General features: G+C 40.6%; 3 protein-coding genes across 16 annotated transcripts; 1 reads left to right on the top strand and 2 right to left on the bottom strand.

Moving 5' to 3' along the window:
* Positions 1–10553: 10553 nt before the first annotated feature.
* LOC128613059 (cytochrome P450 1B1) lies at positions 10554–14064 on the bottom strand. The gene is made up of 2 exons (XM_053633616.1): positions 13354–14064; positions 10554–13235 (listed from the first exon to the last, which is right to left on the bottom strand). The coding sequence occupies exon 2, from the start codon at positions 13205–13207 to the stop codon at positions 11627–11629; it is 1581 nt and encodes a 526-aa protein (XP_053489591.1). The 5' UTR covers positions 13208–13235; positions 13354–14064; the 3' UTR covers positions 10554–11626.
* Positions 14065–79975: 65911 nt separating this feature from the next.
* fsip1 (fibrous sheath interacting protein 1) lies at positions 79976–133918 on the top strand. 13 transcript variants are annotated; one of them, XM_053632274.1, is made up of 14 exons: positions 80064–80142; positions 89642–89808; positions 90029–90125; positions 91053–91231; positions 92391–92454; positions 93533–93699; positions 93805–93886; positions 97121–97213; positions 98147–98286; positions 99095–99214; positions 102588–102755; positions 119095–119220; positions 130232–130303; positions 132585–133918. In XM_053632274.1, the coding sequence occupies exons 4-14, from the start codon at positions 91064–91066 to the stop codon at positions 132813–132815; spliced, it is 1431 nt and encodes a 476-aa protein (XP_053488249.1). In that variant the 5' UTR covers positions 80064–80142; positions 89642–89808; positions 90029–90125; positions 91053–91063; the 3' UTR covers positions 132816–133918. The 13 variants fall into 13 exon arrangements, 9 of the variants coding, with proteins under 9 accessions (XP_053488252.1, XP_053488248.1, XP_053488249.1 ...); XR_008386723.1 differs by lacking the exons at positions 90029–90125; positions 130232–130303 and adding an exon at positions 117077–117189 and having other exon boundaries at positions 132585–132722; XR_008386724.1 differs by lacking the exons at positions 90029–90125; positions 132585–133918 and adding an exon at positions 117077–117189.
* Positions 133917–143660, bottom strand: LOC128612280 (thrombospondin-1). 2 transcript variants are annotated; one of them, XM_053632270.1, is made up of 23 exons: positions 143410–143660; positions 143174–143260; positions 142463–143022; positions 141705–141780; positions 141505–141597; positions 141296–141405; positions 140909–141034; positions 140360–140456; positions 140042–140215; positions 139689–139865; positions 139312–139485; positions 139094–139221; positions 138851–139003; positions 138207–138425; positions 138019–138126; positions 137451–137610; positions 137228–137346; positions 136606–136840; positions 136246–136473; positions 135883–136154; positions 135694–135791; positions 135475–135614; positions 133917–135362 (listed from the first exon to the last, which is right to left on the bottom strand). In XM_053632270.1, exons 2-23 carry the CDS (start codon positions 143232–143234, stop codon positions 135355–135357), a joined length of 3516 nt encoding a protein of 1171 aa, XP_053488245.1. In that variant the 5' UTR covers positions 143235–143260; positions 143410–143660; the 3' UTR covers positions 133917–135354. The 2 variants fall into 2 exon arrangements, with proteins under 2 accessions (XP_053488245.1, XP_053488246.1); XM_053632271.1 differs by having other exon boundaries at positions 143174–143255.
* Between the last annotated feature and the right edge of the window lie 519 nt (positions 143661–144179).

The raw sequence follows: 144179 nt of genomic DNA, 5'->3' as shown, positions 1-144179 counted from the left end.
CCATTTGGTTTCAGTTTTCTCCCGGTGAGGACCAAATAGACAACTCTATCAGTTTGCTTTTGTTTATTCACAGCTTGGAGACATTTTTTGTTCTATAGTCCACAGTGAACATTAAAGGATAAATGTGATGGGTACTGGATTTGGGTAATAGTGCTGAAATCAGACCCAGGTTGAAGAAGCCAGGTGCAGACACTAAGAGTTACATTAGTGGTTTGCGTGTGAGGAATGAGATGGGGGGAAGAAGGAGATCTTTCTCGGTGGATGGTTATTGTCAGAAATAAATGTTTTTGAGGGTGAGAGATCTATTACAATTTTAGACCTTAATTTTAGTCACTCTTTTTTTTTTTTTTGCATAACTTAATGCATGATATCTTGTGTGCTTTCCTTTCTAATACTATGCATTTAGCCACTGGAAAAAATATGTTATAAATATGTTGCATTTAAAAATAAGTGTGGTGGAACTTTTTTTTTTTTTTTTACATTTTTGGTCAGAGTGAAAACTGAGTTGGTCTGGGGCTTAGGTGGAAGGGGCATACAGGAGAAAGACCATCTTTTAGATGAAGGCCTGTATATGAACTTTGTAGATGTGTGCACTTGGGAATGTACTTGGGAAGTGACTTTTAGTATGAACTGTATCATCACCTCCCTTAGGGCTCTGTACTGTCCAGTAAGGAAGAAGGAGTGAAGGAATAACAACATGTTGCCTGTTCTGAATTAGCTGGTGTGAAAACAAGCCTCTCTTTTAGAGTCTCCCTTCTGTATGTGAGCTGTTTGTGTGTGTTTGTGTGTGTGTGTGTGTGTGTGTGTGTGTGTGTGTGTATGTGTGTTTGTTTAGAGAGGGGGTTCATGTTCAGATTCAGATTCATGTTCATATGAACACAGCATTTTGACAGTTTGTTTATTCTTATAGAATAAACTGTAAATTTCAATAGGGTTTTAATTAAAAAAACAAACAAAAAAAACCCAAGTTGAGTATAAAAAGGATCCATAATAATTGTACTGGGCTTGCATGTGAATATAGTTTCAAACAAGGCCGTAACCACATCCTGAACATTGGAGGGGACCAAACCATTTGGTGGGGGTGGGGTCACAAATGTAATGGTCCTTTTTAGTTCTCTATGTAATTAAGGCCCAAATATTTCTATATACATAATTTATGTATACAATGCAAGACCTTTATATTTAGGACCAAAATAACTACAGTAAGGCGCATGGTGGCTTAGTGGTAAGCACATTCACCTCACACTTCCAGGTTCGATTCCCACGGTGGCCCTGTGTGTGCGGAGTTTGCATGTTCTCCCCGTGCTGCGGGGGTTTCCTCCGGGTACTCCGGTTTCCTCCCTCAGTTCAAGGACATGCATGGTAGGCTGATTGGCATGTCCAAAGTGTCCGTAGTGTATGAATGGGTATGTGAATGTGTATGTGATTGTGCCCTGCGATGGATTAGCACCCTCTCCAGGGGATATATGCTCCCTGGGATAGGCTCCAGGTTTCCCCGTGACCCTGAAAAGCATTAAGCGGTATAAAAGATGGATGGATGGATGGATAATTACAGTAAGGCCAGTGTGTATTACAATACAAAAACAAGTTAGATTAGATGGTTTATTATATTTCAAATGTACTCATTCTCTAAGCAGGCCTTTCATCTTATTATGCACAGATATAGTGAATAATATGTTCCAAACAGTAGAGCAGACAAATATGAATTACAAAACTTCCACCGTGTATAAACTGGTAACTTTTTTCTTGTTCCTGTCAGCGTACCCTTTTTCTGCTGTCACAAAGAAAAAATTAATATAATTTGATTGACTTTTCATTATTGTCATAATGTCTCTGTAAAACATAACTAGACATGACTGTGTCAGCTGGTATGTTGTTGTCAGTGTAACACAAAAGGAGAATTTTGAAGAATGTTTACACAGCTATACAGAAACATTTACACAGCTGACACAAAGCGCTCATATGGCCACTTGGAGTATTGTTTTTATGTCGCCTTTATAGTGCACCTTTAAAGCCCATGATCATCTTCTGCCATTTTATATAATAGAGCTGTAATAGAGTGGAAAAGAGTGGGAAAATATGTTCTTTTATTTTATGAAATGGCATAAGGGTAAGTAAATAACAGAATAACAGATAACAGATTTTCATTTTTAGGTGAACTATCCCTTTAACTTTTTGAGCAAAGACCTGACAAGGACATACAGACTAGTCATTGTTTGTAGGACTACCAGATCGATCAAATATAAAACTTTTCTAACTAGGCTTGTTTGGTGTTGCTAGCCAAGGGCATGCACAATTAAGCTATCATTGTATGGGTTTAGCTGCTACAGTGCCATGTAAAGTACATTATCTTTCATTATGCTCTGCTAATGTAATTTTCATGTAAACTGGAACTCATAGACATTTACACACTTTGTTTTCCTGCTCAGCACCAGAGGATATTAGTGTTTCAATTTCCCCTTTACTGGTTTAAAAAAAAAAAAAAATCGGCGAATATTCATTTTCCCTCACACTGCCTGTATGAGCTAGTGTTTGGCAGAATTGAGAGACTGTCAGCCAAAAAGACACGAGTATTTCCACGTATTTTCCTGTAAACCCTGTCTGATTGGTCTCGCCTCTGTTCACTGAAGATATAAAATTACAACACCGCCGTCTTCTTTTACTGACCTTCAGTTATGTAGTGACAAACCGTTCCAAGTGGGGAATTATTCAGGGCTAAAAAAAAATTTTCAGGGTAAAAGGTGATGCATTTTACTTAATATTGCTTTCTTAACTATAAATTTGTAATGCAGTATGGTGATTTTATTGACATCAGTAACTGTAATCAAATTACATAAATTTAAAATGTAATGCGTTACATTACTGCGTTATCAGAAAAAATTATTAGATTACAGTAATGTGTTACACCCAACGGTGATTGGTACTTATAATTAATTATTATGCATTTATTTGTTATATACCTTCAGGAAAGAGTAGCTACAATGGTATGCATGTATTTGTCAGAAAATGTGTTAGGCATGGTGAGGGAGTGATACCCTCTGATCAGTTGCCTCCATGTCTTCAGTGACGGCCAGAAACTTTTACCTACTCTCAAAAGAACCTTTCAAGAAAGGCTTCAAAGACATCAGCTGGAACTTCTTTGAGGCCAGCCATGGAAAGGGGGCTCCAGATGGTGTTGGAGGTACCCTTAAAAGATCAGCTGACAAAATTGTCTGCCATGGAGGAGATGTCCCTAATGCAGAGGCCATGTTCCACCAGTTGAGGAACATCTGCACCTCTGTGAAACCCTTTTTGTTGGAGAAGATGTTAAGAGGAAAGAGCAGGAAATGATGGATGTGCCCCTGCTTGTACCTGTCAAAGGAACAGTGAAAATTCACCAAGTCATTAGTTTCTCTCCCGGGACAATTAAATACCAGGATATAACTTGCCTTTGTCAGACAAACAAAGGTGTACTCGACTGTGCATGATATGGGCCACTACGAAGAACCATTACTGCCTGAGGTCATCATGAAAGAAAACTTTGGGCACTGGTGCATTGTCAACTACGATGGTGAAACCTACCCAGGAATCATCCTGGAGGTTGAAGATGTGAGGGTGAAATGCATGCATTAGAATGGAACCAACAAGTTCTTCTGTCCACGAGAGGACATTAGCTGGTACAGGGATTAGTAGCTTGTGTGCCTGATGAAAGAGGCACAACCTTTAAATAAGAGGTCCATCCAGCTAGAAAAGACAATGTGGAATTTCTTAGAAAAACACCTGGGATGCTGGTTTGTTCAATAGTTTACTATTGCTGAAATATCTGTTAGGTGTTAGACTGAAAAATGTTTAAGTTTGAATAGTTGAAGTTTGTTGTGGACATGTGTTCTTCTTCAGGGGGTGGCAGGGTAAATGAGTTGATTTTCTTTCATGAAATATTGTTGTTCAGTGCTTTGATGTCCACCCAGTTTTGTCCTGCCCACCCCATTTCCCCTCTGTACACCCGTTACTGTTACGGAACGGGACTGGAGGCGGACGCAGGTGCAGGTCACAGTCTTTATTAGACACAAAACTCAGGATTAAAGTAAACGCGGTCTTCACCGGGAAACGAGAACATTCGAGGCATGGAAAACAAACGCAACTATTGATCCAAACAATCCTAACAAGGATCAACCAAAGACACGGTATAACACTGAGCCAAGTGCTCAGTCACCCAGGCATTTAAATAAAGAACATCATTAACTCAAAGCATGGACACCTGGGGCAAATTAAAGTCACTTAACACAAAATGCTCAATCAGGAAGCGAGCGAACAAAAACAATGTCACGTGACTCATTCAGAGCCGAGCCAGGGCCCTCTGCTGGCCATGGCGTAACAGAACCCCCCTCCAAAGGGTGCTCCTCCCGGAGCACCAAGAACCCCCCTCCAACGGGGGTCCCGGGCCCCTGTGCGAGCTGTCTCTCGCTGCCACGGAAAGCGAGGCAGCCTCCGTCGGGCAGCAGAGGGGCAGAGCAACACCCCCACCGGGGTTGAAAGTCGGAGCGCCGCTTCCGGCGCCACCCCCCCCGGCGGCTCTGGAACGCTGGGCGCCGGCTTTGGAATGCAGGGCACCGGCCCCCGGCGGCTCTGGAACGCTGGGTGCTGCCCCCCGGCGGCTCTGGAACGCTGTCCGCCGGCTCTGGAATGCAGGGCACCGCCCCCCGGCGGCTCTGGAACGCTGGGCGCCAGCTCTGGAACGCAGGGCACCGCCCCCCGGCGGCTCTGGAACGCAGGGCGGCGCACCCCGGCGGGACTGGCGGGCTGGGCGGCGTCCCCAGCAGGACTGGCGGGCTGGGCGGCATCCCCAGCAGGACTGGCGGGCTGGGCGGCGTCCTCGGCCAGGCAGGGCAGCAGGACAGCTTCCTCGGCTGTGCAGGACAGCGTGACGACCTCCTCGGCTGGGCTGGACAGCAGGACAGCTTCCTCGGCTGTGCAGGGCAGCATGACGACCTCCTCGGCTGGGCTGGACAGCAGGACAGATTCCTCGGCTGTGCAGGGCAGCGGGACGGCCTCCTCGGCTGGGCTGGACAGCGGGACGGCCTCCTCGGCCAGGCAGGGCAGCGGGACGGCCTCCTCAGCCGGGCAGGGCAGCGGGACGGCCTCCTCAGCCGGGCAGGGCAGCGGGACGGCCTCCTCAGCCGCCTTAAGCTGTCGCTCTGAGGTCGCCATGTTGACCTCAGATAGGAGCTCCACAGCTGAGACCTCCCCGTAGGCCTCAGGCTGGAGCTCTGCTGTCCTCGCTGCTCCCCCCCAAAAAATTTCTGGGCCAGCCTTCACCTCTGGACTGCGCAGCATAGTGTACCTCCCCTGCAGTGGGAAGCCCCAGATGCTCAGGTCACTTTGCTGGCTGCGTTGCACGGAGTCGCTCTTTGGTGGCGGGGTAAATGGCGTGAGGGACGACGCGGCATGCAGCACGGCTTTGCACTGAGCAATTTCCTCTTCTAGCTGTTTGCTCATCTCCAGGGACGAACGGTAAAGCGCCCAAATCCTGGCCTCTTCGGCGGTGCTCATGGCTACCTGCTGCTTCCACATTTTGGGCTCAGTATTCTGTTACGAAACGGGACTGGAGGCGGATGCAGGTGCAGGTCACAGTCTTTATTAGACAGAAAACTCGGGATTAAAGTAAACGCGGTCTTCACCGGGAAACGAGAACATTCGAGGCATGGAAAACAAACGCCACTATTGATCCAAACAATTCTAACAAGGATCAACCAAAGACACGGTATAATACTGAGCCAAGTGCTCAGTCACCCAGGCATTTAAATAAAGAACATCATTAACTCAAAGCATGGACACCTGGGGCAAATTAAAGTCACTTAACACAAAATGCTCAATCAGGAAGCGAGCGAACAAAAACAATGTCACGTGACTCGTCCGGAGCCGAGCCAGTGCCCTCTGCTGGCCGTGGCGTAACAGTTACGTTTGTGTTTTTTGATGTTAATAAAATAAAATCAACAAATGTTATGCATATATTTGTGGTTACTTGCAGGGAATGAAATGGCAAAACGAAATAAATTAAAATGGGGCCAAGATTCCAATGAAATTTCTTTTTATTCTAAAAGAAAAGTGTTGAAATTACACTGTGCCTTAAAATACAACTTTTTCAAGTTAATGCTTGTTTATGAAAACTTTGTTAAAGTGCATTTGCAGGGTAAAGTGTGGGACATTTTAGATCTTAGAAAATGTAAATATTACAAAATGTAAACTGTGTATTCAAAACACTTGTAGTGTAACAAGCCCTTTGGATAAAATGATTAAATCATGGAATGTTTTTGATAGAAAAGCTTTGACAGAAATTTTTTTTTTTTTGATAGAAAGTTACCAAGATGAAATGGCACTGAATAGGAAGAATGACCCTAATACCATGTATATCTTTTCTCCTCTTTTGACACCTCTGATCATAAACTCATTGAATTTAGTCTCAGTCTACCTGCTCAAAAGAAATGCAGTAACACAATGATATTCTATAGGGACCTTAAATCTGTTGATGCCACATTACTCTCTGCTTCCATTGCTTCCTCTACAAATTCTGATGTCTTTGATATCTCCTGGCCTTCAGTGATACTCTCAAAGTACTAACTCAGTTATTTCTGATATTTTGCATGAGCACACTCCTATTAAGACTAGGCCTGTCCCCTCCTCCCACATTTCCCCCTGGTATACCCCTCAGCTCCAGGCCTTAAAAGTCATTGGTAGACTGCTCGAGCACCTTTATAGGAAAACTGGTCTTACTGTTCTGATCTCTGCTCGGCCTAACAATGTTTCCCCAATGATCAGTAAAGCAAGCAATAGGCCTAAGGTTTGTTTGACGCAATAAATAAGCTCACCCAACCTCCAGCTCATGATGTTCGCACATCTTAAGAACTCTGTTGCTCTTTCCTGAATTATTACCAGGAAAAGTGGAATGCTGTGTGTCACTGCTTTATAGGCAAGGCCTCAGATTTTAGTTTTCTGCCTGACCACTCTTGCCAACAATTGTCTAGCTTAACTCCTACATACCCCTCTTCTATCAGTGACTAAATACTTTAAATCCAGTTTTTCATCTTGCCACCTTGATCCTGCTCCTACATTTCTCCTCAAGTGCTGTCATTCTGTCCTTTCTGCACCTATTTCTCACTTCATAAACAGATCTTTAGCTTCTGCTTCTCTCCCTTTACCACTTAAAACTGTGGCAGTGACTTCAGTTCTTAAAGAAAAACCCTAACTTGGACCCTACTGTTCTTTCAAATTTTTGCCCTATCTCAAACTTAGCATACATTTCCAAAATACTGGAAAGTACTGTTGCTTCCCAGCTCCAGTCTTTCCTTGCTCAAAATAATCTCTTTGACACCATTCAATCTGGCTTTCGTCCTCTCCATAGCACTGAAACTGCCCTCATAAGTGTTGTCAATGACCTATTACTCTCTAGTGACTCTGGTTCTCTTTCTATTCTTCTATTACTTGATCTTAGTTCCACTTTTGATACTGTCTGTCATGATGTACTTCTCTCCCTACTCTCAGATATTGGTGTCACGGGTGCTGCTCTTTCTTGCTTACTTCATATATATATATATATATATATATATATATATATATATATATATATATATATATATATATATATATACTGCCTCTGGGTCAACTTATTCACTGCCAGGGTTTCGGTTAACACTGTTATGCTGCTGACATTCAAATCTATACAGCTTGTAGATCTGCTCTCACTCTCCAGACTGTCTGCATGTGTAAATTGCATACAAGGATGGCTTAACTCCAACATTTTAAAACTGAACATGGGCAAAATTGAGATCATTATAATTGGAACACCAACACTTACTATAAATATCATTTTTGCCCTTAGTTATGACATTGATAGTACTCTCATTATACCATCTAGTACTGTAAAAATTTAGGAAGCATCTTTGATCACTCCCTCACCTTTGAAGTGTATATAAACTCCATTTCTACAGTTGGATTCTTTCACCTCATCGCATTGCTCACCTCTGTCCCTTCATTAGTCTCAAAGATGCTGAAACACTGGTTCATGCATTTATATCCTCATGTCTTGACTACTGCAATGCACTCCTCATTGGTTTACCTTCTAATTCTATTGCTAGGTTGCAATATATTCAAAATTCTGCCGCTAGACTTCTTGCACATACCAAGCGTTCAGCTCACATTGCTCCAATCCTGTTGGAACTGCATTGGCTTCATTTCGCATTAAAGATAAAATAATCATGCTTACATATAAATCACTTCACGGTTTGGCACCTTGCTATCTTAGTGAACTGCTTCTCACCTACAACCCGACCTGCTCTCTCAGGTCCTCTGGGTTTGGACTCTTTCCGAACCCAGTCTTTCAGTGTAGTAGCACCCCAATTCTGGAATTCACTCCTTCTCACTCTCATCTGACGCATCACATCCATCCCAGAGTTCAAATCCCAACTTAAAACGTATCTGTTTTCTCAGTGTTATTTGTCCTAATGTGTTTCTAACCATTTTGCTCTCAATGACTGTACTATCTGTACTGTGTTTTCACTTTTTGTGTTTGTCCATGATTGTTGATTGTTTATGTATTATTACATTATTATTATAAAGCATCCTTGAGCTCTGGAAAAGGCGCTATATAAATTAAACATATTATTATTATTATTATTATTATTGTTGTTATTTCAAATACACATGTTTAAGGGCCTAATGTTTAGGGCCTAACACTTATTGTCCTGCCTGTTTTATCCTGCCTGTTTTGTCTGGCATGGCTCACTAACCATTTTATCAATCTGTTCCTGAAACTTGTTTAGCAAGACTGGATATTTGGCAGAGAGAGTAACTTTTGGTGTAGAGCAGTAGAGACTGTGTAAGCCTGAATGAAACTCTGGCAAGCCCAGTTTCCTCCTCTGCATATTCTGTCACAAGGATGATGATCTCTACATCAAATCTTTATCTGTGCTCTGCCACTGTATATTTCTTAAAGTTGAAGAAGTCTTTGTAGCTTTGAAAAATGATAAGCATTTTCAGTAGGATTCAGGAAAAACTGAATTTGGAATCAAGGACTACCTCTCAACCTCCGATCTCACCAACGTTATTCATCCTACCCAGAAATGCTTTATCATTTTTCAAAGCAGTGAGTGCAAATTATGTTAGTGGCAGCAACTGTCAACTAATGTGAGGGACTGAGATACTGCCCTCCTAAGCTTATTATTACCAATGATTAATTTAGATCCAGGGCCTCTGTCACAATGTGATTCACTAAGAGAAAGAAAATTTCTTAATTTGGCTGATGGACTGAAGTATCTTTCTGGTTTTCCTTCTTGAAGTGAGGGACAGGACCTGCAGACAGGCCTCCATGCAGAAAAAGAAAACCATAACTGGTTAAATCAGTCCACACTATTCCTTTATGATATTTTACTTCATACCAACTTTTCTCTCTGACAGTATTATGGATGCTTTTAGATATTGTGTGCTTTTAGGCCCTGTAAACAAAACTGCAAGGAAGAAATAGGTATTAAATCATGATATCGTTTATTTGATCATTTGTAGGTATCAATTTCATCATCAGGTAGAAACAGAATATAAGGATCTTTCAGCCAAAAAGTGTACTCTCCTTCATAGTTTCAAATAAGAATAACATGTAATTCATTCATTCATTCGTTCATTCATTCATTCACTTTCAGTAGCAGCTTTATCCTGGTTAAAGTTGCAGTGGATCTGGAGCGTATCCTGGGAAAGCTGTTTGCAAAAGAGGAAAGCACTCTAGATGTCCTAGCCAGTCCATCACAGGGACTGCACACACACACTAATACATTGTTAAAATTGTATTTCCACATAACTACTGGAAATTTAAAATAGACAATTTACATTGGGTGGTGGGAGGAAATTGAAGCACCTAGAAGAAATACACACTGACACAGGCAAAACAACCACAAATGAACTCCACATAGACAGTAAGTCAGTTCCTGGAGTTGTGAGTAAAAATGCCAGTATATGTGCCATCATGTCACCTCATATCATTTGTACATGCATCAAAACATGACAAACTGCAAAATGCATGCATATCAGGTAGATTTTTTTTTTTTTTTTACCATGTGCATATTATCATTAGAAAGCAGTCTACTGGGGATTCATTTAAATACAAATTACTCCAATCTTTTCTCTCTTTGTTTTTGACATGGCGTGACATATCAAGATATGTGAAGGTATCATTAGCTGAATAATAGTCACTCAAGGCAATTATGTTTGTATATGGTGTCTAATTTATCTGAGAAGGCATTCCATTTATACTGTATGATGATGAGAACATTTTGTGTTTTATTGTTTTAGTGCATTATATAACATATAACTGAATCATTTTTATAAGTGTTTATTTCCTTATAAACTATGCAATGTCAGCATTACTAATACAGAAGTATAGAAAATACAGTTTCATGGCATAACTGCTTGCTCATGTTCAGCCCTGGAAATCTTATGAATCTGTAGCTGAAGTAACCTAATGATAGATGTGACAGGTATCCTGCGATATGAGTTGAGACAAAACAGAGGAACACTGTTAAATATTGCTTTAAATTGTTGCTTTTATTTAATTACTGTATCTTCAAAATTAGCTTATTTTCAATTAATATACTGAAAAATACATCAATGCATAATTTAAATGGTTGCTTTCTTGGACATTCAAAATAGTTTTATTCCTTCGATTCAAAACATCAAATGATTTTCTTAATATATGCAATTCATAATTAATGGCATAGGTTGCAGCAGCACTTTAAAAAGTGTTATTACAAAATTTTTCATCATGAGTAATTTCCTGGAAACCAGTGTGAGCTGGGTTGTAATGACAGGTGAAATATAAAAACAGGATTTGGAAGAAAAAGAGTAAGTCCACTTGGCCAAGATCTCTTATGGACACTTTCCATAAGAGCAACAAAACAAAATTCACTTTAATTTATCCCAGCGATGCAATGTCTCACTTACTGCATGGTAACTACTAGATTATGATCATTACTTTCTTATTACCTACATACTGTCAAGCTGTGTATTCTTTTCATCTGGATACAGTAGATGGCTTTACATATAAGGTAGATGATTAATATTTAAAATACCTGAAATACATCAGTTATGAGTACTCATAATCCACACTTTATACAAGTCTTTATACAGATCTGAGTAAATCATATACATATACAGTATTTTCTTCAAATCATATGAACCAAAAGAAGAACATAAAGCTATCAAAGCAGTTTTCTGCAAATGAACAATTCTTGAGTACATATTTTAATGACTTTGATCATATAGACAGTTATGCACTGCTCGCTGAAACACTTTTTTATATAGCTTATATTTTTCAGACACAGGATGATGAATACACAATGTAAAATATTATACAGATTTTAACTATATAGTCAAAAAGAGATGAAGACTGTCTCAGTTCCTTTTAACTACCAGACAATATGATGACCATTTTTTCCATTAATAAAAGATACACCTTGCCTACAAATGTGTGAATAATCTTTAAATATTAAATATAGAACAGCATTCAGTGCTAGTTTATTAATACTCACTGTTATATATCATATATTGGAAAATGTATCAGTCTTTGCTCACTGTGAGTCATACAATCAGTCATAAAATCTTTAATTTATGCTGGTGACACAAGGCCAAGGAGTCTCCCTCTTAGTTTGGCTGTAACTGTAAATTTGACAGGCTTCAGTACTAACCCGTATGAGCAGTCCATAGTGAGAGTCTGAGAGGGGTTACTCTTGAATGTGCACTGATGCAGCAGAATGGCTAAGAACAAGAATATCTCTGTCTTGGCAATCTGGTCACCAATGCATCTCCTCTTACCTGTGGAGAAGATCATTACACTACTGGTCAAGTCCTTGTTAAGGGCTCCATTCTCATCCAGGAACCTTGAGGGATTGAAGATTTGGGGGTCCTGCCACTTCTGTGGGTCATGGTTCACAGACCACTGGTTGATGAACACCACTGTGTCTTTGGGGATGTGGAAGCCCTCGATGGTGACGTCTGTGGTGGTGGAGTGGGGGATAGTGACAGGAACAAAGCTGGTGTAGCGCATGGTCTCATAGATGAAGGCATCCAGGTAGGCCAGGCTGACCTTGTCCTCCATTGAGGGCAGTCTGTCACGGCCAACCACTTTATCAATCTGCTCCTGGAGCTTGGTCTGCATGGCTGGGTACTTCACTAAGAGCAGCAACATCCACTGCATAACAGTAGATACAGTGTCCTGTCCTGCTCCAATGAGATCTGTCACAGTTCCCTCTACAAAGTCTTTAGTCAACATGTTATTTTTTCCATGTTCAATCACACTAATGATTGCATCACTCATGTCCCGAGTTACATCGGGGTCATATGTGTCTCTGTGCTGCACAACTTTGTCTTTCACATAAGCAAAGAACTCCTTATTGATAGTCTTGAAGTTCTGGTAAACACTTCGCACTGGGTTTGGGAAAGACTGAAGCCAAGGCATGACATCTACTAAGCTCCCAGCACCCACTGTCTCTCCAAACTTATCTACCCTACCCAGAAGTGCCCTGAACTCGGGGTCATCATGTCCGTAACGTTTTCCAAAGCAGAGAGCACAAATGACGTTAGCAGCAGCAACTGTAAATTCATGTGAAGGATTGAAATAACATCTATCTGCACTCAGCCTGAGAAAACTCTGAACCATATCCATGGCCTCTGCCACAATATGCTGTTCAAAGGCCTTCTTGGTCTGACTGTTTGCAGATGAGAACGCCCTCAAGGTAGATTGAGCTACTCTCCGGTGTGCCTTCCACTGTTCACTGTAATTGCTGAATGTCATACTTTTCCCCCCAGATATAATTTGAAAGGAGATGAAATTTGGTCTTCCTGCAAACTCTTTGCTATGTTGTACGAGAGCTTGTCGTATGGCTGTGTATCCATTCAGCACCACTATGTCATTGCAGCCCAGTCGGATCTGGTAGACATTGCCATACTTCTTTGCAAGCCTGGAGAAGGTAATGTGGGGCATTTGGCCTAGTTGCATGGCATTGCCCACTAGTGGCCATGCAAAAGGCCCTGGCAGCCTTTTCTTGAGAGCAAGGTTGCGGATCCACAGACAGGCCTCCAGGCAGAAGAGAAAAATGAAGGAAATGATGAGGGCTGGTTGGACTTGTCCACTCCATTCCTTTATGATGCTGCTTCCCTTCATGCCAAAGTCACTCTCTGATAATGCCATCTCTTGATTCTGCTGTAAAGTTCCAATTCTGATTTGGACAACCAAAAATCTAATTTATGTTTCAAAACATGATTTCTCAGTAGGTTGTTTAGGAAAGCAATAATTCAAAGACAGGTAGAACAAACAAACAAACAAACAAAACTCACAATGGATGAAATATTTCTCCTTTTTCCTTTTCTCAGTGAAAAAAAAAGTTCACGTGAACTGAGCTTCTGTATGTTCAGATGGTTCAGGCTAAGATCTCTCAATATTATGAATATGGCGTGTGTTCTGATTTCTGGTCACAGAAAGTTACTCTGTTCGATCTGGAAACCCGGTGCGTGTTATATATGTTTCCAGCACAGGGGCCGGGCTCCATGCGGTTCTCTTCACTCCTCCCACACGCCTGGAGAGCTGCTTGTGTTACCTTTGCGCACAAGTAACTCGCAGCACAAGAAAAGAGGAGGCGAAACCGAGCAGTTAAGTGATGCTCCTCGTGGACCGCGAAGGAATATTTTAAATGCAAATTTCCATGCTTGTGTCCGTTTGGAAACTTTTAGGTATTTTGCGCAAAACCAGACTGGAACTGGTGGAAGTTCTTCGTACGAAATGCGCACACGGTTTGTTTCAGTTCTTCGCATCTTTGAAATGTTCATATCATAGACACACAGATGTATAATAAAGATCTCCTTGTATTGTACAATAAATGTTCTATACCATCGTTCATTTTTATGCCTGCTACAAATGTTTCCAGTTGTTAAGGTCTCTACCCTAAACGTGTTCCTCATAAAGAGAGAAACATGTGAGTGGTGCGTTACTTTTTATGGCTGTTTTGTAGGGGAAAAGTTTAAAAATGACCAACCTGACAGAATAAACCCTGAAAGTAGTTTAGTAAAAACAATTCATACAATAACTCATGCACACACACACACACACACATATATATATATATATATATATATATATATATATATATATATATATATATATTTCACGCGTTATGAACCCCCACTACATATTAAAACGCGACATTGTCATAATTTTTATAATTTTTGTCTGAGCAAATTGAATTACAGATCTCCCAACATGCTTAGTTTATAATTGGCCAAAAAAAGAGAACAAGATAAAAGATCTGTTGTGGTAATAACCTAATTTAAATGTGTCCCAAGGGCAATAAATTGGCCGGAGCTGGGTGCGCATTTGTAATAAACACACAAGAAGTATTTACTCTCAATAGCTTCTAATAAGTTGAGAATTTTAATAGTTGTAAAAAAAAAAAAAAAACCGCATGCGTTAAAACTCATATGTTTACAATTTTACAAATAATAATACATGTAGGCCTAATTTAATTTATTTATTTGTGTTTTGTTCTAATGTTTATTCTTAGCTTAGAATAATTTCTCACGGTTGTTGCACGTGCAACATGTGTCATAACTATTAAAATGCACAATTTTTTTTGTAGCTATCGAGACAAAATACTATCTATCTATATCATATATGCAGTATATACTTCATATGCGGCATCAGTTCATGGCTTCGCGTTTGTCAAGGTTGCTCTAGATATTTTAACTGCTGGTACAGTACTGTAAATATTACCTCTTGGCTGAAAAAGTTTTTTGCCCTATTTTTATGCCTTTGTGGTTGGTAAGACATTGGCACAATATACAAAGTAGAATTTATTTCTCATGCAAATCACTCTAGCTCTAGTGATTATATTAACCTAATTGAGAACTCAGATCCTGAGGTGAAACATTTCTTGCCTGATAGCCAGACACAAAAATTTGTGTTTCTTGTTCCTCACCAGCTGTGGAGTTTATTTTTGTAGGAAGTTAATGGCTGTAATTAACAGAGTGAGCCAGTGAGTTTAGAGGAACAGAGCCATCTAATAATCTTAAAAAGTCACTCTCTTTTACAAAAGTGTGTGTGTGTGTGTGTGTGTGTGTGTGTGTGTGTGTGAGAGAGAGAGAGAGAGAGAGAGATTGTTTCATTTGTAAATCTTACAAGTATTATGCGTGTAGGTATTTAAACTGATCTGTTTCTGAGAGCTATGACAAACAGAGCACCAAATTGTTCATAATTTAAAGTTCACATTGTGACCATACACCAGAAGTACGGCATGCCTGTTTCCTAAAACACCATTGTGTTAAGATCAGCATAAATTTGTGAATGTTGTATATACTTAATTGTATCTCAGTGTTGTGACATTATGAGATAGTTGAGAAGCTCATGAAACTTCTTATAGTCATGTTACTGCATGAACATTTTTTTTGCATGAGTATAGGGGGACCTATACAATATTAAGCAGGTGGTTTTAGTGTTATGAGTAATGGCTTACACACACACACACACACACACACACACACACACACACACACAACCATCAGCCATAACATTAAAACCACTTGCCTAATATTATGACGGTCCCCCTTTTGCACCAAAACAGCTCTGACCCACTGATGCATGGACTCCACAAGACCTGTGAAGATGTGCCGTGGTGTCTGGCAACCAGACATTAGCAGCAGAACCTTTAAGTCCTGTAAGTTGCGAGGTGGGGCCTCCTTAGAGCAGACTTGTTTGTCCAGCACATCCCACAGATGCTCGATCAGATTGAGATCTGGGGAATTTGGAGGTCAAGTCAACACCTTGAACTCTCTGTCATGTTCCTCAAACCATTCATGAACAATTTTTGCAGTGTGGCAGGACACAATATCCTGCTGAAAGAGGCCACTGCCATTAGGGAATACCATTGCTATGAAGGGGTGTACTTGGTCTGCAACAATGTTTAGGTAGGTGGTACGTGTCAAAGTAACATTCACATGAATGCCAGGACCCAAGGATTCCCAGCAAAACATTACCCAAAGCATCACACTGCATGTGCCGGCTTGCCTTCTTCCGCATACTGGTACCACCTCTTCCACGTGATGCAAAAGAAAATGTGATTAATCAGACCAGGCCACGTTCCATGGTCCAGTTCAGATGCTCACATGTTCACACATTGTAGGCGGTGGACAGGGGTCAGCACTGTCAGGTTATTATTATTATTATTATTATTATTATTATTATTATTATTATTATATAAAATATCACGCTCAGTCCAGAATGCCTAAAAACAATTGTTGCTTCCCATGGCTCATCCAGACATGAATTTAGAATTTAGTGATATATGAAATCTTAGGATGGGGAAATAATATTTCCTTTATCAAGAAGATAAACAGATGTTGCTTCATACAGTGTTTCCTGCTGGCACAAGTCCCTATCTTTTCTGGGGAATCCTCCAATGTAGCATAATACTCTTCTGCTCCATTCTCACTCTGTGAACACATGGCCTCATGTTGCCATTGAGACTAATGAGAGCCAGATGAGCCGTGCGTGAATGTGTGCATAGGCATGCATATGTCTGCCATGTGGTTGCCATGTTTGCCTGTGATTATCCCCTGTAGCCTGGCTGTGAAAAATGGGTTCTAACCCCAGGCTGACTCTCCTGAGGTAGCGTGAAAGAGGTTTAAAACCTTGATGTGTTCAGACAGGTCGCATGGTGGACACAGCCGGTCCAGCTCTGGAGCTAATTATGGTTTACTAGTCTCATTTCCACTTCTCATTGAGCTACCGTTAAAAAAAGCTGTTTTAGTTACTCAAACCTCTGAGTGAGTTCAGTCTTTATGTTGCACAGATAGTCTTCCTTGATGCAATCCCTAGCACAAAATATATAAAGTTACAACATTAGTGACACTCTGGATATATGTGCATTGCAATTAATTTGATAACAGTCTACTATACTAAAATGACTAAATATACACAAATTAAGACCAGTTTAAAGCAAGAACTTTTCAACTTTTGTAATATTTTTATATAGTATTATAGTATAGTAAATATTTTTAAATAGTAAAAGAAAATAAGGTAGGGAATTTCCTACCTTACAGCTCCAGGAGTCTCATTTATGAGACAGCTGTGCATACACATAGAATGAAATTTATTTAAGGTTTTCACAGTACTGACCATATGTATGCAGGAACCCCTAGTGGTATAAAAATGTTGGGTGGGTAAACTGATTATGAGTCGCTCCCATCACACTTGTGACCAAACAGATTATATTGGTGTTTAGCCATGGGCACATTTCAATGAGCAACTGAAGACAGGTCTGACATTTTCCAGTCATGTGCTGAATAATCACACGTCATGCATTCATATCACACATTACATTTCCAAATATGGAAGGTGAAAAGACAACAATAATAATGCAACTGGGGCAATAGAATAATAATAAAAAAGCAAGTGGGGCAATAGAATGCATGTATGTAGCCATAAAATCATAACCATAAAATTCATATTTATTTCTTAGACAAACCACTTATAAAACTGCCAAATAAATCATTATATTTCTACTCTACATCATGCAACAATATCTCTAATTCATTGTTGGCGAAGTTCATCTCCTTGTACTCCACGCTGTAAAAGTATCGCAAGCAGGCTACTGGGCTTTTAAAGGGAAGTTGTTTACCATATATGGCGATTTGGGGTGTTTCATTATGCACTTGAGTTTAGCCGTGTACAAGCAGAGCAATGGGATTTATCAACGTCCATTGAGTTCACATGCATGTCATGGCCCCAGGGACAATTCCATCTTTGACCACTAGAGGGCACCCTGATTGTCGTCTTCTTCTTCTGTTGTCTTCCTCCATTTCGTGTTTTAACCATTCCCATGTGTGTTTCGTTTCCCTGATTGATTAGTGCTCCTATTTAAGTTCCCTGGGTTTTCTTTTCAGTTGCTGGAACATTGCATGAAGTCAGGTTATGTTTGTGTTCCTGCTCACCCTTTGTTATTGTTCAGTTTATGCACTGTTTGGTTTTATTTAGTGTTTTCTTAGGGTTTCTTTCCTAGTTGTACTAAGTTTCTGATAGCCCTAGTACCTAGTGTGTTTATTCCTCATGTTTGTTTTCCTGAGACTGTACCCTGTGTTCTGTCTTCAATAAAAGAAGTTCTGCATTTGTATCCACCTCCTGGACTCCCTCATGACTGAATGCTCCAGCCACTCATGTATACAGCAGAACTTCAGTGCTGGTTGGGAGTGGATTTTGGCTTGTGAGGTGGGGACACCTTAAGAGCCGGTTCACCAACAGGAGGGACTTTTTGGTGCAGTGGGATAGACTGGACTATTAGAGGGGTTGAGCTCTAAGTTGGAGGCTCTCTGCTAAACCCCACCCCCTGGGCAGCTGAGGTCATTGTGCGGCTTCGGTGTTCCCCTGGGGGACGTCGCGTGGCTTCGGCGTTCCTGTTAAGGCCATTGCTCCCCCAGGGACAACTCCATCTTTGGCCACTAGAGGGTACCCTGATTGTTGTGCAACAATTTCTGTTGTCTTTCTCCATTTTGTGTTCTAACCATTCCCATGTTTCATTTTCCTGTTTAGTGCTAAAATTTAAGTTCCCTGGTTTTTCTCCTCAGTTGCTGGAGCATTGCATCAAGTTGGGTTATGTTTTTGGTCTGAGTTCCTACCTTTTTGTTATTGTTCAGATTATGCACTGTTTTTATTTAGTGGTTTCTTTCCTGGTTGTACTAAGTTTCTGATAGCCCTGGTACCTAGTGTTTCTTTGCTTTTGTTTTCCTGAGCCTGTGTTCTGTCTTCAGTAAAGTTCTGCATTTGTATCCAGCTCCTGGACTCCTTCATAATGAATACCAATTTTCTTTTGTGTACTGGCAGTGCTTGTGTACAAATTTAGAAGTTTATGCACAATTTGATAAGTGAGACCCCAGGTTCCTGGTTTGACCCTGAACTTGGGTTAGGTTTGGTTTCCACCTCTCTCAGCAAGTCAGAGCATGCTGCATGGACATGCTGACCATACTTGTGTGTAAGTTTCAGGGACACTAGGGGGCAGTGTCACATGTACAAATCCATAATTACAGGAAATGGACAGCAAAAGAAACAAACATTTGGAATGGAAAAGAAAGTTCTGTGTTTCACCATAGGAATAATGGATGGAAGACTGTGCTCAGAAAAGTTAAGGAAAAAAATGATGGTGCAAAAAAAGCCTTGCATGAGCCATTCTAGACAAAATCCATTCTCACTGAAAATTTCTGAAGGATTTTTCTGTAATGAGTAGTACCAAGAGTTCATGAATTAAAGCACTTCAGTGTATTAATGCTTAAATGATGTAAACCATTTGAGTTGCTATGTTTTACATTACATACATTATGTCTTATGCTGGGAGTCTGTTAGAAAATAAAAATAGTAAAAAAAAAAATAGTGAAAATAAATTGGATGTTATAATAGCAGCTACAGCCAGTAGCACATTGTATACACAATACAATAGCATAGTTTTCTATAAATCCTTGATAAAATGTATCACTGAGATATAGTATGTGTGACACTGTGTTCTCTTCAGGTTAACAGGCATTTTTGCTTGACTTTATTTGCTTCTGGTGTAACTGCAGCTTTACTATCAGTGCAGAGTTTTGTGTGTTCTTCTCCCATGTCTGCATAGGTTTAGCAGTTACAGAAGATCAAATAATTAATGTAATCTATCAGTGTTAGTGATGATCAAATCCTTCGGTGAAACCTTTAACGTTCACCCTGCAGTCTGGCCCGGAGTAATACTCAGTGGCACAACCCTTTTCTCTTCAGTAACAATCATGTAGTATGTGCTGCTTAGGATCATTGGCTGATAGTTATTAAAATATAACCTCTTGTGTAGAGGTTTTGCACTTCCACCTAATACTCAGTGATGATGACAGTCACATTAATGTACAAAATACCATTATTTTAAACTTGGACCATGACCCCAAACTGCATACTCCCATACTAAATGTCACTACATCATTGGTTTTCTTAATATTTAGGCAGTTAGTATGCATTATGTTTGGGAAACAACCTATAATTCCTTCTCTCTGTTGTCACAAGCATTCTCAGCTAAGATTTGTATGATGGAGAACAGTGCAGCACATGCCATGTTACAAAATGTATCTCTCAATAGCATTTTTCTAGAGGGTAATTCCAAATTGTTAGGATGCGCCTAAAGAAAACTGCATGGTGCATGTCTTGATATTAAATTTTACTTCATAATCAAGTCCAATCTCAGTGTGTTGGATAAAAAGAAATTTTTTAAATATATTGTTTCCTTTTCTAAATGATTGGATTACTGTACCAACCAAATGTAGCAATGTACAATGATGCGGTGCCTACAGCCATGTAGAAAATCATGGTAAACCTTTTTTTAATTACAGAAAAAAAAATTCAGGTGAGGTTTCTCAATTTCTCTATATAGCCTATTTTCTTCTTCCCTGCCTATATGACATTTAAATGAGGTATGACACAGTGCAGAAGCATCATGCATCAATATCTATACAGGCTCTGCTGTTGCTGCTGAGGGCTGTTCTCGCGTGCAGGGATGAGTTTGCGTGCCATGGAGGCCTATAGCGTGTGCAGCTCCCAGTCACCGGGCTCCAACCTCCCTGGGGAGCTGGGGGAGGAGATTCTGCTAAGAGATTAAAATGGGATGGAGAAAGAAGGAAGGGGGGGGGGGGCAGAGAACACACACTACTCAGAGAAATGGCTTCCAGATGACCCTGATTTCAGTCAGTTTAACCCACCGTAGAAGCTGCCCAAGGACCAATCAGAGAGTACGTAACCTAATTAAGTGTTCAACATTGAGGATGACACAAAATAACAAGTGTTCTCAATATTCTTGGTGGACTTACATAGGCTCTGGTGTTATTTCACAGTTTGTTATGAATTTGTATCAGGTTGTTTTTTTTTTTTTTAGGTAAAACATTTTTCTTTCTGAAACTGAAATTAAGTGTGTGATATGCTCCCATATATGGGTTTTAGACCATACATCTACACCTACACAGACATATACACTTAGATGTTGATTAGCATATGGACCCTGGAGATAGAAGCTCCTGAGGACTGCAGCAGAAAAGTTTTCACCCTGTCGTCCAGAGATTGTGACTCTGAATCCCGATGAACCCATAGCCATGTGGCTGGGAGTCCAAGAGAGCAAAAAAAAAAAAAAAAAATGGCCATGCTCTCTGGGTGAGAGGGATGGCATACTCTTTCTCCCCTGTCAATCACAGGGTGTCTGTGAGCTCATGTACAGTATGTGTATGTTATGCCACCCCATGATGCAGCATGTGCAGCAGTTTGAAAAGATTCATGTGTCTCAGAGGAAGCTGTCGTATGATATCTTGTATCTTGTGACACGTGTATCGTCAATATTAGTTTATTAATTAACCTTAATTAAGTATGTGGACACCTGTCCATCCCATCCATATGTGGGTCTTCGCCAAACTGTTGCCACTAAGTTGAAAGCACACAGTTGTATAGGATGCCTTTGTATGCTGCAGAATTACTGGGTTCTCTTCACTGGAACTAAAGAACCCCCAAACCTGTTCCAGCATGACAGTGCCCCTGGGCACAAAGCTAGATCTATAAAGACATGATTTGCAAATTTTGGTGTGGAAATATTTGAGTCTTGCCCTCAGCCCCACTAAACACTTTTGGGATGAATTGGAACATGTACTGTGCCACGGGCCTTCTCCCTTAACATCAGTGCCTGACCTCACTAAAGCTCTTATGGCTGAATGAACACAAATCCCCACAACCATGTTCCAAAATCTGGTGGAAAGGCCTTCCCAAAAGAGTAGAGGTTATTATAACAGCAAACAGTGGAACCAGCTCCATGTTAATGTCAATGGTTTTGGAATGAGCACACATAGGTGTGATGGTCAGGTGTCCGCATAATTTTGATCCATCCATCCATTTTCTGTACCACTTATCCTACACAGGGTCGCCTGGAGCCTATCCCAGGGAACTCAAGGCACAAGGTGGGGGACACCCTGGACAGGGTGCCAATCCATCGCAGTGCACAATCACACACACACACTATGGACAATTTGGAAATGCCAATCAGCCTACAACGCATGTCTTTGGACTGGGGGAGGAGACTGGAGTATCTAGAGGAAGCCCCTGAAGCATGGGGAGAAAGTGCAAACTCTGCACATACAAAGTGGAGGCAGAATTCGCCACCCAACCCTGGAGGTGTGAGGCAAACATATTAACCACTAAACCACCGTGCCCCCCTACTTTTCTCATTTTAATAATAATCCATCCATTTTCTGTTCCGCTTATCCTTACTGGGTCGTGGGGAACCTGAAGCCTATCCCGGGGGGGCATGGGGCACAAGGCGGGGGACAGCCTGGATGGGGTCTAATAATAATAATAATAATAATAATAATAATAACTTGATCCTAGATTATCCTGACTCATACTGTATAGGAAGCCTTGGGGGGTGCATGGGGTGGTTGTATTTCATATGGATAATAAATTAGCTTTACTACTTCTCTAGCTTACTAGCTTTACTCCTTTTTTCTTACCTCAGCTTGACCATAGACATGAGAAAGAGATCAACACCTCATTAATTTGCAATAGATTTTTTGTTTATCTTGTTTATCAATATATCAATATATCTTGTTTATCAATATATTTTTGTTATGTTTAACTTGCAGTTTTGTTTATCTGTGCTTTTTTTGTGCTGTCAAACAGAACCCTTTGTGCTATTTTTGGCAAGTCATTAAAAGTGTAGAGACTAATGTAGTGCTGAGTGACCACATGGGTCATTAAATATATGCAAAATATTTTAGCAGAAAAAATATGACACAAAGACAGCACAAATGAAAAGAAATGCTTCTGTCCATTTTCTCCTCATATAGGACACCAACTTCACAGAGTTCTACAGAGTTATTTGTTGGCTGCCATGGTCTCCCTTTGTCAACTTAACATGCACGTGCTGTGAGAACAAAAATGAAATAAATTTAGAATGAATTTTCAAATCCATTTTCCATTGAGACAGTGCAGTGGTGAGAATATGTACAGTATACTGCAAAGAGAGGAGGAGGTGTTTGCTTCTTTACATTTGAATCCTGTCATTTTTCTATTATGGCTATCTCTGATAATGAAATTTCATTTCATTGGAGGGTGTAAATGAGAGAAATGCCATTTCATTTTGCCACCATTGTTACATAATCACATAAAACATATCCTCACAATTTGCACATTCATGTCTGTGAAGCTATGCATAGCTTTGATCCAGATAATTTGATGAAATGTCAATATTAGTACCCCAAATGGCAAAGGCAAGTCATGGAATTAAAATTCCAAAAAGTTGGGACACTGTGTAAAATGTAAATAAAAACAGAATGCAATTATTTGTAAATCTCATAAACCCATATGTTATTCACAATAGAACATAGAAAACATATCAAATGTTTAAACTGAGGAAATGTACCATTTTAATAAAAAAAATAAGGTAATTTTGAATTTGATGGCAGCAACACGTCTCAAAAAAGTTGGGATGGGGCAACAAAAGGCTGTAAAAGTAAGTGCTACTAAACAGAAACAGCTGTAGGAAGATTTTGCAACTAATTAGGCTAATTGGCAATAAGTCAGTAGCATGATTGGGTATACATTTTTTTGGAACTGGGGTTGTAAAAGCATGATTATCCTTTCTTGTTTCAATGATGAGAGGTTGACTTTCACATTTTTTTGATATTTCTGAATTGATTGCTTAGTGCCTATTAAGCAAATACCACAAAGGGCCAACACAGTGCCAAGACTGGGTTGGTTTCTGTAAACAGTAGTTCCATGTAGTGTGGGCACTGCAATACATGGCATGTTGCATTGTGCCAAAGAGCATAACATATTTAATGATTTAATTACGTAACATTTAAGTAGACATGAAAGAGAGACAAATGTGGGTGGCCTTTGCTGAAGTACAATCAATTTCTGCACAGCCTTGTGGCATACCACAGGCATCTTTTCGTATAAGAAACACAATTATCACAGTCAAAGATTTGGTTTGCATTTTGGGTGAATGCTCAACTCAGGTCATGAAGCTGTGAAACTTTGTCAAAGAATCAGAGGAAGAAGCTGAAATTCTGTTCCCTCTCACTCCGAGCATTAATCATCTTCAACTGTCCACCCACCCCATTCCACCATAACATGTGTTCCTAGAAGAGCCTGCCAATATTTTACATGGTCTGCTAACTCTGTTCTACATATGTTGAATGTATCACTTGTAATATTTACTACCCCCTTCTTTGTAGATTATGCTATGGTAAACCTCCAGGGCCTGCATTCACAAAGATTATTAAGGTCAAAGTGGCTCCTAACTGACGGATTTAGTAGAAACTCTTAATTGTAATAGAAGAATAGAGAATCCTAACTTTTTTCAGTAAGAGAGTAATTGACAAAGGATTTAAGAGCTAAATGTATGCTCTAAATGTCAAGCTCCGCCCGTGCCACAGTCTGCTGACAGGGCCAGCCAAGCTCCGCCCGCGCCACAGTCTGCTGACAGGGCCAGGCAAGCTCCACCCATGCCCAAGGTTCACCTGGTGACCTCAGAGCCTCAGCCTCCCTGTTCAGCTGTGGACATCGCTCAGCCTCCCAGTTCAGCTGAGGACGTCGCTCAGCCTCCCTGTTCAGCTGAGGACGTCGCTCAGCCCGCCTGTTCTGCTGAGGTCGTCGCTCAGCCCGCCTGTTCAGCTGAGGTCGTCGCTCAGCCCGCCTGTTCAGCTGAGGTCGTCGCTCAGTCTGCCTGTTCAGCCGAGGACTTCGCTCAGCCTGCCTGCCCGGCTGTGGAGGTTGCTCGGCCTTCATGCTCCGTCGAGGACTTCACTTAGCCTGCCAGCCCGGCTGTGGATGTCACTCTGCCTTCATGCTCCGCCGAGGACTTCGCTCAGTCTGCCTGCCCTGCTGTGGTCGTCGCTCTGCCTTCATGCTCCACCGAGGACTTCGCTCAGCCTGCGTGCCCGGCGGTGGACGTCGCTCTGCCTTCATGCTCCGCCGAGGACATCGCTCTGCCTTCATGCTCCGCCGAGGACTTCGCTCAGCCCGCCTGCCCTGCTGTGGTCGTCGCTCTGCCTTCATGCTCCGCCGAGGACTTTGCTCAGCCTGCCTGCCTGGCTGTGGATGTCGCTCCGCTTCCCTGCGCTGCCAAGAACACCGTGCAGTTTCCTGGCTCTGCCTGGGACATTCAGTCCAGGGGGCCGGGTCCTCCAATTAAATGGGATGACTCATGGCACTCCGGGAGGAGTGCCTTTGGGGGGGGGTTCTGTCACGATTCCCCCTTTAAGCAGCGTGCTCTAAGCGCGAATGCGTGAGCACCTGCTTTTCCGTTGTTGACCGTAATGACACCTGGACACGTGTGTTTTGTTTATGTTTCTGTCATGTCTCCTCCCTGTTCTGTCATTGGCTGGGATTTCACGTGGGTCTGTATTGCTCTCAGCTGCAAGCAGTTTAGACGCTGATTATGTCCGCATATATACCGCGCGCCTCCCAGCACACAACGCGGAAGATTATGATTAATACTTTAGAGTTAGTTTAGTTCGTAGCGTATTCATAGTCACGGTCCATGTTTAGAGTTAGTTTAGTTTGGATCATAGTCATAGTCATAGTCATAGTCACAGTCCATGTTTAGAGTTAGTTCGCGCTGGATTATCCGCTTCCAGTCCCTCGTCATAGTTTGTTTCTTGTTTTGTTTATCGACCTAGATTCCTGCCTTGCCCCGTGTATGCCTGTTTGCCAATCGCCTGACCTCTTGCATGTTTGTGGATTACGTTTTGGATTTGTCTGCCTGTCTCTCTTTCTAATAAACAACTGTTCATCCGGCACTTGCATCCGTCCTATCTCTGCTCCGTCACGATTCGTGACAGAATCTTCCGCCAAAACATGGATGCAGCAGGAGAACGGAGGAGACACAGAACCCGGAAGTCGACGCCAACCGTCCCCACTATGGACTCCGTCCACTTCCCACAATGGACATTTATGGAACTTCCTGATCCATTTGACAGATTTTTCGGTGCCCCTGAATATTTTCTGGTAGACTGTCAATACTATTTCGCCAGCCTGTTAGACCCTAAGCCAGAGGAGAAGCAATGGCTCCGATTCATGTGGTCCCGGTTCTTTGGACCGGCCCGTCAATGGGTGCAGCTCAAACTGGATAAGCACTGTAGGAACCTGGACAGTGTAGAACAGTTTGTGGGGGAATTCATGATGCGATTCGGGAGTCCGGAGGCGAAGGACGAGCTAGAACAACTTCTCAGAGGGGTAAGTCTGGCAGGCGAACCTGCCCTGCCGTTTACCCACTACTACAGGCAACTTCATGCAGAGCTCAACTCTGAAATCCAAGTTAAGTCTCAAGTCCCTAAGGTCCAAGTCCAAGTCAAGCCTCCAGTCTCTGAAGTCCAAGTCAAGCCTCCAGTCTCTGAAATCCAAGTCAAGTCTCAAGTCCCTAAGGTCCAAGTCCAAGTCAAGCCTCCAGTCCCTGAGATCCAAGTCAAGCCTCCAGTCCCTGAGATCCAAGTCAAGCCTCAAGTCCCTGAGATCCAAGTCAAGCCTCCAGTCCCTGAGATCCAGGTCAAGCCTCCAGTCCCTGAAGTCCAAGTCAAGCCTCCAGTCCCTGAGATCCAGGTCAAGCCTCCAGTCCCTGAGATCCAGGTCAAGCCTCCAGTCTCTGAGGTCCAAGTCAAGCCTCCAGGCTCTGAAGTCCAAGTCAAGCCTCCAGGCTCTGAAGTCCAAGTCAAGTCTCCAGTCCCTGAAATCCAAGTCAAGTCTCCAGTCCCTGAAATCCAAGTCAAGTCTCAAGTCCCTAAGGTCCAAGTCCAAGTCAAGCCTCACGTCCCTGAGGTCCAAGTCAAGCCTCACGTCCCTGAGGTCCAAGTCAAGCCTCACGTCCCTGAGGTCCAAGTCAAGCCTCACGTCCCTGAGGTCCAAGTCAAGCCTCACGTCCCTGAGGTCCAAGTCAAGTCTCACATCCCTGTGGTCCAAGTCAAGTCTCACGTCCCTGAGCTCACGTTCAAGCCTGCTGATCCAGTTGACCAAGCTCTGCTCGTGCCCCAGTCTGCTGACACGCCCAGCCAAGCTCTGCTCGCGCCCCAGTCTGCTGACACGCCCAGCCAAGTTCTGCTCGCGCCACAGTCTGCTGACACGCCCAGCCAAGTTCCGCCCGCGCCACAGTCTGCTGACACGGCCAGCCAAGCTCCGCCCGCGCCACAGTCTGCTGACAGGGCCAGCCAAGCTCCGCCCGCGCCACAGTCTGCTGACAGGGCCAGCCAGGCTCCGCCCGCGCCACAGTCTGCTGACACGGCCAGCCAAGCTCCGCCCGTGCCACAGTCTGCTGACAGGGCCAGCCAAGCTCCGCCCGCGCCACAGTCTGCTGACAGGGCCAGGCAAGCTCCACCCATGCCCAAGGTTCACCTGGTGACCTCAGAGCCTCAGCCTCCCTGTTCAGCTGTGGACATCGCTCAGCCTCCCAGTTCAGCTGAGGACGTCGCTCAGCCTCCCTGTTCAGCTGAGGACGTCGCTCAGCCCGCCTGTTCTGCTGAGGTCGTCGCTCAGCCCGCCTGTTCAGCTGAGGTCGTCGCTCAGCCCGCCTGTTCAGCTGAGGTCGTCGCTCAGTCTGCCTGTTCAGCCGAGGACTTCGCTCAGCCTGCCTGCCCGGCTGTGGAGGTTGCTCGGCCTTCATGCTCCGTCGAGGACTTCACTTAGCCTGCCAGCCCGGCTGTGGATGTCACTCTGCCTTCATGCTCCGCCGAGGACTTCGCTCAGTCTGCCTGCCCTGCTGTGGTCGTCGCTCTGCCTTCATGCTCCACCGAGGACTTCGCTCAGCCTGCGTGCCCGGCGGTGGACGTCGCTCTGCCTTCATGCTCCGCCGAGGACATCGCTCTGCCTTCATGCTCCGCCGAGGACTTCGCTCAGCCCGCCTGCCCTGCTGTGGTCGTCGCTCTGCCTTCATGCTCCGCCGAGGACTTTGCTCAGCCTGCCTGCCTGGCTGTGGATGTCGCTCCGCTTCCCTGCGCTGCCAAGAACACCGTGCAGTTTCCTGGCTCTGCCTGGGACATTCAGTCCAGGGGGCCGGGTCCTCCAATTAAATGGGATGACTCATGGCACTCCGGGAGGAGTGCCTTTGGGGGGGGGTTCTGTCACGATTCCCCCTTTAAGCAGCGTGCTCTAAGCGCGAATGCGTGAGCACCTGCTTTTCCGTTGTTGACCGTAATGACACCTGGACACGTGTGTTTTGTTTATGTTTCTGTCATGTCTCCTCCCTGTTCTGTCATTGGCTGGGATTTCACGTGGGTCTGTATTGCTCTCAGCTGCAAGCAGTTTAGACGCTGATTATGTCCGCATATATACCGCGCGCCTCCCAGCACACAACGCGGAAGATTATGATTAATACTTTAGAGTTAGTTTAGTTCGTAGCGTATTCATAGTCACGGTCCATGTTTAGAGTTAGTTTAGTTTGGATCATAGTCATAGTCATAGTCATAGTCACAGTCCATGTTTAGAGTTAGTTCGCGCTGGATTATCCGCTTCCAGTCCCTCGTCATAGTTTGTTTCTTGTTTTGTTTATCGACCTAGATTCCTGCCTTGCCCCGTGTATGCCTGTTTGCCAATCGCCTGACCTCTTGCATGTTTGTGGATTACGTTTTGGATTTGTCTGCCTGTCTCTCTTTCTAATAAACAACTGTTCATCCGGCACTTGCATCCGTCCTATCTCTGCTCCGTCACGATTCGTGACAGAATCTTCCGCCAAAACATGGATGCAGCAGGAGAACGGAGGAGACACAGAACCCGGAAGTCGACGCCAACCGTCCCCACTATGGACTCCGTCCACTTCCCACAATGGACATTTATGGAACTTCCTGATCCATTTGACAGATTTTTCGGTGCCCCTGAATATTTTCTGGTAGACTGTCAATACTATTTCGCCAGCCTGTTAGACCCTAAGCCAGAGGAGAAGCAATGGCTCCGATTCATGTGGTCCCGGTTCTTTGGACCGGCCCGTCAATGGGTGCAGCTCAAACTGGATAAGCACTGTAGGAACCTGGACAGTGTAGAACAGTTTGTGGGGGAATTCATGATGCGATTCGGGAGTCCGGAGGCGAAGGACGAGCTAGAACAACTTCTCAGAGGGGTAAGTCTGGCAGGCGAACCTGCCCTGCCGTTTACCCACTACTACAGGCAACTTCATGCAGAGCTCAACTCTGAAATCCAAGTTAAGTCTCAAGTCCCTAAGGTCCAAGTCCAAGTCAAGCCTCCAGTCTCTGAAGTCCAAGTCAAGCCTCCAGTCTCTGAAATCCAAGTCAAGTCTCAAGTCCCTAAGGTCCAAGTCCAAGTCAAGCCTCCAGTCCCTGAGATCCAAGTCAAGCCTCCAGTCCCTGAGATCCAAGTCAAGCCTCAAGTCCCTGAGATCCAAGTCAAGCCTCCAGTCCCTGAGATCCAGGTCAAGCCTCCAGTCCCTGAAGTCCAAGTCAAGCCTCCAGTCCCTGAGATCCAGGTCAAGCCTCCAGTCCCTGAGATCCAGGTCAAGCCTCCAGTCTCTGAGGTCCAAGTCAAGCCTCCAGGCTCTGAAGTCCAAGTCAAGCCTCCAGGCTCTGAAGTCCAAGTCAAGTCTCCAGTCCCTGAAATCCAAGTCAAGTCTCCAGTCCCTGAAATCCAAGTCAAGTCTCAAGTCCCTAAGGTCCAAGTCCAAGTCAAGCCTCACGTCCCTGAGGTCCAAGTCAAGCCTCACGTCCCTGAGGTCCAAGTCAAGCCTCACGTCCCTGAGGTCCAAGTCAAGCCTCACGTCCCTGAGGTCCAAGTCAAGCCTCACGTCCCTGAGGTCCAAGTCAAGTCTCACATCCCTGTGGTCCAAGTCAAGTCTCACGTCCCTGAGCTCACGTTCAAGCCTGCTGATCCAGTTGACCAAGCTCTGCTCGTGCCCCAGTCTGCTGACACGCCCAGCCAAGCTCTGCTCGCGCCCCAGTCTGCTGACACGCCCAGCCAAGTTCTGCTCGCGCCACAGTCTGCTGACACGCCCAGCCAAGTTCCGCCCGCGCCACAGTCTGCTGACACGGCCAGCCAAGCTCCGCCCGCGCCACAGTCTGCTGACAGGGCCAGCCAAGCTCCGCCCGCGCCACAGTCTGCTGACAGGGCCAGCCAGGCTCCGCCCGCGCCACAGTCTGCTGACACGGCCAGCCAAGCTCCGCCCGTGCCACAGTCTGCTGACAGGGCCAGCCAAGCTCCGCCCGCGCCACAGTCTGCTGACAGGGCCAGGCAAGCTCCACCCATGCCCAAGGTTCACCTGGTGACCTCAGAGCCTCAGCCTCCCTGTTCAGCTGTGGACATCGCTCAGCCTCCCAGTTCAGCTGAGGACGTCGCTCAGCCTCCCTGTTCAGCTGAGGACGTCGCTCAGCCCGCCTGTTCTGCTGAGGTCGTCGCTCAGCCCGCCTGTTCAGCTGAGGTCGTCGCTCAGCCCGCCTGTTCAGCTGAGGTCGTCGCTCAGTCTGCCTGTTCAGCCGAGGACTTCGCTCAGCCTGCCTGCCCGGCTGTGGAGGTTGCTCGGCCTTCATGCTCCGTCGAGGACTTCACTTAGCCTGCCAGCCCGGCTGTGGATGTCACTCTGCCTTCATGCTCCGCCGAGGACTTCGCTCAGTCTGCCTGCCCTGCTGTGGTCGTCGCTCTGCCTTCATGCTCCACCGAGGACTTCGCTCAGCCTGCGTGCCCGGCGGTGGACGTCGCTCTGCCTTCATGCTCCGCCGAGGACATCGCTCTGCCTTCATGCTCCGCCGAGGACTTCGCTCAGCCCGCCTGCCCTGCTGTGGTCGTCGCTCTGCCTTCATGCTCCGCCGAGGACTTTGCTCAGCCTGCCTGCCTGGCTGTGGATGTCGCTCCGCTTCCCTGCGCTGCCAAGAACACCGTGCAGTTTCCTGGCTCTGCCTGGGACATTCAGTCCAGGGGGCCGGGTCCTCCAATTAAATGGGATGACTCATGGCACTCCGGGAGGAGTGCCTTTGGGGGGGGGTTCTGTCACGATTCCCCCTTTAAGCAGCGTGCTCTAAGCGCGAATGCGCGAGCACCTGCTTTTCCGTTGTTGACCGTAATGACACCTGGACACGTGTGTTTTGTTTATGTTTCTGTCATGTCTCCTCCCTGTTCTGTCATTGGCTGGGATTTCACGTGGGTCTGTATTGCTCTCAGCTGCAAGCAGTTTAGACGCTGATTATGTCCGCATATATACCGCGCGCCTCCCAGCACACAACGCGGAAGATTATGATTAATACTTTAGAGTTAGTTTAGTTCGTAGCGTATTCATAGTCACGGTCCATGTTTAGAGTTAGTTTAGTTTGGATCATAGTCATAGTCATAGTCATAGTCACAGTCCATGTTTAGAGTTAGTTCGCGCTGGATTATCCGCTTCCAGTCCCTCGTCATAGTTTGTTTCTTGTTTTGTTTATCGACCTAGATTCCTGCCTTGCCCCGTGTATGCCTGTTTGCCAATCGCCTGACCTCTTGCATGTTTGTGGATTACGTTTTGGATTTGTCTGCCTGTCTCTCTTTCTAATAAACAACTGTTCATCCGGCACTTGCATCCGTCCTATCTCTGCTCCGTCACGATTCGTGACAGAATCTTCCGCCAAAACATGGATGCAGCAGGAGAACGGAGGAGACACAGAACCCGGAAGTCGACGCCAACCGTCCCCACTATGGACTCCGTCCACTTCCCACAATGGACATTTATGGAACTTCCTGATCCATTTGACAGATTTTTCGGTGCCCCTGAATATTTTCTGGTAGACTGTCAATACTATTTCGCCAGCCTGTTAGACCCTAAGCCAGAGGAGAAGCAATGGCTCCGATTCATGTGGTCCCGGTTCTTTGGACCGGCCCGTCAATGGGTGCAGCTCAAACTGGATAAGCACTGTAGGAACCTGGACAGTGTAGAACAGTTTGTGGGGGAATTCATGATGCGATTCGGGAGTCCGGAGGCGAAGGACGAGCTAGAACAACTTCTCAGAGGGGTAAGTCTGGCAGGCGAACCTGCCCTGCCGTTTACCCACTACTACAGGCAACTTCATGCAGAGCTCAACTCTGAAATCCAAGTTAAGTCTCAAGTCCCTAAGGTCCAAGTCCAAGTCAAGCCTCCAGTCTCTGAAGTCCAAGTCAAGCCTCCAGTCTCTGAAATCCAAGTCAAGTCTCAAGTCCCTAAGGTCCAAGTCCAAGTCAAGCCTCCAGTCCCTGAGATCCAAGTCAAGCCTCCAGTCCCTGAGATCCAAGTCAAGCCTCAAGTCCCTGAGATCCAAGTCAAGCCTCCAGTCCCTGAGATCCAGGTCAAGCCTCCAGTCCCTGAAGTCCAAGTCAAGCCTCCAGTCCCTGAGATCCAGGTCAAGCCTCCAGTCCCTGAGATCCAGGTCAAGCCTCCAGTCTCTGAGGTCCAAGTCAAGCCTCCAGGCTCTGAAGTCCAAGTCAAGCCTCCAGGCTCTGAAGTCCAAGTCAAGTCTCCAGTCCCTGAAATCCAAGTCAAGTCTCCAGTCCCTGAAATCCAAGTCAAGTCTCAAGTCCCTAAGGTCCAAGTCCAAGTCAAGCCTCACGTCCCTGAGGTCCAAGTCAAGCCTCACGTCCCTGAGGTCCAAGTCAAGCCTCACGTCCCTGAGGTCCAAGTCAAGCCTCACGTCCCTGAGGTCCAAGTCAAGCCTCACGTCCCTGAGGTCCAAGTCAAGTCTCACATCCCTGTGGTCCAAGTCAAGTCTCACGTCCCTGAGCTCACGTTCAAGCCTGCTGATCCAGTTGACCAAGCTCTGCTCGTGCCCCAGTCTGCTGACACGCCCAGCCAAGCTCTGCTCGCGCCCCAGTCTGCTGACACGCCCAGCCAAGTTCTGCTCGCGCCACAGTCTGCTGACACGCCCAGCCAAGTTCCGCCCGCGCCACAGTCTGCTGACACGGCCAGCCAAGCTCCGCCCGCGCCACAGTCTGCTGACAGGGCCAGCCAAGCTCCGCCCGCGCCACAGTCTGCTGACAGGGCCAGCCAGGCTCCGCCCGCGCCACAGTCTGCTGACACGGCCAGCCAAGCTCCGCCCGTGCCACAGTCTGCTGACAGGGCCAGCCAAGCTCCGCCCGCGCCACAGTCTGCTGACAGGGCCAGGCAAGCTCCACCCATGCCCAAGGTTCACCTGGTGACCTCAGAGCCTCAGCCTCCCTGTTCAGCTGTGGACATCGCTCAGCCTCCCAGTTCAGCTGAGGACGTCGCTCAGCCTCCCTGTTCAGCTGAGGACGTCGCTCAGCCCGCCTGTTCTGCTGAGGTCGTCGCTCAGCCCGCCTGTTCAGCTGAGGTCGTCGCTCAGCCCGCCTGTTCAGCTGAGGTCGTCGCTCAGTCTGCCTGTTCAGCCGAGGACTTCGCTCAGCCTGCCTGCCCGGCTGTGGAGGTTGCTCGGCCTTCATGCTCCGTCGAGGACTTCACTTAGCCTGCCAGCCCGGCTGTGGATGTCACTCTGCCTTCATGCTCCGCCGAGGACTTCGCTCAGTCTGCCTGCCCTGCTGTGGTCGTCGCTCTGCCTTCATGCTCCACCGAGGACTTCGCTCAGCCTGCGTGCCCGGCGGTGGACGTCGCTCTGCCTTCATGCTCCGCCGAGGACATCGCTCTGCCTTCATGCTCCGCCGAGGACTTCGCTCAGCCCGCCTGCCCTGCTGTGGTCGTCGCTCTGCCTTCATGCTCCGCCGAGGACTTTGCTCAGCCTGCCTGCCTGGCTGTGGATGTCGCTCCGCTTCCCTGCGCTGCCAAGAACACCGTGCAGTTTCCTGGCTCTGCCTGGGACATTCAGTCCAGGGGGCCGGGTCCTCCAATTAAATGGGATGACTCATGGCACTCCGGGAGGAGTGCCTTTGGGGGGGGGTTCTGTCACGATTCCCCCTTTAAGCAGCGTGCTCTAAGCGCGAATGCGCGAGCACCTGCTTTTCCGTTGTTGACCGTAATGACATCTGGACACGTGTGTTTTGTTTATGTTTCTGTCATGTCTCCTCCCTGTTCTGTCATTGGCTGGGATTTCACGTGGGTCTGTATTGCTCTCAGCTGCAAGCAGTTTAGACGCTGATTATGTCCGCATATATACTGCGCGCCTCCCAACACACAACGCGGAAGATTATGATTAATACTTTAGAGTTAGTTTAGTTCGTAGCGTATTCATAGTCACGGTCCATGTTTAGAGTTAGTTTAGTTTGGATCATAGTCATAGTCATAGTCATAGTCACAGTCCATGTTTAGAGTTAGTTCGCGCTGGATTATCCGCTTCCAGTCCCTCGTCATAGTTTGTTTCTTGTTTTGTTTATCGACCTAGATTCCTGCCTTGCCCCGTGTATGCCTGTTTGCCAATCGCCTGACCTCTTGCATGTTTGTGGATTATGTTTTGGATTACGTTTTGGATTTGTCTGCCTGTCTCTCTTTCTAATAAACAACTGTTCATCCGGCACTTGCATCCGTCCTATCTCTGCTCCGTCACGATTCGTGACACTAAATATTTGAAAACTTACTTCTAAGTCACTTAGACCAAAACAAGAACATTCCTAAACAGCCGCTGGAAGCAATTTAGCAATGCAGTCAAGTTAATATGTTTGATGTACAGTATTTAATGGCAACACGCTTTAAAGGGGTATTGTGTCGATGTCAGGAGTATTTCAGTTTTTGTGTAAGGGATGCAATAACATGATTTATTAAGTAATGCAGTATATTTCATACACAACCCTCTGCTGTAGTACTTGGCCACATGAAAATTGCACTGATTTTGTACTGTTATAACAAGGAACCGAAATGGACTTAATCTGTGGGATGTCATAAAACTGCACAAAATAACCCATAATATGGAAGCGGTAGGGGAAATCTATATTGTTTGCAAAATGAGTTACAAATAATAAACATAAAATGCATAAGATTGCAGAGGTATCCCCCCTGTTGCAGTTGCTTCTGGTTATGCTGTCTAATTTAAAAGTTTCACAGCAACTGGAATGGCCTGGGTGCATTCTCATCTGCAAGACCGATAATGCATGGTATACACAGAGTATTAATATCTTGGGGTTATAATAAAAGATAAGGATAAGACAAATGCTTTGATTTTCTAAGATCCCAAATAGCACTTAGTTGGCACTTGCAATCAGATAATTGGCACAGCTAGTGCATGTGTTGTTAGTGATTTACAAAGAATACTTGAATGAATTCTGTCACAAGCAAAATATTAGGAGGAAACAGCTCAAAGAGACAGTTGGAAGAGTAAATGGAACAATTTTAGTGTATATACAGCCAAAAACATACATTTTAGTGTGACATATTGTGGTTAAATCAAACTTTCAGACAGTGCTGCTGGACTTGTTGCTCTTGGCTTAAGCTGATAACACACAAGAAAATTGGGTTAAAGTCCAAGGTCTGATTCTTCCCTGTACATGCAACTCCCACTCAGCTGTCTGAGTAGTGCTTAAGTCCTTGGTTATGTCTGAGGTCTGAATTACAATGTGTGTAATTTTCCTACTAACTCTTCAATCTGAATATGGCAGAGTATTTTTATGTGTATATTTATGAACTTTTTGACTCTGTGATGCAGAATCTTAAACATTCTTTTTCTTTCAGTTTTACTTTATTTATATTCAAGTTGTATACTAAATAGATCGTTACACTTCTACAACCTGTTGGAGGGAGTTGTCTATCTGTCTAGCATAACGAGGAGAGCTCTAAGTACTGTAAGTGCAGAATAACGACATTCAGATAACCATATATCCAATATGAGATATACAATGACCCATTAAATAGAACACAATGTCTTAGTTGTAAAGCTGCTATTAAGCCTAGAAAGAGGTCAGTTTCATGTAGATTTTGGTTGTACTTCAGTTCTTTCCAAGTGAGCAAACTACTGTTTAATAGGCTTATTAGGAGAATAAAGTAGGCGAATCATTGTAAAAGTGAGTAGAATCGTCTAGTTATCACTTAAATTGTAATAATAATGGGCTTTGTTGGAGTGGCTGTGGCTTTAAAAAACAACAAAAAATGTCTGGACTTCTGCGTGACAAGGCTGGAGTCCGTAGGGGCAGCTGATGCGTTTGCGTGACTGAATCCCTTCCTTCTATCACCTCCTGGTCTCCTCCTGCTGAGCTCCCCTCTGACCTCGTACATGCCCTTGTTAAGCAGCATGCTTCTGGTTTATTTGTTTTGGCTCACTGCCCATGTGTGGGCTGCACTGAACCAAAGGTTAACTTGGGGCAGCAGGCAGTTTAAAAGAGACAAGGAAATAGTAAGGTAAGAAGTGAAATAGAAGCTGGAGGGGGACACAGTAGTTCAACACTGTGTATATCCACACCCCTAAGACCTTCCCTCTCTATTCTGATAATGTAGCCATGTGAAAGTGGGCGCATGGGTAAGTACATTTCTGTGTGACTTAAATGATGGGAACCCGAAGACATAGAAAAGTTTTGAATAATTCCAAGGTGATACAGAAAACCTGGACTATTTTTCCACAAATTCTACAAGAAGCATCTACTTCCCATGGAATGTACTGCTGCTACCAGGATAACACATACACTTTCTCCAGATTATACAAGGTTAACATCACCCTTTCTAGTGGCGTAAGTGTAACAGTCATATATTATCCAGAAGATTCTAACTGCTCCTTGCAGTTAAGAGGGAAAAAAAAGAACACTATTTACTATGAACCCCAGATAACCTCAAGAGTTAATTGCAGAAGTGGGTAGAGTAGACAGATATTTTGCTGAAGTACAAGTAAAGCTACTTATAAAAAAAAATATTACTCAAGTACAAATAAAAGTAATTATGTTAATAATTACTTGAGTATGAGTAATAAAGTATCCAATTTGAAGACTACTCAAGTAGCAAGTTACTAGTTACTTCGGATCTAATTAAAATGATCAGAAGTAAGAAAGTAAGTACACCCTTGGCCTTCAAAGCTAGTATTGCCCCCTTTAGTAGACATAACTTCTTGTAGGCATTTTGCATAATTGTCCAGCATGCTTGCTGGATGTTTTGTCCACTCTTCCATGCAATATTTTTTCAGTTGCAAGATGTTGGAGGGTTTTCTTGAATGTACTGCCCATTTCAAATCCCCCCACAACATTTCAATGGGATTCAAATTTGGACTTTGACTAGGCTATTTCATAACCCTCCATTTTTTACTTTTTGAGCCATTCCTTGGTGGATTTGCTAGAGTGCTTAGGATTATTATGCTGTTGAAAGTAGAGATCGAACGATATTGATTTTTTTTTTTATAACTGATACCAATATGATTATTTGCATCTTTATGTGCCTGATAACTGATATGCAGAACTGCTATTTATTTAGTTTTACTTCTGTTTTTGACACAATAATAACAACACCACTGAACTGAACAAACCGTTTTATTTATTACAATTTTGTCAATTTCACTTCCTCCTTGCATAATAAACAAAACCTTTATTTATACACCAATAAACAGCGGGGTCTGAAAGAGTGCAAAAATAAATAAATAAATAAATAAAGTGCACCGTTACTGTCTTTTTTATTTATTTAAATAAACGCTTCAATGGGTTAAGCAGATTATGCGACTCAGTGAGTTTGTCTCTATTTCTTAGCACCAAACTACTTAAACTACATGTGAAGCATTTATGTAACAAATCTAATTTGTACATTAATGGCTGTTATGGCGGTTCTGCGCGCAATTTGCCCACAAAATATCGCCATTTATCGGTTGATAAGATATTACAAAACCGATAACCGATGATGGAAAAATGCTTAAATATCAGGAAAAATAACAGTAAAACACTTTTGATTCAACTTCAACTTTCGGACAGATGGATTCTGGTCTTTGCCTATATGATCATTGGAAAGCTGTAGTCTTGTAAATGCTTTTTCCTGGCACGCCTCCCACGCAGGTCAAATTTGTGCAATCTCTTTTTGATTGTAGAAGCATGCACTTTGACACCAAAAGTTGCAAGAGTTACTAGCAGTTAAAAAAAGGGGTATAAGTGCAGACCATTTACCATTTTCCTTACAGTGGAATGATGTATTTCCTATAATTTGGAAATCTTTTTAAATCCCTTGCCAGATTCAGGCATCCACAACCTCTTCTCTGAAGGCCTTACAGAACTCTTTAGATCTTGGGATGATGACACCACACACCTCAATAACAACAGGGAAGACCAGTTACTAGATATGAGAGAGGGATAACTAAGGTGTGATAAATGTAGGGGTATACTTTCTTATTCCATGTGACTTATCTGTTTTTTGTTCATTTAAATTGTGAAAATGACTATAAAGTATACATTTTATGTGTCATTTGATAGAGTATATCAACTTTATTAATAGGCACTGTTTCAAAGAATATAACATGTTTGCTTGTCCAAATATCTCAAAAAAGCCAACAAAAAATTCATGGGGTGTTCTTATTTTTTCACATGACTGTATGTGCAAACTACTTTACCAAGTTTAGCAGCACCAAGCCTTAACCGCTAAGCCACCAGTGGTGGCCAGTATGTGTATTTTCTGACTCTGAAACTAGGAGCAATGAATTTCCCCTAATAAACTTGCTATTAGTACATACTTGCTCCCTGACTAACTTACACACTCTCTTATTACACCTTGCTTGTATCTAAACTAGATATTCCTTCTGAGTCAAATGATGAACTACTACTACTACTACTACTACTACTACTACTAATAATAATAATACATGATTTACTATAGTCATTGTATTATCACTTCAGTCATTACTTTACAATTAAGAAAAGTATTGCTAGCCACCTTGCAGTACCATGGCAGTCCACTGAGGGGCTATGGATTGCCAGTTAAAAGCCACTGGTCTTTGCAACAGCCATATTTTCTTGCTGACACTATTATATCATAAATATAAGTCACACACAAACACAAGATGAGTAGTGGAAACACTTGTTGAAAATTGTGATTTAGGGTTAAAAGAAGAATTAGGCCTAAAATAAATTTTGGACGTTCTTTTTTGTCTATTTTTTCTGTGCCTCAATATCTAGGTTGTTAAAAAACATTTCACTGAGGACAGCTTTAGCAGTTTTAACATAACATGATGCCCTTCGGTAAAAGGTTAATTCTCAAGCCTCATGCAATAAGCTGAAACCAGATGAAAAAGTTTGAGTCAAAAATGTCTTGATCAGAAGCCAAAACATTCAGATGTACCATTGAACACATTAAGAAACCAAAACATTAAGATGTACCATGGAACACCATAAAGGCAATCATCAACAAATGGAGAAAATGGGGCATCACATTGACATTACCAAGAACAGGATGTCTCTCTAAAAAAAGACCAGAAGAAATCTTGTAACGGATGCAAGAGACGTGCAACAATATTACAGGAGCTGTAGGAATATCTGGCATGTACTGGTCACTCCCAGCATGTGACAACAATCTTTCTTATTCTTCATATTTATGGAGTAGGATGGCTAGACAGAAGCATTTTCTCTCACACACACAATAAATAAAACATCCAATTCCACCTAATTCGCCCCAAACTATGTGGCAAAATGTGCTATGGACTGATGAGGCCAAGGTTGATCTTTTTAGGTATGATTCTAAATGATATGTTTGATGTGAAAGCAAGACAGATTATGACCCAAAGAACACCATACCCACTGTGGTGCATGCTAGTGGCAGCACCAAACTACCTGCAGGCCACTGTTAGACAGCTGCCAGTGAAGAACATTTTCACCTTCTAGCACAATAACGACCCAAAGCTCCAAGTCAACAAAAGACTGCCTTAAGAAGAAGAAGAAGATCAACATTTTGGAATGGCCCAGTCAGAGCCCAGATCTAAATCCTATGGAAAACCTGTGGAATGACCTGAAGAGGGCTGCGCACAAGAGATCCCCTAACATCTTGAAAGATCTGGAGCATTTTTGCAAGCAAAAATGGAATAAAATTGCCAAACTAAGATATGCTAAATTAGCACAGTTGAAAAGTTGTATAACAGGCAAAAGCTGTGTTACCAAAGTATAAGTTAAAGCGTGTGCACAGTTGTAAAGCCAGGTTATTACATGTTTTTTCTATTTAATGTTTTTCTCCTGATACATTTCTATTTGAATGAGGGCAAATTGTAAGCCTTCGCATTTAGTGACAGGTTCATGCGCTTTTTAAAGTGGTCAAATATGAAGCGGGAGGGGTAAATGGGGGATGGTGCCTTGTGGTGGACAGGAGGGGAAATTTATGGGCTGGATTTTACAACAGTCATATGAGAAACATGCACATAAGTTTGTGGCTACACTCCATTTTATTCACTATCCTCACCCAAAGGTCTCGCACAATGTCATCCCTGAAATTGATGACCCTGGAGTGTGAAACACAGATCAAATTGGGAAATCTCAGTCAGATGGACCAAAGCTTCATATCAATGAAACCATTAGCAATGGACCACTATCTAAAAATGCAGATGCCAAAGAAAACACAGAAAAACACACAAAGCTGTCAGATATTACAAACAATGGCAGATAAATGTAGCGATGTGATTGAATGTTTGTGAAGATGTTTGAAAGGACAGCCAGTGAGAAATGTTTAGTTAGCAAAAAACACCCTCCATATCCAGTCTGCTGGACAGAGCAGTGCCAGTGTATGGATTAAGGCAGACTTGTTTAATGGCACATTCCACTGATTTCACTCCCCCTTTTGTTTTGGATACATTTGATACCCAACACATTGGACAGTGGGCTAAGGGTCATTTTGTCCCAGGTGGTTGAAGAAAAAGACTGTGTGTGCCTGTGTATAAAATTTCCATGAGGGACTTGAAATACTATCCATAGTTTTACTATATCATTAGTCCTCGATTACTTGTAAAAGGTGATTAATAAACAACACATGAGCAAACCACCTAGAGGTGAAGACTGATCAGACATAGCCACTTTATCACAGTAGTGTCTCTCAGTAGTGCTGTGACACTACTGACACTACTGACACTACCTTATTGAAATGTATACCCCTGATCATCCTATGGTTTACTTTTGAACAGAAACAGATTTGTACACTGGAACACACAATGAAAATGAATAAATTGCATTTTACCAACTTCCAAAAATTTTTTATTGTCTTCAAACAGGTACAGTATATGTGATGTTGCACACGTACTGTACATTTCCATGATACATTCCATGATCAGCCTCAGGTCTTCATCAGTGCATGCAAAATAATCTGTCAGCAACCACAAATAGCATGGATTACCCAAAACCGCTTCCAACCAGCATGATTGCATGCTTCATGACAATGCCTTGCAGCTTCTTAGCCACATCTGAATGGCACTGTTAAATTGACAAATGAGAGACATTATAGAATAGGGCCACTATTAGTGTATCCCCCCAATTCCTCCTCCTTCCTTCCCTTAACAAATCATCTCTAATCACTAACTTCACCGGTGGTCTTTCAAACTAGCTTTTAGCTCTCACTGCAAACAGAGTTTGAAAAAAGGATAGCTTGTTTCTAAAAATAAAGAACATAGGAGATTTGCTCATGTTACCCTTCTGCAAATTAAGAAAACAAACAATCAAAAAAAAGTTTGTTGAATTTCAAATAAATGTAAAAACAAAAAACAAAAAACAAAACAACAACAAAAAAACCCCTCTGTAGAATCCCTATGAAAAAGAGTTTGCACTGCAAGTGATAGGCAGCTGTTGATCTGAATAAATCAGGTAATTAAGGTAAGAAAATGCATAAGCAGAACCAGGGCAATAACAAAAATGTTTCAAGTCTAGAATAGTTGAAAACTATTACTAACTATTTTCTGAAGCCCTGATCCTCTGGCACTCAGATATTCCTCTATGTATAAGTATGAGTATGTGCTCTGCTACCACCCAAATATGTTCTTCATGGCCACTCCACCAGGTAGAACAGGCGTTGCCCTTGTTGTCAAGAGTCCACAAGGCTTTTGATGGTTTAAGCTGGCTGCCCATCCATAGATGGGAGAAATGATTTAAGGAAAAATACCTGGAAGCTGGGTGAGATTCAGTAATTAGGAAGTAACTGTAATCAATATGATATGAGACTGATAGATATGCTGAGACTCTTGACTCGTTAAGCATGCTTTGAGCTCTGCTGAATCCATGAGAGGTTTCTGTAACACTCTACACAAAGCTCAATTGTAGGATCCAAGTGCAGAGTTTATTAAATCAGATGGGAAAAAAACAATCGTTTTCCACAAAGCCAGGCAAAGAGGTCAAAGCCAAAAAATCAGTAAGACCAGTAAACAAATCTAAAGGACTAAGCAAAGGGTGAAAAAGCAGAGTACAATCCAAAGAACAAACCAGAGAAACATGCACAAGAATAGGGACATAGTAATGCAACCCAAGGGAGGGCAAAACTTCTAAACACTTGGGTATATGAACAGTAAATCAGGATAGAAGTAATAATACACTACAGGTGAGCGTAGGTGAACCGGTATTGAGTAGGATTCAAGCAACGGGGGCCTCTGTTGGTATGGTGTGGAATTGTCTGGTGAGCATCAGATAAGACCACAATAGAACTCTTTCCTTAATATTTCGTTAATATCTAATAGTTAATATTCATATCAAACATCAGAATGGAAAAAATGTGTGATTTCTGACTTGTGCAACTAACTGTGGCATAGTTTGAGTATTTCAGACACTGTAGGTGTTGTGTGAGTAGGTGAAAAGTGGAAAGTGGTTAGGATTCAGGCAATGGGGGCCTCTGGTGGTGTGGCATGGAATTGTCATACAATCATGCAGCTACATGTCAAGAGCGGTTGTGAAGAGTGATTATAATATCTTTTTATAATTGATATTAGTTATAATAATTAATAATAATTTATAAGAGTTATAATATCCTTTCTGGCAACGCAAACCAATCTGACCATTTTCTTTTAACCTCTCTTATCAACAAGATATTGAATATGAACCAATATGAATGAATTACTCAAACCAGCCCACCTGGCACCAACAGTCATGCCACGGTTAAAGTCAAAGAGATCACTTAAATTTTTCCCCATTCTGATGTTTGATACTTTACTGAAGCTCTTGACCTGCATGATTCTATGCACTGCGCTGTTGCTACATGATTGACTGATCAGATAACTGCATAAATGAGCAAGTGTTTTCCTATTAAAGTAGATGGTGAGTGTACATATATATGTTAGTTGAATTAAGGGAGGCTGCATTTTATTTAAAGTCCCCATACCCACTATAAAATATGGTGGTTGATGAGTGACATTTTGAGACTACTTTTGAACTAGTGGGCCAGATTCTATAAAACAATACAACCCCAATCCCAAAGAAGTTGGGACACAGTGTAAAATGTAAATAAAAACAGAATGCAATGATTTGCAAATCTCATAAACCCATATGTTATTCAGAATAGAACATAGAAAACATATCAAATGTTTAAACTAAAGAAATGTACAATTTTAAGGAAAAAAAATAAGGTAGTTGATGACCGCAACACGTAGGAACAAAATTCCCCACTTAACTCCTTTGGGATGAATTGGAACACCAACTTCATGCCAGGCCTTCATTGCCCAACATCAGTGCCCATCCTCCTGTGCTTTTGTGGTTGAATTGGCAAATCCCCACTTTTAGTGGTAAGCCTTCCCAGAATAGTGGACGATGTTATAGAAGTGAAGTGGGAACAACTTAATATTAATGCCCAGGGTTTTGAAATAGGATGTTTAATACTGAGTTGTCCACATACCTTTGGCTATATAGTGTATATTATGCAGTGGTTTTTGATCAGTTGGTGGGCACTTTTTTCTGGAGAACTTGTATTGCTGTCAGTTCCTATAATGACTGGGTACTTAGATTGTATTCTGTCATTTGTGAGTTATTTGGATATAAGCATCTGTCATATGAATAAATCTAACACTAAATGTTAATGTGTGTACATTTGTATTTGTAATGTGGGCCAAGTAGTTCTGCTTGTCTCTATCTGACTTGAAGCCTCCGATTTCATGACAGGCGAAGAGGGGCAGAAACCTCCAAAGCTCAGCCTCTGATGTGAGAAGAGTTGAAGGCATACAGCCAGACAGCATAGGGTCATACTTAACATTTCAACACTTTTACAGGTTGTTAAATGCCCACACCTGAACCCACACATGAATCACTTGCACACATCTGTCAGCCTTCACTGATGATGACACTAATTGATACATAAATGAAAGCAAAGGCTTGACAAATCACCCTCCAGCAAATCTTCTAACGTTTCTCAGTCTATAAGTCCAATCTCTGCATTCTGCATTTTATTAGCTCTTCACCAAGTTTCAGCCCACAGAACAGCCATTTTTAGTTACGTTTTGACTTTTTGCCCCATAGCACATCTTTTTTTCTCTCTCTCCTGTGTTTCCTGATTGGATTGATGATGGAGACTGTACTGTGCAAGTGTGTGTGTGTGTGTGTTTATGTGTGTGTGAGGTTGAGGGGGCAATATAAATTTAAATTAGGTTCTTCTGTCTTGTTTTTAGCTTTAAGTTTATGTACAGTAAAAAATCAATTCAGCGCTTTTTAATTTATCTGAACCTTTCTGTTGCTTCTTGCACTGTCCAAATGACAGTTGACAGACAGACCATTGCTTTACTGTTTTATATCGCATATTGTAGAGGTGCTCTAACTTCTCACCCACTGTACACACACACACACACATATCCCGAGAACTCCCCCACCACTTTCAGTCACGCACAGACTGCCCTGTCTGTAGACCTCAGCTGGCTGTTTTATTGCAAACGGCAGGAATACCATATGCTACAAAGGGTCCAAGAGCTACATCAATTTCACGAGTATAGTTACAAGGGAATAAATCTCTTAGGACATAAGAGAAGGGAGCAGTGGGGAATGGGATGTATGTCCTGAAAAAGTTGGAGAACATAAAACCCAGTCTGCCTGGTCCTGCTTCAAATGATCATATTTCAGTTATTGATAGAGAAGAGATAAAATAATTCATGAGATGTTTTGTCTCATATGTCTCTAATTTGATCCTCATAGAGATACAGCATGTGACTCAGATTAGATTAAAACATTGTGCTGATTTATATGCGTCCCCTGAAATGATAAATATGGAGATTTATCCTATTAAATAATCTTATTTTAGTCCAAACAAGCACTAGTTTAAAAGGTTTTACAGATTTGGAAGGTATATTAAAGACTTGATTGCAGTTAATTTGTTTAATCATTTCCCATTATTGGAACCCGATGGACAGGGCCGGTGCTACCTATAGGCAGAGTACGCAATTGCCTATGGCCTTATGCTTGGAGGCAGGGCCTCCATAACCGTAACATCACTTTACACTAGTCCACCAATCAAAACCGGCAGCAAAAGACTAAGCCATTGGAGTCCATTGGAGTCCATCTAAGTCCATTGGATATAAACCTGTAAAACCTGTAGTCACCTGTAAAAATGCAAAAATGCAACCTTTCTGCAGCTGACTGACTTTAAGTCAGTGACTTATGATGGCGCAGAAACGATCACATCCTTCAGGGGCTGCTGAGCGAAAGGCTAAACAGGCATGCAAAGAAAGTGCAGCTCCTGATGCAGGTCATCTATTTTAAAGTGATTGTAATGTATTCTAAAAATAAACTGGGCCTTGTTATGTTGATCAGAGTCATTTCGGTATAGATCATTTGCCAGTTTATTCTGACTTCAAAAGAGCGTGAGCGCCATTGACACGTCGAGACTGTCAAGACACTTTGAATTCGCATGTACAATGACATTATGTCGGGAGCTGACTAGCAATACAGTAAAAGTAAAGAAGTTTGCATTCAAAGTGAAAGAGCAAACCCACTAGAGCATTTTTTAATGTTTCAAAAAAAGTACCTCAACTGTCTGTGTATCTTCTAAATCCCTCTAATGTTTATATTACTGCTCTAACATAATACTTCATTTTAGGTTTCAAATCATAAATACTGTTGTTATATTTATTGAAAAATAAGCATACAATTTTATGAAGAAATGAACTATTCTTTCTGATTAGTAGTTTGCCTCTTTCACTTCCATTAGCAGTTGACTTGTGTATATAGTGCATATTTAAGGTAATGCACTACAACACATAATATGACTATATCTATAGTCTGTAGGTGTCATGTCGCTGCGAACTCGTGACTACAGTTCCCAGAGTGCAGCGCAAACTACAGACATGGCCGACGAGGACTACACTTTTCATGCACGCAAGCGTTCACATTCTCCAGAGTTCTGAGCACGGACACCTGCACTCAATTACACCCACACAGTATTTAGAGCATGCCTAGAACATTGGTTACTCATGAAGTAAACGCTCAGCAGTCCTGTCGCTGTACTTCACTAAGCCGTCGTCTTTGTTTTTGGATTTTCCTGGTTTACGGATTTACCGCCTCGTGTTTTGACTACGATTCCCTGCTTTAGCAGTATTGTCTGTTCGCCTGATCGACTGACTACTGCCTGCATTACAACATTCAGCCTGACCCTCGCCCTCCTGCTTCTGTATCGCCTGCGCTTGCTTCCACCTCAGGTATCATAACAGATTACTTCGCCTAACTATGGAAGCAGCGGGTGGCCCGGAAAGGCAACAGTTTATTTATGAACAGAATTGAGCGATAAATGCGCAACAAGAGCAGATATCTCACTTAACGGAGCAAGTGTTGTGCCTGTGTCAATCCACACTCCTGGCCACATCACCTCCACCGCCGCCTGTGCACATTCTGCCACCAGCGCTGGCGCATGTTCCACCACTGCCGGCTGCGCACATTCCACCACCACTGCCCATGCTGGAGAGATATGCCGGGGAGCTGGAGTGATGTAAGGGTTTCTTGCTACAGTGTTCTCTGTTTTTTGCCAGCTACCCTGACATTCCGGAGACCCGTAAGATCACGCACTTCCTGGAGCTCTTAACCAGATATGCCTTGTTATGGGCTACGGCAGAGTGGGAACGACAGGGCGGCCCCATCTCCTCACTAGAGGACTTCGTTTCCCACTTCCAGCGTGCCTTCGATAATCCACCTGATGGATGGGAGACCGGCCAGGAGCTCATGAAGATCACGCAGGGCTCACATGATGCGGTGGAGTACTGGAGTTCCGTACCATCATGGCATGGAGTGGGTGGAACGAGCTGGCCCTCAAGACAGTGTTCCGTCAGGGGCTGAGTCCAGAGCTGGTAAAGGAGTTGGCCTGTTGGGATGAACAACTCACCCTTGACGCGCTCATTGACTTTGCGATTTGGCTGGACCGATTACGCCGGACCAACCACCCCGCGCTGTGGGGGCCCCAGCTACCCGTGCCAGGAACCGTAGCAGAACCCATGCAGCTTGGACAGGCTCGGCTTCGCGAGGAGGAGAGGGAGCGATGACTGCGCGAGTCCTGCTGCTTTTTACTGTGGGGAGGACAGCCACCTCGTCCGCCAGTGCCCTCACATGAAGCTGCGACAAGCCGGGGAGAGCGGGGACAGCCGACCCCATCGTCAAACGGTGAGTCCCGACCAAGCACGCACAGCCCATGTATTCATGTTGCTGGTTAAGATTGAGTGTTCAGGGGTGTCTACTGTGCTCACAGCGCTGATCGATTCAGGAGCTGCCGGCAACTCCACTGACCTTCATTGACTGCGCAGGACCTAGACCTTCCCGTTCATCCCCTACTCCAGCCACGCCACATCCAGTCCATCGACGGGTCCCCCATTGGCAGGGGGGTCATCTCCCACTGTACAGCACCTCTTGAAATCCAGGTTAGTGCCCTCCACAGTGAAACCATCATCCTGTACGTAACTGTCTCTGTCCGGCACCCCGTCATCTTAGGCCTGCCTTGGTTGGAGCTCCACAACCCCCAGGTCTCTTGGGCGGACAAGCAGATTACCCAGTGGTCCCCGTACTGCCTCAGTAACTGCCTGACGCTCCCCGTAGTCCCAGTGGCAGCCACTTCAGTGGAGAGCCCCACGACACCCGTCCCAGTCGCTGTTCCTCCTGAATATCGGGACCTCAGTGAGGTATTCAACAAGGAGAGGGCAAGCGGATTACCACCACACCGCTCCTACAATTGCGCAATCGAGCTCCTTCCCAGAGCCGCACCACTGCGAGGTCGTGTGTACGCTCTCTCCCAAGCCGAACATCAGGCTATGGAGAAGTATATCCAGGAGGCTGTCCAACAGGGATACATTAGACCCTCCATGTCCCCCGCCGGGTTCTTCTTAGTAGAGAAAAAAGGAGGGGGCCTCTGACCATGTATGGATTACCGGGGCCTAAACCAAGTTTCGGTAAAATACCGGTATCCCCTGCCATTAGTACTTGCAGCCCTCGAACAACTACGGACCACGACCATTTTTACTAAGCTGGACCTGCGCAGCGCATACAACCTGGTCCGCATACGTGAGGGGGAAGAGTGGAAAACGGCATTCAGCACCAGCTCAGGTCACTACGAGTACCTGGTCATGCCTTATGGGCTTGCTAAAGCCCCCTTTGTCACAGCCAAGCTACTATTCCAGCATGTATTCAAGTACTTTGGGATCCCGAAAGAGATCGTGAGTGTGGGCCAGCTTCATGGACAAGATGGGCGTCACCATTAACCTCACCTCAGGGTACCACCCACAGGCTAATGGACAGGCAGAGCGGGCCAACCAAGAAATTGCTAGGTTCCTACGGACCTTCTGTACCACAAACCCGGAGGATTGGAGCAAATTCCTCCCATGGGCCGAGTATGGGCAGAACTCCCTGTGACACTCGGCAACGCAACTCACCCCCTTTCAGTGTGTCTTGGGCTACCAGCCACCTTTATTCCCCTGGAACGCCAATCCCACTGACTCGCCACCGTTTGACGAATGGTTCTGCAGGAGTGAGCAGGTTTAGGAGCAGACACACCAACATCTAGTGCAGGCCACACGCACCTCCAAATGAAAGGCGGACCGTCACCGGAGGGAACACCCCAAGCACCAGCCCGGGGACAGAGTGTGGCTCTCCACGAAAAAACCTGAAACAGCCACTCCTGTGCAGGAAACTTAACCCCAGGTATATTGGGCCCTTCAGAGTTAAGGAACAGCTCAATGATGTCACGTACAGGCTGGAATTACCCAAGCACAGCCACATCACCTCGTCATTCCATGTCTCCCTCTTTAAACCGGTTATCCCGGGTCCATTAGCCACGGCGGTACCCAGGGAGTCGCCACCAGAGCCCTTAGAAGTTGACGGCCAACCAGCCTACTGCGTCAGGAGCTAAACTAGAGTACCTAGTGGATTGGGAGGGATATGGCCCAGAAGAGCAGTGCTGGATCGCGTCCCAGGACAGCCTGGACCCAAGCCTGTGTAGGGACCTTCATGCTGCTCACCCAGCAAGGCCGGGACTGCGGAGGAGAGGTAGGCCTCGAGGGGATTAGGCTCCCGGAATGAGCCCTTCTGGGGGGGGCTCTGTCACGTCGCTGCGAACTCGCGACTACAGTTCCCAGAGTGCAGCGCAAACCACAGACATGGCCGACGAGGACTACACTTCCCATGCAAGCAAGCGTTCACATTCTCCGGAGTTCTGATCACGGACACCTGCACTCAATTATGCCCACACAGTATTTAGAGCATGCCTAGAACATTGGTTACTTGCGAAGTAAACGCTCAGCAGTCCCGTCGCTGTACTTCACTAAGCCGTCGTCTTTGTTTTTGGATTTTCCTGGTTTATGGATTTACCGCCTCGTGTTTTGACTACGATTCCCTGTCTTAGCCTAGTATTGTCTGTTCACCTGATCATCTGACTACTGCTTGCATTACGACTACGCCTTCAGCCTGACCCTTGCCCTCCTGCTTCTGTATTGCCTGTGCTTGCTTCCACCTCAGGTATCGTAACAGTAGGCTACTGGGTCAATAGGAGGGGGAAATCCTGTCCAGAAGAGTGCCTCTGTAGGTGGCCATGGCCATGATAACATCCTTAACAAAGGAATAAGAGATGGTCCAGATGACATTTCATTCTTTAATTCTTTTTTTTTTTTAGTGTTTACTTAGTTAAAGTTTAATTAATATGGACATAAGTAAAAATCTAAAAAAATTAATACAGATGTTGTATGAATAAAAAGGTTAGGAATCATATTTGTTTTAAGTGCTTTTTATTTATTCTGAAAGGTGGAGGGAGGACGGGTGTGGGGGGCCTCCTAATGTCTAGAACCGGCTCTGGAATAAAGTCTTCTGTGACATTTCTTAATTAAACATAGCTTGTGAAATATGAAGTATGTATCAAATCCTTGATGAGCGAAGTTAAATGTGTTATCATAATAAAGCAGTGAAACTGTTTTGAGTATAATACAACATACACCAATCAGCCATAACATTAAAACCACCTGCCTAATTGTTTAGGCCCACTTTGTGCCACCAAAACAGCTCTGACCCGTCAAGGCATGGACTTTACAAGAGCTCTGAAAGTGTGCTGTCGAATCTGGCACCAAGACGTTACCAGCAGATCCTTTAGGTTGCAAGGTGGGGCCCCCATGGATTGGACCTGTTTATCCAGCACATCCCAAAGATGCTTGATTGGACTAAAATCTGGGGAATTTTGAGGCCAAGCTAACACCTTGAACTCTTTGTCATGTTCCTCAAACCATTCCTAAACAATTATTGCAGTGTGGCAGGGTGCATGAAAGAGGCCACTGCCATTAGGCAATACCGTTTCCATGAAGGGAAACATGTTCTGCAACAATGTTTAGGTAGATGGTACGTGTGAAAGTAACATCCACATGAATGCAAGAAACCAAAGTTTAACAAGCAGAACATTTCCCACAGCATTACACTGCTTCCACTGGCCCACCTTTCTATCATATAGCAAGCAAATTTTTCAGCATTTTCTGCTACAGTAGCTCTTCCGTGGTTTTGGACCAGACAGGCTAGCTTTCACTCTCCATGTGCATCAGTGAGACATGGGTGCCCGTGAGCCTGTTGGCAGTTTACCTGTTGTCCTTCCTTGGAGCACTTTTGGTGGTTACTATTAACTGCATACCAGGAACACCCTAGAAGACTTGTCGTTTTGGAGATGCTCTAACCCAGTCGTCTAGCCATCACAATTTGGCCCTTGTCAAAGTCGCTCTGACCCTTATGCTTGCCCATTTGGTCCTGCTTCCAACACATCAACTTGCTTTCTAATATTTCCTATCCCTTGACAGGTGGTATTATAATAATTGATAATCAATGTTATTCACTTCATCTATCAGTGGTTTTAAAATTATGGTTGATCGGTGTATGTATAATATAATCCACCAAATACTGTTCTGTTATAGTATATATAGTATAGTATATAGTATAATATATAGTATATATCCTACTCATAATGGTGGTCACACTCTTGACCTCATACTAACATACGGACTAAGTATAGAAAATATTATCATTCTTCCGCAGTCTGAAGTTGTCTCAGACCATTATCTTATCTCGTTCATAATACTCAGTTGGGATAAATTCGCACCTTTAATATCTGTATACCATGTTGATATTTCTGTAAAGCTGCTTTGAGACAATGTCTATTGTAAAAAGCGCTATACAAATAAAATTGAATTGAATTGAATTATATAAACACAATACACACATACATACATACATACATACAAAAAGACTAGTAGGAAGATGAAAGTAAAAACTGTGGGAGAAAATGTATGTTTAAAATGGGAGAAGGAAGTGCATTCACAAATGTCTTGGGAAATAACATTCCAAGGTCTGGGAGATATGGCACTAAAATGCTTCAGTGAGGTCTTTGGCACTTCCAGTATCCCAGTGTTGTTGGATCTGAGAGTAAGAGTAGCACAGAGCTGTAGGAGTTCAGAGAGATTTGATGGGGCAAGATCTTGTAGTGCTTAGTAACTGAGAAATAGGAGATCATATTCAATTGTTTGTGAATTGCGTAGCTAGTGTATCTATTGAAATATGGGTGTAATCTGTGCTAATCTTTTGGTATGAGTAAGGAGCACAGTAGTATAAATGTGAGGTTATGAAAGCATTTTTCAAACTAAATGTAAGGATTGAAGATGAGCTTTGTTGTAGAGCCATCAAAAGTGATCATCATGAATCACCTACAGTAATATGAGCTTCAAACAAAAATCTGTTGTCAAAACTTAAACCTAAATTGTGAGCATTTGTAGAAGGCTTAATAATATCCTACAGCAGCAATATCAACTACAACCCCAATTCCAAAAAAGTTGGGACGCTGGGTAAAATGTAAATAAAAACAGAATGCAATGATTTGCAAATCTCATAAACCCATATGTTACTCACAATGGAAAATAGAAAACATATAAAATGTTTAAACCTAGTAAATGTACCATTTTAAAGAAATTTCTTTGAATTTGATGGCTACAACACGTATCAAAATAGTTGGGACGAGGCAACAAAAGGCTGGAAAAGTAAGTGTTACTAAAAAGAAACAGCTGGAGGAACATTTTGCAATTAATTAGGTTAATTGCCAACAGGTCAGTAACATGATTGGGTATAAAAATAGTATTTTAGAGAGGCAGAGTCTCTCCGAAGTAAAGATGGGATGGAATCTGGATGGAAGCATATGTTGCTCTAAAACTTTTCAGCATTGATGGTGCCTTTCCAGATGTGCAAGCTGTCCATTACATAGGCACTAATGCACCCCCATACCATCAGAGATGCAGGCTTTTGACCTGAGCGTTGATAAAAAGCCGGATGGTCCCCTCTCCTCTTTAGTCCTCTTTAGTATAGAGGACGTGGCGTCCATCGTTTCCAAAAAGAATTTCAAATTTCAATTCGTCTGTCCACAGAACAGTTTCTAGATAATGTTCACATATGGCTTCTTCTTTACATGATAGAGCTTTAACCAGCATTTGTAGATGGCATGGCGAACTGTGCTCACAGACATTGAGATCTGGAGGTGTTTCTGAGCCCATGCGGTGATTTCCATTACAGAATCATGCCTGTTTTTAATGCAGTGCCGCCTGAAGGCCCTAAGATCCTGTATGCAATATGCAATACTGATTTTCACCCTTGTCCCTTGCGCACAGAGATTTCTCCAGATTCTCTGAATCTTTTGATGATATTTTGTACTGTAGATGATAAGATATTCATAGTATTCGCAATTTTACGTTGAGGAACATTATTCTGAAATTGTTCCACAAATTGTAGACGCAGTTTTTCGCAGATTGGTGATACTCTACCCATCTTTACTTCTGAAAGACTCTGCCTCTCTAAGATACTCTTTTTATACCCAATCGTGTTATTGACCTGTTGCCAATTAACCTCCAGCTGTTTCTTTTTAGTAAAACTTACTTTTCCAGTTTTTTGTTGCCCCGCCCCAACTTTTTTGAGATGTGTTGAGGCCATCAAATTCAAAATTACCTTATTTTTTTTTTAAGATCTTAGTTTAAACATTTGATATGTTTTCTATGTTTCATTGTGAATAACATATGGATTTATGAGATTTGCAAATCATTGCATTCTGTTTTTATTTACATTTTTACACAGCTACCCAACTTTTTTGGAATTGGGCTTATAATAATTCAGCATTTTTAGAGAGAAGAGTTTTAGAGGCAACAAATGAAATTTCAGGATTTTATCTTGTCAGGATTTAATTGAAGAAAGTTGGAGAATAGAAGGTGACTAATGTGGATGTGTGTTGTTCTATTGTGGAACAGTAACTTTTTGTATTGTGCAGTGCTGGCTATAATAGAAATACAATGCAATGAATCGACACATTAATGAGCAGTGATACCATTTTAATTGGATCAGTTTTGATGAAGTAGTGATGCTTTTTCTGACCTGTCAAACAATCACCTCTGCTAGAGTTGTGCCAGAATAACTTGAGATGCCTGCCATTACTGAATGGACAAGTCTTTCAGCCAGCCACCAATGTATTTGGGCCTGAGACCCACAGTGGTGAGTCCACCCACCCACCACAGGACTGGAAATGAACTACGTGTTTTGCATGCCCAACACGCACAGCCAGACAAATCTGCATTTATGTTTCAGTGAGGAAAAATTAACCACTGACTGAAGAAGACAAAATGGAAAGGCACAAATCAATGAAAAAGAAATAGCTAATGAGAAGCAGCAATACAAGTGTGGGCAGCTTATTCTGTCCACATTCTATAATAACAAAGACCATAAGGGTGACTGGTCTGATATACACAAGCAAAGCCTAGTGTAGCAGTTTAGATATAGTGAAATAAAGGTCTTACAAAGGATTTATTTATTTATTTTTTAATAAACACACCTGGTCAATTTAGGGGGCAACTTGAGTCCAAGACAGCATACGTAGGCCTACTAAACTGGTGAAAAGTATTGGTGAGACAATTAGTAGCTGTCGTGTGATAGAGGAGCACTAGCTCTGTCAGTAATTTGGGAGAAAATGGGGTTAAAAATTGCTAAAATAAGTAACCATTTAAAGCCTGTAAAAATATTTTGATTGCTCTTTTGTGAAAGCTTTGCTCTTTCTTTTGGGGATTTTCACTGTTCACTTCGGCAAACAGCATGCCTGCTCAAGATTGACTGTTTACTTTTATCCACATGATAAACTCAGTAGTGTTGTGTTCCTTTGTGTCATTGTGGTGCTGGAAAATAAATGTCATTTTATATTCGTTTGTATAACACTAAGGTCATTATGTTGGCAGAAACAACATAGTAAGTTTCAGATGTGGCCTTTTATTGGAAGCAATTTTGTTTTCATCAAATGTGGCACCTTCTCTTTAATTCCAAAAGATGATAACACTCTTCAATTTCCTCATTTTATAAATAATATATTTTATCCCTCTTGTATAAAATAATAATTTTGGAGGTTTTTTTTTGTTTTTCTTTTTTTAAAAGTGTGTCTCTAAGTGATTGCTCGTTGGTTCCTACACTTAAAGCTCATTCTACAAATTTGAGTAGGGATAAACAACTGTAAAGTTAATACACTGGATATCATATAGATGTTTTGAAATCTGTGATTATACCTGTAAAACATATAGAAGAATATTTAATACATTTTTGCATTTTTCATGAGTTGATAGGAAATTAGAACCCTATAGCCCTCTGTAATTCTATTTCTTTTCTCAGTTGAACATATGAGGTAAGAATCCCTCACTATTCATAGCATAACATTGTATTTAGACACAGCAAGTTCAAGGCAGGAGTCAAAAACCACAGCATGTTAGTCATAATGAAAGCAGTGCCAAGGATTCTTCCCAAATTAATACCGACTCCAGCTCTGACTAAGTCTTTATTTGGCTACAGGAAGTATTATACTATCTCTTCTCCATCTGTAGAACTATCTTTCACAAGCTAAGCATAATAGTTCATTGTTTTCATTATGAGGACTTTTGATCTGTAAAGTATACCATAAATAAGATAAATGTCTTCTTCAGCATTACAGATCCTTGTTTATTTGCAAGTATTCCTATGTCAATATTTTAAAAACATACACTCACTGTCTACTTTATTAGGAACACCATACTAACACTGGGTAGCCCCCTTTGAGATTCTGGTGTGGAAAGGTCAGCTATTGTGTGTGCATAAAAATCACAGGAGGTCAGCCACTTCTGAAATACTCAAACCAGACTGTCTGGCACCACCAACCATGCCACAGTCAAAGTCATTGAGATCATATTTTTTGCCATCCTGATTAACAAGCTCTTGAGTCAAATCTACTTAATTTTGTGTGTTGCACTGCTGCCAGATTGTATGATTGCATAATTTCATGAATGTCCACATGTACAGGTGTTCCTAATAAAGTGACCAAAATTTACATTTATTTGTATACCTACTTATTTTGCGTGTTTTTAATTTTGACCCATATGGTTTGAACCATATTTCTCAACTGTAACCAGTCCCCTTCGTGAATTCTAGCCTGCTTATAGGAATGTTGGTAAACGATCTGGGATTTGTGAGGAGAAAAATGATGTGATGGGATTTCTCCCCAGGCATCTCAGCACCACAGGTGACGATGAGATCATATACTAGAAGCTTGTTAACACACACTGGCCACATTATTTGTGGACACGCAAGCACTCTAGCCTCTCTCTCTCTCTGTGTGTATGTACATGTTTTGTGGTGCATATCTTGTACAAGTATCATCCATGAGGAAATTACAATAAACCGACTCACTGCAGGTTAAACCACACAATGTGTAAACAATAATGCATTACTCATTTAACATGGTTGAGATGGAGGCTTGTTTGTCATTATGAATCAATGCATGTACAATGTAGTCACAAGTGAGACTAGCTGCTTGAAATTACACTAATGAAAGTAATTAACACACGCACGCACGCACACACACACACACACACACACACACACACACACACAAATAGTACTCACATGATTTTTGTGATTTTCAATTCTCAGCTAGCGTAGCTCTTTTCTTGATCAGGTCGTTTCTTTCTTCTATAGAAAACCCACACTGCCCTCTTGTGGTCATTTTAAACTTAGACCTGAAAACAATTGACTATATTGTGTATTAAATAAATAAGTAAGTAAGTAAGTAAATAAATAAACAAATACGAAGTTAACGAAGTTAAACGGATAAACTTGCAGTTTTTAAATTTTTAATATTGACACACTGAATTCTCAGATTATATAGAATCAACAAAAGGAAGTGTATTTTATTTGTTAAATGACTTTTTTTTAAATCCATTTTATAATGTGCTTGCTGCGTATGTACCAGGTAATGCTGGTAAGGGCAGATGAGGCGAGCTCCAGGGGATTTACACCAAAGAATTTTACACCAAAGGTTTGTGCAGTTTCTCATACAATACATTCCAGCTGTGAGTAATGTCATCGTATATGCAGAGAAAATGCATGGCACCTTTTATCACTATGGACTGTAAATATATGTCAAATTTTATTTTTATTTCTGAGTAACTCATACATATTTTGTAGTAGATTTTATTGTGAAGGAATAGTTCACCTAAAAACAATACTATTGAGCAATAAAAAATTGTTGATTGTAATGTTGTTACATTTAGCCTGCTTCACTGAGTGCAGTTATGTCTCGCTTTAAGTTTGTTTCCATCTTGATACTCTTGAATTTTAAAATTAATATTTAATATTAGACAATTGTTATATTAACTTCAATCTTCACATAGGATGCCACTGGACATGCATATAATAATGACAAAGCTGTAAGAAATTAAAACTACAAGAAAAAGTGTTATTTAGTTTTAAATCTGTGTTTTTCACTAGTGTCGCTACTTCCAGTCATCAAATCAAAAGTTCTGCGTGTCATGTCATATCGCAACATTAAAAGGTCAAGCCAGAGGAGTTTACAGCTCTAACTAACTGCTATCCCTGCCCTGCTCCTAATGCTTCATTAGTGGATCTACTGAGCCATTACAACTACTGCTTGTCTTCTGCACTTAACAGTCTTGCTCCACTGAAGACTCAGACTGTTTCATTTGTTCACACCGCACCTTTGTATACATCTAAACTCCACCAGATGAAGTCCATGGGTCAGCGTCTGGAGCGGTTATCAAAAAGGACTAGTCTTGTGGTACATAAAGAGATGTATTCTGATCACATACTTCAGCACAAAAATGCCCTTTCTGTTGCAAAAACATCATATTATGCAAATATCATCAGGAAACAAGGAAACACCAGAGCTTTTTTTTCCACTGTGAATGAACTACTTAAACCACCTGATAACACCATTCTTCTGAATCTCTCTGACGTTGCCAAACGCTGTTTGGCCTTCCTGAAAATGTTCCACTCTAAAATTGCGACCATTCATCTACAATGGACTCGTTCAATTAATGAGCAAAAGGACCCATGCTCCCTGAATACTACGGGCCCCCACATACCAGTGCATTTAGTCATTTCAGTCTCCCAGTGGAAAGTCACGTCTTGAATCTCATCATGAAGTGCAATTCCTCCACCTCCACTTAGGATAAGAAACAGATGAAACTGGAGATGAGGTTGCCAATGTTGACCTCTCGCTGGAGCTGTACAGGAGAGACTGCCTCCTGGGTCTCTGGCTAGAGCTCTGGAGTTGAGGTCACCATGTTGAACTCTGGCTGGAGCTCCACAGGGGAGACTGCTTTGTGGGTCTCTGGTGGAGGTCTGGAGATGAGGTCACCAAGTTGACCTCTGTCTGGGGCTCGGCAGAAGAGACCACATAGTGGGTCTTAGGCAGGAGCTTTGGGGAGGAGGTCACCCAGTTTGCCTGCTAATAATAGGTGGTGAATGGCAAGGCAGGTTTATCTGTGAGGCTGGCCTCCCCCAAAAGATCCTCCAGGACGGCCCTGGATTCTGGACTGCCGAACACCATCACGAATATTCCCACAAACTGAGTTACATTCTCAAGTCCCCTGGATCCCATGGCCACTAGACGCTGAGCCCACTGGCGGGCTGGGCCAAAAAACCGGGACAACATGAACCTTAGCCATTGCTTCTCGCTGGGCTTGGGGTCCGCTAGGCTTGCAAAATAGAGCTGGAGGTCAACAAGAAAATATTCAGGAAAGCCAAAAAACCCATCATACAGATCTGGGAGAGCTATGACAGTCCACTGAGGAAACTGGATCGAATCCAATGCTGGGACGGTTTGTTTGGTTTCCTTAGCGTGACGTCTCCTCCGTCTTCCTGCTGCATCCATTGTCAGGTGAAGTATTCTGTCCCGTTCTTAACGTCATGAAGGTTAGAACGGATGCAAGTGCAGATAAGAGCTTTTAATAAAGTGATGCAGGCAGACAAATCCAAATCATGAGACAATAACATGGTGAAAAACAGGCAATTGCTCAGGCTATTAGCAAACAGGCATAAATGAGGCAAGGCAAGAACTGAGAACGAGAAACCAGAAAGAAGATCAAAGAACATGAATCAAAATGAGGAACAGAGTACAAACTCTTGGTATGGTGATAACACTCAATACTTCGCAAAGAGTGAAAGCCTCGAAAGTCCTTTTAAACTGTGGTGTGATTGTGCGTGATATTGGATGCAGGTGTGTACGATTAGAATAAATGAGTGTTCTGGGAATTGCAGTCCATGGCCGAAATGTTTGTAGGCCGCAGTTGTAGGGAATTTAGCCAGCGGGGGGCAGAGCACAGACACACAGGAGGCTGCTTAGGTGTCACACGTGGAGAATTTTTATTTAAAAAGTCCGTGAGGGTGTATGTGTGTGTGTGTGTGTGTGCAGAAGTGAGACCGTGAGGTGAAGTGCTCAGTCGTCTGGAGGATCACCCTTTTATACTCTCCCGTCGGCTTCTGAATGGTGGAAATTTGCCACGCTGCCTATCATCCATCAGCCGCGTGTGTGTCTGTGGCCCCACCCTGCAGCCACACATTCTCCCGCTGTCCAAAACATTGGTGGTGCTGAAGCGGAGCTGTCTCTTGAGCACCACAACGGCAGTCTTGGGAGGAGCGATCTTTGCTTCTTGTGCGCCGTCCGCTGGCCTCTCGCCACACAGCGCAGGATGGGAAAGGTAGTCACTGGTTTGATGTGACATGACAGTAGGACTAGAGGTAAGACAAGACACACTCATTTAATACAGTGGAATGACATGGCATTTTTATTAAAAGTTCAAGTGACTAGCCTTTAGATTTCCTTGATATTGAACAACGAGATTAACCTTTAATTTTGCCGGTGGGTTTGCTGTAGTCTTCATCACCAAGGTCTGAATTTGTACAGGAGTTTGTGTGCCTCCAGTCAGGTTCCCCATCATGGAGATAGCAGAAGAGATAAAAAAAAAGTTTTTAGCATAGTGGAGTGGCATGACTTTTGTAAAAAAAATTCAAGCGCATTGCCTTTCGATTTCTTTGTAATTTAGCAGAATGACTAACTTTTAGTTTTTTGGTTGGTTTTGCCTTAGAGTTTACAACCGAAGTAGAGACCTGAACTTCTACTGGTGCTTCTGTGCCTCAAGACGGGGACACTGTGATTGAGGTAGCAAGAGAGGTAAGACAAGACAAAATCATTTAACACAGTGGAAAGACATGACATTTTTGTTAAAAGTTCAAGAGACTAGCCTTTAGATTTCCTTGATCTTGAACATTGAGACTAACCTTTAATTTTGCCAGTGGTTTTGTTGTAGTCTTCATCACCAAGTTCTGAACTTGTTCAGGACAAGACCTTGTCTGTAAACAGTACGGCAAAACTAAAGGTCAGTCACTTTGGTAAACACTCCTCTGTACAGTCAGGTCACTTTTACAGTCTCCTCTATCCTCTATACACCCCAAGCAGTAATGAGCAAAATAGAGATGACGCAGGCCAGGGACGTCGCTAAGCCTATTTGGGGGTGTGTGGGGGGATTTATATATCATATATTGTTTATAAATCAATATATCAACCAATATATTTTCTTTTTGTTTTCGTTTTTTTCCATTGCATCTTAAACCTGTTCCATGGGGGGACATGGGGGAGTGATCCACACAAGACACAGTTTACTGTTTAAACATTTTATGTTGGCTTTATTAATTATGCTGACCTTTATCACACACACACACACACTTGCTGCAGACTCACACACAGGCAGCGAGAGTGCAGAATGACGAGGTCACACTGTATGGCTTTCCCTGATGAGAAACAGCCGTTAATCTTTTTTTTTTTTCCTTAAAAGAACTTGGAGGCAGAAGAATAATTAAGTGATGATGCATAAAGTGTGCTTATTCGTTTAGTAGATACCAGGCCAATTATCAAACACAACCTTAAGCAAAATATAATAACACAAATTGAGTGTTTCCACATTGTTGGCAGTCATGAAATCCCAATTTAACACAGTATGTCCAGGATACAGACAGCTTATGATATTGATCATTTAAAAGTCATTGTTTATAACAGGTGTATTATTGCCTGTATTATAGCAGGAGCACTGTAATGAATTTTACAGCTTTCCCTCTCCTGAAATGTCTCCCCCTTGAAGGAAGAAAATGGAGTCACGAGAGTGTGTGGTATCATGTCCACTTTCTTTTTCTTTTTTTTTCAGTCTGTAGACGTAAATATAAATGCCTTAATTTGAGGTCTGTTTTAGAGCTAAAAGACAACAAATATGGAAATCTAGTCTCTCATAACCTGCAATCTTCAGATGTGTGTGTATTAGGTCAATGACTCCTTACTGCTTCCTTATACCTGTGCTTTTAATAATCTCAGGAGATTATTAAAATACTAAATCCTTCCAGGTGAAAATGAAACTTGTCCTATATCTATTTAAAATTGCAAATGTAATGTATTGTATTTTTTCACTTTGTTATGCACTTGTTCATGTTATTATTATTTTTTTTATGTGCTAAGACACAGTTATAGATTGTACAGCAACCATGTACCCAAATTATAGACTGAAAGTAAATTATAAATTTAAAATTAATATTTTAAGTATACCTTTAACGTGTCCTTAATGTCTTTATGCCATTATCATGGATGTATTATCATTGTGCATTTGATAATTCTGTAGAGTTACCTGAGATGGTTAAATATGTTTTCTTTGATTCAATGACCACGTTTACATGGACAGCAATGATCTAATTATTGACCTTATTCTAAATAAGACAATATTGTAATTAAGGTGTGTTAGATTTCCATGTATCTCAGGAATCTCAGATTATGCCTTTCAGATCTTCCGTCATGCCTTTCAGTCTGTTCTACAATTACTTCTATTAACTTTTATTTCTGTGCTTAGAAAGTGTGGTTCTCCTCAGAGCATTTCAGATCAATCTGGGGAGCCTAAATGAACACACACTAACACATGCATGCTCAAGTAGACATCCGAGTTTATTAATGAGTATATATAATGATAATATATATATATATATATATATATATATATATATACAACCAAGAGTATTTATACACATTGATAACAGCAGTGCGTGGACAGTTTCTACTGGTGCAGGGGCCAGACGGATAGACAAAGCACACAGCACCCAGGGTCATACTACAAAATAAGTCTACTATAATAAAGATGGCAGGTGATCAGCTTATTCAAAGAAGTAATTAAATGTATACATTCATCATAGGTATTTGATAGCAAGTGTTCATAATATAAGAGAGTACATGATATAAGAGATTTTCCTTTCATTCCTCTCTTTTATTCTAGCGTAGCATAGAATCAACCAAAAGGAATTCTCTAAAGTCATAGGTTAACATCACCCTTCCACAGAAAAACATGGTAATGGTTTTGTGATGAGAGCTAATACAGAAAAAACTATATGTATATGTGTAAAATGTGAATCAGGTCAGCCAGCAGGACAGGACTTCCTTCTTTTGTAGACACATTCACCGATGCTCAGACCTTGTCAGGGGTACAGGTACGTTCGTTCCCGAATGGGCAACCTGTCATAGAGAATAGGTGGAGGAAAAATAGAATGGACAGAGCTTATTTGTTAACAGCTTTTAACCAACTTGCATGTCTCCAGATCGGTCCTGCTGATGTCATAACACCTGGTCTCCTGGAACAAAAGGATGTGTGGGTTTCTGTGAGGGGTAAATTTAATTTTAATTTAGCATGTACACAACACGTCAAGCAATTTAGACACACAGTCGTCTGGATGAATATCGACACCACTTCCTGTGGACTGAGAAAGGTTAGTAGACATTTTCCAAGCCATGGGGAAAGGTCAACCGAATAACACCTCAAAGGGTGAAAGGCCTGTGGTTTTACATGGCGTCATTCGAATTTCAGTAAGAACGGAAGGTAAAAGGTCAGGCCAGGCAGTACTCCTTTGCCAAAATCCTGATGACAGTTTTAGCATTTTTCCTCGCCCATAGAAAAGCCTCAACCCATTTAGAGAAATGGTCTACAATGACCAACAACATTCTATGCGATCTAACGGTTGGCATATGGGTAAAATTGATCTGCAGACATTCAAAAGGCATCAAATGGGCTCTGCTTTACAGCAGAACCAGTGGCGTCGTTTTGTAGACATATCAAACATTGTGAGAGATGTGTCTTTATTTGAGGACATAAATCACGTGCACAAAATTTGGAGGTCATATCAGACAACACTCCTGATAGAGAACGATCTGAGCTGCCGTCTTTGTTTTGATGATCGCGAAAGCTGTTGGTTTAGCACAGGAAGAGATTAGATTGTCAACTAGAGTGGAGTGTGAGATTGGCAGGCTTAAAACACGATCCGTCTACAAAAACATACTTACTGTTAAACAAAGGAGTATCAGAGAGATCAGATCGAATGCTACATGAAGAAACAATTTCTTTTAAACAATCATGATTTTCAGGTAAAGGAATGGTGTCATCCTGTGAATTTAGGAGACAAATTTAATGGTCAAATTTGCAGTAGCACAGAGAATAGTTTCATAACCACTTCTGCGCTGAGCCGTCATGTGTTGTGTTTCAATGTTGGATAATACCAGTTTCAACTGAAGGGCCATGTGCAACACCAAAGGGTGAAAAAAAACAATGATTCTGCATCTATTACCTACAGAGCGCTACTCCCAGGCACTGTCCACAGACAGCTGGGTAGTCCAGCATGTTCCTGTGCCACCCCCAGAGTGTTCATGAGTGGGCAGATGGTAAGGTTCCGTGTAGTCTCCAGGGCAAGAGAGGAACATAAAGCATTTTTGCATAAACAGTCTCAGGAGTATGTGTCCCAGGAGTCAAAAGTGGATCGAATGTTATACGATGGCCCTAGCTGTTTTGTAGCGGGCAGCTGAGAAGTCATCACAACTGCCATCCGGCTGTCCGACAGCCTTCTCTGTCCTTTTGATGAGAGAAAACCCAAACATTTGACTTCTGTTTTAAATAGGTGCAATTTTGTACGCGAAACCTTGAATCCATTGTGAGCCAGATGTTCTAGCAGTCTCAAGGTTGCAGTTCTGCAGCTTCAGACTCAGCAGTGATAAGGAGATCGTCCTGTATTGCAGTACACGGGCGTCATCATGGAGATCTTGCAAGGAGTCTCACCACGCGAGAAAACACGGGGTCAACGTAGCCCTTTGGCAGGCGTGTCCAGGTCAGCTGGCGTCCCCTATGCATGAATGCATATAGTGGCTGAACACTGAAACAACAGCACAAATCCACCACACTAAACCATGCATGGTGTGAAGGTATTAATGTAATGTAATAGTAGAAGGCACATTAGAACAATAGGAGAAATACAACATTGAAATACAACTTCTGCCTGAGGTCTTGTGTAACTCCCCACGTGCCATCAACAGGTGTGTTATACAGGGCTTCAAAACGCCTTGCTGTAACAGAGAATTAACAATAGCAGCATCAATGCCAAGGGCTTTCGATTCAGACAAGGGATATTGTTTTACATACACAGGATGAGAATGTTTTGATTTAGCTGATAGGACATTGCATGTCCTTGTGGTCTGCCCAGAGAGTTAGGCAGAGTCTGTAACCTTGGATCTGATTTTGAATGAGACACATTCTGAGACATTGAACAGCTGATTTAGGAGATTTACTGCGTTTCCACAATCAGAGGTTTCGAAATTTAGAGCGCGAGAATGCAAAATTAAAAGGACACTCCGGCATGTTTACGAATTCATGCGTGAAAATTAATTCATGATACAAACGTTATAATAATTTGTACTCATATTCATAACAGTCCCTGAATATTATATACAATGGCAATAATAAGAAAGTCTTTAGTTTGCATTAAAATGACGTATCAGTGCGCCGTTATGTCCGCGAGAGCAGCAGCAGGGTCCTCTCTTGCGTGCGCTCTCCCCCTCTCTCGCGCACACTCTCTCCCTCGCTCTGTGTTTAGATTAACACCACCATGGAATTCAAAAACACTTTCATTCAGTTTCCAAACAGGGAAACACACAGAATTAAATTTAAAATTAAAAGAATTAAAAGCTACGTTTAAGTATGATCGGCACAATGGGTCACAAGAGCTCTGTGGGCATCCCTATTGATTGTAATAATAATAATCCTGCTGTATAGGATTATGTACAGGTGGTGGTGGAAATGTATCTGATTGATGGTTTGAATGGGACCTCGCCATCCCTGCAGCAGCGGGGATGGGAGGTGGGCCATACATATGAGGAGCGGGCTGATATTGACCAGGCTGATAATATGGGACTGATTGTGCAGGAAAATACTGCAGGCCACCTCTTACTATAAAACCACGACCACGGCCACCTTGACCTCTCCCTTGCTGCTGATCTCGTTTTTTGGCATGACAGTTACGAGCCCAGTGGCCAGGTTTCTTACAATAATGACATGATGTGCCTAAACGATAATCAGGACTGGTCAATGGGAGATGAGCACTACAGGACAGTGCTCGCGCTGGGTGTGTGGGCAGTTTAGCATGAGTGGGTGTTTTCTTCAAAATTGGAGCAGCGGCGGCACTGGAATTATACGAAAGCGGAACTTTAGTTCTACGTGGTGGTACGCGAGATGTCTTTTCATTCACATGAAACGTTTTAGGGAGCCTGTCTTTTAAATTATAATGTTTATTCCAAAAGGGGAGTAGGCGAAGCCATTCCATATAACATTTTGACATATATTCATAATCCCAATCCGGATCACCTTCCCTGTCATAAATCATTCATTTGATCTGAGCAAATACACGCGGCTCAAAGGAGCCATGGAGTGAAATGATTTGAAGCTGCGGCGTGCATGCAACTGACCAGCCGTGTACACAATCTAAATATGGAACCGTATAGAATCCACCTAACATGGTCTCAATCCAGTCTCTTGGTGTCATGCCAGGAGACGGAAGAGCCGGGCTGGACGGAGACCCTCCCATAACTTGGAACACAACACGCACAATAACACAATAATACAATAATACTAAACAAACAATACTAATATAACACTCATAGGCAAACCACACAGACAACTGCAAATTCAAATTATTCTACAAATATAAAATAAATTATTAGGCAGGCATGACATTACAGAGGATCATAGACCAGAGTACAGATTATCGACGACAGATAATCACTCAATTCTCTCATTTATAATTATGGGTTCGGAATTACACCGCACCAGGGAAGAAAGAAAAACACTTACCCTGTCCTGGAGTAATCGCACGTCTGACACCAAATTGTTAGATTTCCATGTATCTCAGGAATCTCAGATTATGCCTTTCCGATCTTCCGTCATGCCTTTCAGCCTGTTCTACAATTACTTCTATTAACTTTTAGTTCTATGCTTAGAAAGTGTGGTTCTCCTCAGAGTGTTTCAGATCGATCTGGGGAGCCTAAATGAACACACACTAACACATGCATGCTCAAATAGACATCCGAGTTAATTCATGCAAACCAAGAGTATTTATACAGATTTGATAATAGCAGTGCGTGGACAGTTTCTACTGGTGCAGGGGCCAGACAGATAGACAAAACACACAGCACCTAGGGTCATACTACAAAATAAGTCTACTATAATAAAAATGGCAGGTGATCAGCTTATTCAAAGAGGTAATTAAATGTATACATTCATCATAGGTATTTGATAGCAGTTCATAATATAAGAGAGTACATGATATAAGAGAATTTCCTTTCAAGGTGTTTACATGAGTTGCTTTTAGATTAGTCCTTCCATGTTCCCGTTTTACATGTTATAGAACATAGATCGATTAACGGCACATGTCATTACGTCCTCACACCACGCCGTCCGACGTTCCATCCAGAATTTCAACTATCAACATACAGTTCATCTTCGTTATGGTACCGTATAGTTTTGGGCGTTTTTATTTTTAAGTTTATGAAAGTTTCAAGTGCAGTTAATTATTTGTCATGCTATACGGGCTCATAGTTGACTGCTTGAAGCCGTGGGCTGTGTCCGAAACCGCATACTTACCTACTATATAGTATATAGAAACACATGTATTTCGCCTACTATATACTGTAGTAGGTAAGTGCGCGGTTTGGGACGCAGCCTATGCTCTCTTGTTTGCCTTAAACGGTTGAGCACTGCCGTGTGTGTACGTGTCCTGTCACAAAATGCGGTGAAAACTCCCACACGACGTTAATAGTGTGATTAAGGTGTGCACATGTCTGTAACACACTTCTATAATGCGACTAAAACAGGAATACTTGACATGTCTTAATTCGATTTGTGTTAACTTTGAGTATGACTTTAATTCGATTAAGGTAATAAAAAATTGCTGTTTACATGCTAGTTTCTTAATCTGAGTGTTGTCTTAATTGGGTTCATATCGGATTATTGTTGTCCATGTATACATACTCAATGCTGATGCTAACCCTTGTGTGGCCCTCACTTTTTGCTCCCATTGGGGGTCTTCACATTGTCAAATTGACCTGGTACATAACTGGGTGTCTATAACACCCTTATACAATATTAATGACAAATTTGTGTAATCAACATAATCAACACATTTGTAGCATAAATCAAGTGAAAATGTTTTCATGACTGTTTTCATATTGATTGAGTATTGCACTTGTGTTTAATTGTTACTCTGAATTTCTATCTCTGTCTGGTTATATTCAGATGAGTATTGACTATGACGATTACACAGAACAATTAAAAATCGAGTCTGCATTTTCTTTTTAGAATTTAATTTATGCTTAGACAAAAATGGAAACTGGTTAATCAAATCCTCCTGAAATCAGTTCCTTCCTCATGGTGCGTTAGTTTGTAAGTTTCACCTGTACCTGCTGCAATCATTCATATGCTGCAATCAACCTGCACCTTGAGATTCATCTATTACCAGTTTATTTGGCATTACAAAAACACCAGATTATTAACTATACAGATATAACAGGTTCAGACTGTTGGCTATGGTGTATTTGCTTGTGTGAGGAAAACAGTGTAATTACTTTTGAACACCAAAGTTTCAACTGAAGGAGAATTTCTACATTGTAAGTGTATGTAAAACCAATGAGAAATGCTTATATTGTGTTGTAAGAAAAGACACTTGAGACATGAGTGTTGAACATAAAAACGACACTTTCCTGATTTTTTAAAAGCAAAAAAACAAACAAAAAAAATGCAATACAGCTATTATAAACCTATATTAACACACATTTATTAGGTTAGGGTATTATTTACAGATATTAGTACATTTCATACTACACTGAATGTTCGAATCTGACTGAAAGAAGGTTTGCGTTATTTTATTTAAGGTTAGATAAATATGTATTAATTTTGTCTATTCCTTAATCTTAAACTACTAAGTCTAAAAAACTTTATATATACATATTTACATGAATACACCATACTTCTGCACTAATTAGATCCACATAAATGTAAGTAATATACATTACTAATTTCACATTATTTAAAAAAAAAACCAAAAGACTAATGCTGAAGTCTAGGGGTTAAATACTTATCACAAATAATTAAAATAAAGACTACTGCAAGAGCCTACAGGTGAAATTCTTAACACAAATAAAACAACAACAAAAACAACAGTAATAATAATAATAATAATAATAATAATAATAATAAAAGACTAATGCTGGAATCTAGGAGTAAAATACTTACCACTGATACTTATGATGAGGTGATGAGTATGAGGTGGTGACTAAAATGGGGTGTGATTCTCAGAGCAGATGGGCCTGGTAAAGGGGTTGGTTTCTCGAAGGGGGTGGGCTTCTAAAAGACACCTCATGCTCATGACCACCACCATCTTGCTCCTCCTCACGCTGGTCAGGCATGCGGACGTCATCCTCGTAGTCATTCTCTACGGTGTTGTGGTGGAGCTCGTCAGCAGGAAACAGTGGGTCAAATGATGTTTCCTCCCTCTGTCTTCCTGTGTCGAAAGAGATGAAGAGACAGTGAGACACATCTGCACGTCTTGTAAAAGGAACCAGAAAATCCACTCTAAACAGTCCTTTGCACAAAATGTATTTACACAAGTTAACTGTAAATTACTGTCATCTTCATTTAACGGTGCATACATCCTCAGTATTTACGTTACAGCTGTATGTAGAGGTGTTCGATATGGGTGTTGCTGTTTCATGACTTCACTGTTAGTCAAGGCGTATAATCAGACACTTACCTCACTCCCAAAAAAACAGATACATTTAAAAAAAAACAGATACAAAATAGATTTCTGTCTATTACAGTTTATCTTTTTGCTGATCTCTAATGGTTCTCATCCCTTTTGTGTCCATCTGTGGCTGCCCAAAAACTCTTCCCACCCTGTTTCTCCTAAACACAACTCCTAACTTTATTACACACGACGGCTATGAAGAACGGCTAGAACCACTCTCCTGTCGTCATTCCTCCTGAGTGACCATGTTGGAGAGCCTTAATAGTATATGAGTTCGGTGCAAAAATGACTCTGTTCCTGTCCTGATAGTAAAACAAAACGTGATTGGTTGGAGCGAGACCGTGCTACGATTGGTCAGTGCAAAGTGGCCGTTATCTGATTGGCTTGAGTAGACGGTGGGCGGAGTCCAACTATTTGTGGATTTGTGTGCACTCTTGACACTAAAAATGTTTCAAAATCCACAAATGCCTGCAGCTATCCACAAGCACGCGGGGACGCAATCCACAAGCGTGTCCCGCGTTTTTGTGGATCGCGATTTGTGGATCTCATTCTATGTATTTGTGAGTTTGCTTAATTTTTGTGAATCTCGCTACATTTATTTGTGGATTGTAATTTATTTATTTGGAAATATGTAATCATTTTAACCCCATAATTGTTTGCTTTTGTTAAATATACATAACTATGTGCAAAGACAGTTCTGTACAAAGAATAAATATTTCCTTCAGTTTTCACCACCTGTATGTTTTTAAAACCGATTAAACACCATGACCCCGACCATAAAACCAGTTTAAACTTAGTTATTACACTCTGAACATTTCTAGAAATGTTTTACTAAATGTTTAAACTCCTTCACATATTATAAAACTGTTTATAATTTAATTCCTGCCCACTTTAACACAGTTTTATTTCCTATTAGTTGTACAGCAGTTACTGAACCACAAAGATGAATAACTAGATAATAAAACAGGACACATTGCATGTTATTGTGAATATAGCTGTTTTAACATGGTTATTACTTTCACGAGTCTCTATTCACTCTTTACAGCCCGATAAAGATCACACAAAAACCCTCAACACTGAAAACTATTATTTAGCAACATTAGCCATATGCTAACTAGCAGGCTAGCTAATCTTAGCTTCGCTAATGTTCCTCCTCAGCCTAACTATTTGACTTTAGTAAACTTTAAGAAAAATTTTGGACTTTTCTAACAAGATAGCAAACACAAAACAAGCGCTAACAAGCCCCGCTAACATTAGGCTCATTATTTTGTTTCTTAAACCATTAGCAGAACGGTTCATTTCTGCACAAACATTTCTAAACACATTAGTTTCCTCTTTTCTGTTCGTTTCCCTGTAATTTAATAACATTTTAAGCATGTTTGTATGTTTTTAACACTCTTACAAGTGTGTTAAAAAAGCTATAATACTCAAACAGCTCCTCTACGAGAACCGTCACCTTACCATGGTGGAGAGTCCACGGTTTGTGTGTCCCTACGAACCTGAGGCCTGTGTTGTCTGGAGCCTTGTGCAACTGGTATGGTCCCTCAAGGCAATGTGGTCTCAGGGGAGGGGCCAGACTAAGAATGGTTCAAAGACACCCTCATGAAGAAAACAAAGGGAGGAGGAGTTACCCTGCCCGGAGGAAGCCTGGGGCCCCCGTCTGGAGCCAGGCCCAGAGGGAGGGCCCGACTGCGAGCGCCTGGTGGCTGGGTTTGCCACAGAGCCCAGCTGGGCAAAGCCCGTAAAAGCAACATGGCACCCCCCTCTCCATCCTATGGGCCCACCACTCGTAGGGTGAACCGTGGGGGTCGGGTGCTCTGCTACATGGGTGGCAGTGAAGGTCAGGGACCTCGACGGACCAGACTCAGGCAGCAGAGGCTGGCTCTAGGGACGTGGAATGTCACATCTCTGTGGGGGAAGGAACTGGAACTTGTGCGGGAGGTGGAGCGCTACCAGTTACATCTGGTGGGGCTTACCTCAACACACAGTCTCGGTTCTGGAACCGTACTCCTGGATAGGGGATGGACTCTATTCTACTCTGGAGTTGACCAGGGTGTGATGCGCTGGGCGGGTTTGGGGATACTTACAAGTTCCCGGTTGAGTGCCGTTACATTGAAGTTTACACCGGTGGATGAGAGGGTCGCCTCCTTACGCCTACGGGTTGTGGGGGGGGAACTCTGACTGTTGTCTGTGCATATGCACCGAACTCCAGTTCAGAGTACTCGGCCTTCTTGGAGACCCTGCACGGTGTCCTGTATAGGGCACCAGTAGGGGACTCCATAGTTCTGCTGGGAGACTTCAACGCGCACGTGGGCAATGATGGTGATACCTGGAGAGGCGTGATTGGGAGGAATGGCCTCCCTGATCTAAACCCGAGCGGGCATTTGTTGTTGGACTTCTAGTCATGGATTGTCTATAACGAATACCATGTTCGAACATAAGGAGGCTCATAAGTGTACGTGGTACCAGAGCACCCTAGGCCGAAGGTCGATGATCGATTTTGTAATCATATCATCTGATCTGAGGCCGTATGTTCTGGACACTCGGGTGAAGAGAGGGGCAGAGCTGTCAACTGATCACCATCTGGTGGTGAGTTGGGTCAAGGGGTGGGGGACGATTCTGGACAGACCTGGAAAGCCCAAACGGGTAGTGCGGGTGAACTGGGAACGTCTGGAGGAGGCCCTTGTCCGCGAGATCTTCAACTCACACCTCCGGCTGAGTTTTTCTGGCACCCCTGTGGACGTTGGGGGCATTGAACCTGAGTGGGCAATGTTCAAAGCCTCCATTGCTGAAGCTGCAGTGGAGAGCTGTGGTCTCAAGGTCTTAGGTGCCTCAAGGGGCGGTAACCCTCGAACATCGTGGTGGACACCAGTGGTCAGGGAAGCCGTCTGACTGAAGAAGGAGGCCTTCCAGGATGTGTTATCCCAGAGGACTCCGGAGGCAGTTGCAAGGTACCGACAGGCCCGAAGGGCTGCAGCCTCTGCCATGAAAGAGCCAAAGCAGCGGGTGTGGGAGAAGTTCGGAGAGGACATGGAGAAGGACTTTCGGTCGGCACCAAGGTGTTTCTGGAAAACCATCTGCCACCTCAGGAGGGGGAAATGGGGAACCATCCAAGCTGTGTACAGTAAGGATGGGACGCTGTTGACCTCAACTGAGGAAGTAATTGCACAGTGGATGGAACACTTTGAGGAACTCCTGAATCCGACTAACACACCCTCTATGGTAGAGGCAGAGGTGGAGTTTCCCTGGTCGACGTCACTGAGTTAGTCAGACAACTGGGAGGAGACCTCGGGGAAGACCCAGGACCAGGTGGAGAGATTATATCGCCACACTGGCCTGGGAACGCCTCGGGATCCCCCAGTCAGAGCTGGTTAATGTGGCAGGAAAGGGAAGTTTGGGGTCCCCTGCTGGAGCTGCTGCCCCCGTGACCCGATAACGGATAAGCGGTTGAGGATGGATGTATGGATGGACTCAAACAGCTATGTGCTAATGCTAACAGCTAGTTAGCTTAGCTACAGGTCCTCCTCGGCATAACCTTCACTTTATTCAACTTTTCTGACAAACACGCTAACTTTAGGATAATTATCCTGGTTGAAAAACGGTTAACCGAACAATAATGAACACGCCGGTTTAACCAAAACCCTCTTAACGCTCTTGTTAATTATATCCCTGATCGCGTGTCTGCATGTTTAGTGTGAATGTGAGCATTTTATTATAATAATGCGGTGTTTAAACACTTGTTGTTTAACTGAAAATGAGAAAACTTGGTAACTCACCGGTCCAGGGGTTGTAAAGTCCACTCCATCCGGGCTGAGGCTCTTCCTCCTGGAGCTCCATCTCCCGCGACATTCATTGCTGCCGATGCAGAGGTGAATAATCCCAGAAGTGGTGCAGGAATAATCCCAGAAAGTTTAAAAAAAAAAAAAAAACATCCCAAAGGTTGAAACACAAACAAACATCGCAACAATTTAAACACAAACAAACAAACAAACACAAATATTGCAATGATTTAAACACAAACAAACAAACACAAACATCCTAAAGCCCGGCCACAGTGGCCGGTGACGTCACGGAGTTAATGGTGACACGTGCTGGTTTGTCAGGACCCCATTATCAGTTCACTCTTGCAGAGAGTACATTTTATCATGAAAATAAAAATCATGACTGTTTCGAATATCTTAGTTTTTTTTTTCTCCATATTTTCACATACAATTTATTCACATAATATATTATATATTGTATATGCAGTGTTTATTGTTTTGTGTGTGTGTATATATATATATATATATATATATATATATATATATATATATATATATATATATATATAATATATTGGCTACAGCCATTTTTGCCTTTTGTTGGTGTTGGATGGATGGGGACAAAATGGACTTTAATTTCTTTATTTTGATATAATTTATGCACGTCATATTAGATCAGTCTCCGACACAAATTATGAGACAGGTATACCTTGACCAAAAATAACCTTATTTCTCTAGATTTTACACCCATTGTTACTCTAAAATATACATGGCTAGAAAGTTCTATGCCCAGACCCCCCTAAAAGAGCCCCACCCCCCGCCCCGAAAAGAGGTTTAATCCCCCCCCACCGCCCCCCCCACTGACGTTACTGCAGTAACTAATAAAACAGACAGAGGGAGTCCTAATGTAATAAACAATTAGAATAATCCCTTTTCCTTTTTCAAAACTGGGCAGTGGAACTCAACACATATTTCACTATTCCACACTATTGCACAATATTATTATATAGGCTGTCCACTGGAGATGGCACAATAACATTATTAATAACTCAGTTAAATATTATTGGAGTGCAGTGGAATCTATGTGTACTTTTCAGCTGAGTACATGCCAGAACATGACTATACCACTGAGCTGCAAGAATGGTTATAGTCCTTTAGTATCATCCAGAGCAATAGCATTGTGTAAATGGTGCACTGACTTCATAAAATAGCAATGATTTATGGCATCATTTGATTTGATCACAAATTTGATTCAGCTCTCTGTTTCAGGAGCGCCAATTTTGTACGACATTACTGTAACATGTTACTGATTTGGCAATTGACTCTGAGTGAATTGTGGTGAAAATCTCTGTTGTCAAATTGACTGCATCAGTCATCTAGGATACGAGTAATTCTACACTTTTTTTTTTTGTATTAAAAGTAGCTGCTGTTACCAAACCAAATTTGATTATTTTCCAACAACAGCCCATACCTAAATGTTTTATTTTTTATACAACAGTGATTTGTCAACAATGAGATTATTCTGTATTCATTAAATAACTTTTTATTTGTTTATACTCATTTTTAATGTCATGGAATGTCCTCAAAGCAAGTCATTCTCTCACCAGCTACTCTTTGTTTCTCTCTCGACGTTAATAAATATCTTCTGCCCGGAAAACTTTCCTGTGTCTAAAAAATGCTTCATACGTCTTCTCACAGAAACTTTAACTTGTTTATGTGGAGTGTCTGCCATACAAGTCCCTGTGGAATTTGTCACTATAGTCAGGGGCGGATTTAGTGATTTGGGGTCGCTTGGCATAATATAGGAATGCCCCCCCCCCTTCTTCTTTTAACATCAATATTCAAATAATCAAAATAAAAAAATTTCAGCATACATTATTTTGCATTAATAATATATATATATATATATATATATATATATATATATATATATATATATATATATATATATATATGTATGATTTGCATTTTTAGTGGGCCTTGGTTTATGGGGGCCAAGGCGGTTGCTTACCTATGCCTAGTGTTAAGCTCCTGACTATAGTAAGGATAATGTTAAAGCATTGAACAAAATTGTGATTTAATGCATGGTTGGAACCTTTGTGATAACCACCATTAAGCTACATTTGGAAAAGGACTATTGCTACTTTCTGATAATCGGTACAAGTAATCAACATCAGACCCTGACATGCATTGTTAAATTTGAAAAAGCAAAGACAGTATTCTTTCCATTTTGGCCTAATTTCTATACTCCTCAAAAGAGATGCAGTTCTTATATTCCTCATATGTGGGCTCTGTTCTGTTAAACTGTGGGAAGAAACCTGATCACGTTTTACTACATCAGACACGTACATGGAATATGAGCTCAGTTTAAAACAGACATTCAGACTTTCAACATGATCCGAGGTGCCAGTATTATATGGGTTTTAATGATATGTCACAGAGGTATACTTTCATTTATATTGATGTTGTTTAAGCACTGTTACTGTATATAAATGTAATTTGATATTGTTCCAATCAATATTCTCTCTCATTGCAGGGTTTTCTCAGAGAATCTTCCAGACTCCTCCTGATCTCGTTGGCAATCATAAACAATCTGTTAAAATCCAGTGTGAACACAGTGTACCAAATTATGATCAAATCATCTGGTACAAACAAACTCAAGACCAGCGACTGACCTTAATTGGATATCAATATGGAAAGTCATCAACACAAATTGAAAATGATTTGGAGCAGAAAGTGGAGATGGTTAGGGATGGAAACAAAAATGTCTCTTTGACCATCAAAAATCTTTTATCCAATGACAGTGTGGTGTACTTCTGTGCTGCATATTACACAGTGCTGCATATCTGCTTTATTCAGTACAAAAACCCTCTGTGTAAATATTCTCAGCACTTCATTAACACCGGCTCCCGTGGCCTGGAATTGACACATTGCCAGTGTTTTTACAGAAAAGTCAAACAATTACAGGCAATTATATCACTTGTAAATGTAAATGTAAGAATTCATCACATTACTTTTATCCAGATAACTTACAGGTCAAGCAGAGACCAGTCTAAGCACAGAACTGAGCAGTTAAGGGTTAAGAACTGCTCTTCAGACAAGATGGTGGCTTTCTGTGTGTCATGGGTTTTGAGATTATAATCTTACAATCACAAGTGCAGAGCCTAAATTTATGAGCTACCATGTTACTGGATCACTTAAATAACAGTATTCATGTCTAAAGTCAGGAATAATCCTCTGTGATCCTCACAAACTTTTAAAAACAAGGTAAAATAATTTCCTTAAAAAAGCCTTTAATCAGTGATGACTGGAGGTGATATTAGATGGGAGGGCTGAAATCTAATATCAATCAATAGCTTGACAATGAAACTATCAAGGTTGAGAAATTTTCCTTTATACTTTTTCCAGACGGAATTACAGAAGTGCTTAGTAGTCCACCAGAAACATATCCTCATTCTAATAGGTCAGGGGCTAAAAATACTATCAAGTTAAATCCTGTTATTGAGGAGTTATTATAATGAATTACAAGACAAATATGCAATTACAGCAGTTAAGACTGTAAAACTCACTACAGCACTGAACAAAGAATGATCACAATGTGTGGATATTCATCTGGTCTTTAGGTGGTGCTGTAGTTTCACTCATTTATTTAGTGGGTGGAGGATGTGAGCTGTTATTTCTCATTCCTCACAATAATATTCTACATTTGGCTTATAATTTTTTGTTTGTTTGTTTATGTAGTTTTTTCCTCCATGGTTAAAAAAAACCCTGACCCTCTGAGATCTGTGTAATACAGTCATGGTCATGATCAGAACATGTGTTTTTCAATGCTGTCATGTTATGCTTATTTAACTTTTTTGTGATCATGTTTCCTTTGTTCTGATTGTGCTGTAAAATACACAAAAAAGAAGATTAAGTAAAATATGCATTCTAATAAGTGATTTGTTGATGCCATTTACATTTTCAGTGAATGAGAATCCTCCCAAATACATGTGACCTTGAGTGATGGGCTGATATGTCCAGTGAAAATCTGAACTTCCACTTACTTGGAGCTTATAAGAAACTCTGTCCTGTACTGCATAATTAATATGGATGTCATTCATACTCATGATGTACTGCTCTACTATATGACATTTGAAACAATTCACAGTAGTGGGTGTGATCATTGTGTTCTTCTATATAATGACATCACGTCCTGTATCACCACTGCTAGTGTCATACCAGATCCTGTGTCAAATTGTAAGAACTAAGATCATAGTTTACCAGCTTACTGTATATCATACTGAATATGATCAGATTTTCCTATAAATTCATCATCAGTGTGTGCTTCCTCTCAGGTAATTTTGTTAATATATGAAATACGTACAGTATCTCAACAATGTACTCTGTGTAATACCAAAATATTGCTTTGTTAATGTGACTTGGCTAATAAAACTGTGCTTAAAACTTTTTTTTTGGTTCTTTGATATGCAAAGATGTTCATCAAAGTCCTGCTGATCTGCTGTGCTTGCCTGAAGAGAGTGTAACTCTAACCTGTAAGCACAGCATCCCAACTTATTACACAATACTGTGGTATCAAAGAACACAAGGAGTCTGAAAGGTCTGTAACTCATTGCTTATATTTCTAATACCAGTCCACAATATGAGGGAAATTATGAAGGTAATTTTACAGTGAGTGGAAATTGGAGATCATCAGCTTCTCTACAAATTCCCAAAGCAAGACAAGTGCTGCACAGTGCTCTATATTTCTGTGCAGCTTATTACACACAGTGTCACACACGTCCTCTCCTTATAACAAAAACCTGTCTTTAATCAACTCTACAGCATCATACACCTGTTTAACCACATCACAAGTCACACTAAATACCAAATTGCTGGCATTATTCCAATATTAAAACATTCTGTGAATATGATAACAGTTTGTGATGTAATCTTTTCTTCATTTAACAGAAACATAATGTCTTCCTTATGATATTCTCAGCAGCAGTAAGCTGTTGCGTTGTTCTTCTAAAGATGAACATTTCTTAAAATAAATAATATGGGGAAAATTATACTGTTAATGAGCTGTCAATATTTCACAGAATAATCACATTTTTCACAAACATTGTTACTATATTTAACTATGTGCTTACTGTCTGGTAATATCTGAGCCGTGATATTTATGTCATGTATGATGTTTTTTCCCTTCTCCTCTTGTTATTAAAAACACACATTGATTATGTGTTGCATGTTTATGACTATTGATTGAGCTGTGACAGCAGCTCATTGTCAACTGGATCCTGATCCAACCAACTTACTTAAAGTGTGCTTGTCCTCTATCTCCCCTGATAACCTCTATCTCCCCTGATCACCTCAACACCTCAACACTTCTCTTACCACCCATCTCTAACCTATCTCTATCCTCAAACTATCTCTATCCTACCATTTATATCAAAAGTCATTGAGAGGAAAGTGGCATCTCAGCTCCAGGATCCGCTGTTTTATAAAAAAAAACCAAAAAACAACAATAATCTGTTTGAGCCATTCCAATCTGGATTTCGCCCTAAACACAGCTCAGAAACTGCCATTGTTAAGATGACCTCCTTTGTGCAGCTGATTCTTGACTACTCTCCATTCTCATCCTCCTAGACCTCAATGCAGCCTTTGACACCATCTCTCATCGGAGTCATCTAGAATGTCTAGATATCCTTGGCACCGTACATCAGTGGTTCACATCCTACCTCACCGACAGGACACAATTTGTCCAAATAATGAGCTGCAAGTCAGAAACCTCCATTGTCACCAAGGGGGTTCCCCAGGGCTCAGTTTTGGGGCCTCTCCTATTTATCATCTATCTCCTCCCACTTGGCAATATCCTTCGACATCATGGTGTTCACTTTCACTGCTATGCTGACGATACTCAGGTTTACATGTGCACGAAGCCCTCAGCCTCTCTTCCCCCCAGTACGATCATAGCCTATCTTCATGACATCAACTAATGAATGACTAAGAAGTATCTGAAATTAAACAGCAATAAGACTGAGCTACTCATTGTTGGCTCAAAACAGCACTTGCAAAGATTTTCCATTCAGACAAGATGACCCTCTCCATTGACGGCTGCACTATACCAAGCTCCACTCAGGTTAAGAGCCTTGGTGTCATTTTAGATAGCACTCTCTCCTTTGCTGCAGACATAAACAATGTTTCTCACAGTGCCTTTTTCCATCTACGGAACATTACAAGACTACGCCCATCCCTCACTCAACACAGCACAGAAGTCTTGGTCAATGCTTATGTTACATCCCGCATTGACTACTGAAATTCCATCCTGTCTGGCATCCCTAATAAACTACTTCACTGGCTCCAAATAATCCAAACCAGTGTAAATTGTTATTATTTTGTTTAAAGAGCTTCTTTTTTTCATTTAGTACAGCCCTTCAGATGATAAATAAGATGGTTACATGTCTCCCAGAAGACAAAATACTAACAATTTACACCGATCATCCTGTTCAAAAGTTGCCTTCTTGAGCATCAGTGAATGTTTGCACCTTTTGTAATAGTTGTGTACGAGTCCCTCAGTGTGAAAAGATGGATCTCAACATCATACAGCCGCTGTTGTAAAGGGGTCAAATATGCAGATGCTGGAAAAGCAAAGCATGTGGCAGGACCTGGAGGATTTTTCTGGAGGACAGTGGGCAGTTTAACTGCTCAGAAAAAACAAGGGACTCATGAACAACTATCACAAAACGTAAAAACAGTCGTGGATCATCCAGGTAACAACACACAGTATTAAGAATCAAGGGTAAGTAAACTTTTGAACGGGGTAATTTTTATAAATTCAGCTATTATCTTGTCTTGTAGACTATATGTAAACATCTGTTATGTGAAATAGCTTATTCAAAGCAGAACTAAATAAAAAACAACATGGGATTTTTATGATCCCTCTCATTTTGTTAACAGTATAAAGATTTAGCAGATTCTGCAAGGGGTATGCAAACTTTTGGGCACGACTGTATATGCATATGTATAATTGTGTGTATATATATATATATATATATATATATATATATATACACACACACACACACACACACACACACACATTTATCACTGCATACTTTCCATCAACGACAAAGCTGTAAGAAACAACAAAGCTGTAAGAAATTAAATTAAAACTACAAGAAAAAGTGTTGATATTTAGTTTTAAATCTCTGTTTTTGTCATTATTTATCACCGCGCATCTTTGCACTCGGCGCGATTGGGGATTTCCGCGTGCTTGCCATCACTTCTCGATTTTCGTCTAATTTCCGTCCATTTATGAAACCCCGCCCACTTGCGGCGTAAGTACCTCCCACTTGGAGGTAAGTACATACTTGGGGAAATTTATATACCTGCGTCAAGTTTTTCAACACGAAACACTTCGGGATAGGATACACATGTGTATTCTAGCTCCTAGCTACTCACTCCTCGTTCCTCGCGGTACAATTAGAGAATTAATATATCATATAAGATGGTTGACGTCGGTCGATTTCCGGGTCACGGGCTGGAGGGCGCACCCTTTATGGGGGTTTTCAAACAAACTGGCAACCTTGATGGTTGCGCTTGGATACCGCGTCACAACATAAACAAGGGAAGCGCTGTGGACATTGCTCTAACAGTAAGGTATAAATATTTTCTTTAGGTCACTATGTTCAGTTCCACCATGAAGCTGTTTTGATAGATAATATCTAATGTCATAAACTCACCTTTTCTTTGTCACGTATCAGAATGATTCTAATGACTGATGATAACACAACGTGTTTTTGTTCGTATTTAGTTAAGACTGGTTGATTGTAAATGACAGGGGGCTCTAAAGTGAACACCCTCACTGGTGATTTGCATAGCTAGCAGAAATAAGCTTTCCTTGACAACAGAAAACTGAAGAGCACATGCACAAGAGACTGAGCTAAAAATGCAATTTAAACCGTGATACAAATTAATTTTATGTTACAACACAGGTTCCCTGTTCCGTGTTATTGTTGATGATTCCATATTTTTTCTCAACGTATAAAAAATATACCATTAATTAAAACAATTTAATTTAATTTGTTTGAGGTATGTTTCACAACGCCAGAATGTTCAACTATTAAACAAAATTTGTTTTGTGTCATATCTGTGATTTGTTTATTTGCTACGAAGTAAAAAAAAAAAAAAAAAAGAGAAAAAAAAGCTGGGTGATTTCATAATTTTTGCCAGGGGTTGTATTGCCATTAAATTGGAAACCCATTTATCCTGCATCACTTTGTTTCTGGGGTTAATAGTCTGGCATTGTGCCAGTTCCCAGACCTCAGTTTTCCTCTGAGATTTTTTATATTTTATTTTTTGTGTAATGGTGGCTTAGCATGTTCACCTCACACCTCCAAGGTTGGGGGGGTCCAATTCCTGCCTCCATCTTGTGTGCGTGGCATTTGCATATTCTTCCTGTGCTTTGGGGGTTTCCTCCGGGTACTCATGCTTCCTCCCCCAGTTCAAAGACGTGCATTGTAGTCTGATTGGCATTTCCAAATTGTCTGTAGTGTGTGAATGTATGTGTGATTGTACCATGTGTACCTGTGCCCTGAGTTCTCTGGAATAGGCTCCAGGCTCCCCACGACCTTGTGTAGGATAAGCGGTACAGAAAATGGATGGATGGACCTCTACTGCTGATTCTTTAGATTTGTTTACTCTGGGCTCTGTGCATATTGGGTACTTGGGCAAACTTTGGTCTGCAACAGTGTAGATAGTGTAAATAGTGTCATGGAAATTAGACAACACTCACAGACTCGTCCTCTGAAGGTAAAAAGGTTTATTACAGAAAGATGGTTAATACAGGATAGAATAATGAGAGCGCTCTGAAGCACTTGTGCTGAACCACTACTATATATATGAAACACCGAGCATGACACATTTCTGTGTACCGATAAGAAGCGGTTTGAAGCAGTTCAGACAGGCTTTGTTTTAGGGTCTTAGAAGATGCACAGATGAACCTTGAACAGAAGAACATGTTTGTGTCTCTGTAAGCAGATAAACATTCCATTCTGTACTGATCCAAGTGACATGACATGGCCTAATTAGGCATTATCCTCTGATGAGAATGAAACAGAACAAGAACAACTATTACAAAGTAAAAATGAATATTTTCCCCCATTTTATCATTACAAAATATGATAACTAAAATTAACAGAGAAATTACTATGCTGTGAGTACATCAGAACTTCAGAAACCTTTCATGGTTCAGCTGAATTCATCATAAAACAGACATAATGAAGGCGCTAAGGATGTTTTTGCGCATCTAAAGTATCCTGTAGTCAAGCAAGCTTATTTTACAGTGATATGAGAGTCGTCCTGGTCAAAGGAATATTTACAATAGACGTGAAATGGATGTCAATGGGTCATCATCGTCAGTGTCGCTGGGAGAATCTGATACCCAGTCAGGTTTAGGATATAAGTCAGGTTGGTCATCATAGGGATAGTAATCAGTCTTTGTCATCAGCGTTTGGTCATTAGTGATTTCAATGAGCATAAGAGACTGCTCCGAACGAGAGAAACAATACAAGGCAAAATGAGCAAGACAAGAAGAATTATAGCACCTATTGGTAGACAGACGGTTAATATCCACGAGATCCCCCGAGTACTGAGTTCAGCCAATCAAACCCCGTCTCGCTAGTCTGCGGAGGGTTGCGTATCGCAGACCGCATGTGTTCAATGATACAATAACCATTACAGTATCTCACAAAAGTGAGTACACCCCTCACATTTTTGTAAATATTTGATTATATCTCTTCATGTGACAACACTGAAGAAATGACACTTTGCTACAGTGTAAAGTAGTGAGTGTACAGCTTGTATAACAGTGTAAATTTGCTGTCCCCTCAAAATAACTCAACATACAGCCATTAATGTCTAAACCACTGGCAACAAAAGTGAATACACCCATAAGTGAAAATGTCCAAATTGGGCCCAATTAGCCATTTTCCCTCCCCGGTGTCATGTGACTTGTTAGTGTTACAAGGTCTCAGGTGTGAATGTGGAGCAGGTGTGTTAAACTTGGTGTCATCGCTCTCACACTCCCTCATACTGGTCACTGGAAGTTCAACATGGCACCTCATGGCAAACAACTCTCTCTGAGGATCTGAAAAAAAGAATTGTTGCTCTACATAAAGATGGTCTAGGCTATAAGAAGATTGCGTAGACCCTGACACTGAGCTGCAGCACGGTGGCCAAGACCATACAGTGGTTTAACAGGACAGGTTCCACTCAGAACAGGCCTCGCCATGGTCGACCAAAGAAGTTGAGTGCGCATGCTCAGCGTCATATCCAGACCAGAGGTTGTCTTTGGGAAATAGACATATGAGTGCTGCCAGCATTGCTGCAGAGGTTGAAGGGGTGGAGGGTCAGCCTGTCAGTGCTCAGACCATATGCCGCACACTGCATCAAATTGGTCTGCATGGCTGTCATCCCAGAAGAAAGCCTCTTCTAAAGATGATGCACAAGAAAGCCCGCAAACAGTTTGCTGAAGACAAGCAGACTAAGGACATGTATTACTGGAACCATGTCCTGTGGTCTGATGAGACCAAGATAAACTTATTTGGTTCAGATGATGTCAAGCGTGTGTGGCGGCAACCAGGTGACGAGTACAAAGACAAGTGTGTCCTGCCTACAGTCAAGCATGGTGGTGGGAGTGTCATGGTCTGGGGCTGCATGAGTGCTGCCGGCACTGGGGAGCTACAGTTCATTGAGGGAACCATGAATGCCAACAGATACTGTGACATACTGAAGCAGAGCATGATCCCCTCCCTTTGGAAACTGGGCCGCAGGGCAGTATTCCAGCATGATAACAACCCCTAACACACCTCCAAGACGAACCACTGCCTTGCTAAAGAAGCTGAGGGTGAAGGTGAAGGACTGGACCCTATTGAGCATCTGTGGGGCATCCTCAAATGGAAGGTGGAGGAGCACAAGGTCTCTAACATCCACCAGCTCCGTGATGTCATCATGGAGGAGTGGAAGAGAACTCCAGTGGCAACCTGTGAAGCTCTGGTGAACTCCATGCCCAAGAGGGTTAAGGCAGTGCTGGAAAATAATGGTAGCCACACAAAATATTGACACTTTGGGCCCAATTTGGACATTTTCACTTAGGGGTGTACTCACTTTTGTTGCCAGCAGTTTAGACATTAATGGCTGTGTGTTGAGTTATTTTGAGGGGACAGGAAATTTACACTGTTACACAAGCTGTACACTCACTACTTTACATTGTAGCAAAGTGTCATTTCTTCAGTGTTGTCACATGAAAAGATATAATCAAATGTTTACAAAAATGTGAGGGGTGTACTCACTTTTGTGAGATACTGTAATGGTTATTGTATCATTGAACACATGCGGTCTGCGATACGCAACCCTCCGCAGACTAGCGAGACGGGGTTTGATTGGCTGAACTCAGTACTCGGGGGATCTCGTGGATATTAACCGTCTGTCTACCAATATATAATATATATATATATATATATATATATATATATATATACACACACACACACACACACACACACACACACACACACACACCAAATTGCTGTATGTGGACTCGCCTGTATGTGTCTGCATGACGAGGGGACGTGTGACGTTCTGTGGGTAGCACTGTTGGCAATGATTCTTATGTCCAAAGGCGATACAGAACGGTTTACAGAGACGGCCAATATCTTGGCATATGGACTTTTAAGTACTAATTGTCGTCCAATCTGCAGCAATAGTCTACTAAAGAACTTCGCGGGCTTATGTGGGACCTATAGAAATCACGTTGCCTTAGGCACTTAGTCCCGTCACCATGATCAGCTAAATACCAAATTTGGGTAAAAGTGTGTGCGTCATGCACTTTTTCTGCCGCAACGATGTGATTGGCATGATTGATCATTAAGTCTTCCACCCAATAAACTTCAGTATCATGCTTTGGTTTATCTTTCCAGCTTAAGTGTCTACCCCCGGACTCCCAGTGTTGTCGGGAACGGTCCCAGTTATTTGTGAGTTTATTTCCATGACAGGGCTTACTAACCGATACCACCTATACCAGGAGAAGGGTGCACGATTAGGAATAGGTTTGTATGTATGAATGGATGTGCAGGTCGGCATCTAATGATTTGTGTGTAGTCTGCAACAGTAGTCTATGGTCAGGGAGCTTTGGGCGTAAGAAGTGAGGTAGCGAAGTCACGTCGAACAACATTTGCTCAGTTATTTTTTAGTGTCCCATTTTCTCTCTCTACCACCCCACCACTAGCTGGATGATATGCACAGTGCTGCTTTAAGTCAATACCCAAATATTCACCCACCTACTTAAGGGCATGGCTCTCAAAAGGTGTGTCATTATCACTGGAGATTATCATTATCACTACCGCATCTGAGTCCTGTTTGGACATAGTGACATGGAACTTTGAAGACAAGGACAACTTTGAAGACAAGGACAGTCCTGGGGGCACTGCCAAACTCCATCAACAACCGTGCGGCCTGGTTTGTGCCACACAGCCTTTTCCTCGTCCGCGTAGCCCGTGCTTGGACGTCTGAAAGCTGTAAAGAAGGAGTGATTATTTTCTTTTGAGTTTTGGGACCATAGATGCAGCTACTTGCTTTGCTGCACTGTCCACTCGCGCGTTACCTAGGGAGACAGGATCTGATTTGTTAGTGTGGGCATCACATTTGCATACTGCAATAGTTTTGGGAAGTAGGACTGCGTCCAGCAGCTTAGAGACTAGTTTGTGGTGGGCTATGTGTGTTCCTGAACTCGTCAGGAAGTTCCTGTATTTCCAAATTGTTCCAAAATCATGTACTACCCCAAAGGCATATCTACTGTCTGTGTAGATATTTACTGACTGTCCCTCAGCATGTCTTCATGCCTCCATGAGGGAATACAGTTCAGCTGCTTGTGCTGAAAGGTTTGAGGGGAGACTTCCTGACAGACTGTCTTGTGTGCGGTTACTACTGCATAGCCCACTCAATTTTTATCTGTCTCTGGGTCACGTGACGCAGACCCATCCACAAAAAGGATCAGATCTGGATTTTCCAATGGAACATCCTTCAGGTCGACTCTAGGGGAGCAGAGTTCGTTAGTCAGTACGACACAATCATGTGGTTCCCCGTCTTCCTCTGTTGGAAGGAGAGTAGCAGGGTTAAGGACAGTACATGGTTTTATAGTGACATTTGGCATATCTAGTAGTACAGTGTTATGGTGCAGCCACCGTTGGGTGGACAGGTGTGAGGTTTTCTGTTCAAGTAAGAGTAACAACACCTCATGTAGAACCAAGAGGTTCAATTTTGAGTAACCTACCAGGTCTCTGGATGCCACCACAGCTTTCTCAGCTGCTGCTACTGCACATACACATGGAGGAAACTCTGCAGTGACTGGATACAACTTACGTGAGAATGAGCTGTCCAACCTGTTGCATATGCCATCTCTCTGAGCGGTGCTTCTAGAATGGTATAGTTTAGAATGAAAGTTCTGCGATACGAACATATACCTAGGAAAGATAGAACCTCTTTCTTCGTCAGAGGCTTGGGAATCTTCTGGGTTGCAGAAAATCTCTGTCAGCTGAGAGTTTTTTTCCCTTTGCAGAAATGTCATGACCCATGAAGTCTCACTTTTTGTTGTACATACTGTAATTTGGAGAGACTGTCTTTGTGCCCTTCCTTAGCAGGATGCTGCAAAATTTTTATGGTGTCAGTTTCACACTGTGCCCTGGAGAAAGTGGAAGAGGTGCTAAGCTGTCCTTTAACATTTGGTTGTATATCGTTCGTGACTCTCAATACCCTTAACACAAGCGAGTGGAAGTGTAAAGACGTCCGTCAAATATGAATGCAAACTGAAACTGTCTTTATCAAGAGATATACTGAAAAAATGCATTAGCTAAATCTACAACTGAAAACCATTCGCTATTTGCTGGAACCTGGCTTAATGTAGTCTAAGAATTTGGCACGTCTGGAGCTCTCTGTGTGACTGCTGCCTAAACCGCTTCCAAATCTTGTACAAATCACCACTCATCACGTTGTAGGTTTTTTATTTATTTATTTATTTATTTATTTATTTATTTATTGCTTCTCACACTGGAAATATTGGAGTGCATACTGACGAATCAGGACAGGGAACAATGACCCCTGCTTTTAGTAGTGAATTAAATACTGGCTTAATTCCCTCAATAGTTTCTGATTTAAGAGGGTATAGAGATTGTCTGGGCCTAAAATCAGACTTGGGCGTGATCATGACTGGTGGTGCACTTCTAATCAGGCCTATGTCATGTTTCCCATGGGCCCACAGCCTGAGAGGCACCTTCTTCAATTGTGGGTGTATCTCTAGGGGTGTGGGTCTTGTCCCAAGGTTAAGAAACATTCCCTTGTCATGACAAATAACATCCCGGTTAACCTTACACATTTCCTGAAAGAATTTTTATAAACTCCCAGTGTCGGGCTGTACCATATGTTGGAGGTGGGTTTCTGTTCCCGAGCTGTAATTTTTTCACTCTCACATAATCTGACCCATGGTCTCATATCTTTCTACTGTTTGTTCTTTATTTCGGCTAATGAGACGTGAGGTGCTGATTCTGGGGAAAAAAATACACACAACTGCATGTCACTCAATTTGACTGAGCATGCACAAAATTTGTCACACCAATATAGGTACAGCTTTTTGCTTTCTGGGATATTCATAAACCATTCTTTCTCAAAATTAAAGTCTCTTCCTTCATGCATTTGTGTTGTGCAATGAAGGGCAGAGGACAACATAAAATCAACATAGTTGTCCTTCATCTTATCATGTGCCTACGTCAACAAACCAGCACAGGCTCTAGGCTTGTTATGCATGGACCATTGATAAACACAGAGCTCTGTTTCTTTAACAGATGGAGTTCCCAAAGATGAGTCCTCAATTATTGTTACTCTCTGAGGTGAGGATATCAAATTTAAGCGTAAAACACACATTAAGTCCTTGCCCAGTAGATTTACTGGACATGAAGATGAAATTAGGAATTGGTGGGTTACTCTTTTACTCTTTTACTCCGCTGTAAACTAGTGGTTCAGAGAAACGTTCTAATACTGAATGTCCCGTAACGCCCATGGAGCGCAGTGACCGTGAACTCATTTTCGGGGATTCTTTTAATTCGCAGTGTTTTATTACTGAATACGTTGCTCCTGAATCTACCAAAAAGTGACACTTTGTCCATCTGTCCATTAACTACAAGAGATATATACATGGTAACTGAGTAAAAGGAGAGGCATTATACTTTAAAAGGTTAAGGGTCCTGACTGGTTCAGACATTTGTGAATTGTCAGTCTGACTAATGTTGGATGTGGGTGTGTGCATATATTCCTGTTCTTTGTGAGCTAACTGATAGTTTTGGTGTCTGATGTCACCTCTTCTGTTCCCAGGTGCCTCACCCTTCCCTTAGCTCCGCCTGTCAGTTCGCTTCTGCTCTGGACAGTCTCTTGTAAAATGTCTAACTTTTCCTCAGATAAAACATGTGAAGTTCTATTTATCAGGGTTGCCACCTGGCCTTCCTCATCCGCGTCCTTTTGGTTTTCCTCTCCTCTCCATCTTTCTTTCCTTTGCCTCTCATGGGAGCTTCTCCGCGTGGATTGAATATCATTCTACCTGAGTCAGATTTCCAGTGTCCCAGGTAATGCGTTTTATGAGAGCAAAAATCTCTGGTTTCATACCATTCATGAAGCTGTTTCTGAGATGTGACTTCGGCTGCTTGTCCATCTGCCAGTGCTACTGGTCTTAATTTGCATCATGCACTTCAGTGAGACGAGATAGATACTGGGACACAGTCTCTGAATCTTGCTGCTTGCACTTTGCTATTTTTGTCATGTCCAGTCGCACAGGAAAGGTGTTCATCAGCCTCTGCTGGAGCGCTGTTATTTGTGCTCTGTACCTTGCATTGACTCTATCATCCCACTGTGGTTTGATCAGGCGGACCTCGTTCTCTGGGAATTCACATGAAACCTTGACCCACTCCGTGCCAAGCTTCGCCATGAGCAGTCGTCGTAGTTCATGAGTGGTGGGTCTGAATTCTCTGCACAATATCTGAAGTTCATCCCCAAATTTTCATCCTCCTACTTCGCGGAGCGCCGGCAGATGCGTCATGCTGCTCCTGATGTCTTCCAATGTTCAGGGTCTGTGAACTAGCATAGGGCCTCCTTCTCCGGCCACTTCTAGCATTGGGGCATTTACCATGGCGTGCATTGTCCCTTCTCTGTCCAATTTTGTTGGTCTGAAGCCCTCAGGCAGCAATATTGTTGGTCCCTTAACTTGGGATCTTGTGTGTAATGCCTCTGGTGAAGATAGAATGACTGGTGTATAGTTCGGTGGGGGTTGGTGGCTTAGTTCTGACAGGTTAGGATAGAGTGACTGTAGGCTGTGCCACTTCATCGTGAGCAGGTGCCTCTGAAACTGCAGGTTCCTCTGTCCTTACTGGCTGTGGGCGTCGCGGTGGGGATCGGCTTTCTGCAATTTAGCACACTGAGAAACAGATGAGGGCCCTGCCTGATATTTTTTTCTCTGTTTTATGTGCCTCGCTCTGCCATTCAGCAAATGCCTTCCAGTCTGCTAAAAACTGTGCTTATTATTTTTTTTTTACTTTTAGGAATATCTCTCTTCTTTGTCTCCAAATTAAATTTCTGTTGTTCTACCTGTCTAAGACAAAACTACCTTTTTCTAGGAAAGCACATTCTTTAACCCATACATCATATTGGTTCAAACATCCTTCACCATAATTCACACGCATAAACGTGATATTAGGATCAACATATGAGCACCCTGTACATACCATAGCATGTGTCACAGGATGAGCTTTGCTACATGTTTTTCCCATATTTTTTTTTTTTTTTACAGCTTCTATAACTTTCGAAGTTTTAATCAATTTAACATGCTATGAAAATCAAGTGAATATGCATTCTCGTTCACGGACAAAAAAGGTTCTTGTGTGTGCCAAATCTCTAGACATTCAATTAATCATATAACCTATAGGTTCAATAGCGCAAACCTTAAGAATGTAAAAGAGTTTTACACACGCATTTCTTATATCATTGACTCCCTTCCATACAGACAGCAATACACAATGACTTCATAAAATTCTAATTCTAAATTCTTGATGATTCCTACCAGTCAGTGGTAAGGCTGCATCGGTCTTTCGCTCTGCCCAACAAACTTTTCCACAAGCGTTCTCCGGTTTGCCTGTTGTCCAGAAAAGCTGAAAGGACTCGCGCAGCCCAGCCAGGAGACGCCAAATTGTCGTGGAAATTAGACAACACTCGCAGACTCGTCCTCTGAAGGTAAAAAGGTTTATTACAGAAAGATGGTTAATACAGGATAGAATAATGAGAGCGCTCTGAAGCACTTGTGCTGAACCACTACTATATATATGAAACACCGAGCATGACACACTTCTGTGTAATGATAAGAAGCGGTTTGAAGCAGTTCAAACAGGCTTTGTCTTAGGGTCTTAGAAGATGTGCAGATGAACCTTGAACATGTTTGTGTTTCTGTAAGCAGATAAACATTCTGTACTGATCTAAGTGCCATGACATGGCCTTCTTAGGCGTTATCCTCTGCTGAGAATGAAACATAACAAGAACAAAACTATTACAAAGTAAGAATGAATAATTTCCTTCACAATAGTTATTCACCACTATCTGCCATTTTGTTTGTGATAACGCACTCCTTCTCTTGTTCTATTGCTTAATTATTCATATCCATCATGCCTGTCTCTGTGCATAATCTAAATCTACAATCCTTTCTAAATGAAAGAAAAGTGCTATTTCCTCATATTGGTCTAATTCAATTAAATTTCATTTATATAGTGCTTTTAACAATAAAGCACTAAGCACAACGCAACTTTACTGAAATCCAGTTAAAGTTTTAGATCCCTAATGAGCAAGCCAAAGGCAACAGCTGCATAGAAAAACTCCCTGACACAACATAAGGACAAAACCTTGAGAGGAACCAGACTCAAAAGGGAACCCATCCTCTTCTGAGTGACACAATATAGTGTGATTATAAATCAATACTCTGCCACAACTTTATGCCATATTGCTAAAGAATACTGAGTGCACTGAAAAGCTGTTCATTATGAGTGTTTTATGATTACTAGAGTTTTTTTTCGTTTTGTTTGTTTGTTTGTTTTAAATCTACAGTACCCATGTGAAGTTATTCACTCATGAATGGGTGAGATTTCGGTATAAACAGTTCTTGGTACGTGCAATCTATAGGGTATCCACACTGGACCATCCACAGCAATCTTTGGGTGTCCATGTGGTGCAATCCACAGGAATCTCACAGCAATCTTTAGAGTATCAATGGGGCCATCCTCAGCAGCAGCAGTGAGTGATTCTTAGGTTGAGGAGACTTCAAGCAAAAATATAGACTCAGAATGGGTGGAGGGAGGGAGAGAGGGAGGGAGGGGGAGAGAGAGAGAGAGAGAGAGAGAGAGAGAGATTGCTTTTGTGATATTTAGCAGTCATCTTCAACCTCTCTTATTTCTCATGTTCACTTATATTTTATACTCATTTTTATTTAGAAAGATAAAACATGGACATTACAAAGGGCAGTCTGGATGACATCTCTCGACCAGCTTCAAATGAACGCTCTTGGCCTGGGAGTCGAGTGTCCAGTGTGATCCTCTCAGAGGGCCTGAGAATGAATCAGGACAAGATTGGGGCCCTAGAGGTCCTCAGCTCTGAGCTCACCGAAACTCAGGTGGTATAGACTTCCTTCTGAAAGCAGTTCTAATATTATAGATCTAGATGGTGATTGTTGGTGATTGCCTTACTGAGAATTGGTGATTTAAGATATTGATCACTACAGAACTCTGGCAAAGCGGTTGGAGTCATCAGATAGGTCTTGGCCTTTTATTTGTGCAGGCTTCAACCATACACACAGATTGTCTGCATACTGTCATAAATGCAACAGTAAATTACAGCCTCAATAATATTAGCAACTCTCGTAAAGTACAATACAAGACTGTAATAAAAACAAATTGTGGAGTGTGTTATCATACAAAGAAATATTAAACCTAAAATAATCATTGCAAACATTAGCAATATGAGCAGCTGCTTTAGCGATTCTAATCTGCCCATTAAACATTATGAAATGATGATCATACAGATCTCTAAACGCCAACAAGATTGCGTACTTGATGCCAGGAATAAACCTGTAGTGATGTACTGAAGCAATCCATATTATTAACAACATAAAGTCACGATTCAAATTTACTTTGTCACTAACATTATCCTGCACATATGAACTCTACGTGAATGAAAACACTGAAGCTCAGAGTGCTCCACTTATTTAATATAGAGAATATGTAACTTGTGCTAATACTATACATACTGTAGTATGTATGTAAAGAACTTGCAACATTGATAGTGGTCTGACATTTATCTTGGGGTTAGCAAAGGCTTGTTGTTTGGTTCATCTTTGACGGGGGAATATTCAGTAGCGCCACATATTGTTTCAGCAAGTGATGAACATTAGCTGCAAGACAGATGCTTTAGGCTTTTGTTTTAAATTACGTCACTTTACTAGCCTTTCAGAAACGTTCTAATAAATACTAGTAAAAGAAATACTAATGATATAATAGCATGTCAGAATATTACTAAGCCAATGAAGACATGCTATGTAGCTGTAGTATTTAGTAGAGTATTATGTAGTTTTGGATGCAGTTCAGAAGACTTTTCCTTGATGTCATGACTCCATCTAAAATGACCATTTCCTAATGTCAGTTCCACTTTTCCCCCCATTTTCTTCAATGTCTTTTTTTTTTTTTGTGTGTGTGTGTCCCAACATTATTGTCACAGTTATTTAATGATCAAAGCTAAAGCTTAATAAGCTGTTGTTTATCTTTTCTTTATATTAGAATCGACAGAACATAGAGGAGAATAACTTGGACTGCCCATCAGAAAACAGGGCCCCTGACCAAGGTAGGTAAATGCTGAGAAACAGCAATTTACAGTGTCCAACCCCAATTCCAAAAAAGTTGGGATGCTGCATAAAATGTAAATAAAAACAGAATGCAATGATTTGCAAATCTCATAAACCCATATGTTATTCACATTAGAACACAGAAAACATATATAAAATGTTTAAACTGAGGAAATGTACCATTTTAAGAAAAAATATAGTCATTTTGAATTTGATGCCCACAACATTTCTCAAAGTTGGGACTGGGGCAATAAAAGGCTGGAAAAGTAAGTGTTACTAAAAAGAAACCGATGGAGGTTAATTGGCAACAGGTCAGTAACATGATTGGTTACTGAATACTAGATTGCTAAATACTTTTGAAAGTAAGGTCGAAGTTTTCTATTTGAGAAAGCTCATGACAATAATCAGCACGACAGAACTTTTCATTGTGCATGAAATTGCTAAACATTTTACATTTCAACTCGGAAACCACATGGACAGGGATGTTTTAGCTCTGAAGTTCCAACTGTAGTGGATATTGCTTTTAATCCTCCAGATGTACAGAAGATACGCAGGTGAGTGTGTGAACAATGCTGCTCATGTTGCCACTGCTTCTGCATGCACACATCAAGTCAAGTGTCAAGCATAAACCTCCGTTTCATCTTGGGCCTTATCATACCACACTGGCATGGATTATTATTTTTTTAATAACAACATGCCCTGTCTTGAGTTACTCCTTGCAGTATGTATTCCATTTGAGACTAGATGTATCAGCAGAAGAGATGCGCTCTTTCACACTTGCTCTTTCTCCTGCTTCCTGACTTGGTTTTGTCAAGCAATGTAATGTAATTGCTCACCTTTCCTACCTATTCCACCTACTCCTTTGGTTTTTAGTCACTTACAGTACACATATGTTACTGATCAAAGGCTTCAGCTTGCAGACAATTCATAATGTCCATTTGGAGGCATTTGTCAAAAAGGTTTGGGAACCCCTGGCCTAACCCTTTGGTTCTCTCTCACTTTGGTTTTAATAAAACTAGCAAACCCACACTTGCATCTGTCTGTCTTTTTCATGATACACTCTTGATTATTCTTTAGGGATTCTATGCTTTACTGATGATGAGGTGAATAAAGATCCAGAGTTGCAGAAAGCCATCATGGAAATGAAAGAACTGGATAGAATACTGGCTACCACAATCTCCAAAGAAAAAGAAGTCAAAAAGCAAAGCAGAGAGCTCCATCAGAGACTCTGGAAGGAACTAAAGGTAAGATTGAATGTAGATGCACATCTGTAGAAATTAGTTTTGTATATCTTCCTCACACATGTGATTTTTCTGTAATGTGCTTATTTATTCTAAAACACTTTGCAGGATCACAACCCTGAAAGGAGTTCAGAGTGCACTGATGAAGCAGAAAATACCAGGTTGTTCCTAGCACTTACCTCCAGCACCTGTAAGTCACACTAAGGGCACAAAGCATTCTCCAATGTGTTTTGATCACTAAATTATAAATTAGAAAATTTTTACTTGTCAAATTTTTCAATTAGATTTTTGTGAATAATCAGTAGGATTTATAGAGAGTATTTCTATACTGAAAGTAGCCATAATTATAACAGCAGTCAAATCAAAAGGTTACATATGTAACTGTAGTTCTATGACTATTTTGAAGATGTCATGGCGGTTTCCTTCAGAACTAGTGGAGTATTTCTGTGCTGAGTATCAATAGCAAAGCATTTATTTTGTGACCGAGATCCCATGTTGGTTAGCGTATAAAATGACCATTCTTCTCAGTCAGAGAGATCAGGGCATAGAGACATGTCTACATATGTAATTTTTCATTCTACCTCTTTACATTCTGGACTGCCAGGGTGGTTTCCTTTGGAACTAATGGAGACAGCATATCAATTTTCATTGTCATGCTAGTTTATAATATGTCTACAAATAGTGCTGACAGCATACTTTATTGAAGATGAGAATCGCTCACAATTTTAATATTGCTCTGTATTGAGGATAAATATCACTCCATATAATTAAGCTTCAGTCTGGTGAAGTAGATGGTGAGCTCCATGCCATTGCTTTACAAACATACTGTACAAAATTGACAATACTCTGAGCCAACCAGGAAGTAGCCATAGTGCATGTCAACCAGGAGGTTGCTATAGTGTGCATCAAATTTACTGGAAGAAGTGGCCTCTTACTGTATTCAAATATGCTTGTGTTGTGACTTCCTTTATCCAATGGGCTAACCTGACTTTAGACAGCAGAGGCACTTTATGGTGCTCCCCAAAGCACAGTTCGTGAGTAACTAATTGGTTGCTGTCACTTCTACTAAGTGCTTAGAGCCCTCACTGGTCACAGGGCTGGCCTGAACGCATTCTTATTTGCAAGACCAATATCAATTTATTGCTGCACCAATACCTTTAGCAAGAATTCTGAATTTGGCCAGAGTGTGATATGTTTGCTCTTATCTCTGACACTGTGTGCTGACTAATGCATGCAGTTCACTGACTCATATGGCTATAATGATGGCCAGTTAATAATAATAAAAAAATGTACATCTGCACCCTGCCTTGTGCCCGATGCTCCCTGGGATTGGCTGCAGGTTTCCCCGTGACCCTGAAGAAGGAGTAAGCGGTAGAAGCTGGATGGATGTACATCTGCATCTGGCCTCTGTCCTGTGTGTGTGGAGTTTGCATGTTCTCCTCATGCTTCGGGGTTTCCTCTGGGTACTCCGGTTTCCTCCCCAAGTCCAAAGACATCCATTGTAGGCCCCCTGGGATAGGCTCCAGGTTCCTCGTGACCCTGTGTAGGATAAGCGGTACAGAAAATGGATGGATGGATGGATGTCAGAATATGGCATCAGAATATGGCAAATTCTCCAGATTAGTTACTTGCATTTGGTTTTGCATGAAGATTGGAGACCATTTATTAATTCATGCATTCAGCAGCAAACTATGAACTACTCCCCATTGCATAGACAATGCTGACATGTGCACTTTTATGGTAGACCCAAAATGTTTCTAGCAAAACTCCAAAATATTGTTCACTGTGTTAAATAGAGGTTTTATGCCCAGTGTTTTACAGCATAGTGAGTAAAACCATCTTCCATCATGAAAGTTCAAATAGTACATGAGTCAAGCTTCCAGTGATCAGGAGCTTTGACAGTTGGAATGTGGAAATATGTTTCTTTTAGCTCTATGGTTTCAAACCAGTCATGTTTACTCAATACTCACATCAGATCTGGTATGCATAGCATATGGAATAACAGTTGTTTTAAGAAGACATTTAAGTTTTTATTTAGAGCATGGCAGATTCTGTCTCCCTTTTTGGAATCTTGAGAACATCTTGAAAAGAACCTCATTAGGCACTCTGGCCCTGATGTACTGTTTATCCTGGAGAGACTGCACGTCTGGGGTCAGTTTAGCCAACTGGCTAGATCTTAGCCAATCTTTTGGTGTGGAGTCTCTGATCTAATATTATGAAGCTTCAATGTTTCAGTTATAGAGGTAAATACCAACACATTGTTGACTATCTTTTCAAGTACTCTAATGGGATGCACCATCACTTGCAGTGATTTGAGGCTTTTGTGTTCTGTTTTCCATAACTCCCCCGCTTCTATTTGAAATATTTGAAACTCACCTAAACAAGAATAATGTGAGGACTGGGCTGCCTAAAGGTAATACCTCAAGTGCTTATTTCATGTTTCAGGCAGATAGAGTTGATAATGTAGTGCCTCCTGGGCCTGTGTCTGGGTCTTGCGCTTGCCTTCTCACTTGTGTTAACAGACCCATGGATAATTGCTATAATGGCCCAGTCTCAGCCAGGCTTAATACGTGCCTGCAGCACATATGTTGTTGCATACCACACCAAGATGGGCCTCAAATATAGAACCAGAAGCAACTACTGAAAGTACATGAGAGTTTGTCTCTGTGTGAAGTAGCTGTACTAAATTCCCCTATGCTCTGCTCTTCATAACGCTGTTACATTGTTGCTAACAGTGCCTGCATTTACCTTATGCCCACTGCCAGGACAAGAGCATTCCTCCATTGAGTCACGCTCATGAGGTTTTCCACTGGATTTCTCACTAATTTAGTTTTGGCCAATTCCCACCCACCAGTCAGGTCTCATCTGTCGTTCAACAGCTAATAACTAAAGGCTATCATGTCCAACTGCATCTTTCAAAGTGTTGCTCATGCTGCATCAAGGGGCATTGTAATACACTCAGAGCAAAGCTCTATCCACTGCCTTCTGCATGAACTCACAGACAGCCAGATTGGCTAGTGTCACTGCGATTGACAGAAGAGAGAGTATGCCATCCTCCAGAGAGCACTGCAGATTTTGCTCTTTTGGATTAGAAATATTTGCTGAGCAGCGTCGGGATTCAAACGCATCATCTCTAGGCAATAAGGCAAAAGCTTTTTTTGTTTTACCACTTGGAATTAGTCATGGGGTGACGGCTTTGCAACTGGTATTCCACAAGAAAACCATAACACAGGAAGACACCACTGATTTTAAAGGAAATCATCCTGGCAGTATGGAACATAAGGAAGTGGAATCATAATCATGAACTTTTTGACCTCAGTTTAATCTTTTTTTTTTCTTCTATAAATGTAGTTAAATATGAATTAAAAGTTATATGAGATGAAAAACTTGTTGCTATGATACAAATTAACTTGATTCACTCTAGCCAAGGATTGCAGTGAAGAGGATTATGTACCTTTATTTGGGACCCAAGTCCCAGATCAAGAGAATGACCGAAGCTGCAGACCTGGAAATAAAGGCAAGAAATATTTGGTCTCTAATTTTTAATGAACATAATAAAATTGCATTGACCTGTCTTCCTGATCTAGGTTTACAGTAGTTTTGCTCATTTGCTGCACTAGAGGGCCTCCTGACATTACAAATCATTCTTATGTCTAAGTCAGATGTTTGTAGTTTTATTGGGTGTCAGGTAGGTTTATTATTGTAGAGTAATCTACGTGTAAAATTAACACTTAAAGAGAAAAAAACCCTTTATAAACCTAAATATGGTTGTAAAGAGCACAAAAAAACTTAAATTATATGTAATGTTTTATGCAATTCATCATGAGAATAGTGCTAAAAATACTAGTAATATGTCATCATATCCAATCATTATATATTACACAGTACTGTGCAAAAGCCTTACGCACATGCAAATAAATGCTGTCGAGCAAAGATGCCTTCAGAAATAATGAATAATTATGTTTCTACATTTAAAAAAATACTATAAAGAGCAGTAAACAGTAATAAATGAAATTAAGTCACTATTTGTTGTGACGAACCTTTGCTTTAAAAAAATAAAATAATAAATAGTAGTCTCTAGTACAATTAGTGCAGTGTTATAAGTAAATTAGCTGGTAAGTTTTACGGAGCATCTTGCAGAACCAGCCACAGTTCTCCTAGAGACTTTGACTGTTGCACTTGCTTCTTATTTTTGCAGCAAAACCCATCAGCCTTCATTATTTGTTTTTTGACATATAAACATTTTTCTTTTAACATTTAATTTTGCGTTGTAAAACTAATGTTTGGAAATCTAAAATGTTTTTGTACTGACTCGATAATGTAGAATGGAATTTAACTCTAATGTTAGCAGACATGGAGTCAGTTATACTTTTAAAGTTTTGCTTTATTGTAAAAATATAAAGATTGACTTAAATTTTAAACTGCTTTGTGAACTGTATCATTTTACTAGTTTCTGGGTCGGAGGACGGTGAGCATGGCAAGTCTTCAAACTCTGTTGAAGTATGTCCTGAAGTCAAGCAGACAGAAAGCAGGCAGAGTGTGATGGGCAAGACCAAGCATGGACAAGATTTCATAAAGAAAAACATCGAGGTATCATTTGTTCGGAACAATATGTATGACAAGAGATTCATGTCTAACGTCTAAATAGTTTTAAAAGCCAACACAGTAGAAGTGTAAAATCTCAGCTGTATGAATCCATTTGCATCAGTTGTATATGGCAATACAAATCAAATATACCCAGTTTATCACAATATACTGTGCCTGGGAATTAACAAAGTACTGCTGCACATGCTCGGGGATCATCCTGCTGGCATTTGTGTGCACTTATGTAGATGAGATCTGAAGACATGACATGGAGTAAAAAATGGCTTGATATTTACAAACACCAGTTACTTTAACTAATCCTGTTATTCAGAATGACCTGCATATTATCTAGTAAATAAATATGATATTTAAAATTATTTTATTATATACGTTTGCTGAAATTGAGCTAAAGTTTCATGTTGAAAAAATATTTTAAATATTAGTCCAAATGGGCTATTTTGATCTGGTCAGGAGGTAAACAACTTTTATGATGGTCAGTTTCTATTCCACATGTGGTGCTGGACCATAATCGTCAAAAGCATGAGAAAGGAGTATTGTTTAAATTCTGATGATTAAGTTCAGTTCAGTTTTATTAGTAAAGCACTTTTAACAAAGGACATTGTCACAAAGCGGCTTTACAGAAATATATAAATTCAGGATAATACTTTTAAATTCATAAATATATCCCTAATGTTAAATGTTTTAGAGTATAATTATAACACTTGTATTTGTCTCAGCATGTGCTCTATGCTTTCTCTAAGCATGTCATCTTAGCTTTGTCCATTCTGAAGGTGATTTGTATGTGTAACTGCAGCTAGCCAGTAGTGCAAGAAGCTTGGGGCCAATGACCCAGGAAGAGAAAGAACGATTAGAGGAGCTCCTCAAGGACATAGATGATGAAGATACTTATATTGATCCAACTGCCGAACCAGAGGTACACACACACACACACACACACACACTAGGCAGGGATATATAATCCAGTCTGTCTCAGGCAAGACATCATCTGGGCGGTGAACATCAGTTATCCAATTTAATGATGTCTATCTGGACATTCTCACATTTTTTCACTATACACATAGGGCTAAGCTACACTTTTTCACAGTTTACTTTTCATACTGCATAGTCCATCATTCCTCCAGAGTATCTGGCAGCTGCATTTATGGTGTGCTTTTCCTCTTTGCAATGGGTTCGTCACCAATTATGCATGGCAACCAAACAGAAGAGAGCAGATGCTCAGAGGCCGCCTAAAGGGGCAGGCTGAAAGACTTCCTGTTATTGTGAGCCCTTGCTATTGTGCAAAGTGTAGACAAATTTTATGTCTTTTGGCACATCCCAGAGATAGGACACGTGAATGACCAGACGCAGAAAAGCTTTGGCAGGTTCTGATATGACATCATGATTTAACGCAGATGCCTTCTGTCCTTTTATTCTACATTTATTATCCTGTCTCTGTGGGATTGGTTCCTCAAATTGTTCAAATGCAACTTCTACCTGGAGCACAGCAACCCTAAGGTTTGAGTAGTTCCTCTTCTCACACTGCTAATGAGTAAGATATTACCAATATCCAATAACTCTGACATCACATTATATACTATATGGTCAAAAGTTTGTGGACACCTGACGCTTCTGGAAAGGCTTTCCACTAGATTTTGAAAGTTGCTGTGGGGATTTGTGCTCATTCAGTAACAAGAGCACTAGTGAGGTCAGGCACTGATGTTGGGTGAGGAGGCCTGAGGTGTAGTCAGCATTCTAATTGATCCCAAAGATGTTCAGTGGGGTTGTGGTCAGGGCTCTGTGCAGGCCACTCAAGTTCTTCGACTCCAGCCTTGGCAACTATGTCTTCATAGACTTCATTGTCATGCTGGAACATATTTGAGCTAGGCCATACAATTATGTGCTTCCAAGTTTGTGGCAACAGTTTGGTGAAGGCCCATATATGGGTGTGATGATCAGGCCAGAACTGATCTCATTCCTGACCATGCAGTGGCTATCAAAACTATTTTAAATAATCAACAGGACACATTTAAAATTCATTCAGTGGAGTCATGCCTGGTTTCATTACATCATTGCCCCAAACAGAGTTGCCCAATTAAAACATTGATATTTGGATTTTTGATTACATTTTTAGCACAGTTTCTTCCAGTGTAATCATTGTCAAATGCAACCATTACCTAGTTCAAGCACAAATCTTCAATTTAATCAATAATCATAACTAGTCACACTTAGCGCTACCACTTTGGAATGTGACAGGGGTGTTAGCAAGGCTGTTTGTTAAAGTTAATTTATTAACTGATTGAGGGGATGTGTTTGCTAAAAATGAAAAACAAAAATCTAAGCTTGGCTTGTTTCTTTTTTCCATTGCTTCAGACAGACAGCGCATAGCTAATAAACATACAATAAATATGTTTAAAAAAAAAAAGAATTCAAAATTAAAAAAAAATAAAAATAACTAAGTTTTATATATATATATATATATATATATATATATATATATATATATATATATATATATATATATACTTTGTGTTTTAGATAAGGTTAGACACTAAGCAAGTAGCTTCCTCCTAGATATGTAGTACATGGCAATCTACTCACTTATGATGTTTTTGGGAAATGAGGACATCATCATTCCAAAATTTAATCAGAGTATTTGTAGATTGCTGGAAGAAGAAGCATGGCTAGTTACAAACCACAATTAATTTCAATTCCAATTGCATAATGCAGTTGGAACTGGAATTTCATCTCTTTCTTTCCATTCCTTATAGTGAGACTGTGCCTAATGCAAGCACATCCAGATGTTCTGTATTACAATTTTCTATTTTTCATGGATTTCAGGGAAGATTTCCTTTCCCCCTGTGTTATCATTTGTAATTTATCTCTACTGAAGGAGATTCTTCATGTTTATTTAAATAATCTACTTAATATTTGACTCCCTTCATTCACTAACAATTTATTATTCCCAGATTATATGTAGTAGCTGTGTATGCTGCTATCATAGACGTTAATTTTGTCAATCTTAATTTTGAAATCTTCCCCTAATCTGTAAAAAGATTATTATTATTATTAGTAGTAGTAGTAGTAGTATTGTTGATGATGATGATGATGATGATAATAATAATAATAATAATAATAATAATAATAATATTAACAACTAGTTACTATAGCATATTTAACATATATTTAACTATGTCTGGATTTAAAAACACCAATTGAGCTGGAGTTCCTGATGTTCTCTGGACGAATATTCTAGATTTTAGAGGTAATACACTATACAGCAAAAAGTTTGTGGACATTTGATCTTTACACCCATGGTTCTTCCCCAAACTGTTGCCACAAAGCTGGAAGCACACAAGTGTATAGAATGTCTTTGTATGCTGTAACATTATAATTTTCTTTCACTATGCATGACAATACTCCTTCGCACAAAGTGAGTTCATGAAGACATGGTTTGCCAAAATTGGAGTGGAAGAACCTGAGTGGCCTGCACAGAGTCCTGACTTCAACCCCTCTGAACACCTTTGGGATGAACTGGAATGCCGACTCCACCCCAGGCTTCCTCACCCAACATCAGTGCACAACCTCACTAATACTCTTGTGGATGAATGAGCACAAATCCCCTCAACCATGCTCCAAAACCTAGTGGAAAAATTTCCCAGAAGAGTGGAGTGATGAGGGGACTAAATCTGGAATGGGATGTTCAACAAGCACTTATGGGTGTGATGGTCATTTTGGCCATATAGTGTATAAGACAAAAACATCTCCAACCAACTAATTATTTGGACTAAGAATAGACCTGCCTCAGCTAAGTGAAGTGCTCAAGACTGATTATTCTGTTTCAGGAGTTCAAAAAGCTACACCAGAGACAGTGTCTTCAGAGCTTAAAACATCATAGGCAGCCAGCATAGCTTTTATTAAACTGGACTAATTAGCTCTGATTTATTTTCTTAATAAAGATGATGTCTGCTACATTCTGAACTATTTGAAGCTACCTTAGAGAGACAGCAGGTTAGCAGCACATTGCATTACTTCAATTCTGAGGTTATGAAAGCATAGTTTCTCAGTTAGGTGGAGGGTTATTTTTATTATTATTATTATTATTATTTTGGTTTTATTTCTCAGACGTTTTAGAGATGTAGCATATGGCCGTACATGGAATCAAATGATAAACAAGCATCTAGAGTTACACCTACAGTATTATTTGATAGGTTCACTTTTTACTGAAACATTGATGACATTCCTCCCAAAAATTATTGTTTTATATTTAACACATTTTCTGACTTTACTTTGCTATCCTGTCCTTGTAGACAGACTTTTCCCTGTGCTCTGTTCCCCCAACACTGGATGAGGATTACACACCCTATGCAGCTGAATTTGACCAACTCTTTCACATCGATGCCAAACTGCAGCAGCTTCTTCCTTTTCAGGAATTTCTGTCTGTGCGAGGCCCCTATCGTTACCGCTGCTTTTCTCAGGTTTGTGCCATTTTCCTAAATATACTGATCTGCCACTTTTAGGAATTTTGTGTTTTCAGAGGCCCCTCTAACCATCATGCTATGTTCACTACTTACACATTTTTGATTTAAGAGGGAAAAAAATTAATTTAAATATACAATATATTTTATTTTCATTATTTACCCATATTAACATTCATAGAAATAGACATAGCAAATCCATAAATTTTTGAGCATGTGTTCTAGTCTAGTGAATGTGGTTCTCTGCCTACATAAAATATACATGCATCTATTCAGAATTAGTTGTGTTTTTTAACATTTGTTTGGATTGTAAGCACAGCCTTAAATGAATCTCAGAATGAGTCATGCATCTGTTTGCCTTATAAAACTTTATATAGGGATGTTATCTCATACACAAAGGAACAAAGCTGTTCCCAATTTCCATTCTTCACTCTTTCCATCCAATATACCATATGTTGCATTTTTATTTTGATGTCATGTTTAAAAATATATGTACAGCACTACTACCTATCCTTTTCACAGTGTGCCATAATCCCGTATTCCCAAAATATTTCCATGGAATACTTTTTTAAGTGTACCATTTGTTTAAAAAAGATCGTTTCTCATAAGGGCATTTGGGTTCAGTCAAAAGATTCATTTGGGATGATCAAATCCAGATTTAAAATGGAGGGAGTTACATAAGATTGCTATAACCTGGGAGTTACATAACAGTGGCTTAATAGTCACAAAGGCATTCTGACATTCTTTGGTCTACACAGAATGTTTGGAAAGCAGTTAGTCTTCAGAAGTGAGGCTTTATGAGCACTATTTCTGCAAAGAAGATATAATGATAATATAATATCCTAAATGTCATAAAGGGAGTATGGTTAGAACAAACATAGATTTTTTTTTTTATGAGAAAGTGGTTGTGTCCTTTAACATAAAGTTGTAAAAAAAAAAATGAATTCCTGTGAGAAACTAGAGAAGCTAAGAGTTAATTAATGTTGTTACATAGTTAGTTAACCTTCTAACTAGATCAACATCCAGCCCCAGATATCATTCACACAATCTCATAAAAACTACAGAATTTTACATTAAAATCTATAGAGCATTAACACAACCCTGTACCATAAAATAGAAAGTACTGCACCAAACTAAAGTACACTTACTGTAGCTGTACACGTATATTACATATATTAACAGTAATTGGTGAACAGTCTGTGTTACTAAGGACAATTACAATAGCTCTGCAATAACTCAGAGTATATTCACAACTGTTGTTTCAATTAACTTTCAAGATGCCAAATGGAAATACAGAATGCCAATAAAAAAGGCTTTAGCTTTTAAATTTCATAATTAGGAGAGTTTTACCAGGGTGGTATCCTCCCAAACTCATGGAGTTTTCTCATGTAATTGTTTCCTAGCCCAGCAGGAAAATTCCCCATTCTTGTCTTGCTGAGGGAGAAATAGGGCTCCCAAGACACCAAGAAAGCACAAAAAAAAAACGATATAAGATTGCATAAAATTGGTATGGTAAAATCTGCACTGTTGAGGAGACTGCATCGACATTACCTTGGGTGACACTGACTGTAGTGCTGAGTTATAGATTTTTGCCACTGCAGAGAGCAGACAAGTATTTCAGGGCATAGTTGCAAGTTGATTGTTCTGCCAAACAGCGATGGAGTTGGAATTGGACATGACCAAATCCCAGGACATCTTTGACAAATACTTATACAGCCTTGCTCTAACTGCAGCATGATGTCAATTTTGACACTGGTCATGCACGGGCCATGGAAAATCTGCAGCCTGTTCAGAAACTTCTACTGTGGGGTGTAAAGCTGTCAACTGATGTGACTACAGGGCCTGCTAGGAAAAAGAAGGCGAGCTACTTTGTGGTGTCATCAACGAAAAACAGCAGTTGACAGAGGGTTCATTTGCTCAGCCCCATGGAGAAGGGGAAAAAAAGTGCCCTTAGGGACGGAGGAAAGTAGGAGGAACTGGCAGCCACCATGGGCCTAATGCAAGATCTGTTAACAGATCCATTATCATATTCTCTAAGGTTCAATGTGCACAGAGACCTTAGATGGGAGACACAGCACCAAAGCATGGGAAATCGGTGATCTGATGACGCAAATGAGAAGGCAAGTTTAACTGGCTCAAATACCACTGTCAGAATCTACACCATCCCACATCCACCTTAAAGCTCTAAATGTAGTTTTACTTAGCACTGTGGCATAGCTAAAACCTTGGATTCCAACGTCGCCTGAAGCAACTTATTTGGTGCTGAACATTGCCACTCTGTGTCCAGGCCCACATGGGCTGTTGTAATTTTGAGGTCAGCTGATAAAAGCTAATTCCACTTCATTGCCAGACATTACCAGAACCTCCTTGATATGTAGGTCAGCTACAAGTGATTTGAGACATGCTCAGTAATTTCCTGTTACCACCCATTAGACTCTCTTGACAGATGCTGAGGGGGAGATCTCATGCATTCTTTTGAGGAGGCATTCCTACAGGAACTTACAGAAGGCAACCAATTCCAACCATACAAGGCAGTGGAGACCACTAACCTCATGACTCAGCATCAGAAGTGTGGACTTACAAGGGCGATCCACTCCACCACTTCGAGGCCTACTCCTGTGCCGTTATACCCAAGAGGGCCCAGCCTCTTGGATACAGTACATATATAGTACTGTGCAAAAATCTTTGCACATGCAAAGAAATACTGTAAAGCAAAGATGCCTTCAGAAATAATATTAAACCATTCATCCATCTTCTACCGCTTACTCCTTCTTCAGGGTCGCGGGGGAACCTGGAGCCAATCCCAGGGAGCATCAGGCACAAGGCGGGGTACACCCTGGACAGGGTGCCAGTCCATCACAGGGCACAATCACATACACACTCACACACCCATTCATACACTATGGACACTTTAGACAAGCCAATCAGCCTACCACGCATGTCTTTGGACTGGGGGAGGAAACCGGAGTACCCGGAGGAAACCCCCGCAGCACGGGGAGAACATGCAAACTCCGCCCACACATGGCCCGGCGGGAATTGAACCCCGGACCCTGGAGTTGTGAGGTGAACGTGCTAACCACTAAGCCATAATATTAAACCTTTCTACAAAAAAAATACTGTATAGAGCACTAAACAGTAATAGCTAAACAAAGTCAATATTTGGTGTGATAACCCTTTTCTTTAAAAAAAAAAAAAAAAAAAAAAATCAGTGGTCTCGGCTACAATTTGTGAAGTTTTATAAGGAAATTGGCTGGTAAGTTTTACTGAGAATCTTTGAGGATCTGCCACAGTTCTTCTGGAGACTTTGATTGCCACACAAGTGGTTTGTTATGTAATATGTGCTTTGTTTATGGACATACAAACATATTTTTCTGCAACATTTTTCTTTACATTTTTTTTTTCTAAATATAATTTTTTTGTACTGACTCAGTAATGTAGAAGTCATAAAATAACTTTGTGCTTTTGTTATAGATGTTTAACAAGAAGCTAAGATGAAGTTAACACAAAGCTAATATGAAGCTGTCACCAGCTTTAAAAGACAGGTTCACCTGGTACACTCTACTGTATGGCCAAAAAGTAGTGAAAATAAAGGGCCCAGTCCTGTTTAGTCATGTCACTGCACCCGTGTACAAAGTGAGGTCTATAAAGACAAGGTTTTCCAAGGTTGGTGTGGAAGAACTCGAGTGGTCCAAGCCCTGACCTCAACACCACTGAACACCTTTGGGATAAATTACAACACTGACTGTGCCCCAGGCCTTCTCACTTGACATCAGTGCCTGACTTCACTAATGCTTTAATTCTCTAATGAGCACAAATTCCCACTGGCAGGCTCCAAAATCTAGGGGAAAACCTTTCCAGAAATGTGAAGGTTGTTATAACAACAAATGGAGGACCGGCTCCATGTTAATGTCCATGCTTTTGGAATGGGCACATAAGGGTGTGATGTTCAGTGTCCACATACTTTTGGTCATTTAGTGTAGCTTAGAAAAATGACCAAAGTGTGTACAAGGCAAGAAGGTGGAGGAGACCAGAGGCAATTAATGATGGCATTCTATAGTGGACCACTACATGACTTTGTGTCTAAGGCTTCGGCATGTGTGCACATGCATACAAGAACGTATCCCAAATCTAACCATAGTGTACAATCTGTTGATTGAAATAAGAATTTTTATTAAAACTGAATTCCTAGAGTAATAGAGTTTTGTAACAAAGGACTAATAGTAGCTAGGCGTCATGACTATTAGACAAGGACTTTCACAAATGTATAGCCTCTCCCTAGATAATTAAAACCATTTGGGTAACCTAGTGAACCCATGCTGTCTCTTTCACTGGCCAGAAGTACATTTCTGGGCTGTTCCATCATTGCATTTTACTTCCAGAAAATCTGACAGAATTGCTTTTGGAACGGTTAGTTAGATTTGTTTCAGACGTTTCAGCAATGGAAACATTTTAAAATGCTTGCTAGCTAAAGTCTTCTCAAGTTTTCTGTCAGATTTTAACCCTACCATATGTTGTCAGTCAGATGTGTGAAGCCGCAGCCATGTTTCCATGCTCTTGTAAAGGAACACAGCTAGAGTTTCTTAGGCCTAGGACAAAAGAGTGTGTCTGGGCTTCAAGTCAAGTTTCCAAAGTAGTCATTCAGTTAAAAAGGAAACTTGAAATGCAGTTAGCACATTCCGAAAAGAGAAATCCAATAAAACCACTTTTGCACAAGATTTTTTCGTTTGTATGTTTGTTTCTATAATTTCTTTGTAATTGTTGCATTTTGAGTCAGTGTTTCTTTAGAGACAGCATGTGTTGAGAGCATCATATGTCTGCAGATTATGATACAAAATCAACATGACTACTTGGCAGATGTAACAGAAATACACAAATTCCTTACTCAAGTAAAGGCGTACAAACTAATCTAAAATATACTTTGGTTAAAGTTGAAGTAGAGTTTTAAGTTCTTTACTTATGTTAAAGTACAAACATGGAAACTATTAAATGTCCTTTAAATATGAAAGTACAAGAAATAATAATAACTGAGTGTTTTTGGTTCCTGCAACCTTTGACAAGGCACCAAGAAACATGGACAAACATTAACTAATGCAATAACACCAGCTTTTTTACCAGTTTCTCAAAATGTAGCTATCATGATAATGATGATGATTCAAACTAGTTTGCTTGCCATAAGCTTGCTGCTACAATACAAACTAGTTAGAAAGTGGACAGAGATAGTGATGTGCTTTTGCATATTTTTCCTTTTTTTGATGCAAGAGAGTGTTCTCGCATGTATGTGTACAAACAGCCAATCACAAATGAAATATAACAATGACAAGGACAGAGCAAGGAGTAGTGCATGGTGTATTGAAAAACACAGAAGGAGATATAAACTAACAAAGAATATATATAAAAAAAAACTGCACTCAGGGAAAAATAGCAGTTTCTACTGAACAATGCAACATAAAACTAAAGAAAATAAACTACATAATATCAATAAAGGACTAAAGTAAGAAGCAACAAGAATATTGATTAGCCAATCATGAAGTAGAAAAAATAATATAACAACTTTGATGTAACTAGGCATTAGGATACCATGAAGCTAACTTGTAATTAATGACAATGACTATGACAATGACTTACTTATACCTGAAGGACAATAGGAAAAACAAGTTCTTAGAAATAAAAGCTGGAGGGGAGCAAGACTTCTGAATAAGTTTTGATACTGGGTATTTATACACAGTCCTTGATTGACCCAGTCCTGGTAATCAGGTATTAAGAAGCTACATAGACATGAAATTTACAAATGTATACATCAAGGGATCCGTTACCCTTCTGTTCTTGTTGTTACATCACTTACAGTTTAGATGGATTAACTGCTTGAAGTGGTCCACTTTTGAAATGTAGTGAGTAAAAGTCAAAAGTCTTAAATGAAAGAAAAACTCAGTTAAAAAAAAAAAATCTACTTTGCTGTTTCCCACATTTGTCATTTAGCCACATATAACTTGTACCATGCAGTTCTGTTTCTGCTGTTGTAGCATTTTGGTGCAGCTGTAGCATGCCAAGCACACTGACTCAGAAAACACTCTTTTGACCATCAGCATATGGTCACCACATGGGCAGAGCCTTAAAGATGGACTTGTTTTGGTGGTGAAAAGAACTAGTTTAAATCTTTCTTCACTGTGTAAACCTGTGTGACAGTTGTGGTCTAACCAGTAACAGTATACCTTGTGTTTTGCGTTAATAGCATTTTGTATATTTAACAAGAACAACAACAATAATAACCATTTTTATTTACGTGTATATTGCTTTTTTTCCCAGTTCATTTCTATCTAAGAATACCACCAACTGTATTCGTTTATTGTGATTGATGAAGTGAAGTGTTCCTTTATAAACAAAGTTATATAAATCAGAGCAATTGCAGCACAAAAGCCATGGTTCTTAGTGAACAATAATGGGATACCACATCAATTATAGGCTTAAAATTCTGAATGTACAATATTGTAAGACATATATTGCATATTCTGAAATATTTAATAATTATATGAAGATCTTTCAAGCATAAAAGATATCCACCAAGCCTAATGTAACAGAGACGACCCCCCCCCCCTCCAAATCTTTCAATTCAATTACGGTTGAGATGTTTGTAATGTACAACACAGATTCTAAATGAATTTGGTAAGCCAGGTTAAAACCATTTAACCAAGTAATTATATAATGAGCACAAATGTGTAGAGATTATTAACTGCAAATATGTTAAGAGCTGAAAAATTAGCTCACCCAATATGCCTTGTGACAAATTTTTGGATTTCAAAAGCTAACATCATTCATTCATTCATTCATTCATTAATCTAAAGTAACCACTTTATCCTGGTCCAGGTTGGATAAGGTCCAGAGCATATTCTGGGAAGACTGAGTGAGAGGCAGGGCACCATTTCAGGGCATCATGCACACATACATTCACACACTCATTCACACCTCAAGTTAATCACACCTGAATCACTGGCGTGTTTGTGGGAGGAACCCATGTCAACATAGGGAGAACATGCAAAACTCCAGACAGAGAGTAAGTCGAGCTCAGAATTGAAATGGTGACCCTGGAACAGTGTGAGCAATGCTACCTGCTGCATCACCATGCTTATTTAGTTAACTATATTATATTCACGTGACTATATTTGCAGGTTAATAGCCATGCTCAAAGGTTCAAGAGATGTAGGGACATAGAATATATCACTATTACAGCATTATTCCCATTTCACAAAAGATTATAAATCTCAGTTTGAATTTGGCTTAACCAGAGAGTTATTGAAACATTGATTATAAATCGTATATTTATTTTTGGATAGAAGAATGTGCAGTTGAATGGGTTTATTTGTGCTTTTGTGTTTTTGCATGTGGTTCATGTTTTTTCAATCTGTTAAAAACATGTGTTTATGCAGTCTAACATCGCTCTCCAAAAGCAGTTACAAAGCCCAAGCTGATATTCTAATACTATTCTAATAAATGAGATCTGTGAATGAAAAGCACATCAGAGCACATCCTTTGTATATTTATTTATTGTGAGGAAACTCCTTTAGCTGTTAATTTCTACAATAATTCCCAGCATTTGTTACAGTTCATTAATTTTCAATAACCACTTTATCCTGATCAGGGTCACAGTGGATCTGAAACACTGGGTGTGAAGTGGGAATTCACCTTGAATGGGACACCATTCTCTCACACACACACACACACACACACACACACACACACACACACACACACACACACACACACACACACACACACACACACACACACACACACATATATTCACACACTCATTTTACACCTAAGGGCAATTAAGAGTTGCCAATCCACCTACTTTATTTTTATATTACAGTATATGTTCTACTGCTCACCTGACTTATTTAAATCAATATGAAACACAGGATTCTTTGTCTCATTCAATGCATGTAGCATCTGTTATAGTTTAAACTTGACCGTTCATACCTCAACCTAAGTTTTTGTCATGGCTGCAGCTGTCTTAGTGTTTCTGTTTGTTGAAGTAAGTGTTGGAGTTTTGCATACAATTTCAGTGCTCTGCCTTAGCCACTGGTGAGCTATACAAAGGTGTAGTGTTCTGTACACTGGACCCTACAGGTTTAATATATCCATTGGAAGGGATTGTGTGTGGAGAGGCTTTGGCTGAGATCCTCCTTCCACGTGGCAGTAAGTAAAAGCCCAGAAGTGGAGGGGCAGACTATGTGACTCATGCTGCCTCTGTTTTTGTTAGAGTTACGCCAAACTTCCAAGGCTCAGGTTACATAGTCTGATTCTGGGGGCACTCAGCACAGCAATACAAAAGCTCATTTTATATCTTAATATCTTCATTACTATTTAGAAGTATGCAGGTCTTCCAAGATGTAAACACTTCTTTGGAGAAGCATTTAACAAGATATGCAAAGGAATAGCATAACTGGAAAAGAAAACTGGTATTGAGTGGTATTATTGCAGAAATTTAAAACCATCCCACGATGTTTACAGTGAAGAACACAGTGAAATAATAATAAAAAAAAATTATTTAGGCTTTGTTTTCACTAAGTAAAATAGTTCCCCCATAACCCACAGAACTTAATATTTGTAGCTAGTAGATGTCATAACTGATCCCAATCTATTTTGTTTGTAATGGATTGAGTTCCCTTAAAACTGCAGTCACTAATTTTAGAAACAGAATCATGGCTAGTCAACCACTGTCTTTGACTCTCTCTATTTGTTCTTCTTCAGTTGCAGTGGTCCTTCACTAAGTTTAAAAAAATAATAATTGTTAAAACATTTTTATTAGAAGTTGTATGACGCACCTATACAGCATAAACATACGTTTTTACAACATAAGGCAATATAAACATAAAAAGTATGATCTGATCTTTAAAAAAATAACTACAGTCACTGGTATAATATCAAAAGTATTGTCATGCTTTAATTAAAAAAAAAATCATTGTTATAATTAGGGGTTCAAGCCTGAAGGGCTGAAACCCTATTGTAGTTGTAAGGATTTTTAGTATTATTATTCTGCCCTAAATCTAACTGTGCAGACCAAACCGTAAGTTGTAGAGAGCTGAAACTTTGAGGGAAGGTAGTCCCCCAGAGTACTACAGCACCACAATGTTTCAGCCTGATCGACCAGATGGTGGTGCTATAGTGAGAATTTTTAGAATAATGGCCATAACTTTTGAACCATTGTCACAGACTCGAGTGTCTTATATCTATGAACAAAATGTATATTTCCGATTTCATTTCTGTCATTAAAAATTTTCCGCCATCTTAGATTTTTTGGAAAACCTACTTTTGTGAACTAGTCCTAGGTTTTTCATCAGATTGAGATGAAACCAGTGCCAAACAATTCTATTAAGTTTCCTTGCAATTTATTATCAAAAAAAGTTTGAACTTTGAACTTGAGATAGCTACAGTATGCGAAAACACAGGAAGTAGGCATGGCCACTTTTATGTAAATGGCTATAATTCTTGAATGAAATGAGATATCTTCACCAATCTTTGCATGATTATGTACGAGGCCAATCTATGTCAATCAAAAATTATGTGGTTTTGCTACATGGTGGTGCTATAAAAAACCCATAAAAGTGGCTGTAACCATGGAACTGTTGATCTGATTGACTTCAAAATTTGCATACAGTGTCTGTCTCAACTGGCATCAGTGTCTATGAGGACATTCATGTATGTTGAAAAACATGGCCGATCACAGCCAATCAGATTTCAGCAGCTATTAGACAAGGTTAAGAATGGCTGATCGGAACGAAACTTGGTGGACATATTTGACTCTTGGTCCAAGAGATTTATGCAAAGGTTTTTTTTTAAAAATCGACCACTGGGTGGCACTATCATTTTTGTAGGTGTTTATGGTTGTATATAACGCAGTACTTTGAAAAAACACAAGTAATATATATTAAATGATACCTGTTCTCATTCTAAACAACTTTGTCCAAGAATCATTTGGGTCTGTCAAACTGTTTGGTAAATATTTCAGATAAAACCTACTTTTGTGAACTAGTCATAGGTTTTTTGATCAATATCAAGGAAACAAGTGCTACAAGATTCTCTGGAGTCTATTTATAAATAATTATCAAAAAAAGTTTTCGATTTTACGTGTCAATGACATACCAAAAGTAAAGGTAATGGACTTGGTCACATTAGGTACATAGTAATAATACTTAAACAGAGAGATATTTTCACCAAACTTGTATTGCTCATGTAAAGGCTCAGTCTAAGGTTGCGTGACAAAAATTGCTAAGTTTGGCCACTTGGTTATAGTAAAAAAAACAACAAACTTAAAATGGTTGTGTAAATGAGTGTATATTATCTGCTGTTTCAGACATACACATGTTCTTTGTATCATCTGTTAGATCTCCTCATTCTGAACAACTTTGCCTCTAGGAGCACTGCTGTCAATCAAATTGTTTGTTAAATATTTGAGATTATTTTAAAAACAGGCTTTTGCGAACTCGTCCTAGGTTTTTCGCTCAACTGAAACAAAGCGATTGCAGGACAATTCTTTGGACTATTTAGATCAATAATTATCAAAAATAGTTGAACTTTTAATTTACCCTTGCAAGGGCACATCAAAACGTTTGAAGTGGGCGTGACCTCTTTGACTATAACGGCTACAACTCTTGAACGGAATGAGATATTTTCACCATATATATATATATATGTGTGTGTATATATATATATATATATATATATATATATATATATATATATATATATATATATATATATATATATATATAATAAAATCTGAGGACATATCTAAAAACTAAATTACTGATTGTGACAAGTTGGTGGCACTATAACAGAACAAGACTTTAAATTAGCACTAAATGTGGAACCATTGGTCCAATACACATGATAAATAAATCTTGTCCTTGTCCAAGGCCCAATCAAAGTATATGAGGACAATTGTGAATCTTGAAAAACATGGCCGCCATTGGTCAATCAATGTTCAGCAGCTATTAGACGAGCTTAATGAAGGCTGATATTTCTTAAAATTATCTTAGTTTTTCATTGATTTAGGTGCTTATAGGATTGCATAATATTAAGTAATATCTTTAAACATATTTAAGGGCCAAAACGGCTTGAACCTTGATAATTGCTGCTTGCAGACATATTATTGTAAATTGTCATTTTTGTTGTATGAGAGGAATAAAACACTTCAGCACATGCTCATACTTTAAATAAGTATTTTTTTAAAAAATCAAGGTGGTAAAGGCATCACATCATGCTGCCATTAATTATTTTCCTATAACGCCATTTCATGTTTTATTCCTTACATGGCTGGGATGGATGGATGTTGTTTTGTTGCAGATGTAGTAGACTGAATCTATTTGCTTTGGTATTGCTAACTTTCGAGTCCTGGTTCATGACACTGATGTAAACACATGGCAGCTGAGACCCAGTTTGAAAAGGTGTTAACAATATGTTATCTCCTCCTCACCGGTTGCAGTATCAAACAGACCCTGTCTAGAATCCACTCTGTGTGACATTTGGGAAAAGCAACAAGAACTTACTCTGAAGTGCTCTTATTTGAATCCATCTGTCTGTTACAGTGCATGTGTGAGCAGTAAACCACTGTGGTTATATGGTTGTTTGCAGTATATTATACACCACATTTTGGAATCTGGGACCTGTGTTTGGGTCCTGGAGAAAATCAAATCTAAATCTGATGTTTCATTCACTTGGTCAATGCTCCTAGCCAAACTGAAGTACAAATGAGACAGAACACAATATAAACCTAGAGCTAAGCAGTTAGGGGTTGCTCAGCATTCCAAAAGTTGCTCTGGTAGTCCTTGGATTTAAGCTCACAACCTTCTGAATACTAGACCCGGTGTTCTGCCTGATGCTGGATCTTTCTCACCCTCTCAACAAAACTATCTTTTTATCTTAATGATTAACAGTGTCTTCCTAATAAATGCATAACCAGAGCTCTAAGGGTATCGTGTGACACATTTCATTCTGATCTTTTTAGTGAAACTGCTGTAACAACATCAGCCTCATTTAGTATTTCCTACTATGAGATTGCAATAAACCAAATATAATTATTAAACCTATTGTTAGACATTTATACTAATTCCAGGCTCCAAATTTCCATATTCTATTGGCAGATTGTTTTGGTTCTTTCTAAAATTGTTACATAATTTGGAATCATTAATAAATAATTGCAAAAAAAAAGAGAGATAATAATAGGCTTAGAAATCTTATAATAGGAAATGCTAGCTAAATTTGACAATATTCTAGGCATTTCCACATGTCTTTTTTTTATTATTATTTTGTTAATTTTATTTATTTATTTATTTATTTTTATACAGTTAATATAGAAGAACTAAAATAGGTCTGGCTAAAATTTGGGGTTGAACCCCTAATGGGTTGATCTCATTTGAACCTTTATTCAGAAGGATTGCAAATGTCTAAATAATCACTACACAGATCAATAGATTGAGAATAAGAATGAGTTTTGTACAAGCTGCTAAAAGTATATTTCCTCGTTGTGTTTTGTTTTTTTGGTACATGTTGTCTTGGTCTCTGTGTGTGCATGGGAAAATCTTTATGAAGTATATATTGCACTTGACCGTGGCTCTGAGTAAGATCCCTGTAAATTTTAGGTTAGGGTTTAAATTTAGACATTCTAGCCTTGCTTTATGAGACTGTGAAATGCCACAAGGCCTCTTTAAATGAGGGTGTTGGATAAGAAACACTACATTACAGCAAACTAAATAAACAGAATGATTTCATTGTTTACTTATTCATTTTGGATTTTTTTAAAACCTTTTTTTAAATTAGCAGGGATCGTGAAAGAGAACAATCTGCACATAAGATCTTTTCAATAATCAGAACCATTTGATTTAGTTTTTCTATCTTAGATTATGAAGTGTGTTGGAAGATGATCTATAGTCCCCTCTGAAAGTGCTGGAACAGCAATTCTAAATGACACTTTACTTAATTTTAATATTTGGTTGCACATCCCTTGCTTGCAATAGTTGCACCAAGCCAGCGACCCACTGACCTCACCAAACGGTGCATTCTTCTTTTGTGATGCTTTTCCAGGCGTGTACCACAGCTTCTTTAAGTTTTTTGTTTGTGTTGGGGGCTTTCCTCCCTTCTCCCTTTAGGAGGTGAAATGCATACTCCACTGGGTTAAGGTGTGTTGATTGACTTGGCCAGTCTAAAACCTTCTACTTATTTCCTTAGGAGCAGATCCTTTCTTTCTCCCCACTTTTGATTTTGGTCTTTCAGACACTTTGGTAGAGGTTAATCTTCGTTCCAGAACTTACGAGGTTCATCTCTGTATTTCCTTGCAAATTCCATTTTGCCCTTCCAATTTTTACTGCTGATGAGTGGTTTGCAAATTGTGGTAGGATCTCTATATTTCTGTTTTCAAAGTCTTCTTTGAATGGTGGATTGTGATACCTTCACCCCAAACTGTTGTTTTTCTTCACAGCTCTCACAATGTTTCTAAATCTGTTGTTTTCTTTGCCTTATCTGTTCCATGTCTGGTTGTTAGTGCATTAGTGGTTTCTTTCTTTTTCAAGACATTCCAAATTGTTGTACTGTCTATGTCCAGTGCTCGTGCAATGGCTCTGATTGATTTTTCCATCTTTTCTCAGCTTCAAAATGGCTTGCTCTTCTCCCATAGACTGCTCTCTCTAGTCTTCATGTTGGTTCATCCTTTTGAACAACAAGCATAGCCTTTACTTGCAAAACCCAAGGCTCAAACCAAAAATAGACATTCAGAGATATTAATTGTTTAAACAATCAAACTAACAGGGTACACCTGGTCAGCAAGAAATGTTCCAATATTTATGATCACCAAACAAAACAGAAGGTGCCGTGCTCTAAGTTGTTTAACTACAGTGGGGGAAATAAGTATTGGACACGTCAAAAATGTTTTCTGTAAATGTATTTCCTATGAGGCTATTCACATGAAATTTTTACCAGACATCAGTATTAACTCAAGAAATCTGGAAATATAAAGAATTCACAATATTAAGGTCCATAAATAAAGTTATGTGTAATAAAGTAGAATGACACAGGAAAAAAGTATTGAACACGCTACCTGAAATTTATGTAATACTTGGTGGAGAAGCCATTTTTGTAATGACAGCTTCAAGATGCTTCCTGTATGAAGAAATTAATTGGCCACAGTATTCAAGTGTGATTTTGGTCCATTCTTCTAAACTTATTGTCTTTAAATCTTATTCAAATATTGTCTTTAAAAATTCAAGTCAGGTGATTGACTGGACCATTCTAACGCCTTGATTTTTTTTTTTTTTTTTGCCCGAAACCAGTTGAGAGCTTCATTTGCTGTATGTTTTGGATCGTTGTCCTGCTGGATGGTCCACCCATGTCTCATCTTCATCATCCTGGTGGATGGCAGCAAATTCTTCTCAATAAACTTCCGGTAAAGGGTTCCATTCCTTGCTCCTTCATTTATATGAAGTCTGCCAGTACAATGCGATGAAAAACAGCCCCACACCATGATGCTTCGACCTCCAAACTTCACTGTTGGTTTAGTGTTTTTAGGGTGATGTGCAGTGCCATTTCTTCTCCAAACATGGTGTGTAGTATGACAGCCAAAATGTTCAATTTTGCACTCGTCTGACCAGACTACACTCTCCCAGTATTTCATAGGCTTCTCCAAATGAATTGTAGCAAACTTTAAACAAGCTTCGACATGCCTTTTCTTTAGTAATGGAGTCTTGTGGGGTGAGCGTGAGAAGTGGAGTGCACTGTCAGTTGTTTTCTCTGTGATGATGGTACCTGCTTCCTCCAAGTGTTTCTGGAGCTCTTTCCTAGTGGTCCCTGGCTCTTGGGCTACTCTTCTGACTATTCTTCTGACTCCCTGGTCAGAAATCTTGCGAGGAGCTCCTGTGTGTGGCCGGTTGATGACGGAGTGATGTTGCTTCCACTTGTGGATAATGGCCCCAATGGGGGAACCTGGAGCCTATCCCAGGCAACATCGGGCACAAGGCGGGGTACACCCTGGAAAGGGTGCCAGTCCATCGCAGGGCACAATCACATACACACTCACACACCCATTCATACACTACGGACACTTTAGACACGCCAATCAGCCTACCATGCATGTCTTTGGACTGGGGGAGGAAACCGGAGTACCCGGAGGAAACCCCTGCAGCACGGGGAGAACATGCAAACTCCACACACACATGGCCCCAGCGGGACTTGAACCCCAGACCCTGGAGTTGTGAGGTGAACGTGCTAACCACTAAGCCACCGTGTGCCCCACTTTATTATTATTATTATTATTATTATTACTACTATTATTATTATTATTATTATTATTATTATTATTATTATTATTATTATTGAGCAAGGCCCCCAACTCTCTCTGCTCCAGCTCTCTCTGCTGTATCATGGCTGACCCTGTGCTCTGACCCCAACTTCCTGGCATGCTGGGGTATGCGAAGAAAAGCATTTCACTGTGCTGTAGTGTGTATGTGCCCAATAAAGACTCATCATTATCATTACACATAACTTTATTTATGGACTTTAATGTTGTGAATTTTTTATATTTCTGGATTTCTTGAGTTAATACTGATGTGGTGAAAATTTTATGTGAATAGCCTCATTGGAAATATATTTACTGAAAAAAAATGTTGACATATCCAATACTTATTTCCCCTGTTGTAGATGTCGGAAATGAAAGCTGAACTTCTGATCTATCATCTCATTTGATCTCAAATCTAAATGTCTTCTGTGTTTTAGCATAAAAAATTTAATTGACCTTGCCATTCCAATACTTGGGGAATTTACTTCCGATACAGTGGACTGTATGTACATTCCTTTGTATATAAACCTAATCTACATGTACATTTACATTATATTTATAAATTTTTAACCTTGCAAGAAAAAAACAAGGCTGGTTGAGATATTTGCTCCTCTTGGCAGAGATTGAGTTTGAACTCACAGTCTTACGGTTACTAACACAGAACCTTGACTGCTGTGCTGCCACTGCACATACTATAGATTTAAGGCTGAACATTTCATACCAGTTCTGATAGCAAGTGTCTGATAGCAAGTGAACTGAAAAGGACAAAGTCACTTCATTCTGACTATCGTTTGAGTGTAGAAAACACTTTCGAAATTGATGTCATGAATATGCTATATATTTGGATTCTGTGATATTTTGATTTCTTAAAAGTCCTGCTACATAGTATTATTTTAAGCATTATGACATTCATCGTAGGCAGAGAGTTAGACAAATTCTAGTATTATTCAGTAAAGTTTAGATCATCATATAAACTGTTCGTGAAAGTTAACAAAGGTGTTTTATCTGCTGAATCAGGACAAAAAGGCTACAGAACTGGGCGAGAGGGTCCTGCGGGATATGAAGGAGTCAAGAGAGCAGGAGGAGTGTCCAGATGAAATCCAGCAGCAGCTGCAGCTCCTCACACAGAGACAACACCCAGATGTGAGTTTAAAGAGGCTATGCTTCATTTAATCTATGGGAAACACACACTGAGTCACAGTAGACACTTGCACTGTAAATATGTGCTGAATATAATGCTGAAGGTCTCATTAAGTGTAAGACAAAATGCACATATTGGTTGTTTTTTTTTTTTTTTTTTTTTTTTTTTTTTTTTTTTGGATTGTTTGTTTATTTTAAACCTGGGCCATGTTCTCATACACATGTCATCATGCCTAGGTTTATAGGTCAGTACTGTCTAGACATGATTTACCACTAAGTGGAAATGCTGGGAAGGTGGGAAGGCCCTAATTAACACCAGATCCTATACTGCTATGGGTAATTGGCTTTTAACCATCCAAATCCAAATGTAAATTTAGCATATTAAGTTTGCATATTATGAGGAGGCATCATCAAAAATACCCAACCAAACACATTTGGCCGTTTATCTTTACTTCATTGTGCTTATCAAACAATTGTAGTTACACAGCTTGATCTTCATAATTCTTAGAAACATGTAAAAAAAAAAAAAAAAAAAAAAAAAAAAGGAAATGCACTATTTTGTTTTTGTTACCTCACAGCACTCAGGTTACCATGTCTCACTGGTTGGAATGTACTGGTTGGTGCCTTGCTTTTGGACATTTCTGACTTAAATTCAGTAGCAAGTGAGAATGATAATGATTCTGTATTTTTGAAGCTAGAATAAATATCATATCCCTGTAAATACCCCAAATATTCAGCCCAAATTTTCAATGGGCTGCTGCAAGTGTGTTCACTTACATTTTTAAATTGAAGAAAATGTTATGTCATACTGATGCAGCTTGCATATTGCTACATTAGTATAATATGAACTTGAATCAGCATGGGATTGTTCTTTCTTTAGGGATTTAATTGCAGCGCCTTTAAAAGTTAACATGAGCAACTTATTAGCAATAAAAAAAACAATAACAATAATAACAATAAAAGCCTTTTATGAAGATGTTTAAAATACAAAAGTCAAACAAGAGAAGAACATGAGACTCAAAAGCATGGATTAACTTTATAGCATTACTGCAGTTCTAATTATCCAGGTTAGCCAAAACAGGGCTTTCTCAAGAGCTGATCCCAGAAGACTTCTGTTTGCTGCCTGGTTACACAGGAGTCAGCCAAGCCTGGCAACGTATAGCACTTCGTACAGTTTGATTTATGCTTCTGCTGTAGTGTAGAAAGTAGAAAATGTTACCCAGATCTTGGTTAGTGTGAGGACTTTCTGTTTTTGGTTAAATAATGTGTTGTGTTCCTTAGGGGCTGTGAACCCACTATTTTATTTGTTGGTTATCTGTTTGTATAATGAAGATGAGTAACAGAATAAAAGTGAAAAAAAGCTGAAAAGGTTATTATTCAGAAAGGCAGCAGAAAATTGCAGGGCTAAATTGTAAACCTATTGCAGGACTTCAGTAGTCAATTCCAGGAATGAGGACAGTGTCCCTCTAATGACCCTGGTATTATAGAACTGTCAGACAGAACTTCTGTAACTAAACAAGACTTAAAGCCTACTTTAAGTGGGATGTTTTTCCTTCTTCACAAGCAGTGACAGATGAAGAAGATTTTGACTGGGGTGGAGAAGCCAGACACAGAGCTAGTATTATGTGGCCTTAGAAAAATGAGCCCCAATGCCTGGTTATGTGCAAATGTTATAGACTGACACATTGCATGTTTGCAGCCTTTGCTCATTTTCATCTTTGGGTTAGAACCAAATGTCATGTTTTTTTGTTTTTAATCACTGCAGTATTAGAATTTGTATTGTCAATCATAACTAACTTTCAGGTTACTTTTGCATAATAGTGTAGAAAAAATACACTACATGAAAAACATAAATGCTAAATTGCAGAATAAATAGACAGTTTATTAATATAATCACTTTAAAGACATTTGTAAGTTTGTGGATTTTTCCTTGCTGAACCAGCTACTACCTGCCAATATACATGCCTAGCTAGTAGATCATTTTTGCCAGCTGGTAAGTGCTGATAGAAAGTCCTGATTACAACAGTAAGGCAGTCTCAAACACTGAGTAATTTAGTCAAGTATTCTGATATATTCTACATAATTCTATTTATTGTAATGTCTCAGACATGTTCTGATATGTGCAGTCTTATACCGACAGCTGCTGTGGCCAACTCAAAAAATTTGTTAATTTGATCAAAGCAAGCAGGAATCAAACAATCCTGTCTAGGCCCAGAAGTCTCTTCAGAAATTAACAAAACAATAGAATAGTCTTCCATAGCCAGCCTTGGCATGTTTGTGGACTTTATTCTTAAACCAACCCGTGTGATGCTGCAACTGTGGTTCTGCACAATTATATAAAGTACACTCACCGTCCACTTTATTAACACTTCATGCAATTATCTAATCAACCAATCATGTGGCAGCCGTGCAATGCAAGAAATCATGCAGATACAGGTCAAGAGCTTCGGTTAATGTTCAAATCAAACATCAGAATGAAGAAAAATGTGATCTCTCTGACTTATGGCATGGTTGTTGCCAGATGCCAGATGGGCTTGTTTGAGTATTTTATAAACCTTTGATCTCCTGGGAATTTCACACACAACAGTCCCTACAGTTTATACAGAATGGTGCAAAAAACAAAAAACATTGCGTGAGCAACAGTGGGTGGAAACGTCTCAAAGAAGACTCACCGAACCTGTACAGTTGAAAACTGGAAAAATACCAGGTCATTTTTTTTTCTAATCTTCAACTGTCCTATTTCAATGAGCCTGTGCCCATGACAGCTTCAGATTCTTGTTCTTGGCTTACAGGATTGGAACCTGATATGGTCTTCTGCTGTTGTAGTCTATCCACTTCAAGGTTCGATGTTCTGTGCATGCTGAGATTCTTTTCTGCTCACCATGGTTGTAAAGAGTGATTGAAGCTTGAACTGTCAGTGGTTACCAGATCATGCTTCATAAGTATGTCTAGACCCTTATTAATCCAGTTGTTCTAGAAACAAATACAATTGTGCTGCTATATTATTTAGTTTAGATATAGCCAAGTTTGAGATGGTTTCTTAAATGGTTTACATGATATATCTATGGTAACATGGCGTTTAAATCTTAAATATGGTTTGGATTCTAAATTTTTTCAATAATGGGAAAACAACAAGCCCTCTCTTCCGTCTCAACATAGATTCATAATTGGTTAAGCACTCAGCTTGCTTACAAGAATTGCACTTTTATCTATTGTGGTAAACCTTATTGTGGATAATGGCTGCAGTTTACACCAAACTTGAGAAAACAGCCATAAACATGGTCTGTAATCATATTTCATATTTACAGGCTCAAAGGAATATTAATGCCTTCAGTATTTGTTTGCAGATAAATTATGAAATATGCCAGACTATGTGAGCTTCTTCAATTTGCATAGGTCACAGGTCTGTTCACTTGACCCAAAACAATCTGGATTTATATGCACCAAACCCAACCATACAGGTTCTATGAGCAGTGTTGATGGTTTGCTTAGTTATGCGGTGCTGTGCAGTTAAAGCTAACTAAACCACTACAAACCAGCCTAGCCATATCCTATAATATCACACACATCGTTCATTCCAGCTGCTCATATACTCAGACTTAACCACACTTTATTCATGCCGCATTTTGGTTTGCAGCTGGACTAGATCTGGGAACCTACTGCTTTTATTTACAGTGTAATAGAGGCAACCTTTCCTCATATTTCAGATTTTTTTTTAATCATTTATGGTTTTATGTAACACTTGTTACATTCCAGGCAGTATGTAACATGATATTACAGATTTTAGATTAAATATTCTTTATATTATGTATGCATGTAATAAAGGTGTTTTAAAAACCATCAAATCATGTATACATGTATACAGCGATGGTTACAGTAGATATACTGTAAGAGCTTGCTAGAAGTGATCTGGAACCTGATATTTGGTATTTATTGTGATCATTTGACCATGTACAAAGCCTGTCTTATTAGATTTGTTTAAGTAACATAAACACAACATGAAAGAATGTGTTACCATGAATAACACAGCTGTGATTTATTTGTACAAGCTTCAAAGCTGTACATCACACAACTCGGTGTGTTCAACTTCAGTTTGAAAAGAAAAAAGAAAGAAATCTGGGGAAATTTTTCACATATTAAAGGGTTAATCAAAATAAAAGAACCATGTAACAATGCATTAATGTCAATGACCCAATAAAAGTAGGGCTACCCTTCACTTGACTTGAACCTGGTGTTCTTAAAGCCACTCAGTTTTAACAGTGTGTATTGGGACGTTATCATTCTGGAATATGGGATCATTATCAGGAAAGTGTGTTTGCACAATAAGTGCACCTGGTCTTATAAAATTGTCTCAGTTTTGTTGGCTGTTATGTGATCATGCAAAGCAATCGTTGGATGTAATAATTTCCATCAGATGGCTGCCCATTCCATTACGAATCCCACATGACAATTGTCAGCGGACATTTGGGTTTGAAGGCAACCTTTGGCTTCTTCTAAATCCATTCACACATATGAATATACAGTATTACAGTAAATTAGGATTAGTCTTTAATTTTTGAGAGCTCATGCTAAATTAAACAGGTTACATATTTTTCTTTATTTTAAATTCTCTTATGCCCAATTGTATGCTAGCACAATAAATCTGGAGTTGGAAGGTTCTAGTAACATCAGGTTGAATCACGATATTGGTTGTTTTCTAAAACTGTTTACATTTACAGTGGGGGAAATAAGTATTGAATGCGTCAACATTTTTTTTCAGTAAATATATTTCCAATGCTATTCACATGAAATTTTCATCAGACATCAGTATTAATTCAAGAAATCTGGAAATATAAAGAATTCACAACATTAAAGTCCATAAATAAAGTTTTATATGTAATAAAGTAGAATGACCCAGGAAAAAAGTATCTCCAAGGCAAGGTAAGGCAAGGAACCAGCTGAAGTCCGTAAGTAATTATACCTCCTATCTGTGCAAATTAATATCAGCTGGATTAGTAAATTGATGGTCTATAAAAAGGCTTTTCGTTACCAAGGTTTCACAAAAGAAACATCTCATGATGGGTAAAATGAAAGAGTTCTCCCGAGACCTTCGCAACCTTATTGTTGCAAAACATATTGATGGAATCGGATCCAGAAGTATTTCAAAACTTCTGAATCCTCCAGTAAGCACCATTGGGGTCATTTTCCACACGAGGAAGCAACATCACTCCGTCATCAACCGGCCATGCACAGGAGCTCCTTGCAAGTTTTCTGACCAGGGAGTCACAAGAATAGTCAGAAGAGTAGCCCAAGAGCCAAGGACCACTCGGAAAGAGCTCCAGAAACACTTGGAGGCAGCAGGTACCATCATCACAGAGAAACTCATTTGAACAAGCCTATGAAATACTGGGAGAGTATAGTCTGGTTGATTGTTGGTTGTGGTTGATTGAGGGGCAGGATGGGATGACGAGAAGCTCAGTTTTTGCCAAGCTGAGCTTAAGGTGGTGTTCCGTCATCCAGTTTGAGATATCAGACAGGCAAGCATAGATTCGTGCAGAGAGATGGATCATCACGCTGGAAGGACAAATATAGCTGGGTGTCATCAGCATAGCAATGATATGAAAAGCCATGAGATTCAATCATAGGCCCCAGAGATGTAGTATAAATAGAAAAGAGCAGTGGACCCAGAACTGATCCCTGGGGAACCCCAGTTGTGAGTTACTGAGTTTCAGAATACCTCCCCTCCACAATACCTTGAAGGATCTGTCTGAGAGATAGGATTCCACCCAACGCAGAGCCATTCTGGTGATGCCTATGCTGGAAAGAGTTGACTGGAGGATCTTATGATTCACAGTGTCGAAAGCAACAGAGAGGTCGAATAGGATGAGGACAGATGATCTTAAGGTTGATCTTGCTAGTCTTAAGGCTTCAGTGATGGAAAGCAGAGCAGTCTCTGTGGAGTGATTGCTTTTGAAGCCAGACCGCTTGGTGTCCAGGAGGTTTTTTTGTGTGAGAAAAATGGAGAGTTGATTATAAACAGCTCTTTCAAGGATTTTGGAAAGAAAAGGAAGGAGGGAAACAGGTCTGTAGTTGTCTACTGCAGCAGGGTTAAGTGACGTTTTTTTAAGCAGTGGGTTAACCCGGGCCTGCTTAAATGAGGTAGGGTATGTGCTAGTAGAGAGGGATGTGTTAAAGTTGTGTGTGAGTGCAGGCAATATTGTGGGAGAGATGGACTGAAGAAGGTGAGAAGGGATAGTCCCAAGAGGACAGGTTGTGGGACGGCTAGAGAGGAGGAGTTTTGAGACATCAGTCTCTGAGAGAGGAGAGAAGGAGGACAGTTGAGTTACGTGGAGGAGGAGCCAGTCTATGCGTGTCTCGGGTTGAGAACTGGTTCCTGATTGATGTAACCTTGTTGGAAAAGCAAGTGGCAAAGTCATCTGCACAGAGAGAGGTAGGGGAAGGGGGAGAAGGGGGACAGAGAAGAGAAGAAAAGGTGTTGAAGAGAGTAAGGGTGTTGGGAAAGCTGCCAATCTTCTCTTGGTAGTATATGGCTTTAGCAGTGGAGATGTTATGGGAAAAACAAGAGAGAAAAGTTTGGCAATTCGTTAGGTCAGTCGGATTGTTAGATTTACGCCATTTCCTTTAAGCTGCCGCCCTTAGTTTGGCCCAGTTGTTACGCAGAGCTCCTGAGAGCCAAGGGGTGATGTGTGAGCTGGCCTGGAGGTTAGGGGGCAGATGCTGTCAAGAGAAGATGTTAGAGTGGAACATAGCATGTCAGTTGCGGTGTTTAAATCCAGTAAGGAGAGGTGGCTATCAGAGGGAAGAGAGGTTGTGACAATGGAGGAGAAGTGTGAACAATTAAACAAAGGAAAAGGAAAATGCAAATGAGGAAATGAGTGGGAAAGGGAACAATGATTGCGATGAAAGGAGGTAGAAGATGGAGACAGTGAGCGGGGTGAGGGGAGAGAAATAGAAAACTGGATAAAGAAATGGTCAGAGGTGTGGAGAGGAGTAATAAGAAGATTTTGTGTGGTGCAGTTATGTATGAGTGTCACGATCTTCCCTTTAGACAGGGCTGCAGTGCCATAGGGTGTGCGTGTGCACGAGCCAGGTGCACGAGCCAGGTGCACGAGCCAGGTGCACGAGCCAGGTGCACGAGCCAGGTGCACGAACCAGGTGCACGAGCCAGGTGCGCGAGTGCTCAGTGAGCGCACGCTCTTCGAATGTTGATGACTGACATGGTTTATTGTGGACACGTGCGTTTGTTTTGTTTCTGTTCTGTCTCCTCCCTGTTTGGTCATTGGATGTTGTTCGAGAGTGTGTCTAGATTGGGGTCAGCCGCCAGCACTTCACGATGATTATGTTTGCTATATATACACCGCGCGCGCCTTCCAGTACATGGCGCGGAGTATTACATTAGATTAGTTAAATTACGTACCTTGATAGATAGTTTAGTTTATACCACGCTGTTGTTACCCGCCTCTCGTTTCCCTGTCCACGTTTCATGTTTAATGTTTTGACCTCATTTCTAGTGACCTCAATTTTCGAATTCTGCCTAGCCCAGTATATGCCTGTTTGCCGATCGCCGACCCATTGGCTGTTTTCGACTACGCTTCTGTTTCATGTTTTGGATTTGTCTGCCTGCCTCCTTTAATTAAAACGTCTTTACCTGCATTTGCTTCTGTACTCAACTCCCTTACGTCTCGGGGCGTGACAGTGAGGATGAGGTCAAGCTATTTGCTGGCCTTGTGAATTGCTGGGGTGGTGAACTGCTTGAGGTGAAATGTGGGAACGAGTACAAGAAAATCAGCTGCATCCAGCTTGTCTAGGTGAACGTTGAAGTCACAGAGGACCACAAGAGGAGTTCCGTCATCCAGGATGGTGGACAGTAGCATATCAAACTCTTCATTGAACTTCCCCAGTTGACCTGGAGTAACAAGAAAGTGCATTTTGGCAGGGTCAGTAATTGTAACAGCATGACATTCAAAGGAAGTGTACGAGCGAGGGGCAGAAAGATATGTAAATTTCCATGTTTTGGAGAGGAAAAGAGAGGAGGAAACGGTGGAGAGAGGGAGAAAATTATACTTAGCAGCGTGAGTGGTGTCTTGTCCGTGTCCTTGCTTAATGGACTCGCGCAGATAGACTCGCAGGTCTTTACACGAGCTTGGTCTCAGCTCCTAAGGATGGCCTGTAGCAGTTCTCTTACATCCATCTGAGTCACCTCACATTTTTCAGTGAATGTTCAAGGGTTTGAATCTATACCCATGCCACCATACTTAACTATAACTGGACAGATGGTCTCAAAGGCGAGCCACTCAGGTTGCTGAGGACCTGGTATTGGGTGCATCATAGTAGAGTTGAGGTTATAGGAGTGAGCTTGAAAATGTTCTCTAACTGCATGTCACTTCTCTTGAAATAATCTAACACTAATTGCCATAGTTACTTGTATGCCTATGACATTTTTTAGTCTTTCATGTTATCTTCTAATTTACAAATCTCCTACTCCTAGGCTAATCCTCCTTCTGGACTTTAGCCAGCCTCCCAGCTCAGAGCAGCACTCACAATCCAGCAAAGTCCTTCTTGCAGCTTGTTTTCCAGGCTAAATCTTTCCTCTATTGCCAACTTGCTTGACCAGGTTGGGTTGATTGTAGTCATTGGGTGGATACGTGGTGGTGGAAGTAATGGCCACTGTGGAGGATCTCTCCTTTTCTCCTCTTTGGACTTTATGTAAAAGTGACAGAGATTGTCAGTGATGTCATCAACCTTATTCCATGGGGATACAATTGGCATGGCAGTGAAATCCACTGTGGAGAGAATTCCTCCACTGCCTTAGGTTGCTGACCAATCATGTTAGAAAGGTGCAACAGTAGTAGAAAAAGTGAGAAAAGTGGTCACTGTCCCATTACCACTATCACTGGACAACATATAGTATACATTAGGAAAGGTTACTTTCATTTGTTCCATATACAAGTATAGAGTAGAATACCCCTCTTTTTGGGGAAAAATTACTACATATTGAAATCTGTTGTGTTTTTTTTTTTATCGTAACCTAAGGTTATTTGTTTGTTTATGGATGTTGGCGAGGGCCACATATTGCTTTTTAGATCCTGATAAATAAAACATAGAATTTAGGAGGGTGAACATTTTCCCCATGACTTTATTGTTACAAAAGTGTTTGATTTTGCCATTCACTGTTTATTGTTCTCTGTGTAACTGTTGTTCCTGCTGTTTTCAGGTCATCCTGCAACTCTTTTCTGCTGGCTTCTCTCTTACCTTCCTTATTATTAATCTGAGAGCATTTTCTGAAATCTTGCATGGCAAGTGTTGTTTAATAATGTTGTACCTCAGAACTTAGGAACCTAGGAAGCTCCTTCACCTTGATTGCTAGTTGTTACTTGAAATCTTCCCCATCAATGACAATATCTTTGTATAACTACAAATTAATTTGTAATTTTAATAATTTTTGTAGCATTTATATCTAGAACTTGATTTGTTTTTATGTAACTTTACATGCAAATGTTAGAACAGCAAAGCCGCAATGGTTTGTGTCTAGTCTCATTTGACATCTTTATATGTATAACACCATGTCCATTGTTTGAATCCATTCTTGGGTGTAGTTTGAGTATAATGTCTATAAAATTAGAATTTACCTATCATTTATATCCACTACAGTATATGTATATGTATGTACAAACGTCTTTTTCTCGAGGAAAGTGTGTAATATTCACGCAGCAGCTTTAGATTTACTCCTTATTACTGCCTCGTTTCCCTCTCCCTCAAAACAGCTATCGGACATGCAGGTGGTGCACTCCTTTGAAGTGCCAGCATTCTGTTTCATAGCACTTTTCCACAATTTAGAAGGTAAACTCTGTCTTTTTAGAGAGTAAATTGATGCAGGGCACGGCAGATGGCTTCGATTAATGCCTCAGATAAAAGCCCATGCTTTCTGCACAATAGTCTAGACATACTTTTCAGTGTAAAGCCCTGTGTAAATGCACACAACATGACTTTGAGAATGACGTTGATGTAAATGGAATCTTATTAAACATAGATTTTTTTTTTTTATATATATCTAGATTTAGTATGGAGCCATTAGTGTTTATTGAAGGCAGCATAGACAATCCATCTGAGGTTGCTGGCTTAACTCGGAAGCATTATGAATATGAAAGCAAAAGAAGGAATGAAACAATCCTAGGATTCATATCAAATTAGACAACTCAACTCTAAAAATAACTAAATAAATAAAAAATACAAATGACCATAAATTATTAATTGGTTAATTGAGCTCTAACAATTTGAGTTGTACCATGACAACTGAACATGTTTCTTCTAATTTTCCAAAAAAAAGTTCTCCAAAAATTAGTTTCCAATTTTGAATTAGCTGGATCCTTACATAGTGTCAGTCAATTTTATAATAATACTAATAACGTGTGTATAAAAGCGATGTTTTAAATGCAGTGTGAAACAGCTGGGAAATTGTGTAAGATATCAAATAGACATTCATATAAAATGCTGTGAAAAAATATTTGCCTGATTTCTTCTGTTTATCACATAATAAATAATTTTAGATCTTCAAATAACATAAAACAAAGGCAACCTGAGTAAACACACAATGCAGTTTTTTTTTTGTTTGTTTGTTTTTTTAAATTGAGGCAAAAAAAAAGTTATCTAACATCTATCACCCATGTGAAAAGCTAAACTTAAAATCTGGTTGTGCCACCTTTAGCAGCAGTAACTGCAGCCAAACCCTTCTGATAACTGGAGATCAGTCTAGGATTAGGACTTGCTCTTATGCTTTGGATCATTGTCTTGCTGCATAATCCAGTTGTGCTTGAGTTTCAATTTATGGACTGAAGACCGGACATTCTCCTTTAGGATTTTCTGTTAGAGAGGAGAATTCATATTTCCGTCAATTATTGCAAGTTGCCCAGGCCCTGAAGCAGCAAAGCATCCCCACACCATCACACTTCCACCACCATGCTTGATCGTAGGTATGATGATCTTTTTGTGGAATTCTATTTTTGGTTTGTTCCAGATGTATCAGGACCCCTGTCTTCCAAACAGATCCACTTTCAACTCTTCAGTCCACAGAACATTCTCCCAAAAGGTATGATGATCATCAACGTGTGTTTTGACTAAATTCCAACGAGCCTTAATATTCTTCTGGGTTAGCAGTGGTTTTCACCTTGCCACACTTCCATGGATGCCATTTTTGCCCAATGTCTTTCTGATAGTGGAGTCGTGAACAGTGGCCTTTATTGATGCAAGAGAGGCCTGTAGGTCCTTTGATGTTGTCCTTTGGTCTTTAGTGACTTCCTGGATGAATTGTTGCTGTGCTCTTGGAGGAATTTTGGAAGGTCGGCCACTTCTGGGAAGGTTCACTACTGTGCTATTTGGAGAAAATGGCTCTCACTGTGGTTATTTCAGTCGCAGAGCCTTTGAAATAGCTTTGTAACTCTTCCCATTATTCTGAATTGTTCCACATATTGTAGATGCAATTTTCCGCAGATTGGTGAACCCATCTTGAATTCTGAAGACTCTGCCTATCTAAGATGCTCTTTTTATACCCAATCATGTTACTGACCTGTTGCCAATTAACATCCAGCTGTTTCTTTTTAGTATCACTTACTTTTCCAGCCTTTTGTTGCCCCATCCCAACTTTTTTGAGATGTGTTGCAGCCATAAAATTCAGAATTACCTTATTTTTTCCTTAAAATGGTACATTTCCTCAGTTTAAACATTTGATATGTTTTCTGTGTTCTATTGTGAATAACATATGAGTTTATGGGATTTGCAAATCATTGCATTCTGTTTTTATTTACATTTTACACAGCATCCCAACTTTTCTGGAATTGGGGTTGTATTCATTTAAATTGGGGATTTTGTTTTAATTTCTGAAACAATTTAGTATAAGAGATGCACAAAAACAGAAGAAATCAGGATGGGGCAAATACTTTTTTCACAGCACTGTAAACAGCAAACTACTTTTACTGGATAAATACACCTAACAGCAACCAAACTAAATTAGAAAACCCTGACTGTCTTTCGGCCAATACTAAACTCTGAAATTCGTAGCATATATTTGATCATCAAGGCTATTTGGGGCCATGTTAAATGTATAAAATTATTAAATAAAGGCACCTGAATGGTTTGTCAAAGAGAACATTCCATGTGCCAGGGCGATGAAGGCATAGAACTTTCTGTATCAATTCAAACCAATTCAGTTCAATTAAATTAAATTTTAATTCAGCTTATTCAAATACACTGGTGAACATCATAACATATTAGAGCATCATGGTGGTAGAAATGTTTCTTTTGCTTTTACTTTTTTGTGCCAAAATACGAGTCTCTATATGCTATGGTTATCATCTTTTAATATAATAGATTGGCTGTCTTTTAGTGTGCAGCCAAGTGGGAACCCACAGCAAGCAAGAATCACACTTTTTGTTTTAAGCTGTTATCTAGAGACCTCACACCAGTGGCTAGTATTTAACACGCCTATGTGATTTTTGTACAGCTTACAGAGATAGCCCAAGAGTTTCTGAAACTGTTTTAAGTTTCAGCATGTTCAAACACATAAATCCCTGATCCAAAGACATGTTTTCCCTGGGGCAACACAAGATTCCAGCACGAGAAAGTTAGTGCCAAATCCTGACCACTGACCTACTTTGCATTTTTCATAAGTTTTTTGTAGGGTTTTCATTATGGTACACTCTATCATTTAGAGTCAATTATTCTAATTTCCCATTGGTTGGGGTTTGATTTGTGTTAATGTAAAAATAAATATATATATATATATATATATATAATATAATATAATATATATATATATATATATTTCCTGAGATCTGCTGTTATAGTGGCTAGTTATTACTTTTGCATGGAAGGAATACCATTTGGGGTTACTCTCTTAGACAAAAGTTCCCATTAGGCAAGCTTAGAGGAGGTTGAAGTCAAGTCCAAAAACATATGTCAAGTTTGTGGAGCCTGTCTTGACAGTTTAGAGAAGAAAAAAATAATCTAAATGAAATGGAAGAGGAGGAACCAGAGTGATTATTACCAAATAGGTAAATTACTCTGGTCATTATCACCTAAGGTAGAATCAGCATGTGATGTGATGTGATATATGACGGCCAAGGTCTGAGTGAAAAATTTGACATTGGGTAGATCCTGAGGGGGCTCAGATGAGACCATCCTCTCACAGCAAATTTGTGCCAGATGACAATGTAAGAATATTCATGTTTAGATTCTCCACTAATCCTTAATGATAAAATTATTTTAATGTAGTTGTCAGAAGTTAAAGATCTAGCGCATTAGTATTTGCAGTCACTTTAGTTACTACTTTAGCAAATTTGTGTTTCTCTGATCTGTCATGTTTTCACCTGCAGAGTTTGAATGAAGAGCAGATGAAGAGCTTGCTGGTGGAATGTGAGATGGTCTTGAACAGAAGTTCTGATTCAGGTACAGAAGGTTTCTCAGTCCCCAAACCCTATTGTGCTGTAGAAGGTCAGATAATGTCTCTGCTGGCCAGCTCACCCCGTCTATCCAGTTCTGCTCTCTCAGAGTTGCTGCAGGAAACTTGTGAAACTCCAACCATTCCTGTAAACCAAGAGCTGTGAACACAGCAACAAGAAGCACAGGTGAAGCTGCAGTCCTAATGAGAAATGAGAAAGAAGCTAGCATCAGTGTGGTAAATAGTAGCAAAAATAATATAGAGGCTGTAGGGCCCAGAATATGTTTTTTATATAACAGAACGATACTGTTGTAATGTGTTTTTATAATATTTCATAATACATGCAAAATATTACAAAATACATGGCATTAATTTTTATTTAAGTACCTTACATTGATAAAGTTCAACTGAACATCTTCCTCTTAACATCTTAGGGAGTTTTTCCTTGCCACCGTGGCCTCCGGCTTGCTCAATTGGGATAAATTCGCACATTTAAAATCTGTATACTGTGTTTATATGTTTCTGTAAAGCTGCTTTGAGACAATGTCTATTGTAAAAAGCACTATACAAATAAAATTGAATTGGAAAAAAAAAATATTACTGAAAAAAGTCATTTATTAGTTTGATTTATGGGGACATTCCAGGCATGTTTGCCCTTAAGTGCTGAATTCATTCTGTCTTCTGTTGCTTTCCATTTTTTATTTTTTAATCCTGGGCTATGTTTTCATTTAGAGGAGTCCAGTAGTTGGTGTGTATTGTGTGTGTGCACTGACCTGAATGTTTAAAAAAAAAAGTGATCTCAGTGACTTTGACCGTGACATGGTTTTTAGTGCTTGAAGGGCTGGTTTGAGATTTCAATAACAGCTGATCTCCTGGGGTTTTCACAGGCAACAGTCTCTAGAGTTTACACAGAATGGTGTGAAAAACAAAAAAATACCTAGTGAGTGACAGTTATGTGGGCAGCGACACCTTGTTGGTAAGAGAGGTCAGATGAGAATGGCCAGACAGTCATCGAGTTTAGGGAGATTTTTGGGCTAAATAGAATATAAATTGTTGTGCACTGTGGCAATGTTTGATGGGATTAGAGTATAGCTGTTAAAACAGCAATAATCACAAAGTCAATGTGTTTGATCCTGATTTTAGATCATATATTTATGAGCACACATTGAGGAGAAAAATAAAATTATCGTTATTTTCTTAGCTGCATGATTGACACCTTGAATAGAATCATTTTTGGTCACTCCATTGGCTAAAACTCAGACAACAGTTTAATCTTTAACTGTTTATTGTTTGTTCTTTTAAAATTTAACATAGCAGTAAAAACAGCATTTCTGTGGGAGAAATTTTTATATAAAAATATAAGGCAACCCTCATAGTACAAGGCAATCCTCATTCAGAGGTGGGGGAGGGGGGTTCAACAACAACAACAAAAACAACAACAACAACAGACAATAAAAACATCCTCACATCACTGTGCAAACTGTTTATACATAAAGAACACTTCCAAAAACATCACACTTTCTGATAAATTATTTAAATAGCACATATCTACAAACATGAAACTACATCTTCAAATACATCAAACATCATTAATAACTTATTTTAAAAATGCATCATTCATTCACTAAGCACAACATTAAAAAATCATTTATGCCCTGTAGGGGTATGGGGCAAAAATGGGGCAAAAATATTTTGTATTATGTACATTTTGAAAACATACGATTTGTACTACACTTGCTAACTAAATAAAAATGTAACTGATGTATATTCTAGTATGAGGTATTATTTGTATATTGTCTTTCTTTGCTATTTAGAATGCAGAGCATAGTACAAGCATGGCTAAAAATTATAAAATTGTTTGGAATTTGGATAAAAGTTATTACTATTTAATACAAAACAAAATAAATTCTACCACAAAGATCCAGTTTGTTCACAATGGTTTTTTTTTTCCATCTTTATATATATATACACACACAAGGGGTGTCAATAATTAGAACAAATTAGAACAATGTAACAACTGAAATGTCTATTTGCCTGTTACATAGTAGCAGGCAATAATTCATTTAGTATTTAGATATGGTCTAAGTATTGTTGTAAATAACTTTTGTGGTGCATACTGTATTGCTTTGAAAAATTGATGACAAAGGTCCCTTTAACCCTGAGAACATTCGAATGTATTTAATGCCTCCAGAAAAGGGCAAATGGCTTTTCAGTTAGTACACAACCTCAAGTGGGGTCTTTCTGACAAACATTCATAGAGAAAACACTCATTTGCTTGAAGTAACCGACAACCCATGTCCGTCTACTAAAAGGACATAGATTTACAATTTTAGTTTATATTATGAGAGGTTTCTTTCTCTCAGGATCATAGTCCACAGCAGATCTGTACATCTATATTATAAACAATAACTCTTCTTTTTGGGGGGGTCCTCAATAGCAGGAGAGCAGTTTAGAAATGGAGAAGTCTTAAAGGTTTTTGTTTCCCTGTTCCATGCAGAGATGATGATTTACCTGCTTTTCTGCAGGCATATGATCGTTATCCAGCTGATTTTAGTTCAAAGGTCACATGACCTTGTAACTTTTCCTTTTGTTGCCTTGGTCCCACCATCACAGAATTCCATGGGCCTTGTCTCATAACACACATTTATTTGTCTAGGTTGATACAACAACAACAAATGATGACACATTCCTAAAAAATCATCCTTTTAGACATCTGAAAGAAAAGGACAGACAAAACAAATATTAGTAAACCAATCTCCAAAGTGCTTTCATCTGGACTATTCTCATTTCAATTTAATTCCTAAAAATTAAATAATGTAAATTACCTCTACATTCATATTTGAGGTCTGAGAAGTAAACCATCTCCTGAGAGAAAACAAAGAGGCCAAGTCTTCCACCAGCATATGTCATGTCATATATATTTCCAGAATCTGCCATGACTTTCTTGCCTTCATACATGATGACTCTGAAAACAAAAACAGGATGATGAACCATGGATTATATGTTTCTGTTATAAAAGAAAAGGTCTTAAGATGGACACTAACCTGATAAGTCCAGTTTTGGGTCTATGGATGAGGGTCCATCTGTAGGCAGTGAAATCCTTCCAGCCAATTTTCTTGGGGTCATGCCACAAAGTGCGCACCTGGAATTTAAGATGGTCAAAATGGGATGTAAATATCACATTGTGCAAAAAAGATCTGACCTAGCATTTTTCAAGGGCAAATGCTAATTACCTGTCCTGCTGTGTCTCCAGTATGCCACAATGCATTCCTAAGGTGTTCTCCTGGACCTGTGGTGGAATTGACCACTTTGATGGACAGTCCAGAGTAGCCCTGTGCTTTTGTGGGTATGTGAGACCAATAGGTCTGTGTGATCTGTTTCCACATCACCACGTAGAAGCGGGAACTGGACTGATAGCCGAACACAAATCCAGCATAATCGTCATCTCTGTCAGTATTGACGAAGAAGGTTCCACTGAAATCCACTGCATTAAATTCGTCATATCCTGAGCGACAACAGAAGGTAATGATGATGGTTAAATTATGCCCTCACTGATGATTTTTTGTTCTATTTGATTGAATTTTTCAGGTACTTACCAACAGCAATACCAGGGTCGCAGTTGACTGTCTGAAGAAGCTCTTTACCCTGGTGGCGGACTACCCAGTTAGGGTCAATTTGTGAAGTTCCTGTAGGGTCTAGAGGAACCATCTGGAACCTACGGAAATCTGTTTCACTGATGGCAAAGTTCTCTGGACAAACATCCAAAATATCAGGAACATTGTCCTGGTCAAAGTCATCCTTGCAAATATCACCCCGTCCATCACCTAGAACAAAATATAATGTTTAGGTCAAACTGAGAAAGTTAAAAAGAAATTTCAGAAAATATATAAAAAAAAAAAAAAACCCCAAACAAACCTGATCCAAAAATCAAGTCATAAGTTTGGAATTGTGCTTACCATCAGAGTCTAACTGATCTGGATTAAAGGCCAGTCTACAGTTGTCTTTCTCATCAGGCACACCATCATTGTCATCATCGTGGTCACATGCATCACCCTTGCCATCCTTGTCATGATCGACCTGGTTGGCATTGGGGATATATGGGCAGTTGTCCAGACTATTCTGGTGACCATCGTCGTCAATGTCCTGATTGCTGTCGCATTTGTCACCCACATTATCTGAATCAGAGTCAATCTGTAGGAGGAAAATAATGAATGAAGCTGTTGTGCAGACCATCATTGTGAAAGACTGCTAATTAGTTTTGTAATGCCTCGATAATTCAGTGGTTATTCTACTGAAATGTCATTCTCTGTCTTCACTCCCACACGGATAGAGGTGCATTCATGGCTCATGATATAATACCACAATAAAAAATTGTGCCTGTTTAACTTGTAGTCTAGATTATATCTTTGTTCAGTTCTATCTACTTAGACATATTCAAATATAGATTATACAAGGACAACTCTGGTCTGGTGCATGTGAAGCAATGCTTTTAGGGTTTGAACATTGTCTGTTGCCCTACATACCAAGTTCTAAAAAAATGTCACTGGCAAAACATGTCAGGAATAGAGAGTGACTTACCTGATCAGGGTTGTGCTCCAATGGACAGTTGTCACAGTGGTCTCCAACCCCATCTTTGTCAGTGTCTCTCTGGTCAACATTATACACGTATGGGCAGTTGTCGTTTTCATTCAGAATACCTGAGTAAGGAATCCTTTCATTAGCAAGGTTATCTTTGGACTGTTCCCTTTAACTGAAATGTTCAATTCCCTATCGTTATCATATTACTAAGCTTGACTCTTACCATCACCATCGATATCAATTGCACAAGCGTCGCCTTCTCCGTTTTTATCTGTATCAATCTGGTCTGGATTGCTGTTATATGGGCAGTTATCACAGCGATCACCGACCTCATCTTGGTCTTGATCATATTGCCTTGGGTTGAAGACAAATGGGCAGTTGTCCTGTTTCAGACAGAAACATGTTTAATACTGAAACATTCCATGCGCGTCAGTGCAGACAATGTAATGTCAAAGATATGTACCAAAGCAACCATTTAAAAATGTGAGGCTCATCCCCCCCATCAACATGAACACTACGTCAGTGCCTAGAGCTGTACACCACAGACTGCTTTATTCAAAATCTATCTGTGCTGGTATTTAAGATTTGCCTTGGGGAAATGTGCTATTTATTTGTCCAGTCCCCCCCTAAATAGAACTTTAAATCATACATATAAAATCAAAGGGGCTTTGAGCACTGACATTATACCTATTATTGTTATTGCTGGTAGACCAGTTCATGCCTCCACTCTTCCTACTGTACTTTGCATAAACAAGCATTGCAAAGGGGTGGAAAAAGTGTTTTTAACTCACCCTATCATCAGGGATCCCATCATTGTCATCATCATAATCACAAGCATCCCCAGTTCCATCTTTGTCATAGTCCTCTTGCCCAGAGTTGGGAAGGCTAGGGCAGTTGTCCTAAAAGATTGAATTTAGATTAAGCGGTTGCAATCTCAATGCGATGTGGTTTCTATGAATACAGTCAAGAAGACAGTTACCTTCTTGCAGTGGTAGGTGGCGTTCTCAACACAGTGGAGATCACTGTTGGGCCAGCCATCGAGGTCAGTGTCCTCTCCACATATATAACCATTACCAGCATAGCCTGGCTTGCATTCGCAGCGAAACATGATGTCAGAGAAAACGCCCAAATAAATACAATTGGCCTTTTTGTTACAGTCATGGCTGCCATCTTCACATGGGTTCCTTGGTGCACAGACCTAGAGGAGATATGATATGACTGAGCCTCATTCTCTACACATAAATGAACAGGATGAGAGCTGTCATTTTTTTCTTGCTGTAATTCAGTAATTATCAAACTAAGGGCTGCACAGAAATCTCATAAGTTTCTGAGAAGTATATTTACTTAATAAATTTAAAAGTGGCATGTGTTTAATCATGCATCCTCATAACAAGTTTGATTTAAATGTCATCAGAAAAGATCCAAGTGTCTATATGTGCAGGCATCTCTGCAGTGATCCAGAGACCATCCACAAAGCCGCTTTTCAGAATCACTTACTCCAAAAGACTTAACAAAACTCTGGCCAAATATACAGGTGTTCATAAATTGAATAATATCTACTGATAGATTCCACACTGTACAGGTCTGAAGAACAACAATATAGAACTTCATCACATTTCTCACCTGTTTGTTTGCCATAGCTTGATCACTGCTCCTACCAAAAGGCTGAGTTCCAGAGTAGCGTGGAGGACATGGTAGGCAGTTATAGCCCGGATTAGTGTTCTCACAACGATGGACTCCATTGAGCGTGAAGCAAGCATCAGGAACCATTTTGCACTGCAGAAACAAAGTTTACACTTAACAAGCCACAGTATTATCATTTGTGACATAATATATGTACCATGTTTCTCTTCACAATGTTCATACCTCATCAATGTCTTCACAATGGATTCCATCTCCAGTATACCCAACTGGACACTCCCCACACTTCCAGGAGCCATCAGGAAAGCTGGTGCACTTAGCACCAGCAAAGCAAGGGTTGGAAAGACAGCCATCTTTAGAAGAAAAAAAAAGGATCAGTTGTTTGCTGGACATAGTTGGGAATAGAAGACAAATAAAAAACTAAAAGTGAGTGCCCTGCTTACCAATGGGACAGTCTTGAGAGTTGCAAATGCGGGTGCCTTTGGAGTCACCTATGCACTCTTTTCCACCATATTTGGGCACAGGATTGTTACAAAGGCGATGTCTGCTCTGTAGTCCACCACCACAAGTGACAGAGCAAGAGTCCCAAAGTGACCATGGCCCCCACTCTCCATTGACTAAGCCACAGATAGGGAGGGAAACAGAGATTGGGTCTTCAGTAACGATTGATGTGTGTCAGGTTAACTTTTGTTAAATACATTGCCATTTAGTGATTTTACAAAATCCAATTACTTAAATATGTACAATTTACGCTGTTATACAGTGCTAACAATAATAACTACAAATACTAGTTTTATATAAATATATAAAAATTGCTTACTTGGGCAAGGGGACATCTTGCATGGTTCTGTCTGTCTGCCTTCTCCTTGACAGTCTTTGCCTCCCATTTGTGGGGTGGGTGAGTTACAGAGGCGGATGCGAGTGATGACACCCATGCCACAGGTCACTGAACATGAGGACCAGGGAGACCAGTGGCTCCAGCCTCCATCTTGCTTGACTGCAATACAAAATTCTAACCTTAGTCATCCTTACTTTTTATTATATCAAAATTGCATGTTGTGTACAGAAAATAAAGTATTGTTTTTTATGTAGAAACAATGTGTGGATAATCAGTTGATCCATAATGAATAGACACAGATTAGGTCTGAAGTTCCCACATGCATTATGACTCACAGCGTTTGTCACATTCTTGCAGGTGGCAGTCTCTGGTCTGCACCGAGGTACCCTCACAGTTGCTGTTGATGCGATCACATGAGCGCCCACGTTGTTGGATGCCACGGCCACAGGTCACTGAGCAATAAGTCCACTCAGACCAGGGAGACCAGCCATCGTCAGGATAGTCATTCACTGAAGAGGGAGAGAGTTGTTTAGAGCAGATTCCAGCTGTCTTAAATAATAATAATGCTGTAATATTTTAATAACGTGTTTAGACAAATGCAGTCATATTTTGCAACAATGTATTGGCGACATTTTAAAAAATGCTTAACTTACGAGTTCCACAACGTGGGCAGCATTCACCATCAGGCACAGTGGCATTGGCACAAGGCATGAGAGGGCAGGAGATTTCCCGGCAAATAGTGGCAGAGTTCTATGGAAAGGAATACTAAATTTAGTCCAGATTATTAAGATTTACAATGAGTAATACACACAGAATAATATATATAATAAATGTATGTGGCACTTGACCTTTGGCCTACATAGGGCAGTCTCTAGCATTATAGTCTAGTGAACACTTGTTCGCAATACTCTAACACCCTCTTCTAATCACAAACAAGACTGACTAATGTGCTAGAGCTCTGTTGTCATCGAACTGATTCTGCAAAGTTCACACAAACACAAGCTTTCATCTGTATCTCATTATGACCCTTGTCTTCTGTCTGTCACTACTGTCCAACTTATTGAAACTTGGGGGAGATGGGGGAAATGAAATATCAGGGTCAAAACAACACTGGGTTTTAGCTGACTGAAATGAGAACCAGTAGAAATATATTTGATTGGGGCATCTGCTATAATTTCATTCAAATACAGCTGCAGGCTTACCTGGCAGGTGCAGTGGGTGCAGCTGTCCACCGTCCACTCATCCTTGTCTTTGTACACAATGCCATTATGCCGGCAAACCCCACTGTAGTTCTGAATTTGGGTCCTTATTAGAGCATTTTCTGCATTCTGCAAGTGCACAAAGTAAACATGATGCTTTAGCAGAGCTACTGCATTGAGGACAAGGGCAGCCTTTTGCAGCAAATGAATGTGAAGCATAAGAATGACAGAAGCAATAATGAGAGATTGTTATTATTTGCATGAGGCTAAGGTATGGCACAGAGAAGGATGTAATTAAAGTACAAGTAACTTGGCAGTAGATCAGAGAGGTGGAGAGAGACAGAAAGGAAGAGACAGCACAAGCTGAGAAAAGCTGTTTCCAATACTCACCACTTGGTGGAGCTGATTTGACAGTTGCTTAACAACCACACCAAGCCCCTTGAGCTCCTTAAACATGCCGGCCAAGTCTTCACAAGAGAAGCCACAGATGTCCTGGAGATCTGAATCACAGGAACATAGGAAAAAAGGTTTGTTCTGAAACTCTACAGACCAGCAAGGAGTGCAGAGGACAAAGAATGAAAGAATGTGCAAAAGCCTACCTTTGGTCTTGTGTCCAGTGTAATCTGTGCGTATAGCTGGACTGGAGCCATTGACTGGGTTGTCCAGGGTCACAACATCAATGATGAACGAGGCTGTCCAGAGAGCAAACAATGATGTTGGCACTGCTTACTCTAGCTTTGACCAAAAATGATTCATTTCAGAACTATGTGAGGTTTTCGTGATTAGAGTAATTACTTACAGCTCTCACATCCCATGTTACGAAGGATTGTCTCCAAAGTGGTCCTAAATACAAAGCGTGCATTCTGGAGCACTCCCTGTAGAGAAAATTGGCTAATGGTGAACTGGTGAAAATAAAGCGTGGGTTCCTATAAGTGAGGCTCTTTTAGTATTACTTGCAATTATTTAATAGCACTGTCAGAAAGGGAGCTTTCAGTTAACCTGGGTGGCAGGGCCCTCCAGGCAGTCCAAATTTTTACTTTCTCACAGCTCCTAACATACCTAAAACAAGCAATCAGGGTTTGTTGACAGCTGGGGGATAAATTTAGTTAGCCCCAAAAAACTGGACTGTGATACAATAGGTTAAATATATATTTCCTCAAGTTCATGACATGCAATGAAAAGGTCATATTAGCTCACAATAAACTGTCCCACTAAATCAGATATGTTCACCCACTTCTGTACATGTATTGTATGTGTGATATATGTTCTGATATATAAAGTACACAATATATTTAATCAACACAGAATATCAAGAAAATACTCCACACAGTGTGGTTGTATACATTTGTTGGTCGACAATTTATCTGGATAGGTGTGTTGGTAGATTACTTTAATTCTGCAGACAGTGAAAACATTTCACTGTGCAGACTAGGAAAATGCCAGAATCTGAACAAAGGAGAGGAGTAAAAATTTCCTCCCTGAGGAAAATAAATAACCTGACATAACCAAGCATTGCTAGGTGCCTTACTTCAGGAATATAAGTTCAGAAGCACTTACCATAAATCTGCTTTTCACTGCTCCTTTTCCAATCCTAAGGACAGAGACATCAGCCACATCCTGCGTCAGAATCTGGTGGATAGGCACATCTAGTTCCCTTGTGTTTATCTCTTCACAACCAATATAGAGCTGCGCACGGTCCTCCTGCACAAACAGGGTGATGTTCATCCAGCTTCCACTGGCCAGCTGTGCATCTTCAATTGAGATCTCATGGTGCCCGTTTGCCGTGGCATAAATCAGATCTAAAGTATCAGCATTCCCATTTGAGACGAGCTCAAAAATGGAACCAGAGCCATCTCTCCTCTCCACAGAGAACAGGCTGCCCCTGGTGTTCTTGGCTTGCTTGAGGTTGGCCACGAATAGGAAGCCTTTCTCCTCTTGGATGGAGTATATGAGATCCTTGAAGACGCGCTCAGGGATGGCAGGGATAATGTTGGGGTTGAGAATTTTGTAAGCAGGGCTGTAAGGGTCGGGTCCCTTCACTAGGCTCACCCCATGGTGTTTTTTATGTACTTTTGCGAGCTCAAATAAATCATACACGCTGTTGTCTTCTCGGCTCTCTGTAAACACAAAGGGGAGAGCGCAAACAGAAATGCGCATTCAGTGATCAGTACTCGTGAGACGCGTGGACAGCTCCGTTACCAGATCGTCACATTTCAGCAAGTACTTAAGGATGATATTACTTAAAGACATGTCCGTTTTAGTTCTCACCTGCTATTCCGCTGCCTTGTGAACTCCACAGCATCAGCAGTAAGCACAACGCGGTCAACATTCTGGTCAGACCTCAACACAGCTGCACTGAAATAAAACAGTATGTTTATAGTTTCACTATTTTAAACAGATTTTCTTTTATATTCTTAGACACATGCCATGATCAGTGTAGTTTTATTTTTTATTTTATTTTAATTTCCAGTCATATATTGTACATTTAACTTTGGATAACTCACCTGAAGAACAGATATCCCTAAACGATGGACAAACGTGTGCTGCTTTAATCCTTTTGGTTCTGAATCTCGAACTGAGTAAGCCTAAAGTCCAAAAAGTATATATATATATATATTTAAAAAAAAAAAAATACACAGTTACTAAGTGTTTCTGCTGAAAAGTTTATCCAGTACGCTCGGTAGGCTATTCATTCATACTGTCGTTTCTTTACGAAGTTCAGATCTTAGCCTTTACTACAGACTTCAGTACAGAGCATAGGCTATTTAACCGATTTCTAGACATTCCTAAAATGCCGTCTCACCCAATCAGAAGCTGTTAGCAGGGGAAAGGGGGCCGGACTTACAACTTACGTCACGGTGTGGGTAATAACCGAGGAAAGTATGCATTCCGTCGCACTTTCCATCAGCGGATAAATATTTTAGAGACGCAATCAGGGCAAATCTGCGTTTCCTGTGAAACTTTCAAAAGAATAAAATGTCACAGTCAGTTTTAACATTCTGTCAACTCTAATATTCGTGCTTGATTGTGTATTAAATTCGATATGAGGTAGCTTTTATAATTTATAAACCATGTATGCAGTGTCATAGTTTTTAAATAACGTTTAGAACACACACACACACACACACACACACACACACACACACATATATATATATATATATATATATATATATATATATATATATATATATATATATATATATATATATACAGTATCTCACAAAAGTGAGTACACCCCTCACATTTTTGTAAATATTTGATTATATCTTTT

The sequence above is a fragment of the Ictalurus furcatus genome, chromosome 9, assembly GCF_023375685.1.
Source record: "Ictalurus furcatus strain D&B chromosome 9, Billie_1.0, whole genome shotgun sequence".
NCBI lineage: Eukaryota > Metazoa > Chordata > Actinopteri > Siluriformes > Ictaluridae > Ictalurus > Ictalurus furcatus.
The sequence above is the reverse complement of the archived record's forward strand: the minus strand, read 5'-3'. Positions and strand labels throughout refer to the sequence as shown.

What these genes read in the sequence shown, in the direction of transcription:
- fsip1 (XM_053632274.1), top strand. Translation starts at nt 91,064, where the DNA reads ATGGACATTACAAAGGGCAGTCTGGATGACATCTCTCGACCAGCTTCA. An exon ending in AGCACTTACCTCCAGCACCT is followed by an intron (nt 93,887 to 97,120) that starts GTAAGTCACACT and finishes GATTCACTCTAG; the next exon opens with CCAAGGATTGCAGTGAAGAG. An exon ending in ACAGAACATTCTCCCAAAAG is followed by an intron (nt 130,304 to 132,584) that starts GTATGATGATCA and finishes TTTCACCTGCAG; the next exon opens with AGTTTGAATGAAGAGCAGAT.
- LOC128612280 (XM_053632270.1), bottom strand. Translation starts at nt 143,234, where the DNA reads ATGTTGACCGCGTTGTGCTTACTGCTGATGCTGTGGAGTTCACAAGGC. An exon ending in ATGGGATCCCTGATGATAGG is followed by an intron (nt 137,611 to 138,018) that starts GTGAGTTAAAAA and finishes TGTCTGAAACAG; the next exon opens with GACAACTGCCCATTTGTCTT. An exon ending in CCCAAAACTGGACTTATCAG is followed by an intron (nt 135,615 to 135,693) that starts GTTAGTGTCCAT and finishes TTTTGTTTTCAG; the next exon opens with AGTCATCATGTATGAAGGCA.
- LOC128613059 (XM_053633616.1), bottom strand. Translation starts at nt 13,207, where the DNA reads ATGGCATTATCAGAGAGTGACTTTGGCATGAAGGGAAGCAGCATCATA.